Source organism: Dendrobates tinctorius, unplaced genomic scaffold, assembly GCF_039654945.1.
Source record: "Dendrobates tinctorius isolate UK_male_01 unplaced genomic scaffold, ASM3965494v1 ptg000263l, whole genome shotgun sequence".
Lineage (NCBI taxonomy): Eukaryota > Metazoa > Chordata > Amphibia > Anura > Dendrobatidae > Dendrobates > Dendrobates tinctorius.
Genome location: NW_027361930.1, coordinates 7,528,001 through 7,632,500, shown reverse-complemented (window position 1 = coordinate 7,632,500; position 104,500 = coordinate 7,528,001). Strand labels below are relative to the sequence as shown.

General features: G+C 45.0%; 2 protein-coding genes across 2 annotated transcripts; one reads left to right on the top strand and one right to left on the bottom strand.

Moving 5' to 3' along the window:
• Positions 1-25,406: 25,406 nt before the first annotated feature.
• On the bottom strand, positions 25,407-58,574 carry LOC141069423 (THAP domain-containing protein 2-like). Its single transcript, XM_073558947.1, has 3 exons — positions 58,364-58,574; positions 41,813-42,008; positions 25,407-26,178 (listed from the first exon to the last, which is right to left on the bottom strand). The coding sequence occupies exons 1-3, from the start codon at positions 58,432-58,434 to the stop codon at positions 25,906-25,908; spliced, it is 540 nt and encodes a 179-aa protein (XP_073415048.1). The 5' UTR covers positions 58,435-58,574; the 3' UTR covers positions 25,407-25,905.
• A 2-nt stretch (positions 58,575-58,576) lies between these two features.
• Positions 58,577-92,719, top strand: PSPH (phosphoserine phosphatase). Its single transcript, XM_073558946.1, has 7 exons — positions 58,577-58,712; positions 66,239-66,274; positions 67,098-67,253; positions 68,952-69,086; positions 87,766-87,911; positions 88,555-88,703; positions 90,279-92,719. The coding sequence occupies exons 2-7, from the start codon at positions 66,258-66,260 to the stop codon at positions 90,420-90,422; spliced, it is 747 nt and encodes a 248-aa protein (XP_073415047.1). The 5' UTR covers positions 58,577-58,712; positions 66,239-66,257; the 3' UTR covers positions 90,423-92,719.
• Positions 92,720-104,500: the final 11,781 nt, after the last annotated feature.

Here is a 104,500-nt window from a genome sequence, read left to right as displayed (position 1 = left end):
CTGCACGTCGTGGAGGGTGAGACCTGGTGCTGTGGAAGATTCCAGAGCGGTAGCCAGCTCATTGATGTAAATGTTGAAGAGCGTTGGGCTTAGGCTGCAGCCTTGTCTGACTCCCCGGCTCTGCTGGAAATAAGCCGTTCTTCTGCCGTTCACACTCACACTGCAGAGGTTCTCGGTGTAGGAGCTTTTGATAACATCATAGGTCTTTCCTCCTATTCCGCTCTCCAGCAGTTTCAGGAATAAGCCTGGGTGCCACACCGAATCAAAGGCCTTTTTAAAGTCCACGAAACAGGCGTATATCTTCCCGTTCTTTGTATTGTGGACGTGGCTCTGAATGAGGCTGTGCAGGGTGTAGATGTGGTCAGTAGTGCGGTGGTTTGGCATGAAGCCTGCTTGGCTCTTGCTGAGGACGTTGTGCTCGGTGAGGAAACTGAGGATCCTCTTGTTCAGGATGCTGTTGAACAGTTTTCCCAGGTTGCTGCTGACACATATTCCTCTGTAGTTGGCTGGGTCATACCTGTCCCCATTCTTGTGGATGGGTGTGATGAGGCCTTGATTCCAGGTACGAGGGAAGTAGCCGGCACTTAGCACAATATTGAAGAGTTTAACCATTGCGGCCTGTATTTCTGGTGGGCTGTACTTCAGCATTTCTGGTAGGATTCCATCCAGGCCACCGGCTTTTCTACATCTTATGGAAGAGATTCTCTCTGCTACTTCCTGTAATGTAATAGGTGCATCCACGGGGTTTTGGAAATTTTTTACTTTTTGTTCCATTGCTTTTAGTTTTGCCATTATGTTTTCCTGTTCTTGGCTTAGTTCTTCCTTTGGAATGTCTTTATAGAGGTCTCTGAAGTACTGGAGCCAGATGTTGCCATTTTGGATATGGATGTTGTTTTTCTTGTCTTTTGTGCCCATGTGGTTCCATAGTTCCCAGAAGGAGTTGTCTTGGAGGGCGTCTTGGAGTTGGTTAAGTTTGCTGGAGATGTAACTCTGCTTCTTCCTCCTGAGGATGGTTTTGTACTGCCTTTGTATGGTTTCATAGGCTTCCCTCAGACCCGGGTGGTTGGGGTCTCTGTGTTTCTTGTTTGAGGCTGTTCTCAGGGTCTTCCGTACAGCTTTACATTCTCTGTCAAACCATCCATTGATCTGTTTTTCTTTTGGTCTCTTGTAGTTAACTTTTTTAAGGTCGGACAGTCTGGCCATTGCATAGAATATATTGTTGAGGTCTTTTGCAGCTTGACTCACTCCCTTTGGGTTAGGCTGGTACTCGTAGTTGTAGAAGTGGTGGAGCATCCGCTGTATTTCAGGTCTGCTGGGAACCTCTTTATACTTTAATGCCGACGTTTTGTGCCATTTATAGGATGGAGGCCGGGTGAAGAGGCCGCTCTGCTGTGGCTTTTGAGTGGATGGTTTCTCTGTAGATTTCAGGTACAGAAGAAGTTGGTTGTGGTCTGACAGGTGCGTTTGTGGGGAGACTATGAAGGCGCTGATATTTGCCAGGTTCATATCTGTAATGGCATAATCTACAACACTCCTCCCTACATGGGAGTTTAGTGTGCACCTCCCTAAGGAGTCTCCTTTGGTTCATCCGTTAAGAATATGAAGTCCTAAACTTCTGCATACGTTCAGGAGCTTTTTACCACTTTTGTTGACTGTACTGTCATAGCTGTTTCTCTCTGTGACTACTGAGTCTTGGCCGTTATTCTCTGCTCCAAATATGTAGATGTTCCCATCCGTGGTCAGGAAGTCGTTTTCTCTCCCTGTTCTTGCATTGAGGTCTCCAAAGATGAGAACTTTGCCCAGGCCCTGATAGTGGGCGGCTTCTCTTTGTAAGATCTCGAAGCATTCTGGATTGAAGTAGGGTGACTCTGGCGGTGGTATATAGGTGGCGCAGAGATAGACATCAGACTGAGAGGTGAGGATGGAGCTGCTGATCCTGATCCATATGTGGCTGCCTCCTCTCTTCACCGGTTTGATGTACTGGTGGAGCTCCTCTTTATGCCAGATCAGTATTCCTCCTGAGCTCCGGCCCTGTTTGATGTTTTTATTTTTCAGGGCAGGGACAGAGATTTCCCTGTATCCGATGGGCACCAGAGATTCGTCTTCGGCTCTGGTCCATGTTTCCAGGAGGATCTGAATGTCTATATTTCTCAGTCTTTGTATAAAGTCAGGGTCATTTGTTTTACATCTATCAGATGGATTGTGGATCTGATTGACTCTATCCGAAATCTTTTGTACGCGACCCAGGCGTTTAAGGGTTTTAAGTTTATAATGGTGCTGGATTCTCCAGATGGTTTTGTGATGGTGAATAGGGACAAATAGTGGCCTGAACCTATTTCTGCCTGGGGAACCGGAATTAGCACACCGGAGTTTGCCAGGTCTGTTACGTCGATCCACATCTGGGAGTAGTCTTTTACCCTGAGGGGAGAAATGGATCTTTTGGGGGGAGGGGATGAAAATTCTGTTTGGTAACCCTCTGCTATTGTTCTCAGTACCCACTGACTTTTTGTGATCCGAGACCACTGGGACCTGAATTCTCTAAGCTGACCCCCTATGTTGGTTTAGTCATGTCCTTCTGGACCTAGTACGTGATCCAGAAGGGGGAGCTCTAGATCTTCCAGCTCTAGAGTGGGTGCTACCGTAGGAACCCCTCTGAGAACTCCCCTGGTATCTATAGCAGGGTTTCCCAACTCCAGTCCGCAAGGCCCACCAACAGGTCGTGTTTTCAGGATTTCCTTAGTATTGCCCAGGTGATAATTGCATCACCTGTACAATACAAAGGAAATACTGAAAACATGACCTGTTGGTGGGCCTTGATCTATAGTACTGCTGTCTTCTATATCCACCAGGTCTACGAAATGGCTGGTCCCTATGTTTCTCTTCCTCTGGGAACCCTTTTTATATTTGATGCTTTTTCCAATATGTCATCTAATGCTGGGCCAAAGACCTTTAACCTGGAGAAGAAAAGGGCACAGAGCTTGTTTTTAGAGGCTCCGTCACCTGACCAGGTCTTTAACCAGATAGCTCTGCGAGCCGAATCTGACAAAGAGCCATTTCGGGCAGAAAAGGCCGTGGCTGACTTCATAATCGGGAGTGAATCTATAATTTCCTCCCTTGGGGTTTTAGTAGTCAAGTGTTTCTCTAACTGCCCCAGCCACAAAAACATAGATCTTGCTACCGAAGTAGCTGCTGCATTTGTTTTAATTAAGGCTGCTGATGTCTCCCAGGCCTGCCTTAGTAGGTTATCTGCCTTCCTATCCATGGGGTCCTTCAGGCTAGAGGCGTCCTCAAAGGGGATAGCCATTTTCTTGGCAACTTTTGCCACAGGGACATCAATTTTGGGAACTTCATCCCACACCTTAATGTCCTCGGGGTCAAAGGGGGAGACGTCTCTTAAAGTCCTGGGACATCACGAGACGCTTTTCCTCTTCCTCCCATTCCTCCATTACCATAGCTCGCACATGGTCGTTCACTGGGAATACTAGTTTCCTCTGCGCCCTAAGGCCCCCGAACATCATGTCTTGTCTGGACTGAGGTTTCTGGACCTCCTCTATCTGCAATGTGTCTCTGACCGCCTGTATCAGATTGTCCGTATCAGCCGAGGAAAAGAGGCATCTTCTCCCATACTCTGGTTCATTAGCGCACACCTTGCCTTCTTCCTGATCCGATTCCGAGGAGTAGGAATCTTCCTCTGAGCTAAGCTCCATCTCCTGTCTGGTCTGCTTGGCAGTGGGACCTGGAGTGGCTGGTTGTGACTGGGAAAAGGTGACCATGGGAGACTGGACCTCCTCTCGAATCAGCGATGTCTGATAGGAGAGACGGCTGTTCGCCCTTCGTTATTTTGACCGTACAGGTGTCGCACATCTTTTTGTGCTTACTGGAGAGCTTAACATCATCCCGTCCACCAGAACCACCGGACTACTACCCCTAATATCCCACATTATCCCGTCAGCCAGAGCCACCGGACTACTACCCCTAATATCCCACATCAACCCCCTCAGCCAGAGCCCCCGGACTACTCCCCCTAATATCCCACATTATCCCGTCAGCCAGAGCCACCGGACTACTACCCCTAATATCCCACATCAACCCCCTCAGCCAGAGCCCCCGGACTACTCCCCCTAATATCCCACATCATCCCGTCAGTCTGGGGTCAGAACCAGAGTGCTGAGTGGAACGGTCCTAACTTCCATACCGGGGATCCCTTTAAGAGAGGCCTGGGGTCAGTACCAAAGCGCAGAGTGGATTTGCCCTCACTTCCATACCGGAGATCCCTTTAAGAGGGGCCTTGGGTCAGAACCAGAGTGCTGAGTGGATTTGCCCCAAATTCCATACCGGGGATCCCTTTAAGAAAGCCTTGGATCAGAACCAGAGCGCTGAGTGGATTTGCCCTTACTTGCATACCAATGATCCCGTTAATAGAACTCGGGGGTCAGAATCAGAGCGATGAGGGATTTGTCCTATCTTCCATACAGGAGATCCCTTAAGAGAGCCTGGGGTCAGTACCAGAGCATTTGAAGGCAATTGCCCTGACTTCCATACCGGGGATCCCTTTAAGAAAGGCCTGAGGTCAGTACCAAAGCGCAGTGTGGATTTGCCCTAACTTCCATACCAATGATCCCTTTAAGAGACCCTGCGGTCTCTCTCTCTCCCCTTTTCCAGAGTTCTGTTCCTTTAAATTTCATACACTGGCTGCTGCCAAGAATCCGTTTTTTCACACTTTGACAGTTTGGTATGGAGGATGTGTGCTGGGTATATAGGCACAGGAGGGGGGATTCATTTCTGTCATGTGCTCGCTGCTCCTTTCAGGGGGGCAGATAATGGCTGGGAGATTATGTTCACAGAGATGCTAGATTTCTCCCACCATGTCCGTGTCTGCTGAGGTGTTGTCAAGTGGGAAAACTTGCTCATAGCAACCAATCACAGCTCAGCTTCTTTTAACCAGCTCTGGTGAAATGAGAGACGCTTAGTGATTGGTTGCAAGGAAAACTGTTGCTCATAGCAACCAATCACAGCTAAGCTTCTTTTGAACAGCTCTGGTGAAATGAAAGATGCTTCGTGATTGGTTGGTGATACACATACATACATTCAGTTTTGTATATCTAGATGATGATTCGGCGTGAGTAAACAATTGCAGCCTGCTGAGGGTGCATCCGATTGGATCACTTGCATTCATACAAGTTTATGGGTGCAAGTGAAACATCGGACTGCTCTCGGATGTCATCCAAGTGCAGTTCAATGTACTTGCACAGCATCAATGGAGAAATTGCATTCTTCATGCAAAAGAATCAGATCACATTCAGCTGACACTCGGATCAAACTGACCAAGCGGGATCCAGGGGTCATTGGCAGAATCAGCCCGATTCTCTTGCATGAGAGAATAGACAGTACAGACCAAAAGTTTGGACACACCTTCTCATTCAAAGAGTTTTCTTTATTTTCATGACTATGAAAATAGATTCACTCTGAAGGCATCAAAACTATGAATTAACACATGTGGAATTACATAATTAACAAAAAAGTGTGAAACAACTAAAAATATCTTATATTCTAGGTTCTTCAAAGTAGCAACCTTTTGCTTTGATTACTGCTTTGCACACTCTTGGCATTCTCTTGATGAGCTTCAAGAGGTAGTCACCGGAAATGGTCTTCCAACAGTCTTGAAGGAGTTCCCAGAGATGCTTAGCACTTGTTGGCCCTTTTGCCTTCACTCTGCGGTCCAGCTCACCCCAAACCATCTCGATTGGGTTCAGGTCTGGTGACTGTGGAGGCCAGGTCATCTGGCGTAGCACCCCCATCACTCTCCTTCTTGGTCAAATAGCCCTTACACAGCCTGGAGGTGTGTTTAGGGTCATTGTCCTGTTGAAAAATAAATGATGGTCCAACTAAACGCAAACCGGATGGAATAGCATGCCGCTGCAAGATGCTGTGGTAGCCATTCTGGTTCAGTATGCCTTCAATTTTGAATAAATCCCCAACAGTGTCACCAGCAAAGCACCATCACACCTCCTCCTCCATGTTTCACAGTGGGAACCAGGCATGTAGAGTCCATCCGTTCACCTTTTCTGCGTCACACGAAGACACGGTGGTTGGAACCAAAGATCTCAAATTTGGACTTATCAGTCCAAAGCACTGATTTCCACTGGTCTGTCCATTCCTTGTGTTCTTTAGACCAAACAAGTCTCTTCTGCTTGTTGCCTGCCCTTAGCAGTGGTTTCCTAGCAGCTATTTTACCATGAAGGCCTGCTGTACAGTTGTTGTAGAGATGTGTCTGCTGCTAGAACTCTGTGTGGCATTGACCTGGTCTCTAATCTGAGCTGCTGTTAACCCGCGATCTCTGAGGCTGATGACTCGGATGAACTTATCCTCCACAGCAGAGGTGACTTTTGGTCTTCCTTTCCTGGGGTGGTCCTCATGTGAGCCAGTTTCTTTGTAGCGCTTGATGGTTTTTGCCACTGCACTTGGGGGCACTTTCAAAGTTTTCCCAATTTTTCGGACTGACTGACCGACCTTCATTTCTTAAAGTAATGATGGCCACTCGTTTTTCTTAGCTGCTTTTTTCTTGCCATAATACAAATTCTAACAGTCTATTCAGTAGGACTATCAGCTGTGTATCCACCAGACTTCTGCACAACACAACTGATGGTCCCAACCCCATTTATAAGGCAAGAAATCCCACTTATTAAACCTGACAGGGCACACATGTGAAGTGAAAACCATTTCCGGTGACTACCTCTTGAAGCTCATCAAGAGAATGCCAAGAGTGTGCAAAGCAGTAATCAAAGCAAAAGGTGGCTACTTTGAAGAACCTAGAATATGACATACAATATTTTCAGTTGTTTCACACTTTTTTGTTAATTATATAATTCCACATGTGTTAATTCCTAGTTTTGATGTGCCCATCCATACAATATTGTGTTCTGGAGTATATTTCATTGGTATGTAACCCTAGAAAAAGTGAATCTACAATTTTCATAGTCATGAAAATAAAGAAAACTCTTTGAGTGAGAAGCTGTGTCCAAACTTTTGGTCTGTACTGTACGTCAGTGTGAGCGAGCCCTTTATCTGTATGGGATATTTTCATTCAAGTGGCTAAATAGCAAAGTCACCAGGTTTTACAAAAGAACCATATTAAAACGATCCTCAACATCCTAATCACTAACTTGATCTTGCTGATCACAGCCAAATGTAAGCTTCCCAGTGTTTGCACTTTGGAAGGTAATGTTTGGGCAGAAGGCTGCTGGAAATCCCAGGAAGAACATAGCAATAAGTTCTCTTTCCAATATCACTTTCACATTTTGGTCATTTACAAGTTGCAATGCAAACTTAAAGCCCAATTTACTATTTGCGCTTTTCTTTAACCCCTTCACCCCAAGCCTGTTTTCACCTCAACAATTCTGACCAGTGTCACTTTGAGGTAATAACTCTGGAACGCTTCAACGAATCCTACTGATTCGGAGATTGTTTTTTTCCGTGATATAACTTCTGTCAGTAAGTGTATGTCAATTATCCATGTTATGTAAATAAAAGCTTATAACCTGATGTTAAATTCATCCATTGGTTGTATAAATTATTATTTTGAAAGCTGAAACCCTCCAAAATGTGGTTTAGGTTAAGAAAGTTGTCTTGCGGGGTCTGCCGGACCTGGGCTTGTCCAACACATCTCCAGTCTCTTCAAATCTTTTTTTAATTCTTTGTACTTGACGCTGAGACACATTAAAAGTGACAGCCACCTCTGCAGTGGATCTAGTCTTCAGCCTCTTGATAATCCAGGCTTTGGTCACAGGGTGGATTTTTGTCATGTTGTCAGAGCTCAAGTTGCAGCTCAAGTGAAGGCCTGGGGTGCTGAGTTTCTTTTTATACACACCAAGTAATTAACCGATCATTTACTGAGCACAGGTGAGGATGTAAACTAGGATTGGGTGCATTATATGACCAGGCGACAAAACTTTTGTCTTGCCAAACTCTGACTATTCTGTGTCCATTAAATGATCAATATTTCTGCATTGATGCCAATTTATTTTCTTAACCTAAACCACGTTTCAGAGGGCTTCAGCTTTCAAAATAATTTATACGACCAATGGATGAATTTAACGTCAGGTTATAAGCTTTTATTTACATGACACGGATAAGCGACATAACTTCTGTCAGGGAGTGTATTGTACTTCATGTCAGGGCTGTGGAGTCGGTAAGCCAAACCTCCGACTCCACAGCATTGCGTCACTACTGAGCATGTACATAAAGTGCAGCACAGATTCATCTCAACTAAAAGCCGAGACCCTTAGATCAGGAACAGAACATTTATGGGACATTTCATAACATTCCCAAATTGTTATGAAAAAAATTATAGCACATCCTGCATTGTACTACTTTGAAAACATGATCAATTGTGTAGAGTCCATTTATACTGACGCCAAACTGGACACAGACTCAGACTCCACAGCCCTGCTTCCTGTTAGTGGTAAATTTTGGTCAATATGATTTGCGTTCATGAAAATGTGACCATTGTAGAAATTTCACAGTTTTTTCAAACTTTGAATTTTTATGCCCTTAAACCAGATGGTTATATCACAAAAAATAGTTAATAAATAACATTTCCCACATGTCTATTTTACATCTGCATAATTTTTTAGTTTCAATGGTTTTATTGAAAAGGAAACATCATTAAACATGAAATACATTCACATTAGAGTACAAGGATCCCCTCGCAGGGGGAAGTACATAGGAAAAGACACAATATGTCATATGTTATCCTTGACTTCGTTATCTTAATTTTTAAATATTTGTAGAAAAACAAAATATAACATAACTAATCTAGTCTTAACAGAATGGGGAGGGAAAGAGGGGAGTGTATTATGAGTGTCGATAATAAAGATGAATAGACGTGAGGTACTAGAGAGTGTGCTTTAGAGACCATAACTGTAAGAGTCAATTACCATGTCAGTACGCTATGTGGATAAGGTTATCATCCTGGAGAGATCGTCACCCCCATGGGCCTGAATCCAGGGGTCCCAGATATTTAGAAAAATGTCGAGAGAATCAGATCTGATGGCTTCTATTTTCTCGTATAACATCAAATTAACCCTTCTCTTCACCTGGCGTTATTGATAGCGTACTAGTCTTCCATCTGCTAGCTATGTGGTTTCTCGTTGCCATTGCAATAAAGTCAATAAGACGGCAAGTCCCATTATTAGCATTGATTGGTCTGTCTCCCAGCAGTAGCACTGATGGCGACAGAAGCAATTTCTTACTCAGGAAATTGTCAGTTTTACCACATCTTTCCAGAGAGACTTTACTATTGGGCATGTCCACCATATGTGGAGGGTATCCTCACTATCCGTGCACCCTCTAAAGCAATTACCAGGGACTGAGTGGTAGATATTGTGCAGGAAGCTAGGTACGTAGTGAACCCTATGGAACAGTTTAAGGGATGTTTCAGTAAGTGAAACTTGATTGCTACCCCTCATTATATTCTCGCAACACCTGTACCACCATTGAGGTGTGAGGGTGATTTGTAGGTCTGCCTCCTACTGCTCCATAGATTTCAGTTTAGAGCCGTCTCTAGGTTGATTAAATATAGAATAGAGTTGGGATATAAGGCCATTACCCAGGGGGTCATATAAACACTTTAACTTGTACGTTGTAGGTTTTATGTTTGGTGAGCCTACTGTTAGGTTTTGCAAAAAGTGGAAAATTTGGTCCGGTCTGAAAGCCTCAGACCTCGGGACCTGATATTTTGCAACAAACTCTTGTTTTGACATTAGTTTAAAGTGAGTCGATAAATTTTGCAGCCTAGTTAATTTATTCTGCTGCCACCACATGTGATTCCGAGATGTAATTCCTGGCGGAAACATAGGGTTATTAAACAGATTTAAGAGTGGGGAGGGGTGAGATTGTAGTGCGAATTGGAATCTGTTTGCCCTCCAGAGACGCAGGGAGTGAAAAGTATACGGTGAATGTAAAGCCAGATCCTTCGGTAAGGGTCCTGTGGCCCAGAATAGGCTCTCCAAGGAATAAGGTGCTATCTGTGAGTTTTCTATTTGTGGCCAGATGGGGGCGTGTTGTTCTGTGTTGACCCCTGCCAGCTGGGCAATCTGGGCTGCCACAATAAAGAGAAAAGTTTGGCAGAGAGACTCCTCCCTGTCTTTTGTGTCTGAACAAAATTTGCTGGGAGATACGGGGCTTTTTATTATTCCAGATAAAACATGTTATGTGCGACTATCACTTTGAAGGTCAGCAGAGGCACTGGAATGGGCAGTGATCGAAACAAGTATAAGAATTGAGTCAAGGTGACCATTTTAATTGAATGGACTCTTCCCAAAAAGGAGAGAAATAGGGAGGACCACTTTGATAAAGATTGCGTTAATTTTTGGAGAAGAGGGGCATAGTTATGCTTAAATAACGTGGATTTGGATAGTGTAAGGTTGATTCCTAGGTAGGTAATATAGTGTTTCGCATGGCGGAAATGGAAGTTTTCTACTACTGAGGCTTGTTCAGTAGGGGAGGTATTAACCCCTTCACCCCCAAGGGTGGTTTGCACGTTCATGACCGGGCCAATTTTTACAATTCTGACCACTGTCCCTTTATGAGGTTATAACTCTGGAACGCTTCAACGGATCTAGGCGATTCTGAGATTGTTTTCTCGTGACATATTGTACTTCACTTTAGTTGTAAAAAATTTTCGCTATAACTTGCGTTTATGAAAAAAACAGAAATATGGCAAAAATTTTGAAAATTTTGCAATTTTCAAACTTTGAATTTGTATGCCCTTAAAACAGAGAAATATGTGACACAAAATAGTTACTAAATAACATTTCCCACATGTCTACTTTACATCAGCACAATTTGAGAAACAACATTTTTTTTTGTTAGGAAGTTATAAGGGTTAAAATTTGACAAGCGATTTCTAATTTTTACAACAAAACTTACAAAACCATTTTTTTTAGGGACCACCTCACATTTGAAGTCACTTTGAGGGGTCTATATGGCAGAAAATACCCAAAAGTGACACCATTCTAAAAACTGCACCCCTGAAGCTACTCAAAACTACATTCAAGAAGATTATTAACCCTTCAGGTGCTTCACAGGAGCAGAAGCAACGTGGAAGGAAAAAATGAACATTTAACTTTTTAGTCACAAAAATAATATTTTAGCAACAATTTTTTTATTTTCCCAAGGGTAACAGGAGAAATTGGACCCGAAAAGTTGTTGTCAAATTTGTCCTGAGTACGCTGATACCCAATATATGGGGGGGAACCACTGTTTGGGCACAAGGCAGGGCTCAGAAGGGAAGGGGCTGAGCCCCGTTTGACTTTTTCAACCTAAAATTGGCTGGAATTGAGATCGGACGCCATGTCGCGTTTGACGAGTGTCTGATGTGCCTAAACAGTGGAAACCCCCCACAAATGACCCCATTTTGGAAACTAGACCCCCTAAGGAACTTATCTAGATGTGTGGTGACCACTTTGAACCCCCAAGGGCTTCACAGAAGTTTATAACACCCGGGCGTGAAAATAAAAAATCATATTTTTTCCACAAACATGATCATTTAGTCCCCAATATTTTGTTTTCCCAAGGGTAACAGGAGAAATTGGACCCCAAAGGTTGTTGTCAAATTTGTCCTGAGTACGCTGATACCCAATATGTGGGGGGAACCACTGTTTAGGCACATGGCAGGGCTCAGAAGGGAAGGAGCCCCGTTTGACTTTTTCAACCTAAAATTGGCTGGAATTGAGATTGGACGCCATGTCACGTTTGTCGAGCGTCTGATGTGCCTAAACAGTGGAAACCCCCCACATGTGACCCCATTTTGGAAACTAGACCCCGTAAGGAACTTATCTAGATGTGTGGTGAGCACTTTGAACCCCCAAGGGCTTCACAGAAGTTTATAACACCCGGGCGTGAAAATATAAAATCCTGTTTTGTTCCCACATAAATGATCATTTAGTCCCCAATTTTTAATTTTCCCAAGAGTAACAGGAGAAATTGGACCCCAAAAGTTGTTGTTCAATTTGTCCTGAGTACCCTGATACCCCACATGTGGGAGAAAACTACTGTTTGGGCACACGTCAGGGCTCGAAAGGGAAGTAATGACGTTTTGGAAAGCAGACTTTGATGGAATGGTCTGCGGGCGTCATGTTCCATTTGCAGAGCCCTTGATGTTCCTAAACAGTAGAAACCCCCAATAAGTGACCCCATTTTGGAAACTAGACCCCCTAAGGAACTTATCTAGATGTGTGGTGAGCACTTTGAACCCCCAAGTGTTTCACTAAAGATTATAATGCCCAGGCGTGAAAATATAAAATCCTGTTTTGTTCCCACATAAATGATCATTTAGTCCCCAATTTTTAATTTTCCCAAGAGTAACAGGAGAAATTGGACCCCAAAAGTCGTTGTCCAATTTGTCCTGGGTACTCTGGTACCCCACATGTGGGAAAAAACTGTTTAGGCACACGTTGGGGCTCGAAAGGGAAGTAGTGTTGTTTTGGAATGCAGACTTTGATGGTCTGCTGGCGTCATGTTCCATTTGCAGAGTCCCTGATGTGCCTAAACAGGAAAAAAACCCACATATGACATCATTTTGGATACTAGACCCCCAATGAACAAATCTAGATGTGCCCCCAACTAATCTAATGTAAATTAGTAGTGCATGGAGGTGTGGTACAATTTGAAGCAATCCTTCATGCACAGGCCAGGTTTTTCGGGGCAGGTGTCGCACTGGTAAGTGGTGTCCCTGCGTATTCCTTTTTTGTAACACACTCGACACCTTTTTTGTGGCTTACCTTTTCTTGGGGTTGGCAGGACCACCCACGGAAAATGCTGACCTGGGACAATACGAGCACCTTCAGTTCCTGAAGTACTGGGGCCCGCTCCTTCCTGAGCGCCAAACATCATGGCCTTAACCACTACCTCCTGGAAATGAAGGTACGCCGTATCGCTGGGGCATGCACATTGTGACAGCAGGAATGCGTTGAGCATTGCCATTTGGACGATGTGCACGGCCAGCTTTTTGTACCACACCTTGGCCTTCCTCAATGCATTGTACGGTTGGAGGAGTTGATCGGAGAGATCAACTCCCCCCATTTTTTTGTTGTACCCCACTACACATGTCGGTTTGAGGACCTGTGTAGAGGTACCCCGTACAGTGCAGAGGGTACTGCCATCACCGTGTATGGTGGTCAAGAGATGGACATCTCTCTTGTCCTTGTACTTGACCACCAGCAGGTGGTCGCTACATTGGGCTCTGCTCTCACCTTTTCGGAGCATCTGCCCAAGTAGCGTCTTCGGGAGGCCTCTCTGATTTTTGCGGACAGTACCGCAGGCTGCGGTACATCGCTCAGTGAGGGATTTGTAGAGTGGGATGCTGGTATAAAAGTTATCAGTGTAGAGGTGATAACCTTTATCCAGCAGTGGGTGCACCAAATCCCACACAATTTTCCCACTCACTCCCAGGAAAGGAGGACACTCAGGGGGTTCAATCCGGGTGTCCTTCCCTTCGTAAACTCTAAACTTGTGGGTGTACCCTGAGGTACTCTCACACAACTTATAGTTTGATTCCGTACCTGGCCCTCTTACTGAGCAGGTATTGACGGAATCGCAGCCTTCCCTTGAAGTGAATCAAGGACTCATCCACGCAGATGTCCCTTTGGGGCACGTACACTTCAGCAAACTTTTTGTTGAAGTGTTCGATGACCGGCCGAACTTTGAACAGACGGTCAAAGTTGGGGTCATCTTGTGCGGGACACGCTGCATTATCAGTATAATGCAGAAACTTGTGGATGGCCTCAAAACGCGTCCGGGCCATGACCATTCGGAATCTGGAGTGTTGTATAAAATATCAACACTAAAATATTGCCGAATTTCCGGCTTCTTCAGTATCCCCATATGGAGGACCAGGCCCCAAAACTGCGTCATTTCAACTGCGTCTACAGGAGACCAGTTTGAAAATGTTGAACGCGGGTTTTGCTCCAAAAATTGACGAGCGTACAAATTAGTTTGCTCCACCATGAGGTTAACAAAATCCTCAGAGAAAAAGACTTTGAAAAAGTCAATTTCTGTGAGGCCGGTGGTGTCAAACTTGATTCCTGATTCTGCCACAAAATCAGGAATCAGTGGCTCGTAATTTTCGGGGGGCGAGGTCCATACGGGGAGCACTGGGTCAGCTGCGGGCATGGTGGGCACTGCCTCATCTTCTGTCCTGGAGCGTCTGCGTGGCGGTTCCGCAGGACCCGAGGGGGAAGAGGAAGAAGAAGAGGATGAAGAATCCGAAAAATAAAGAAAAGTCGGATCGTCATCCAAATCGCTATCAGTTTCGGAGGCAAGTAAAGCATATGCCTCCTCCACTGAATAGCGCTGTTGGGATGAATTTGATGACATTTTTGTGTAAATATGGTGCTTGGGTGTACACTTTATTGAAAACTGTATGTGTACGTGAGGGGGGGGGGAGTGATTGGTGTAAACTTTCTGTAAAGAAAAAGCTGTGGAAAAAAGTCTAAAACAGCAGGCCCTAGCTCATAAGTGTCACTTATCAAAACTAGGCTGCTGGATGTGCGCAAGGGGGGGGGGTGGAAAAAAAAAAAAAAGGAAAACGGCAAACTCTGATAAGTGAACTGTGTCACTTATCCAAGTTTCGCAGCTGCGGGATGTGTGTACGGAGGAGCTAAGGAAAAAAAAGCGAGCTCAAGTGTTGATCGGTGAACTGCGTCACCAATCAACGCTCGGCGGCTGCGCACGGAGGTGGCGCAAAAGTGGGGTGGAGGGGGGTAAAAATAGGGGGAAGGGGGATGGGGGATTGGGGTGGATGAAGAGAGATTGGGCAGGGATCAACAGTTAGGGTTGTAGTTATGTGGCACAAAGGGGGGTGAAAAAAATGAAAAGCGGCAGGCACAAGCTTGGATAAGTGACGTGTGTCACTTATCCAACTTTTGCGGCTGCGGGATGTGTGTACGGAAGTGGCGCAAAGGGGCTAAGGAAAAAAAAGCGAGCTCAAGTGTTGATCGGTGAACTGCGTCACCAATCAACGCTCGGCAGTGGCGCAAAAGTGGGGTGGAGGGGGGTAAAAATAGGGGGAAGGGGGATGGGGGGATTGGGGTGGATGAAGATAGATTGGGCAGGGATCAACAGTTAGGGTTGTAGTTAGGTGGCACAAAGGGGGGTGAAAAAAAATGAAAAACGGCAGGTACAAGCTTGGATAAGTGACGTGTGTCACTTATCCAACTTTTGCGGCTGCGGAATGTGTGAACGGAAGTGGCGCAAAGGGGGCTAAGGAAAAAAATGCGAGCGCGAGTGTTGATCGGTGAACTGCGTCACCGATCAACGCTCGCCGGCTGCGCACGAAGGTGGCGCAAAAGTGGGGTGGAGGGGGGTAAAGGGGGGGTGAGGGGGGGTAAGAGGGGGGGTGGAGGGGGGATGGGGGGATGAAGATAGATTGGGGGGGTGAAGATAGATTGGGCAGGGGATCAGGGATCAATTAACTTACAATTGTAGTTTTCTTTCTTCTTCTTCTTCTTTCTTCTGCAGGGATTGTGATGCTACAAGCTGTGGCACCACAATACCCAGCACAGGAGCTCTTGCTGCGTCCGACCTCTCTGCAGGAATCCTCAGCTAGAGTGAGGACCCCTGCAGACAGGTCAGAGGCAGGTCAGGGGGCAGGTCACAGAGCGGTCACATCGCTGCTGTGACCTGTCATTGGTGGGATCGAATGATTACATCGATCCCACCAATCCCTGATCTGCCTGGTGACCATGGCAACTGCCTAGAATCGGAGCTCACAGCTCCGATTACTAGGCAGGTCATGCCCAGGTCACCAGCAGGGCACAGAGCGGTCACATGGTGACCGCAGCTGTGCCCTGTGGTTGGCGCGATCGCCGATCTAATCGATCGCGCCAGCCAACTCCTGCAGGCCCTGCATCAGGCTCCAGCACGATCGGTGCTAATATAGCACCGATCCTGGCCGGTACTGGCAGGGCACAGCGGCGATATAGCGCCGCTGTGCACTGCGATTGGCGCGATCGATCAGATCGGCGATCGCGCCAATCCGGGTGCTTTTTGCCGGTGCCTGGCGTTGCCAGGCACCGGCTCTAGGATCGAGTACATCGGTACTCGATCCCCGCCTAGGACATCATTGTTTCAGCCAAGCTGATTGGCTGAAACAATGAGAAACGCTGCGATTGGCTGTTCAGAATTGAACAGCCAATCACAGCGCTCTGGATGCCGGGGGGGGCGGGATCGCAGCCCGGGATGCCGACGCCATCTTTTCTAAGGTGAGATGGCGTCGGAATTTTAATGCGATCAGTCGCGGTACCCCTTTAACGGCCCGACGTACTATCCCGTCCACGGTCATACGGGCCCGGGTACCGTGGACGGGATAGTACGTCGGATGTCAGGAAGGGGTTAAGGAACATGACTTCTGATTTATCAATGTTGACTTTCAAACCAGAAATTTCCTCAAAGTGTTTAAGTGTATTTATAAGGTTAGGCAGGGACACATGAGGGTTCGTCAGAGTCAAAGAAGGTCGTCGGCAAACAGACTGACCTTATATTCCTGTTTACCTATCGTTTGGCCTGTGATATCAGGGTGTAGGCGAATCTTTTGCACCAATGGCTCCATTACCATAGCAAATAGAGCTGGAGACAAGGGGCAACCCTGCCTAGTTCCCCTATTAATAAATATTGGTTCCGGAGAAGTCGAGGGTAATTTTAAATATGCTACTGGGTTATTGTAGAGGAGCTTGAGTGAGTTAATTGCTGCGATATCCCCAATTTGTGCTTTATATTAAACATATATGACCATGAAACGGTATCGAAAGCTTTTTCTATATCTAAAGCAAGTATAGCTAAGGGGGTTTTACGTTTGTTGGCGTTATGAATAAGGTTTAGGTTTTTGCGGATATTATCTGGGGCCTGCCTTGATGTAATGAATCCAACCTGATCTTTATGAATGAGGCTAGGCAAGCATTTATTAATCCTGTTGGCTATTATGGAGGAAAAGATCTTGAGATCCACGTTCAATAGGGATATTGGCCTGTTTTTTTTTTGTGAGTAACGGATCTCTTCCTTGTTTTGGGATAACAGTGATGTGTGCTGTGTAAAATTCCGGCGGCATTGTTTGGCCTGTTAGCATGTTATTGCAATATATTTGAATATGCTTAAGCAGGATGTTTGAGAATTTTTTATAGTATAGTGCGGTCAAGCCATCAGGCCACGGAGCCTTCCCAACTTTAGATGGCTTATTGTGGATGTGATTTCCTCTTCCGAGATAGGAAAGTGTAATGTGGCCGCGTAAGTCGGGGTCAGGGAAGGTAGCGGTACATTAGTTAAAAAATCCTCCAGCTTGGGCAATGAGAAGTTTGCACTATCAGTGTATAATTTTTGGTAATAATTTTTTAATGTTTTATAGATTTTATTAGGATTAAAAGTAGTTTGGGACTGCTCGTCTTTTATTGAAAAGATGGAGTTTAATCGTTCTTTCTGTTTTAATTTTCGAGCATGCATTCGATCCGTTTTAATAGAGAACCCATAAAATGTCGCTTGCATCCACCTAATTGCTCTTTCTGTGCGGGTCGTTAGTAAAGTGTTTAGTTTTAGATCATAAATTTGCTTAGTTAAGTATAGTGAGGGATGTAGCTTGTTGGCAGTTTCTAATTTATAGAGTTCGTTCTCGAGAGTCAATTGCTCCTGGAGACGATCTCTCTTTTTTTGGTATGCTACACCAGTGATGTATTTTTTATGAGCCATCCACACATTACCCATAGAAGTGTCAGGAGTGATATTAGTGAGGAAAAAGGCATTGAGCTCCCGCTCGACCAATAGTCGAGTCTGAGGATCGGACAGTAAGGATTCATTCAATCTCCATGTGTACAGACGCGTATTCGCTATGTCCAGTTTAAATAGAGAGTACACTATCATGGTCAGACCATGAACGGGGACATGTCTGGAATACATTAGCGATGGTATATTCTCCAAGTTAGTGAGAATCCAGTCTATCCTGGAGTATGAATGATAAACCCTAGAAAAATAGGTGTAACCTCTAGACTGTCTGTGGGATTCTCTCCACGTTATCAACCAAGTGATGGGCTTGGAGGATATTTTCAAGTGAAATTTTATCTTTCCTTGACATGTCAGACCTCCTATCATTAGAGCTATCAAGGGTTGGATTTAAAATCAAGTTGAAATCGCCCCCCCCATATGATAGTATCATAGGGGACGGACCTTAGAGACTTTGCAATAGATTTAATCGCTTTCATTTGTAATGTCGGAGGCTTCTCCTGTACCGTACCCCAAAGGACTATGTATCTACCCTCAGGGTCCAGTCGCACCCTCCTGCAAAAATGGGAAAGAATTATGGAGGAAGATGGCGACTCCTCTCGTTTTTTTTATCATGAGGCAAGGTAAAATCTAGAGTAGAGCTTAAGAAAAAATTTGAGGGACGATTTATTGGAAAAATGAGTTTCCTGTAGAAATAACCCATCAGGGGAATGCTTCAGGTAGTCAATAAAGGTGCGTTTTCTTTTTATCGGAGAATTGAACCCCCCTAACATTGTGTGAAAGTGTCCTAAACATTTGGCATGTGGCTATATAGATTCTAATTAAGTCTCTAATGAAAATAACATCAGAGATGGATAGTTTCACGTCAATTATCCATCCAGGAGCATGCTTATAACACATCAGCACTCTTTTAGTGAAGGGGAGGGAACAAAAAGTATAACAAGAGAAATGGTCACAACCAATGACCAGTATGCGGGCTAGAGTGTGCTGGCCCATTATTAATAGGGCCAGAAGCAGCAGCAGCCCAAAATTGAGTGGCATACTTACTCCAAGGGCGCAGCGCTCGATAACAGGAAACGAGAAAACAATATTAAGTGTAAATTCACATCAAATAGTAATACTTATCAGAACAATGTCTCAGCATTTTGAATGTTCGATTAAACTGTTCCAGCACATTCGCCGGTAGAGGTCTTAAGAGAGAGACTGTTTGTTGTGCTGCAGTTTATTGGGTCTGGTACGGCAAACTTCTATCCATTCTCTGCGAGGCCTCTGTCTTTGCGGTAAGGCCCCCGAGTCTGGGATCGGGATGCCAGCTTTTTCCAGTGCTTTTCTACCCTCTTCACAATTTCTTGGAGTAGGTGGAATTATTATGAGAGAAGATTAGAGCATGTGGGAATCCCCACCTGTATTTGATATTTGCTTTAATTAAGGCCATTGTTACGTCTTTCATGGCCTTTCTCCTCATTAGAGTCGCCAGACAGATGTCAGGGAATAAGGAAACAGTGTCCGGAACGCCTGGTAATTTGGTCAGTCTGCGAGCAGCGGATATCAGGTCTCTGGATTCTTCATGATGCATTTTGAGGACAACATCTCTTGGAGAGGCGTCAGGTTTGGGACCTCCCAGGGCCCTGTGGATTCTGGTTATTTTTAAAGAACTAGGGTCTGCCTGAGGTAAAAGGGTGCGGAAGACGTTCGAGGCAACTTCCATTAGGTTGGAATTACTTTCTGGAAGTCCTTTAATTCTGATGTTACCTCGGCGCGAGCGGTTCTCCAAGTCTTCACACTTGAGCTCCAGAAACTCGAGTCTAGCGTCTTGTTCTTGTAGTTGTTCACTATTATGTTCAGTGGCATCAGCAGCGTCATCCACTCTTTTCTCCAAATCATTGGTCCTTCAGGCAATGTCTTGAATTTGTTGCGTGAAATTATCCACAGCAGATGATAACTCGGCTCTGAACGTTTTCTGAATGGTGGCCAGGAGATCCTCCATTGTCATTGGGATCATGTTTGATGAGGTGGTCAGATCAGTTTTCTGTGATCTTTGAGGGGAGCCCTTGGAGCCCAGTGAAGCTGATTTTGACGCCGACATAGTGTGACTTGTTGGTTTTGTATGTTGAGATAATAGTTGTGGGATTGATCGAGTATTGATCTCTGAAGAAGTATATTTTTTGGGGGCGCATTGCTTAGAGACTTCCTGCGTTCTGAAAGTCAGCGCATGACAATTATAGGAGAGAGCGCATATTTGTGTCCGTGGCGACAGACCTAGTGTTCCATTATCATAGTCCACCAGGAACGTCCATGCCCTCCAAGTTGGATTTTAGAAAGATATGGGGTAAACTTTATAGGACATAGTATGTCTTTAATGCAGCTCTGTTGTAATACCCCTTTAATATTTCAGAAATGTGGGGTCGGGCGAGCCAGAAAATCAAAGCGACAGAAGATTTTGCCAGTCCATCAGTGTTGGATTTTAGCAGGATATGGGGTAGATCTTGTAAGACACAATATGTCTCTATTGTGGCTCTGTTGCTGACTCAATGAACTGTGTACCCCTTTAATATTTTAGGAGTGAGGGGGTGGGAGGCCCAGCATATCAAGCCAGCAGAAGATATTGTGGCACAAAAAAGGAAAAAGAGTTAATAAGGGTAATAGTGCCAGTTGGCCAGTAGATGGAGCCCCTGTCAGTGCAATGTGAGGCAGCTGCTGAGAAAAATGATAATTACTTACCGGTAATTTGATTTTCCAGAGCCATGACAGCACCGCACATGAGAGATGGTATCCGCCCCCCAGGAAACAGGAAACCTGTAGCAGAGACATAAGAAGGGGGCGGCACCTCTCCCCTCAGCTTGTTTCAGAGTATGCAAGGTAACCGCCTTATTAGTTTACATACATGTTATATAACAGCGTTACTAATATTCACCTTCTTTTCCCTTTATATACATATCTATATACATATATTTACACATCCAGATATCATTTTAAATCCTCTGGTGCACCACACAACCTTCACCAAGATAGGGCGGGAACAATGCGGTGCTGTCATGGCTCTGGAAAATCAAATTACCGGTAAGTAATTATCATTTTTTCCCTTCCCCATGACAGCACCGCACATGAGAAGAAAGATAGAATAGACTCCTAGGGTGGGACAACAGCAGACAACACTTTTCTCCCAAAGGCCAGATTTGAGGGCCCTAGGTCTAGTCTATAGTGTCGGAAGAAAGTGGATGGTGAGGACCATACTGCTGCTTTACAGATCTGCTCAACTGAAGCATTTGCCCTTTCCGCCCAGGACGTGGCTATGGCTCTTGTAGAGTGAGCCGTTACACCCAGTGGGGGAGTCAGATCCGAAGAAGAGTAAGCTAGTGCAATACCCATACGAAGCCATCGTGCAATCGTTGACTTTAAAGCTTTTTTACCCCTGTTTGTCCCCTGAAAGGAGACAAAAAGGGCTGAAGACTGTCGCCATGATTTTGAGGCTTCTATATATTGAAGCAGGCAACGTCTGACATCTAAACAATGGAAGGTTTTCTCTCCCTGGGATTTGGGGTTCGGACAAAACTAGGGCAAAATTATCTCCTGCTCCCTGTGGAATTTGGAATTTACCTTCGGTCGGAAGGCTGGATCAGTTTTTATGATCACTCTAGCAACCAAAAAGGTGGTATAAGGTGGATTTACAGATATTGCTTGCAGCTCGCAGACACGACGAGCTGAGGTTAGGGCCACCAGGAGTACTGTTTTTAGCGTTAGCGCCTTTATTGAGATGGAAGCAATAGGTTCAAATGGAGATGCTGTCAGTGCCCTTAATACTAAATTTAGATCCCAGGGAGCTACCTTAGATGTTAATTTTGTGGGCCTGGATGTGAAGGAGGCCCGAATGAATCTATAGATCCATGGGTGATCTGCCAGTTTTTGATCAAACAATGCACCCAGGGCCGATACCTGCACTTTTAAGGTGCTTGTGGACAGACCTTTTTCCAGTCCTTTCTGGAGGAACTCTAGGATCTCTTTTATTGGTATTTTCTGGGCTGTTCTAGTCAATTGTCGGCCCGTGAACTGCAAGAATTTTTCCCAAATTTTTTGGTATTTTCGTGAAGTTACCTCCTTTCTGCTAGCGAGCAGGGTGGTTACTAACGGGACTGAGAACCCTTTTGCTAGAAGGAGTCCCCTCTCAAGTTCCACGCAGTGAGGTGCAGCCCGTGAACCCTGGGGTGTTCAACTGGGCCCTGGTATAGCAGATTCGGGGTATCTGGGAGGATCCATGGGTCCGAGACAGACATGCATCTGAGCCATGTGAACCATGCCCTTTTCGGCCAGAAGGGCGCAATCAGGATTATTCGAGCTTTCTCCTGCCGGATCTTTTTTAAGAAAGCAGGGATGGTGACTCTTCGGCCACTGTCTTTTTAATGCACGAGCGACAGATTCGCTTCTCATACGTTTTAGCTAGGGCCTTTCTACATAACGCACATTCTTTGTTCTTTTGTTTGGACGTGGCCTTTCCCTACAGAAAACATACACAGGGCCGTTGTTAATATATAGCGCTGCCTTACAAAGGCACTCACCCGGCCCTCTGGGTACCCCGGCAGCCGGCGGCTCTTCCTCCTGTACTCGCTCCCCGACTTCAGGATCCATTCCGTTCTGCTGCTGGCCTGGCTCTATACAGTGGAGCCTATGTGCAGCCTCTCTGGGACCAGTGGCGTCTGCCGCGTCTCCCTTCTTATGGAGGTGCGCGCTTCTGGGACTGCTCCCGCCCGGAAGTGCCCAGTACACCGCTCCCCCGGCGTGCGAAGTCACTTCCGGTGCGACCCCGGAAGCCGTCGCCATTCAATCGGCGCCAGCGTCATGGTGGCCACGCCTCCCCCGGCCCTGCCTCCCACTGGAGCGGCCGCCGGGGAGTCACAGGAGGAGGACATCGTTTGCAGCGCCCTCAAGCTGGGCTGACAGGCGCGCGCGACCGCGCCCCCTGCCGCTCTCTCCCCCCGGACCTCGGCCTCCCAACCGGATCATCTCGGAGGGGGATCCCTACAAAGGTACTGCTCTGCCCCAGGCATCCGCCTGCAGGAAACCAAACTGAGGGGAGAGGTGCCGTCCCCTTCTTATGTCTCTGCTACAGGTTTCCTGTGGGAGGATACCATCTCATGTGCGGTGCTGTCATGGGGAAGGGAAAATATCTCTCAATGTGCCTGTTAAACAGCTTATGTATATATAGTCCGTGTGCTCTAGATCTTCTCAAACAGCTGTAGTTACACTTATTGTTGCCTCAAGAAAAGGTCCTTTATATGGGGAAGCAGGTGTCCACTACTGTGTCACCAGTCTGTTTTGCAGAAGCTCCTTTTGGTGTCTGGCCCACCAGCTTCCCTGGGCATGACTCCCTCAGCCTCCCGGATATCTGTATGAACTCTGGTCTGCCTGCCACCTCGTGCACTGATAATCCTGTCACCACAGGGTGAGGGGGGGAAGCGTCTGACTGCTCACCTCGGCTGTCTCTCCTCATGCAGTCCAGGTTTCCCCCACTCCAGCTGCCTTCTTTCCAGCCTGACGCTGCTTCTCTGTTAATCTGCCTCATCTGCATAATTTTTTAAACATAATTTTGCTTTGTTAGGAAGCTATAAGGGTTAAAAGTATATTAGCAATTTTGCATTTTTCCAACAAAATTTACAGAACCATTTTTCTTAGGGATCACATCACATTTGAAGTGTCTATGGGGAGGCCTATGTGACAAAATACCCCAAATGACACCATTTTCACCCCTTAACAACCACCGATCCATGTTTTAACGGCGGCAATTAAGGGTACTTGTTGCTCAGCGCCGCTTTTTAACGGCGCTGAGAAATAAGGTTATCGCGTCCCCCAGCGTAGGAGATTCTCCGGTTTCTCCTCTATCGGAGGTAGCGGAGACCCTGGAGAACATGATTCGGGTCGGTTTTTACCGACCCCAGTGTTGCGATCACCATTATTCACAGAATAACGGCGGCAGAAAAAAGTCTGATTTCTCATTTAATTTCTCTCTCCTCTGATATGATCTAGCACATCAGGGGAAAGAGAAATGGGGTCCCCCCGATCCCCCTGGTACCTCCAGTGTCCCTGGACCCTCCTGCATCCCCCAATCCTGTCCCCCAGCATCTTTTTCCAGGAAGAAAATGGCGGGCACATGCGCAGTGCGCCCGCCGAGATCTGCCAGAAGGCATCCGTCAACAATAGGAATTTTTTTCCTATTGGTTCATTTTGATCACTGTGATAGGGTTTATCACAGTGATCAAAATAAAATAGTAAATCAAACCCCTTTTTATCATCCCTTAGTTAGGTAAAAATAATAAAATAAAGAAATGTATTTATTTCCATTTTTACATTAGGGTTAGGGCTGGGGCTAGGGTTGAGATTCTGGTTATGGTTGGGGATGTGTAGGGAGTAGGGTTGGGAATGTGTTGGGGTTAGGGTTGGAATTATAATTTGTGGGTTTCCACTGTTTATGTACATCAGGGGGTCTCAAAACGCAACATGGTGCCCACCATTGATTTCAGCCAATTTTGCGTTCAAAAAGTCAAACGGTGCTCCCTCCCTTCTGAGCCCTGCCTTATTATTATTATTATTATCAATAATAATAATTTTATTTCTATAGCGCCAACATACTCCGCAGCACTTTACATTTTAGAGGGAACTTGTACAGACAATGGACATTACAGCATAACAATAGACACATATCAAAACAGATACCAAGAGGAATGAAGGCCCTGCTTGCAAGCTTACAATCTATGAGGAAAATGGAAACATGGAAGGTAGATGGTAACAATTGCTTTCGTTTTTTGGACCAGCCAAAGTCTAAGAATCGGGTGTTCATGTAATGCTGCATGAACGAGTTATCAGCTTAAGTATGTAACAATACAGACATAGAGGGCTATTAAATGCATAAAGCATGTGAGAACATGGTGCGAGGAACCTGGTTATGGTATAAGATTTTGAATGGGCAACACAGGGATAGTTAGGTTAATGCGTTGAGATTGTAGGCCAGTCTGAACAAATGCGTTTTTAGGGCACGCTTAAAACTGTGGGGATTGGGGATTAATCGTATTAACCTGGGTAGTGCATTCCAAAGAATTGGTGCAGCACCTGAAAAGTCTTGGAGACGGGACATTCTGATTATTAAGGATGCTAACCTCAGATCATTGGCAGAACGGAGGGCACGGGTAGGGTGGTAGGCTGAGACGAGGGAGGAGATTTAGGGTGGTGCTGAACCGAGGAGTTCTTTGTGGGTGAGGGTAATAAGTTTGTATTGGATTCTAGAGTGGATGGGTAACCAATGTAATGACTGGCACAAGGAAGAGACATCGGTGTAATGATTGGTGAGGAACATGATCCTGGCTTCAGTATTAAAGAGAGATTGGAGAGGGGAGAGGTTGGTAAGAGGGAGACCGATCAGAAGAGAGTTAAATAGTCCAGATAAGAATGAATAAGAGAAACAGTAAGCGTTTTTTCAGAGTCGAAAGTGAAAGTAAGAAAGGGTCGAATTCTAGAAATGTTTTTGAGGTGCAGATAACAAGAGCGAGCCAGTGATCGGATGTGGGGGTGAAGTATGACTGAATCTGAATCGAGTATGACCCCAAATCAGCGGGCATGTTGCTGGGGAGTAATGGCAGAACCACACACAGAAATTGCAATGTTGGGCATAGGTAGGTTAGCAGAGGGAGGAGACACAAGGAGTTCAGTTTTTGACGGGTTCAGTTAAGATGAGTTCTCGGTGGTGATCATGTGGACATAGCTCTTGTGCCCACATGAACGCCATGATGTAAGTTGCAAAAATCAATGCCAAATAACTGGCATACATAATATTACTGCAGGACCAGACTGGAGTACATTTGCAGCAAATTTTACAACTTTTTAGGGCAATTTGATTAATTGACCTAAAACATTTGAAAAGCCACATTCACGTAAAAATCAGAAAACTAACCAAAAAACAGATGACAACTTTAAAAATTCACAAATTGTTTGATCAGTTTGTTGCAAATCAAAAGGTCACTAAAGTAGAGGTATTCACTGCAAAAAACTGTGAAAATAGAATGATGAAATCTGGCCTTTAGTGTCTCCGAGTGTGAACAGGCCAGTTCATCACAGTCATATTGTGTGACCCTGGATCAGGGACTAGTCTCTGCACTATGTCCTGGGCGTGTGCTCTAGAACCAAATCTGCAGTGATTTCTGGGGAACATTTCCTCCTTCCTCTCCGTTCTTTTTGCTGATAGATTTTTATTTTCTTGTGAGCAATTTCTAATTTTCTTTCAAGGTCCCAAATTTTTCTTTTGATTTCAGCGGGTGATGGTAGGCAGTAACTGTGGTCTCCAAGAAAAGAGTTTTTCAGTATGGCTGCAGCAGATCCACGTGGAAGCTTTTCTTCTGGCTTCGTAATGGTAGCTTGTTTAAAAGCTATCTGCAAAAACATATACAAAAAATTTGAGACTTGCCATCCAAATATCACCACAGACTGCTATAAACCTCCTTGATGCATTTGAACGTTAAAGGGCTTGTCTCAAGGACACAATAAAGACCTGCATGTATATTACAGCACGCAGAGCGATTTACCGTATTTTTCGGACTATAAGATGTACCGGACTATAAGACGCACCCAGGTGGAAAATAGGGGAAAAATATGTTTGAACCAAAAAAGTGGTAAAATATTTAATAACATAAATAACATACTATTATATGTGGGGTTACTAATTATATATATATATATATATATATATATATATGTATAATGTTGGAAGCTACAGGTTGAAGATGGTGCTGTGGGACTAGTGTGGTGTCTGTAAAGTACTATATGAAGACGCTGGAGGGTGAGTATAAGAATGGGGGCACAGGGCTTATTTTTCAGTGCTTGAGCGGTGCTTTAAATATAACACTGGAGTACTGATTTAAGATCCCATGGGAGAACCATAACTCCTAGCATATCTTGCAGATCCTATGGCATGCTGGGAGTTATAGTTCACCACAGGATGTCAGTGATTTTTATGTGCTGCAATTACTACCCTTATAATTCATTCTTGTACAGGCTGCTGCTCACTGTGCTCAGTGCAGGTCCTGCAGCTAGGAAGCCACGCTGTGCTGAGGTAATGCAGCATCCCATGGCCGCACAGAGCCCTCATGTCCTCACCACAGGTCATGCAAGAGGATGCTGCACTGTTTGTAGTGCGGTGTCTGCAGGACCTGTGATGACATCATGAAGAGGCAGGGCTTTTGAGGTCATGTGATGCTCCAGCCCGCCCTCTTCATGACCTCACCACAGGTCCTCCACAGGAGCATTCCACATCACATCAGCACAGCCCTGGCTTTGCTGCCTGTCAGGTATGTGGCTATCCCTCCTGCTGCACTCCGCTCCTGCCCCCTCCACCACCAGATACAGTTCTCCCCAGCTGCTGCAGGAATCGGCACTGGGGAAACCATGTTGGTCTGTCCTTTGCTGCTCCCCACTCACTGCTCAGCTGACAGGAGAGCGGGGAACTGGCTCATGAATATTCACTTCACTTTAAGTATCGGGACCACCTGGTTTCCCAAGCGGCTGGATTGCTGCAGCAGACAACATTTTCCTGCCTCCTGTGATCCCAGTGCGGTCTAACTCCACCGCTGCCCCCTCCCCACATGCTACATTCCGACCATAAGACGCACCCACACTTTCCTCCCAAATTTGAAGGCAAAAAAGTGCATCTTATGGTCAGAAAAATGGTTGCATAGCTGAACCTTAGTACAAAATGACGTACCTGTAGGTCAGCACTGGGGTGATTGTGTCCCTCCACATTGGGTATACTGGCTAACACTAGTGGCACGAGATAATTTCTGATTGCTGTTGCATTGAAAGGAGTACTGCCATCTACAAGATACTATCCCAATATGTAGAAGGTGTAATAATTATTTCAGCAAATACCTCTTATAGAAATGTAGTACAGTTCACCGATTCACCAAGTCGCTCACGCAATGTGCAGGACATTGCAGTAACTTAGGTATATCATCCTGGTATACACTCCCCCAATTCATGTATATGGCCCACATCCATGTACAGGTGCTTCTCACAAAATTAGAATATCATCAAAAAGTTTATTTCCGTTCTTCAATACAAAAAGTGAAACTCATATTATATGGAGTCATTACAAACAGAATTTCAAGTGTTAATTTCTGTTAATGTTGATGATTATGGCTTACAGCCAATGAAAACTCCAAAGTCAGTATCTTAGTTAATTAGAATTAACAAAAAACACCTGCAAAGGATTCCCAAGCATTTTAAAAGGTCCCTTAGTCTGTTTCAGTAGGCTCCACAATCATGGGGAAGACTGCTGACTTCACAGATGTCCAAAAGGCAGTCATTGACACACTCCACAAGGAGGGTAAGTCACAAAAGGTCATTGCTAAAGAAGCTGGCTGTTCACAGCGTACAGTATCCAAGCATAATAATGGAAAGTTAAGTGGGAGGAAAAAGTCTGGTAGAAAAAGGTGCACAAGCAACCGGGATAACCGCAGCCTTGAAAGGATTGTTAAGGAAAGGCCATTCAGACATTTGAGGGAGATTCACAAGGAGTGGACTGCGGCTGAAGTCATTACTTCAAGAGCCACCACACACAGACGTATCCAGGACATGGGCTACAAGTGTCATATCCCTTGTGTCAAGCCACTCTTGACCAATAGACAACGTCAGAAGTGTCTTACCTGGGCCAAGGAGAAAAAGTCTGTTGCTCAGTGGTCCAAGGTGTTGCTTTCAGATGAAAGTAAATTTTGGATTTAATTTGGAAATCCAGGTCCCAGAGTCTGGAGGAAGAGTGGAGATGCATACTCCAAGCTGCTTGAGGTCTATTGTGAAGTATCCGCAATCAGTGATTGTTTGGGGAGCCATGTCATCTGCTGGTGTAGGTCCACTGTGTTTTATCAAGACCAAAGTCAGCACAGCTGTCTACCAAGAAATTTTAAAGCACTTCATGCTTCCCTCTGCCGACAAGCTTTTTTTCCTGTCCACATTGCCAAAAGTACCAATACCTGGTTTAAAAACAATAGTATCACTGTGCTTGATTGGCCAGCAAACTATGGTGTATGTCAAGAGGAAATGAGAGACACCAGACCCAACAATGCAGACGAGCTCAAGGCTGCTATCAAAGCAACCTGGGCTTCCATAACATCTCAGCAGTGCCACACCGCAATGATGCAGTAATTGATGCCCCGATCAAGTATTGAGTGGATTTACTGAACATACATTTCAGTAGGCCAACAGTTCAGATTTTAAAATTATTTTTAAGCTGGTGTTATAAAGTATTCTAATTTACTGAGATAATGACTTTTGGGCTTTCATTGGCTGTAAGCCATAATCATCAACATTAACAGAAATAAACACTTGAAATAGATCATTCTGTTTGTAATGACTCTATATAATATACGAGTTTCATTTTTTTATTGAAGAACTGAAATAAATTAAATGTTTGATATTCTAATTTTGTGAGAAGCACCTGTATATGCCCCTCCCCGGCACCGCTGGTCAACACATAGAAAGAAAAAAAAAAAAACACAAACGCTGCTACTCACCTTCCTTCCTCTCCACCTAGGCACTGCATCGTCTTCTGAAGCTGGCAGCCAACTTCAGCGTCCAAGTGACGGGGGCCACACAACGTCACTGCCATGTGCCCAGTTGCGTGTACATCGACATCAGCTGCTGGCATCTGATTGGCCAGCAGTGTGTATTGCGTCACACGGACCTGGAAAGTTCAAGCGCTCCAATACACTTCAGCTGGATCTGTGTCTGAGGACACAGATCCAGCTGAAGGGCTGGCGTCGCTGGCCTCCTCACCCGCCAACCCTTGTCCAGTGATGCGGAACGGCGATGGCGCTCGTGCCCACAGGGAGGGAGTGCCACAGATTCGCCACCGCTGGTATATACGATGTTTGCATTGCATTTTTTTTTTAGTGAGAATTTTGATTATTTTTTATGTCTATAGCATTTACCATAATGGTCACCTTTGTATTTTGATAGACTGGACATTCACGAATACAGCAATACCAACTGTTAATTTTTTTGATTTGAATTTATTTATAATGGTGGAGGAGGGTAGCTCAATTTTTTTTTTTTAATTTTACTTCCTTTGATACATTCTTTTTCTACTATAACCCCTAAGTATAGCGAACATAATCGCGGTAAAATCGCGCTGAAAAAAACGCGCGATTTCTGGGAAGGAGTCCGGTTTTCAGTGGCCGGATTTAAACGCTACGTGGGCACATAGCCTAAAGCGAATTGTGAGAGAGGATCACAAGACCACGGCTTCAAAAATCACTGCTGAGCTCAATGAACTAAATAGCTAAAGAAGACTCAGGTCTTCAAAAATTCATTTTTAAACAGCAAACAAAAAGGCAGCAACACTTACCTACCCAGGTCTAGGAACAAATGCACTGCAGGGTGCAGCCAGCCCATAAAGCAAGATGTTAGCAACACAGGTGCAAAATACCAGATTAACAGCCACTCTCCACCTACCCATTTCTGGTGGGGGTGACTGCCCAGTATACAATTGCACAATAAGGGTCCGCATAGGGTGCTGTTCACATAAGGGAACTGCATAGAGTTTGGTTCACAGCCTATTAGTCACGCCCCTACTATTCGATTAGGCGGGCTGGCCAGCACACCCTCAATGCATCCCAGTCTAAACACTGAGGTATTAGCTGATATTTTGGCCAAAATACATGAGCCCGTAAACTGCGCCAAAGTTCCCCACGCTTACGGGTCCCTACACTAAACTAAATAGCTAAGCCACTAAAGACGACTCAGGTCTTCAAATATTCATTTTTAAACAGCAAACAAAAAGGCAGCAAAATGAATTTTTGAAGACCTGAGTCTTCTTTAGTGGCTTAGCTATTTAGTTTAGTGTAGGGACTACACAGTTCACAGCTGTCTCAGTTTAGTCTCACCTGTAAATTACGAGATAGAGACGGGAAAACTGGTAAAATAGTGGCCAGAAAGTGTTTTCCGGGTCATCTTACAGCAGCACATGAATGGGTTAATGAGATTTCATCTGCCCTGATACAAGATATACATTGATTAGCAATAACTAGCTAAATATTTTCAGCGCCCAATATATAATATAAGCTAGGACAGCACCACAAGGGGGATAATTATATTGGACAGACGTTCACATCTCTCTTAGGCTAGTTTCACATTAGCGTTTTTTTGCGCAGCGCATCGGGCGCATAAAAAACGCAAAGAAAAACGCAAAACAAACGCGCGTTTTTTTAACGTCATGCGCACGCTGATGTGTAAAAAAAACGCAGCGTTGTTTGCGTTTTACATGCGTTTTTTGCATGCGTTGGCGGTTTTTATGCGCATGCGTTTTTAAGTGTGACGTTTTTTCCATTGTCTAGAGAACATTCTAGACTTGTTTAACTCAAAAACGCATGCGCAAAAAAACGCAAGCGTGCGCAAGACCATGCGCACGCATGCGTTCCCATAGGCTCCAATGTGGTGTTTTTGCGCATTCCGTGCGCAAGTGTGCGCATGCGTTTTTTTGACGAGACAGGGCGGAACCAAAAATGCAACATGTTGCGTCTGGCGCACCTGGCGCAAAAGACAAAAAAACGCATGCGCACGAAAACGCAAGTATGCGCAAGACCATGCGCACGTCATGTTAAGTATAGGTGCGCAGTGCGCATGCGCACGGGTGCGCACGATGCGCTGCGCACAAAAGTGCTAATGTGAAACCAGCCTTACAGCTCTCTGTACATGGGGGTTGCTGTATCCCTAGGGCTATACATCCAGACTTCAGGTTGTATACTGAACTTTTGTCCAGTTCCTCGGCCTTATGTCATGCTCTTACCAATAACCCTCCTGATGTCACCCAATAGCTAGGAATATTTGCAAGTGTAATACGTGTGCTATGGGCTATTTTGCCTTTTATCTCGGGTAGAGGAGGATGTGGAGATAGCAGTAGATTCCAGGACTGGCTGGAGATATAATTTATGTGTCTCCTCTACCCGATTTCACACACACAGATTTCTCTGCTGCCTCTCAAAATGAGTATACCAACATGGCCGCCAGTGATTCTCCGCTGCCCATCCAAATAAGTATGCCAAGATGGCCACCACTGTATTCTCTGCTGTCTATCCAAAGATGGCAGAAGTCGTGTGCTCTGCTGTCCATCCAAAGTTGGTATACCAAGATGGCAGCTGAGCATTGTCTGCTGGCCATCCAAATAGGTATACCAAGATATGGCCACTGCTGACTTTTCCGCTATTCATCCAGGGATGGTATACAGAGATATTGGTATACTATGCTGAAGCTGAGTTTTCTTCTTTATGAACAGGGTATGTATACAAAGAAGGCCTCATGGGGTAAAACTGAGTAGGAGCATACCTGCCAGATATCAGAACCACGATCAGCACCATGGTATCGGTTAGGTGGTTTCCTAGGAGAATTATGCACTGGTTATTGAGCTGTTATTGTGCAGTCTTCCTTTTTGTATTTTATAGTTTTTTTTCCTTTTTCTTGCAGATGTCTAGTCCTATCTCACATGGGTAGAGGAAAACTAAGCTTTATGGGGCTGATTTGTTAAGACTGGGGCTATGCACGCCAGTCAATGCACTGACTCACAGGAGTAAGATGCGCCTAATTCATTAAGTGGTGCATGCCATATTATACATCTTTATTATCTTACTGCACATCATTTCATTTCTATACAGGATGCAGCCAGATTTGTTAATGATGGCCAGGGAAACTAGGGGGTCTTTCCCTGCGGGGTGCACTGATATTTGCGTTGGGCAGCCCCCCTAATCTAATAGTATAGGCATGTGTAGGCCAGACACTGTGCACTATATCTGCATGACTGGTGCCCGAAACAAGCCTTATTTGTGTGCAATTCTAATAATAGGCAAACCACCCCCTCCATGGCTTGGTAGGTGTGCGAGTGGTAGTGTCATCAGTATTTTGCACTTATGCTGCCTTCGCTTTTATCATGGGGACTGCTGCATCCTGTAGTGCATTAGCTTTAAGACCTGGTGTTGGTAAATATGTTGTCTTTTTTTCTCCTATGGTTTTTTTTTCTTCATTTTATGTCTTTTTGCTGTGCTTTTGACAAAGCAGGAACTATGTTCACCCAGGAAAATAGAGTCTGAATACAGAAATCTTTCAGATTACAGCATGAATAGGAAAACTAGAGCTGGATGTGATATCTACCACGGAGAAGGCCAAGAACGACTACTTCTGTTCTCTCAACAAATCCAGGAGTCCAACAGCGATCGGAGGCCTCTCCATCAACTCGGAAAAAGTCTTCCCTCCTATCCCTCTAAATCCAAGCATCCTGAGGAAGATCAAAAATGAACAGGTAGAGGCAATTTTAGTGCTTTCCATACTGAGTCAGAAGGGCTTGGTTTCCACTCACATTAAGTCTCTCAAGAGGAAGATACTAGAGAGTGCCAAATCACAAAGATCTTCTCCTAAAAAGAAGGTATCATCGAGATCCAGTTCAGTTACAACTTGCGGCTTGAAGACTGAACATCAGGTCGTAATAGATAGCGGTCTGCCTGAAGAAGTCATTAATACCCTGTTGGCTTCTAGAACACCAACTACCATTAAGGTTTACTCCTGGGAAGATGTAACTGAAGGAAAAAGTAAACTTCAAGAAGGATATCAGAAGGGTCTAAAGACAAATACCTTGAAGTTTCATTTTACGGCTGTAAACTCACATTCACTCAGATTTTGCAAAGTTCTGAACATCAAAATTCTTCAGAGATATAAAGATGAGGCTATCGTATTATAGCCCCCTATCTTTTAGAGACTTTTCTCATTTTGTCTCATATCATTCTTCGTTTGAACCATTACAAAATTTCAGTCTTAAACTGCTGATTTGACACCAATTTTGATAGTTACCACTTTGTTCAAAAGAATCAGTCAACTGTGAGCCCTTTCATTCAAATAACTAACTAAAGATTCTTCCTGATTGTGTGGTTCTAGGGACTTGTACATACAGTGTCAAACCTAACCAGAAAATTTACCTGCTTTTTCTACCTCCTACTTTGGACTCTGATTCAGACAATTTTATTCCTCATCTGGATGTGAAAACGTCTCTTTTAGAATATCATAATAGAAAAGAATTCATCCATTGAGATGCTCAGATGCTCTTTTTCTACCGTTCTAGTAAGCAACTACGGGGGAACCAGGCTAGTAAAGTCTCACTATCTAGGTGGTTTAAGACTGTGATCATAGATTGGCTACTCTTCACAAGGTCAGGAGTCTCCCCTCAACTTCAGAGCTCATTCTACCAGATCAAAAGCTACAGCCTGGATGGAGAAGTCTCGTACCTCTGGATCAGATCTGCAGAGCTGCTACCTGGGCCTTATTTTCTACGTTCATCTAGCATTCAACCATACATGCTAGACGTGCTTTCATCTGAGGGTTCGGCCTTTAGAAAATCAATGCTTATGGAAATGGTTAACAATTAATACCTCTCTTTTTGTTTTTGCATTGTTACTTAACTCCCATTCCTGTGCTGCTGCAGAACAAACATGAAGTGAAAAATGTATTACCTGAAATTTAAATTTCCCATAGACTGTAGGCAGCACAATATTCTCCCCATTACATTTTTTATCCGTTATTGTGGTTCTATCCTAGCTTATATTGTGTAGTAGGTAGTCTAATTATTACTAGTCAAAATGTATCCTCTATCTGGGCAGATTAAGTGTCTACGGTCTAAGCTGTCTTCAGACTCCAGGAAATGAAAATTTCAGGTAATACATTTTCCACATCTCTCACACACCTATCCTATGATTTTGCAAGTTTTCCCACCTACATGAATGTAGAGGTCTGTAATTTTTAACTTCAACTGTTAGAGACAGAAACTAAGGGCCCCGTCACACATAGCGACTCACCAGCGATCCCGACAACGATATCAACATGGTGGTGAGTCGCTACATGATCGCTGTTGAGCTGTCACACAGACAGCTTCACCAGTGATCAGGACCAGCGACACCGAGCGCGCGGCGTTGCTGTGTACTTTAGTTACCAGCGCGCTGATGCAGGGAGCTGGTAACTAAAGTACACATTGGGTTTCTAAGGGGCGCGCCCCCTTCGAAACCCGATGTGTACCTTAGTTACCAGCTCCTGATCGCTGTACCTTAGTTACCAGCTCCTGATCGCTGATCACAGAGCAGTGCTTAGAAACCCTGCGTTAACCTTAGTTACCAGTTGATCGCTGGTCTCCCGCCTGTCACACGCAGTGATGCGTGCTGGCCAGCGGGAGACCAGCGACCCAAAAAATGTCCAGGGCTTTCCTACAGCGATCAGCGATACACGGCAGGGGGGCCGGTCGCTGATCGCTGTCACACACAGCGATCTCTCTGGTGAGATCGCTGTTATGTCACAAAACTTGTGACTCAGCAGCAATCTCGCTAGCGAGATCGCTATGTGTGACGGGGCCCTAAGAAAAGAGATCAAGAAAATCATATTGTAGGATTTTTAAATAATTAAATTGCATTTTATTGCATGAAATAAGTATTTGATCACCTACCAACGAGCAAGAATTCTGGCTCTTACAGACCTGTTAGTTTTTCTTTAAGAAGCCTTCTTACTCTGCACTCATTACCTGTATTAACTGCACCTGTTTGAACTTGTTACCTGTATAAAAGACACGTTTCACACACTCAATCACACTCCAACCTCTCCACCATGACCAAGATCAAAGAGCTGTCTAAGGACACCAAGAAACAAAATTGTAGACCAGCACAAGGCTGGGATGAGCTACAGGAAAATAGGAGAGCAGCTTAGTGAGAAGGCAACAACTGTTGGCACAATTATTAGAAAATGGAAGAAACACAATGACTTATCAATTTTCCTTGTTCTGGGACTCCATGCAAGATCTCGCCTCATGGGGTAAGGATAATTCTGAGAAATGTCAAAAACTACATGGGAGGACTTGGTCAATGAAGAGAAATGGGACCACAGTCTCAAAAAAAATACCATTAGTAACAGGGTTGGCTCCAGGTTTTCGTGGTCCCTGGGCGAAAGACTCTCAGTGGGCCCCTTTAACACATACCACAAGTCATGATGCACAGATACGGCAGAGAAAGAGATATAATACAATGCCAAAGATTTAACTTACTTCTTACATTACATGAGTGATATCTATTGTAAATTCTACAATAGCTTAGAAACCGGACAGTGTAGTCCTCTATACAGTATTATGGGCACCACATAGTGCTCCATACAGAATATAAAGAGTCCCATATACTGCTCCATACTATGTATGTATTATGGGCACCACATAGTTCACCATGCAGAATAATGAGCCCCATATATTGCTTCATACAGTATAATGAACCCCCCATATAATGCTCCATAAAGAATAATGAGCCCCATACAGTATAATGAACACCATATAATGCTCCATACATTATAGTGAGCCCCATATATTTCTCCATACATAATGAGCCCCATATATTGCTCCACACAGAATAATGCACTCCATACATTTATTTTACTCATTTATATAGCGCCATTAATTCCACAGTGCTTTACAGACATTATTGGCACTGACCCAGATGGGGCTCACAATGTACATTACCTATCAGTATATGTTTGGAATGTGGGAGGAAACCAGAAAACCCAGAGGAAACCCACGCAAACACGGGGAGAACATACAAACTCCTTACAGATGTTGTCTTTGGTGGGATTTGAACCCAGGACCCCAGCGCTGCAAGGCTGCAGTGCTAACCACTGAGCCACCGTGCCACACTAATAAACCCCATATATTGCTCTATACAGAATAATAGGCCCCATATATTGCTCTATACATTAAAAAAAAAAAAAATGAAATACCTCTCCTCGCTGGCCGCAGGTCCAGACTCCTCAGCATCGCCGTCTTCCGGCTCTCTGCACTGTGACTGTTCAGAGCAGAGGGCGTACACTAGTCACGTCATCACGCCCTCTGACCTGAAACGTCACAGAAGACATGGAAGAGTCAGAAGACGCCGCAGCAGCAGAGGAACAGGAAGAGGTAAGTACTGCAAGAAGGTGACCTATATAAGCCAAGAAAGAGTGGTATAAGGAAATAGCTATATATGAATACTAGAAAGCCTATAAAAAATTATATAGCCAAGATGTAGTAAAAATGTATAGCAGGTGAATGTAGAAGGTATTGGGTTCCGTGGAAAAGGTCCCATGTGATATCTAAAGCCTGATACGCATATGTCTACAAGATTAGTCAAAGTACAAATACGCATACACTGTGTTCCAAATTATTATGCCAAAAATATTTCCTCATATTATCTCTAAATTACCTATATGAATTGCAGTCATTGTTATTTTCCAGTCATCTAATATTCTAGTATAATTGCAATGTTTTTGAACAAACTGCCTATGAAAAACAGTATATTTTTAAAAATAAGAAACACTCAAAATGCATGTTCCAAATTATTATGCACAGCAGAGTTTTCAACCTTTTTATTTTGAACAAAAAAAATGGTCAATTGTGAAATTATAAGCATTATCAGCTTATTACAAAATGAAATCAGTTTTCAAGTCAAAACTTTATTCTAGGTGATGTTACATTTGCACATAGGACCCCTTGTTAGAAAGAAGCTTCTGAACTCTCTCGTCCATTGAATTTGTCAGTTTTTGGATGGTTTGTGCTTCAATTGTTTTGCATGTGGACACAATACCCTCCCAGAGCTGTTGCTTAGATGTGAACTGCCTCCCGCCATCATAGACACTCCTTTTGATGATGCTCCAGAGGTTCTCAATGGGGTTGAGGTCAGGGGAAGATGGTGGCCACACCATAAGTTTGTCCTCCCATAGCAGCCAGAGATGCAGATGTGTTATTTGCAGCATGAGACGGTGCATTATCATGCATGAAATTGATCTTGCTGCAGAAAGCACGGTTCTTCCTCTTGAACCATGGCAGGAAGTGCTGTTTTAGAGACTCCACATAGATTATGGAGTTCATCTTTACCCCTTCAGGGATCCTAAAGGGGCCCACAATCTCTCTCCCCATGATTCCAGCCCAAAACATTACTCCACCTCCTCCTTGTTGGCGCCTTAGCCGTGTTTTCATGGGGTGTCCATCAACCAGCCATCCTCCACTCCATCCATCTGGACCATCGAGCGTTGCACGGCACTCATCGGTGAACAAAACAGTTTGGAAGTCAGTCTTCATGTATCGTTTGGCTCACTGGAGCCGTTTCTGCTTGTGTGCAGTGGATAGAGGTGGTCGACAGGATGGCTTACGCACAGCTGCAAACCTCTGAAGGACCCTGCATCTTGTTGTTCGGGGGGACGTTGGAGGCACCAGCAGCTTCAAAAACTTGTCTGCTGCTATGACAAGGCATTTTTGCAGCTGCTCTTTTAACCTGACGCAATTGCCTGTTGGAAAGAGTCCTCAATTTTTCCTTATCAGCACGCACATGTGTGTGCTGGGAATCAGCTACATACTTCTTGACTGTGCGATGATCACGATGAAGTGTCTTGGCAATGTTGATTGTAGTCATGCCTTGACCTAAATACTCCACAATTTGTTGCTTCTCAGCAGCCGACACATCCTTTTTCTTTCCCATTTTGGCAAAAAATGTAGGCTGCTTAATAATCTGGAACAGCCTTCTTAAGTAGTCTTGCCTTTATTTGGACACACCTGCCAAACTAATTTGCACAGGTATCTGCAATTGCTTTCAGTGATATAAAGAGCCCTGACACACATCACCATCAATGAGTTTAAATGACAAACAAAAAAATTCTAACCTTATCACTCCTAAACTCTTTTTGCATAATAATTTGGAACACAGTTTACATAGAGTAGAAATAGACAAAAGAACACCTGTGCTCATCTCCTCCTGCTGCTGGGCTGGCACCTAATCCTAACACGTGTTTCGGCACGTGGTCTTCGTCAGGGGATGCAAGTACCGGGGCCCTAATCAAGCGGGGGGGGGGGGGGGGCCTCTCACGGGCAATGGCATCGGGCCCCCATAGTGCGCTGGTGTCCCCAACGGCAAGTGGGCCTTGCCTGCTCAGGGCCTCAGCACTTTCCTGGGAGAGCTGGGTGCTGACACTGGCCCTTGATTAATCACACACTACACCGTCATGGATTAAAATCCTGTAGGGCATGCAAGGTTCCCCTGCTCACGCCAGCACATGTTCAGGCCCGTTTGAAGTTTGCCAATGACCATCAGGATGATCCAGAATAGGCATGGTAGAAGGTCATGTCAGGTAAGACCAAAATAGAACATTTTTGGTATCAACTCCACTCGCCGTGTTTGGATGAAGAAAAAGGAGGAGTATAACACAAGAACAACGTCCCAAATAGGAAGCATGGTGGTAGAAACGTCATATTTTGGGGGTGCTTTTCTGGAAAGGGAACTGGACAAGTGCACCTTATAGAAGGGAGAATGTATGGGGTCATGTATTGCAGAATTTTGGCCAACAACCTCCTTCCCTCCGTAACAGCATTGATGATGGTCATAGCTGGGTCTTCCAGAATGAAAATAACTTGAAACACACAGCCAGAGCAACTAAGGAGTGGCTCTGTAAGAAGCATTACAAGGTCCTGGAGTGGCCTAGCCAGTCTCCAGACCTGATCCAACAGAAAATCTTTGGAGGAAGTTGAAACTCAATGTTGCCGAGCGAAAGTCCCAAAACCTAAAAGATCTGGAGAAGATCTGTACATAGAGGAGTGGGCCAAAATCCCTGCTGTAGTGAGTGAAAACTTGGTCAAGATCTAAAGGAAACGTCTGACCTCTAATTGCAAACAAAGGTTTCAATAACAAATAGCAAGTTCTGTTTTTCTGTTGAATCAAATACTTATTCTATGCAATAAAATCCAAATTAATTATGGAAAAGTCATACAATGTGATTTTCTGGATTTTTTTTAAGATTCTCTCACAGTTGACGTGTATCTACGATAAAAATTAAATACCTCTCCATTCTTTGCAGGTGGGAAAACTTGCAAAAGTAGGCAGTGTATTACATACATACATACCTACCTAAAGTGAGGAAAATAAGTATGTATATCTAGATACAGTGCCTTGCGAAAGTATTCGGCCCCCTGGAACTTTTCAACCTCTTCCCACATATCATGCTTCAAACATAAAGATACCAAATGTAAATTTTTGGTGAAGAATCAACAAGTGGAACACAATTGTGAAGTTGAACGAAATTTATTGTGCTATTTTAAATTTTTGTGGAAATACAAAAACTGAAAAGTGGGGCATGCAATATTATTCGGTTCGGCCCCTTTAGTTTTAGTGCAGCAAACTCACTCCAGAAGTTCATTGTTGATCTCTGAATGATCCAATGTTATCCTAAAAGACTAATGATGGTAAATATAATCCACCTGTGTGTAATCAAGTCTCCATATAAATGTACCTGCTCTGTGATAGTCTCAGGGTTCTGTTTGAAGCACAGAGAGCATCACGAAGACCAAGAAACACAACAGGTAGGTCTATGATACTGTTGTGGAGAAGTTTAAAGCCGGATTTGGATACAAAATGATTTCCAAAACTTTAAACATCCCAAGGAGCACTGTGCAAGCGATCATATTGAAATGGAAGAAGTATCATACCACTGCAAATCTACCAAGGCCCGGCCGTCCCTCTAAACTTTCATCTCAAACAAGGAGAAGACTGATCAGAGATGCAGCCAAGAGGCCCATGATCACTCTTGATGAACTGCAGAGATCTACAGCTGAGGTGGGACAGTCTGTCCATAGGACAACAGTCGGTCGTACACTACACAAATCTTGCCTTTATGGAAGAGTGGCAAGAAGAAAGCCATTTGTCAAAGATATCCATAAAAAGTGTCATTTAACGTTTGCAACAAGCCACCTGGGAGACACACCAAACATGTGGAAGAAGGTGCTCTGGTCAGATGAAAGCAAAATCGATCTTTTTGGCAACAATGCCGAACGATATGTTTGGCGTAAAGGCAACACAGCTCATCACCCTCAACACACCATCCCCACTGACAAACATGGTGGTGGCAGCATCATGGTTTGGGGCTGCTTTTCTTCAGCAGGGACAGGGAAGATGGTTAAAATTGATGGGAAGATGGATGGAGCCAAATACAGGACCATTCTTGAAGAAAACCTGTTGGAGTTTGCAAAAGACCTGAGACTGGGACGGAGATTTGTCTTCCAACAAGACAATGATCCCAAACAAAAGCAAAATCTACAATGGAATGATTCACAAATAAACATATCCAGGTGTTAGAATGGCCAAGTCAAAGTCCAGACCTGAATCCAATCGAGAATCTGTGGAAAGAGCTGAAAACTGCTTTTCACAAACAATCGCCATCAAACCCCACTGAGCTTGAGCTGTTTGCCCAGGAAGAATGGGCAATTTCAGTCTCTCGATGTACAAAACTGATAGAGACATACCCCAAGCGACTTGCAGCAAAAGGTGGTGCAACAAAGTATTAAGTTAAAGGGGCCAAATAATATTGCACGTTTAAAGGGATGTTTAAAGTTTTGGAAATCATTTTGTATCCAAATCCGGCTTTAAACTTCTCCACAACAGTATCATAGACCTACCTGTTGTGTTCTCTTCATGATGCTCTCTGTGCTTCAAACAGAACCCTGAGACTATCACAGAGCAGGTGCATTTATATGGAGACTTGATTACACACAGGTGGATTATATTTATAATCAATAGTCTTTTAGGATAACATTGGATCATTCAGAGATCCACAATGAACTTCTGGAGTGCGTTTGCTGCACGGAAAGTAAAGGGGCCGAATAATATTGCACGTCCCACTTTTCAGTTTTTGAATTTCCACAAAAATTTAAAATACCAATAAATTTCGTTCAACTTCACAATTGTGTCCCACTTGTCGTTGATTCTTCACCAAAAATTTACATTTGGTATCTTTATGTTTGAAGCATGATATGTGGAAAAAGGTTGAAAAGTTCCAGGGAGCCAAATACTTTCGCAAGGCACTGTATATCTCTCCATCTAAGGTGTACATTCTTTGATTCATCAGATATGCTTACAACATAGACTCGGAATGTTATATGAGCATATCCTACTTGAGTAGATTGTTACCCAGTGACACACGCCCAATGCCCGTTGCTTACCTTTTCCACCATATGGCCCGGATAGATAAAGATAGTTGGTACTGCATTTGTTCTTAGTCGCACTGTTTGCCCCGTTCTGTCAAAACACGATTCTTCAAAATGTTTTGAACATAAGAAGGTGTGCAGGCTTGGGAAGAAGTTTTCTCTGTTCACAAGGTTAAGCCATTGTGTTCTTCTTTCTGGGTTTGATGGAAATCTGTATAATGCACAATACCTAATATTGTCAGTACAACACTATCATTGCAAAATCTAGGTAGTGGGATTTGTGGCTGCTGGCAGTGACCCTGTACAGTCCTAGCCTTGGTATATGTCGCAGCTCTCCCTCCCACTAGTGATTAAATAATCTGTAATTCATAATCATTCTCTTTTTGCTGTAATAGAAATCTGCTTTAGCCTGCACTGACTTTCTGGATGGCCTGTGATACTGTAGGGTGGCCACAGCGTGACAACAAAGGGAGTCGAGCTTTAAAAAATAAAAATATCAGCCATGTGGCAAGATTTCAGGACAACATTACTGGGAATGCCTCCCTTGATGTCTTGAAGAAGCCGTTACAAACTTATTTTATGGGCAGGGCCGGCCCGAACGTATAGGCGAACTAGGCGGCCGCCTAGGGCGCCGACCCAAAGGGGGCGCCAGAGAAAAAATAGAAAAAATTATAAAAAATCTTTTCAGAAGGCAAAAAGTTTTAGGGATGGAAAGAAAAGTGTACATATTTAAGGGCAAATATGACGCAAGAGAGGTTGGTTGGGTTGGCAACAATTTCGATAGAATCTGAAGTTGCTAAACAAATTAATCTCGGTGACTTAGTGTCATCCTTTTAAAAAAAAAAGGCAAGGAAACAAAAATTTTAATTACCCATGGTCGTTTTTGTTTTGCGTCATTGATTACTTTGTATATATTTGTCCTATACAACTTCTCAGAAGATTAAAGAGTTAGGAGAGAGTTAATTAATCATTGTTGTTGTGGTTTATTTTGCTCCTAAATTTATATCCCAAGTTTTCACCTACTGCCAAGAATAGTAGGGGCGCAACAAAATAGTTTCGCCTAGGGCGCCGTAATCTCTCGGGCCGGCCCTGTTTATGAGTGAGCTGCTTGTCCACATTGCACACTGTCCAATGCTGCTTGCTTTGCTTCTCCACCAGAGTACCGCAGGAACACTGAAGCCAACCAGATCCAGGATCTGGAGAACTGGCCAGCTTCAGAGCAGCACTTGCAAAATCTATGTCAAAGAGATTGCCTGCTATCACAAGCGATGAGACAATGGCAGCTTCAAGTCTCCTAAGGGGACTACTAAATAAAGTAAAACAATAAAGTTTTTTAAAATATGAAAAAAAGAACAAAAACACAAACGTTCAAATCACCTCCCTTTTGCCCCATTGAAAATACACTGTATAAAAACAGTAAAAAACAATGAAAAAAAATTACACAAATTTGGTGTCGCTGCATTCAGAAAAGTCAGATCAAAAATATATGATAAATTAATCTGATTATTAAACAGCGTAACAAAAAATAAAATTTAAATTGAAGAATTATGTTTTTTGGTCGCCACAACATTGCAGTAAAATGTAATAAGAGGTGATCAAAACATTGTATCTAACCCTAAATGGTATCAGTATAATCATCAGCTCGGCGAGCAAAAAATAAGCCCTCACCTAGGCCAAAATGCCGAAAAGATGGATTTTTGGTTCTTACCGTAAAATCTCTTTCTTGGAGCCTTCATTGGGGGACACAGATTACCATGGGTGTATGCTGCTGCTGCTAGGAGGCTGACACTATGCAAAACAAGAAAATTAGCTCCTCCCCGGCAGTATACACCCACCGACAGGCACCAAGCACCTCAGTTGGTGAAAAAGCAGTAGGAGAAGCAACGAGAAAACTCTAAACATATGTACCAACCCAACAAGGGACTCTAAGACCCAACACGGTACAACTTAAACAGGGAGGGTGCTGTGTCCCCCAATGAAGGCTCCAAGAAAGAGATTTTACGGTAAGATCCAAAAATCCATCTTTCTTTATCGCCTTATTGGGGGACACAGATTACCATGGGACGTTCCAAAGCAGTCCCAAGGGTGGGAACAGCAATAAGGAACGAAAGTAACGGAAAGGCTTAGGTCGGCTGGTGAGCCACCGCCGCCTGCAGAACCTTCCTACCAACAACAGCATCAGACGAGGCCTGGGTATGAACCCTGTAGAACCTCGTGAAAGTGTGCAAAGATGACCAGGTTGCGGCCTTGCAAATTTGCATGGCCGAGGCCTGGTGACGAGCAGCCCACGAAGCCGCCACAGCCCGGGTGGAATGAGCTCTTACTCCCGGAGGGGGTCGCTTTTCCTGAAGACGATACGCCTCCAGAATGGTAGAACGAATCCAGCGAGCGATCGTGGATTTGGAAGCCGGAAGGCCCTTCTGGCGACCTTCAGAGATGACCAGCAAGGAATCGGACCGACGAAAGGAAGAAGTCCTGGCGAGATAGACACGCAGGGCTCTAACTACGTCCAGTTTGTGGAGAGACTTCTCAAGAGGATGCGATGGAGCCGGACAAAAAGAAGGAAGGACGATATCCTCATTGATATGGAAAGCGGAAACCACCTTTGGAAGAAAAGAAGGAACGGGCCTGAGAACGGCTTTGTCCTGATGGAGAATCAGGTAAGGGGAACGACAAGACAAGGCCGCCAATTCAGAAACTCTTCTGATGGATGAAATGGCGATCAAAAAGGTGACCTTCCAAGAGAGAAGGGACAAAGGGATGTCCTGGAGAGGCTCGAACGGCGCCTTCTGGAGAGCGCCAAGAACGAGGTTGAGATCCCACGGGTCTATTGGCGAATGATGAGGAGGAGCCACGTCGGAAACCCCTTGCAGAAAGGTTTTGACCTGTGGTAGAGAAGCTAGCTCTCTTTGGAAGAGGATAGAGAGAGCGGAAACCTGGCCCTTGAGCGTACTGAGGGACAGACCCGCGTCTAACCCAGACTGAAGAAACCCAAGGATAGATGGGATAGAAAAGGACATTGGGAAGACTCTTATCATCGCACCAACGGAAAAAAGCCTTCCAGTACCTATAGTAAATGCGGGAAGAGGCTGGTTTCCTGGCTCTGATCATAGTTTGAATAACCTGACTGGACAGACCTGATTCCTTCAGAATTGCGGTCTCAACGGCCATGCCGTCAAACTCAGAGACTGAGAATTCTCATGGTAAAGGGGGCCTTGCGAGAGAAAGTCTGGACGGTCTGGAAGCCTCCAGGGGACGTTCGCGAGCATGTTGACCAGTTCCGCGTACCAAGGCCGTCTTGGCCAATCTGGAGCAACTAGAATCACTGGTACGCCTTCCGAATTTATCTTTTTGACCACTCGAGGGATCAAGGCCAGAGGCGGGAACAGATAAGGAAGTTGAAACTGGGACCACGGAGTCACCAGTGCGTCGCATGCGACGGCTAGAGGGTCCCTGGACCTGGCTACGAACTGCGGCACCTTGTGGTTCATCCGAGATGCCATGAGATCGACATCCGGGGTGCCCCAACGGTCGCATATCTGAGAGAAGACTGCGGGGTGCAGGGACCATTCGCCGGACGCTAGGCCCTGGCGACTCAGAAAGTCGGCTGCCCAATTTTCCACCCCTGGAATATGGACGGCGGAGATTGTCGGAACATAACGTTCTGCCCAGCGGAATATCTTGGCCACTTCTGACATTACTTGCTTGCTGCGCGTGCCCCCCTGATGGTTTATGTACGCCACGGCCGTGGCGTTGTCCGACTGAATACGGACCGGCTTGCCGGACAGGAGGGGCTGCCAATGAAGAAGGGCCAGGAAGATTGCTCTGATCTCCAGAAGATTGATTGGGAGGAGAGACTCCTGTGGCTTCCAGCGTCCTTGGGCCGCTTTCTGATGGAACACGGCCCCCCATCCTCGAAGGCTCGCATCGGTGGTGATAACTTGCCACTGAGGCGGAAGGAAGGACCTCCCTTGGAGAACTGACGCTGGCCGTAGCCACCAAGTGAGAGACTGCCTCACTCTGAGAGGAAGCCGAATAGGACGGTCCAAGGACATCGTGGTCTTGTCCCAGGCTGAAAGCAGAGACAGCTGGAGGGGGCGAAGATGAAACTGCGCAAAGGGTACTGCTTCCATGGAAGCCACCATCTTCCCCAGGACCTTCATGCAGAACCGAATGGGAATGGGAGCAGGCCTCTTGAGAGTCCTGATGCCCTTGGAAAGAGTTGTAAATTTTTCCCTTGGAAGAAAAACACGGGCTAGCTTCGTATCGAATTCCATGCCCAGAAAGGTCAGACGCTGGGTGGGGATCAGAATGGACTTCTCCTTGTTGACTAGCCAACCTAGGCGGCTGAGAGTGTCCAGAGTTATCTGAAGGCTCTGGAGACAGTCCTGGCGAGACGAACCCTTGATCAAAAGATCGTCCAGATAAGGGATGATGAGGATCCCTCTGGAGCGAAGGATGGCCATGACGGTCGCCATCACCTTCGTGAAAACACGGGGAGCTGAAGCTAGGCCGAAAGGAAGAGCTGTGAACTGAAAGTGGTCTCCCTGAAACGCAAATCGAAGATACTTCTGATGCTGCGCACAAATTAGAATGTGCAGATAGGCATCCCGAATGTCCACCGAGCAGAGGAATTCACCGGGTTCCATGGAAGCAATCACCGACCGAAGAGACTCCATTTTGAAATGAAGAATCTTCACGTGGCGATTGAGCAATTTGAGGTCCAGAATAGGACGAAGAGAGCCGTCTATCTTCGGGACTACAAAGAGATTGGAGTAGAACCCGGAAAACCGTTCGTTTGAGGGAACGGGAACAATGACTCCGGCGGAAAGAAGGGAGGAAATGGTCTGCAGAAAACCCGGAATCTGGGCCCGCTGTCGCGGAGGCCGAGACCGGAAAAACCGTCTGTTCGGGAGTGAAGCAAATTCGATCTTGTATCCGGATGCGACGAGTTCTCTGACCCAAGCGTCGTCGACAACGGACAGCCAAGCATCCGCGAAAGAGGAAAGTCTGCCTCCCACCCTGGAAGAAATTCCAGGTGGGGGTGACCCGTCACTTAGACGAAAATCTGCCGGAATTGGCGCCTGCAGATCTGGAATATTGTCCTCTAGATCTCCAGCGAGGAGCGGGTTTGTAGGAAGGTTTCCTCTGATCCCGCTCCCTGGTGGCGGGCGGCCGATCCTGTTGAGTGGCTCTCTCCGTGGCAGAGAAGGGACGAAAGGGCCTGAATGGTCGAAAACCCTTTCTGTTCAAAAAACGTTTTGGTCGAGATTGGGGAAGCGAAGTACTTTTACCTCCAGTGGCATCGGAAATTATCTGATCCAGCTTTGCTCCAAAGAGTCTAGAGCCATGGAATGGCAGATTGGTAAGCGACTTTTTTGAAGTAGTGTCCGCATTCCATGACTTTAGCCAGAGGACTCGGCGTACAGCTACTATGTTGCTGTTAGCCCTTGCTACGCAGCCGGCCGCGTCCAAGGAGGCGGCCAAAAGGTATTTACCCGCATGGTTAATCTGATCTGCAAGATCCGCCAACTCGTCTTGAGGAGCTGACGCTAAGATGCCTCTGCGAAGAATTTTTGCCCAAGCGGAAATGACTTTCGCCACCCAGGCGGATGCGAAAATAGGGCAGAGAGAGGCGCCAGATGCCTCAAAGATAGATTTAGCTAGAGATTCAATCTGCCTGTCAGAAGGATCTTTGAGCGATGCCCCATCTGGTAGAGAGAGCACCGTTTTTGAGGCTATCCGGGAAACTGGAGGATCCATCTCGGGAGCCTTGGACCACTTTGAGAGCAGTTCTGCGTCAAAGGGGTACAGAACGTCCAAGTACTTGCGGCCTGAGAAACGTTGCTCAGGGCGCTCCCAGTGTTTGGATAAGGTAGTATCGAAATCGTTGTGATTGGGAAAGGTTCGAGACGGAGGTCTTGCTCGTTTAAGGAGAACCGAGCATTCCTGAGGTGGAGCCTCATCCTGTTTAATTTTTAGTGTTTGGAAGATAGCTGCAATAAGACTATCGACCATGTCCCGCGTTTTAGAAACGCTGTTCCCCTCAGAACTAGCTTCCGATTGAGAATCATCGCCTGACTGAAGGTTGTCATCCGAGGAAGGAGAAGGAGGCCTGGGAGCGGAAGGGCCCTGCGAGCTCGAGGACGAAGTGGACAGAGCCCGCTTCCTAGAAGTCCTACCCTGTCTATCTCTCTGAAGGTCGCGGTCAGGTGCGGACGACTCACCCCGAGAGGCGGTCGGGGCAGAGGTGGCTGAGGATAGCTGAGGTAATCGTTCTAAGACCTGGACCAGCGACTGTGATACTTTTGTCAAATCAGAAACAGACTGTGACATTGTAACTTGTAACGGCCCACTCCGGGGGGAGAGAGGAGGGAAGAGCGCCCTCAGGCCGGGACTCTGTGCGTTCCTGAGATGCTGACATATTTGAAGGACTGCAGGGGGGGCAGAATGGGGACGACTGACCCGATGCCCACTTCTTTTTACAGCGCGCACAGGCGTAATAGGTAGCGGTGGGCCTGAAGCAGAGATCCCCTGAAGGGTTGGGCATAAGTAAACTGCACTGAATGGCCGCAGGAATTAGGGAATAACTGCCGAGGAGAGCTAATCCTTGCCTCAGAGCAGAGCCTACCGAGATTCTGTGCGAGCAGCAGAAGAAACGCCAAAGTGTCCCCCAAGCAGCGCAGGAAGGAGTGATTAGGAACAGGAGATCCTTGTGCTAGATGGGGGCGGAGCTTAGCGGCTGCGCCGTGAGTGGTTAATAGCGACGGAGAGGGCATGGCAGAAGGGGGAGGCTGGCATCTCAAAGAGAAAGAAGCCCTGTGATGGGCTAGAAAAGGCGCGCTGAAAGGAGTGCGCTAGGAAGGGAGGAGGGAGCAGAAGAATTCGCCGCGCTGAGGGGAAAGTGAAAGCGAAAGTGACGGCGCCGCAGCCCCATGCCGACCCCGACATACCGCGCTAAGGAAGTGGCCATCTGATCGCGGTCCTGCTGCTTGCGACGCTGCGGTGAGTGAGGGGAACCCCAGAGTCTCCCTGACTAGAGCAGGGGAAGGGGAGGAGCGCAAGCGGCTGTGTGAGCGCGCGGCAGGCAGAAAGGGCGGGAGATTCAAATGCTGTGGACCTCACCAAGGTCCTTTTTTCTTCTCCCATGCACTGAAGCTTATGCGGGGCCGGAGGGAACGTACAGGCACTTACCTGACGTCCCAGAAGAGGATGACCACAGGGGCCCACGGGGAAACGGTAGGCCGCTGGGAGGGGAAGGAGTCCTCTGTACCCGCATCCTGCAGAAGACGGCTTGAAACACCTGCGATCGCCGTCTTCCTCTCAGCCCTGTCCCGAGAAAGGGGTGAGGAGGGGGATTCGGCAAGGACCAGCCACCTGTCCACAACCCTTATCACCGGAAGGTGATAGGGAAAAGTCCTGCCTGCAGTACTGAGAGTTGCGATGTGGGTGACACCACACTGCTCGCTCAGCCGCATGATATAGGAAATCAGGGTGATAACTATACCCTGTTTCCCACTGGAAAAAACCTAAAAGATAAAAGAAGGAAAAGATTAAAAAGTTCAAGCTAAACCTGAAAGAAAAATTGGATTAAAAACTGCGGATCTGGGGAGATCCCGGTCCGCCTCCTACAGACACTAAGCACAAACTGAGGTGCTTGGTGCCTGTCGGTGGGTGTATACTGCCGGGGAGGAGCTAATTTTCTTGTTTTGCATAGTGTCAGCCTCCTAGCAGCAGCAGCATACACCCATGGTAATCTGTGTCCCCCAATAAGGCGATAAAGAAATGGAAATTGCATACAAAAGCAAAAACTTTTTTTCGTACAAGTTTTGGATTTTGTTTTTCACCCCTTAAATACAAACTATACGTTTGGTATCGGCGTACTCGTACTGACCTAGAGAATCATAATGCAAGCGCAGTTTTACCATATAGTGAACCCAGTAAATAAAATAAAAAAATCCAAAAAAAACCTAATTGTGGAATATCATTTTTTTTTGCAAGTTCACCACACTTGGAATTTTTTTCTCGTTTTCCAGTACACTATATAGTGAAATCAATGGTGTCATTTAAATGTACAACAAGCCCTCATATGGCAATATTGATAGAAAAATTAAAAAAAAAAAAGTTATGGCTTTTGGAAGATGGGGACGAAAATAAGAAAAGGAAAAAAAAAAACACAGAAAATGTCCCAAGGTGAAGGGGTTAATGATAAAAAATGGATCCCAGAATTTAATAAGCATACCCTATTTCCTGGAAGTCTTACAGCAGCACACAAAGGGTTAATTAGTTCTACTTAAGAAGACGTACTGAATAAATTATACAAACTAGCTTAACAATTTTCATTCCTACAGGTTATTTTTGTTTCTTATGGCTAGATCAGAAGACATGGTTTGTTTGGTTTTTTAAAAAGACAAGACAAAAACAGAAGAAAGTTTCTATTCCACTACTGCTATGTAAATAGCAGTAGTAAATAGCATTGCGTCTTTAAGTCTTCTCACCTCGACATGCTTAGCATGTCATTCTCCGCAAGGAGAAATGATACTTCTTGGATATCGGTCAGACGCCTCTCTCACAGCCAAACCAGATCTCCCACTTTGCACTGATGAGGGGCAGTACCCCGAAACACAGTGTCTGCAAATGGAGATTCTGGTTTGGCTTTTATCCTAAGTCATGTAACTAGGCTCGTTAAAAGGTCAACATTGACTTTTAGGATTGCTACCTCCAATAGGTGGCACTAGAGTTCTAGTCCTCTTGCTCTCTGAAGAGACAATTTGCATAATTAGCATATTTCCCAGAGGAGCATTGCGGCTTTAAGTCTCCTCACCTCGACATGCTTAGCATGTCATTCTCCGCAAGGAGAAATTATACTTCTTGGATATCGGTCAGACGCCTCTCTCACAGCCAAACCAGATCTCCCACTTTGCACTGATGAGGGGCAGTACCCCGAAACACAGTGTCTGCAAATGGAGATTCTGGTTTGGCTTTTATCCTAAGTCATGTAACTAGGCTCGTTAAAGGGTCAACATTGACTTTTAGGATTGCTACCTCCAATAGGTGGCACTAGAGTTCTAGTCCTCTTCCTCTCTGAAGAGACAATTTGCGTAATTTGCTATGTAAATGAAACATTATCCTGTCCCATGGCGCAGCGCTGTGGACATGGGGCTTTTTCCTGTCCCTCGGCTCTGTGGTACAGGAGGTGCTCTGATGTCCCTCCCTGGCTCTGCTGCATATGTAGGAGGAGGATTCCTTTTCTATCCCGGCTGTCATTGCACTAGTAAATGTATTTGTTGTAGCTTTTGCTGCACTCTGTAAACGTGTGCTGCTCTTACTGGCTCCCTATTTTTCGCTTCATCGTGCCCTAACTCTTGGCAGATGTCGTGGTTGCACGCATGCGCCTTGCCGAGAATGAAGCTGTGCTGCACCCATAAGTCAGTTGTTGGTGTTCTTCCGCTTCTATCCCACAGCCTCTCCATTTTTAGTGCTCTGACAAGGCAACTTGGACGACATTTCACACAAAACTGCAAAAAGGGGCCGGATCCTTTGCAAAAACATGGGTAAACAACTTTGTTTCTAGAACATCTAATTTGTTAAAGTCTACAAAGTAGGTCTGCATCTCCCTAGTCTAAAGCAGCTTTTCTCTAGGCTTGATAAAAGATCAGCTCTGAGACTTTTCAAGAATTAAGACATTCTACCAGCAAAATGACGTTCATCTTTCCCTCAGAAGAGTTTTTTTTACTCAAATTTTATGGATAGGAAAGCAGATTATTTGGTTAAAATTTGCACTCTATGGCTGCTTCTACAGTTGAATTTTCTATAGTTCTGGGAGAAAATAGGTTCTTGCTCAGTGAGTTAGCTTCAGAAATCGAGCAGGTTGTTCCAAGGGAACAGATTCTTGTCAACGTGCCTCTTCTTAAATCAGCTGCAAATTTTGTATGTAATAGTCCTGTAGACAGTCTGAAATTTGCTTCCAGATACCTTGACTGCATTTCATTCAGCAATATGGGCCCTATGGATTAAGCACTGGTCTGGGGATGTTTTGTTTATGAATCATTTTTGTGGTTTTCCTTTTCAGCCCTTCATCTTGTTTGGACCCCAGCTAGAGGACATGTTAAAATCCATCAGTGAAGGGAAAGGCTCTTCCTTTGGACTATAAGGAAACTGTTTAAGTTCTTTTGTCCAAGTTTAAAATAGAAGAGGCGCTTCTCAAATAGAAGGTTTATCAGACCAAAGCCAGACTCCAGCGGTCCAAGAAAAACACCCTCAAATCGAAGTCAGAATGGCTTTCAACGTTACAGGTCTTTTTTCTCCTATGGATGAAAGATTGTCCGGGTTTTCTCAGGTCTGGTCCAGCACATCTTTGGATGCCTGAGTAACTTCTCTTATAAAAGAGGTTATTCTCTGTAATTCAGTCAATATCCTCCAGCCAGATTCCTCCTCAGCACTGGTCAGAGTTCTATAGTTCTCCAACTTGTTCAAGTGTTTGTCTCAAAGGGTGCTCTAGAAGCTGTTTCTATTCATCAGAAGTTTTCAGGGATGTAATCCAAAATTGTTGCAGTTCCCAATCTCTCTGGCAGATGGCGTCTTATCGATCTGACTTTCCTAAACAAGGTTCTCCTGAAGAATAAATTCAAGATATTTGTTCAGTAACCTCCATAATCCAATAATGTTACTTTATGGTCTATATAGGTCTCCAAGATGCTTACCTGCATGTTCTAATTCTTCCAACACACAGAAAGTTCTGCTGAATTCTCAACTATCACTTTCAGTTTCCATGTTTTCCCTTCAGAATTTCAGTAGCACTTCATGTTTTCACAAAAGTAGCAGTGGTCTTGACAGCAGCCCTCAGACTCCAGAGTATAAATGTTCCCAATCTGAACGGCTGGCGCAAACAGAGAAAGACCTTCATTTGCATCTTCAGATCACTTTGAAAGTTTTTTCAATCACAGATTTTCACTCAACAAAAAAAAAGTCTCAGCTCGATCACTCCAGGGAAATAACCCATCAGGGCATTGTGATCAACTCCAAAGACATGAGGTTAATAGGCAACAGAATTCACAAACTCCTAACAGATGTCAGTCTTCTTCTCTACAGCAATCTAGGGTTGGTCAGAACTGTGATGACAGCTGGGCTCCTTGATCTCCTTGCTGGAAGCAGTATCCTGGGCAAGGGCTGACTTCAGAATCCTCCAGTCAAATATTCTTTCGCTCTGGGACAGAAGTTTTTCTTCTCTGGATAAGGTAATAAAGATGTTGCCAAATACAAAAGTCTTTGGAATGGCAAGTCTCTGAGTCCACAACATCCTAGAGTCCTTAAACAGATGTGTCAAACTCGGGTTAGGAAGCCCTTGTAGACAATTAGAGAGAACTGAAGGCTGTCCGATTAGACCTTAACTTTCAGAATCACCTATGATTGAGGCATATTATAGGCCAAACAGACAATCTTGAATCTTTCTTCCACATGAGCAACAAGGTGTACATCCCTAGAAGTGAGGTCATCTGCCTTTTTGCTTGGGTAGAATTGTATCTGGATAACATCCCAGCAGTCCACATTCAGGGCCGCTTCAATATCAGCGTATGCACAACTTCAGAAGGTGCTCATGTAGGGCCCCACATCATACATGAATAATAAAGAAAACTTGGCACTCAACTTCTAGAATATTTATTTGGATTTTTTAATGCAGCCAGAAAATAGACGTTTCGGCCTCACTGGCCTTCATCAATAACAGACTGCAGTATAGTAGTTCATCGCTGTTAATCAACAGTGGATTCTGGGTCACTGATGTCTGCATGGCACCCCCACCCACCCAGGTACTATTTGATTCAGGCTCCATGCCCAGCGCCTAGTGCATGACCAGGCACATTTAAAGTGACTATGGTGTCACTTCTATTATCGCACTGAATGCGATTAACTACTATACTGCAGACTGTTACTGATGAAGGCCAGTGAGGCCGAAACGTCTATTATTTTCTGGCTGCATTAAAAAATCCAAATAAATATTCTAGAAGTTGAGGGCCAAGTTTTCTTTATTATTCAATATCAGAGTAGACTAGTTGAGTTTGAACATTGTACATCCTGGGAAAGGAGTCTGAATCTTTAAATCTACACCAGGTTGATGACACCAGATACCATTGTGATGGCCACCACTCAGAATATGAAAATCCACAAGTTCTGTTCACTCAAGAAAATAGATCAACGGTGGGCGGTCATGAAATATCTTGGCAAGCGATATTCGTCTGTCTCTCCTCCTCCAATGGTTCTGAAGGAACTCAAGAAAATCAGGAAAGATCAAGCAGAAATCATTGAGATAATTCTATTCTGACCAGGCTGGGCATGGTTTCCGCTTGTGTTGTGCCTATCATAGGACAGGTTTTGGAAGCTTCCTCTTCTTCCCAACCACCTCTACCAGTAGGCAATTATTCATTCACTTCAGCAGACGCCTCATCTGACTATCTGGAGACTGAGTGGTAGCATTTAAATAATCAAGGCCTTATTAGCTTCTCAAAGTCCGTCCACAAAGATTTATTCTAGTTTGAAAAATATACAATACCTGGTGATCCAGTTTCCGCTTACCGGCTTACTCATTATATTCAGTTATGCAGTTCCTTCAGTCCCGGTTTCATAAGGGCCTCTCTTACAAAGCTCGTTTGATGGTCCAAACAACTCATGCTTACAGGATATGTTCTAAGCCTCATGCCAGGCTTTCTTTTCATCCCCAATATACAGAAGGAGGAGCAAGAAAAACCTATCTTCTGAATGTCAGAAAAATAGTGCTTCTGTAGCTAAAGAAAACCATCATTCAGGTATGCCGAGAATCTTTTTATATGATGTAAAGGTCAGAATATGGGTAACAAGGCCAATAAGTGTTCATTAGCCAGATGGATTAAAGACTCAATCCAAGATTGCTATTTTCCTGAAAGTCAAAATCATCCATATTGTGTAAGGGCTCATTCTACACGTTTAATATCTACTTCTCTGGCTGAACTATGCCATGTGCCCTTGGAACATATCTGCAGAGCCGCCACATGGTCTTCTTCCTCTACATTCATTAGACATCAAATCATCTGAGGAGTCGACCTTTGGCAGAAACATTTTGAAGCAGCAGGTTGTTCCTAATCCTTCCCTTCTTTCCAGTCTCCATTATGTACGGCCCTAGGACGTCCACGTAAGATAAAAATTTACATTTCTTGGCATCCACAGGTAGCACGGACTTTCCTCCCTTCTAATAAAATGTCTGTGTTGTTACACACATACAACCCCTGGCAAAAATGATGTAATCACCAACCTTGGAGGATGTTCATTCAGTTGTTTAATTTTGTAGAAAAAAAAAATGCAGATCACAGACATAGCACAAAACTAAAGTCAATTCAAGTGGAAACTTTCTGGCTTTAAGAAACACTAAAAGAAATCAAGAACAAAAAATGTGGTAGTCAGTAATGGTTACTTTTTTAAACCAAGCATAGGGGAAAAAATATGGAATCACTCAATTCTGAGGAAAAAAAAAATTATGGAATCATGAAAAAGAAACCAACAAAAAAAACACTCCAACATATCACTAGTATTTTGTTGCACCACCTCTGGCTTTTATAACAGCTTGCAGTCTCTGAGGCATGGACTTAATGAGTGTCAAACAGTACTCTTCATTAATCTGGCTCCAACTTTCTCTGATTGCTGTTGCCAGATCAGCTTTGCAGGTTGGAGCCTTGTCATGGACCATTTTCTTTAACTTCCACCAAAGATTTTCAATTGGATTGAGATCCGGCCTATTTGCAGGCCATGACATTGACCTTATGTGTCTTTTTTTCACAGTTTTTGCTCTATGGCAGGATGCATTATCATCTTGAAAAATGATTTAATCATCCCCAAACATCCTTTCAATTGATGGGATAAGAAAAGTGTCCAAAATATCAACATAAACTTGTGCATTTATTGAAGATGTAATGACAGCCATCTCCCCAGTGCCTTTACCTGACATGCAGCCCTGTTGTGAACTCATTTTCCGGTCTACCAGTTGTGAGTTCTCCTTCCGGGCTCCCTCTGGTGGTAACAGGAGGTACTGAGGTTGATTTAATTAGTAGAGATCTGCCACCTGATGATGAGGATAACGATTGGATCTCTGGAATCTCAGACTGTATTTAAGACAGCCGAAACCCTATTCTGGTGCTGGTGATTCCTTCTGGCTTTTCAGGTCTTGGTTTTCAGCTCTGTTCCAGTCAACTCAAGCTAAATGTTTCTGCTAATGTTCACACTTGATTTCATTGGTCTATTCAGTTCTTTGTGTGGTCAGCCAGCCCCAGCTGGGGCTGTGCTGAATTTCCACTCTTATTTATCTGTATTTGCCAATTAGCTTTTTGTCCCTTATTAGATTGGCCTCTTTTTTGCTCTGTCTCAGAATATTTCAGAGTGCTGATATAGTGGGAGAAGTCTAGTGACTTCAGGGTTAATTTTGTTATCAGAAGTGTTGGACATTATTTTTGTAGGGTTTTTTGGGCAGATTGCAGACAGTGTCTTTCCTTTCCTGTCCTTTCTAGTTAGTTTGGGCTCCATCGTTTGCTCAGCCTATTTTCCTGCCTGTGTTTGTGTTTTCATTTTGTTTCACCGTCAATACATGTGTGGGTGCTGTCTATTCCTTTGGGGTCTGCTCTGGGGCAGTTAGTTTTCCCCTTTTCTTGCTTTAGGCTTATTTAGTCCTCCGGCTGTGACGAGGCGTCTAGAGTCATCGTAGGAACGCTCCACGGCTGCTGCTAGTTGTGTGGTTAGGATCAGGGGTCTGCAATCTGCATAGTTACCAACCTCTCTGGTTTTCTGAGACTTAGCTTGTTTAGTTTTCCTCCTCAGTGACCCATTCATAACACAGCCCTATATCATCAATGACTGTGGAAATTTGCATGTTCTCTTCAGGCAGTCAGCTTTATAAATCTCATTGGAAAGGCACCAAACAAAAGTTCCAGCATCATCACCTTGCCCAATGCAGATTCGCGATTCATCACTGAATATGACTTTCATCCAGTCATCCACAGTCCAAGATTGCTTTTCCTTAGCCCATTGTAACCTTGTTTTTTTCTGTTTAGGTGTTGATGGCTTTTTTTTAGCTTTTCTGTATGTAAATCCCATTTCCTTAAGGTGGTTTCTTACAGCTCGGTCACAGACGTTGACTCCAGTTTCCTCCCATTCGTTCCTCATTTGTTTTGTTGTGCATTTCCTGTTTTGGAGACATATTGCTTTAAGTTTCCGGTCTTGACGCTTTGATGTCTTCCTTGGTTTACCAGTATGTTTGCCTTTAACAACCTTCCCATGTTGTTTGTATTTTGTCCAGATTTTAGACACAGCTGACTGTGAAAAACCAACATCTTTTGCAACATTGCGTGATGATTTACCCTCTTTTAAGAGTCTGATAATCCTCTCCTTCATTTCAATTGACATCTCTCGCGTTGGAGCCATGATTCATGTCAGTCCACTTGGTGAAACAGCTCTCCAAGGTGTGCTCACTCCTTTTTAGATGCAGACTAAAGAACAGATCTAATTTGATGCAGGTGTTCGTTTTGGGAATGAAAATTTACAGGGTGATTCCATAATTTTTTCCCTCAGAATTGAGTGACTTCATAATTTTTCCCCTATGCTTGGTTTAAAAAAGTAACCAGTACTGACTACCACATTTTTTGTTCCTGATTACTTTTAGTGTTTCTTAAAGCCAGAAAGTTGCCAATTGGATTGACTTTAGTTTTGTGCCATGTCGGTGATCTGCTTTTTTCTACTAAATTAAACAACTGAATGAACATCCTCCAAGGCCGGTGATTCCATAATTTTTGCCAGGGGTTGTATAAGGTGTGTGTGTTCTACCTGCTTTATTCTGTGTCCTGGAGGAGTGGAAATCATTAAGCTAATTTGTATAATTTATTCATTACTGCTGTTTAGCATGTCTTTGGTTTCTGAGTAGGGAGCTAACTTAATTAACCCATTGTGTGCTGGCTACAGCCTTGACAAAATTAAAATTTCGGGTACGTACATTTTGACCTATATTGTCACCAACTACTGCTTGGACAAGCGGCCGGCTGGGAAGAGACGTTGTTTGGCTTTTCGAGTGTTAGTAGGTCTGGACTATTTGGCCACCTGCAGAGCTCCTGAGGGGCCGGGGCAGCAGATACCCCATTTTAGTAAGCACACTCCCCCCAGGATTGTGTCTAGGTTAATGAGCACAGGTTCTTTACGGGGTCTGCAATGCTGGGTCCTGGAAATGAAAACATTTACACCAAAAAGTTATTGGAGTTGTACATTTTTCATTTTCACAAGGGGTAATGGGAGGAAACGGACCCCACAATTTGTACAGCAATAACCCCCGAATGTGGAAATACCCGATGTGTGGCTGGAGAGGACTGCGCACAGGGCAGCTCCCTAGAGAGAAAATGGGCACTTTGTCTTCTAGTGCAGAGTCCCTGAGGGGCTAGAACTGCAGAAAGACCCCAAAGCGACCCCTTCTCCGAAACCACATAGGGCTGAGTGTGTGGCATGGTGCACCAGGGCTGTCCCGAGCAGTGGGCACAACTTTGTCTGCAGGTCCCTCACACCTACCTATGGAAGGTAACATGGATGTCTCTCCTAGAGTTGTTGGAACACCCAAAGGCAGCGCACGTAGTGGGCATTGCTCTACTACGACAGCTACGTCCACCTCCGTTTCCAACATGGCCGCCGCCGGCTTCACCACATCACGTGATCCGTACCCATGACCCGTGACGTCACTGCTTTTAAGGTAGACCGGGGGAAGGGGGGGTAATTTGATGCCTGAAAGAATTGGGCTGGAGGAGGTTCGCCCCCTACCACAAATGACAGCTGGCTCAGCAGTGCGCCCCGTCCAGCAGTGATCAAAGGTCAGAGGCCGCGCCGAGCAGCAGAGAGGAGACGACCGCCGCAGCCGCTCACAGTAAGTCATTCATTCTATCCATTGGCTGCAGCAGCCGGCTCTGGTGCAGCTCCTGGCTCCGGCGATGTCCTGTGTGCTGATGCAATCGCGAGCGGCGCAGACATCATCTGTCATCGTGCCATCCACTCCCTGTGTCCATGCCCAGACTCTCCCACCACTCACTGCTCCTGTGCTTGCACTTTGCCTCGGGTCAGAGCCATGTGCCAGACTCCGGGGATTTGCAGTATGTTTTTTTTTTTATCTCTGAAAAGAGCCCAACATTTCATTAAATTGCTTCTCTTCCCATCCAGGACTGATGGGAGTGTTGGCGTCTGATGCAAACACCTGTACTCTGGCATCAGCCTGCTCCCCCCAACAACGTAGGGAACACTGAGGCTGAGCCCCCTTATTCCAACAGAAAACATACCGCCAAATCTGCACATAAATAATTCTCCATGGGGCTAATGCCCTGTATGAACCGTCTCCATCTTCTCCATTCTGCCCAAATCAGACTGCACTCAGATGTCATCCGAATGCAGTCTGTTTTCCAGGCACCCATAGAGGTGAATGAGTGAGTGTCTTCCATACTCTGATTCTGTCAGAATCAATCAGTGAAAAAAATCAGTTCTCAGCACTGCCCCAATGAGTAACATTGGTCTGAGTGAGATGGAGCATAAAGGACAGGAATATGCGCATGTCTTCCCGCATCTATGATTGGGCCGTGTTCACATCTTCATGGGGCCTTTGCTACTGACACTGACTATATTTTCCTTCTCAGACAAAAACAAAATGAGTAAATAAATAGCAATAGTGCATGGAAATAATATCCGGTGCTTAGGCCTGTTTCACACATCAGTTTTTTTGGTCAGTTAAAATCCGCAAAAATGGCAGACAACGGATCCGTTCCAGTACTGACCACAACGTTGAGAGAGAAAACGTTTCATTGTCCGTCCTGTCCGCTCAGCAGACGGCAAAATCTTGGCGGATCCGTAAAAAAACGGATCGTACAGATGACCAACCGCTGTTAATACAAGTCAATGGGGGAAAAAACGGATCCGCCAAGAAAAATGGCAGACAACGGATCCGTTCCGGTACTGACCACAACGTTGAGAGAGAAAACGTTTCATTGTCCGTCCTGTCCGCTCAGCAGATGGCAAAATCTTGGCGGATCCGTAAAAAAAACGGATCGAACGGATGACCAACCGCCATTAATACAAGTCAATGGGGGAAAAAACGGATCCGCCAAGAAAAATGGCAGATCTGTTTTTTTTTTTTAAAAAAAAACAGCAGATTTTGACTGATGGGGGAAAAATGGATGTGTGAAACAGGCCTTAGTTAGCAATGCTTTGCTTGGCCCTTATTCACATTTACGTCATTAGACACATGGTAAGGCTTTAATATTAGCGCTTAGGACCGTCCTGAATAGGGTCACCGTGACGCGGTGGGATGGCTTTTACGTTTGAGCAAAATGGTGCTAATGAAGAGCCCGATATTCTCATGCACTCGTGCTGTTTATTTCCTGTTCTTTTTATCTTGGGTTGTCTCTGTTTAGTGGCCAATGTGGATAGTCGGAACGATGCGCAGGTAGCGGTGCTGGCTAGACTGGAGTCAGACCCGGGTACTTAAAGGACATAGTATACCGCCGCATTTGTGAGGGGTCCTTCCAAATATAGGTTTTTATTGTTTTGCACAAAAGTTCACCACAGTGATAATTGAGTGCGGCTGTATACAATATCCTTTTAGTGGCTAGTGTGAACATGCGCCTACACGCTTGCGCTGGTGTGAACATGCGCCTACACGCTTGCGCTGGTGTGAACATGCGCCTACACGCTTGCGCTGGTGTGAACATGCGCCTACACGCTTGCGCTGGTGTGAACATGCGCCTACACGCTTGCGCTGGTGTGAACATGCGCCTACACGCTTGAGCAGGTGTGAACATGCGCCTACACGCTTGCGCAGGTGTGAACATGCGCCTACACGCTTGCGCAGGTGTGAACATGCGCCTACACGCTTGCATTCATACCAGCCTATATTCCATGCCCAGCCCCAATCAGAATAGAATCACCTCAATGGTTTCCTTTTCTGTTTTTTTTTTTTTTTTTTTTTTTTTAAATACTTTCCTTCCCATCAAAGCGATGAGTCCCATAATAAGTACCAGTAAGCGGATTTCTCTAGGCATCTAAACCACAATACAAAGTAACCTTGCAATGGACGTTTGAAATTGCATCATATCTTCTAACGTCCCACCCTTGGTTATGTCTGCCACAGCCACTACCAACGCATGCACATTAACGGAAGGGGCTATCTTTTACTACCTTTTATTACCTTTTTATATTTACATTTCAGTTCATTTTTTTGTTTTTACGCTTTAAATTTCTTAAAAAAAAAACAAAAACAGATTACATTGGTTCCTGTAAAATGAAACAATGAAAACTCATGCATTTAGGCATCAGTAGGACCCCCTAGAAATGAAAAGGGTCTACAGATTAATTCACCTGTTGCTTAGAAAAAGGATGTGTAGATCTAATATATAAAGCACAATGTGTGTGTATGTGTGTATCTGTGTATGTACGGGATTGGCATCTGCATCGTCACAGCTACAGCCACAAAATTTTGCACAGTCACACGTCTGGACCCCGAGAGCGTCATAGGCTATGTTGTGAGGCCAAATTTTAACCCCGTGCGTTCCAATTCACCAAAAAATTTAGCCTATTATTCTTATCATTTCTATGGTGTTATCGTCCTTCTGTAAAGCTGGAAATAACAATTTATTACCGTGCCAACACAGACCACCCTCTGACACAGACTGCAGGGGGAGCCCAGTATCACACAGGATAGGATTAGATACACGGCTCAGCAGTCAGTATCACACAGGATAGGATTAGATACACAGCTCAGCAGTCAGTATCACACAGGAGAGGATTAGATACACAGCTCAGCAGGCAGTATCACAGGATAGGATTAGATACACAGCTCAGCAGTCAGTATCACACAGGATAGCATTTAGATACACAGCTCAGCAGTCCGTATCACACAGGATAGGATTAGATACACAGCTCAGCAGTCAGTATCACACAGGATAGGATTAGATACACGGCTCAGCAGTCAGTATCACACAGGATAGGATTAGATACACGGCTCAGCAGTCAGTAACACACAGGATAGGATTAGATACACAGCTCAGCAGTCAGTATCACACAGGATAAGATTAGATACACAGCTCAGCAGTCAGTATCACACAGGATAGGATTAGATACACGGCTCAGCAGTCAGTAACACACAGAATAAGATTAGATACACAGCTCAGCAGTCAGTATCACACAGGATAGGATTAGATACACAGCTCAGCAGTCAGTATCACACAGGAGAGGATTAGATACACAGCTCAGCAGTCAGTATCACACAGGAGAGGATTAGATACACGGCTCAGCAGTCAATATCACACAGGATAGGATTAGATACACAGCTCAGCAGTCAGTATCACACAGGAGAGGATTAGATACACAGCTCAGCAGTCAGTATCACACAGGAGAGGATTAGATACACGGCTCAGCAGTCAGTATCACACAGAATAGGATTAGATACACAGCTCAGCAGTCAGTATCACACAGGATAGGATTAGATACACGGCTCAGCAGTCAGTATCACACAGGAGAGGATTAGACACACGGCTCAGCAGTCAGTATCACACAGGATAGGATTAGATACATGGCTCAGCAGTCAGTATCACACAGGATAGGATTAGATACACGGCTCAGCAGTCAGTATCACACAGGATAGGATTAGATACACAGCTCAGCACACAGTATCACACAGAATAGGATTAGATGCACGGCTCAGCAGACAGTATCACACAGAATAGGATTAGATACACAGCTCAATAGTGCACACGGTGTTTTCTACTACAGGAGAGGATTAGACATACGGCTCAGCAGTCAGTATCACACAGGATAGGATTAGATACACAGCTCAGCACACAGTATCACACAGAATAGGATTAGATGCACGGCTCAGCAGACAGTATCACACAGAATAGGATTAGATACACGGCTCAGCAGTCAGTATCACACAGGATAGGAATATATACACAGCTCAGCAGTCAGTATCACACAGGATAGGATTAGGTACACGGCTCAGCAGTCAGTATCACACAGGATAGGATTAGGTACACGGCTCAGCAGTCAGTATCACACAGGATAGGATTAGGTACACGGCTCAGCAGTCAGTATCACACAGGATAGGATTAGGTACACGGCTCAGCAGTCAGTATCACACAGGATAGGATTAGGTACACGGCTCAGCAGTCAGTATCACACAGGATAGGAATAGATACACGGCTCAGCAGTCAGTATCACACAGGATAGGATTAGATACACGGCTGAGCAGTCAATAACACACTTGATAGGATTAGGTACACGGCTCAGCAGGCAGTCAGTATCCCTCAGGATAGGGTTAGATACACGGCTCAGCAGTCAGTATCACACAGGATAGGATTAGATACACAGCTGAGCTGTCAATAACACATATGATAGGATTAGGTACACGGCTCAGCAGGCAGTCAGTATCACACAGGATAGGGTTAGATACACGGCTCAGCAGTCAGTATCACACAGGAGAGGATTAGATACACGGCTGAGCAGTCAGTAACACACGATAGGATTAGATACAGAGCTCAGCAGAAAGTATCACACAGGAGAGGATTAGGTACACAGCTCAGCAGACATTATCACACAGGATAGGGTTAGATACACAGCTCAGAAACAGGATGTGCCGAAGGAGAGGACATTTTCATTCCAAGAATTCCACTCATTCCATTTGATTTGTTTTTTGATTTGAAACACCTCCAGTTTCCAGTTCAACTGCTATTTGCAATGTCCATTAACAATGCTCAGGGACAGTCCTTGAAAGTAGTAGGGATCGAGTTGCAATCTCCATGCTTTTCTCATGGTCAGCTTTACGTGGTCTGTTCAAGAGTTGGAACTGCCAAAAATCTGTTCATCTTTGCACCGAAAGGAAAAAACAAAAATCTTGAATGAGTTGAAGATAAAATACTATTAATACTTGAGTAATCGTTTAGTTAATTTGTGTTGCAAATCTGTAGTGTTGAATATATGATGTTGAAATGTTTTTATGTGCAATATAATCATTATAATTTGTCATAACTAACCACAGTTGGTTACTATGCCCAGGCAACGCCGGGCTCTTCAGCTAGTGTGTGTGTGTGTGTGTGTGTGTGTGTGTGTGTGTGTGTGTGTGTGTGTGTGTGTGTGTGTGTGTGTGTGTGTGTGTAAATAATTTTTTTTTTTTAATTTTTTTTTTTTTACATGAGAAGTGCTGTTTTTATTTTTCTGTCTGTAAATTTGACTCCCTTACATGTGCTGATGATCTGGAGAACCCAACCAGTTGCTCACAAACCGCTCCGAGACACTCACAGCTCAACAGGCAGGAGCGCTGAGCCCCTACTTGTGCCCACACAGAATGGTATATGGACTCGATAAAAAGTCCATGCGTCTGTACACAGTGTCAGGATAAAGCAAGTATACTTTAAGATTTATTAAAAATAAACATACTGCAAATAAGAAAAAAAAAGTCAGCTCCTTTACACTTTAGGCTGGGCCTACATGGTGACTTTGGCCCCAATAACTGTAGTGCAGGCAGTTTACTAGGTGTCGCTGCTTCATTGCAGTGCAATATAACGGAATGGGGTCTCTTTATGACCCCGAGGGTAAAGCTACCACAACAAGATGCAAGATATCGGACATGGTTGCAGTCCCCTCAGGGTCGCCCGATCCCATATTGTGCTGCCATGTAGCAGCGACACCTAGCGACCCTTGCTTGCAAAACAGATGTCGCTGCCAATATTGCCGCCTAGCCCCAAGCTTATCCGGACAAATGTCGCTGTATCTGTACAGTATAAATAATGGAGTGGCTGTAGCTTTGTTCTGCTGATCATGGGATCCTGGAGGGGTCCCACTGATCACATTGATGCCCCAAGTGTTTTCCACAATATGTCTTTGAAGAAGGAGGTTGTGTAGAGATATATACCTGTAAATAAAGCTACAATACCCCAGCATTATGTTAATAGAGCACGGCAACCCCTCGGGGGGCTACAGCTCAGCTCCACAACATTGGATGAAATGGCCCCCGATAGCAAGAGCTCAGAAAGCGAGGCATATCACGTGAGCCGTGTATGTCGCCATCTCTCTGGACGTGGACTCTGCACGTGATTGCAGATACATCAGTCCTGGACAGATAAGGAAAGGGGCAGAAAGACTATTTTTGATTGTGGTGGAAAATAATGTAGCAACAGAGTGCAATGTCATAGTGAACATTAACATTTTTTACCTCAGCGTTACATTGCTAATCGTGAGGTGTACATGGCCATACAAGACCGATTTAATTAAATAACTAAAATGAATAACACAGACACAACAATAGTGGATGAAAAATGGCCGTGAGTTTATTTTGGGTTAAATAAATAAATATTAACCAATCCATTCATAAATAAATCCATATTAAATACCCAAAATAATTACACAGAAGAAACAATCCGCCCCTTATCGGGCGATTTTCCCACAAATAAGCCTCACGACATTCGATTCGAACAGTAGGGGAGGGAGGGAGAGGAATCTTCTTTTTCTCCAGAGAAATGCTGTGTGAGGGAAAAAACTGCCAAACAGGGGTTTATATATTATCACCACAGCTGACAAAGCAAAATCAACCAATGAAAATACTCCTGAAATCTGAATCCACCAATCAGGGCCCGTAAAAACGGCGCCAAGAATTCCTCTCAGAAACCTTGCATAAAATCCGATTACCACAACAAAATTATAACTTTATGAGGAGAAAATCTGACTTAAAATAAATAATTGTAATACTCCATCTACGGCCTGTATGGCCATGGGACCCCCCTTTATATTTTATTCTTTATTACGTGGGGGGGCTGACATTCCACGCAATGGTGGACTTTTCACCAGGCTTTCTACATCTCATGAATGTGAGAGAAAATCTGAACAAGTCGTCATTGTGCTCAGTGGATTACTTTACATGGGTATTAAAGGGGAGCAACTGGAGGTCTCGGTCCTTTTGTTATGTATATTTGTGCCATTAATTTTCTTTCCGAGTGCCGTATCCCTGATTTATCAGCTTCGTTATACAACGCGCCCAGAACTCTGACAATCGGAACTAAGCAGCGTCTGCAGTGTGGACAGAACGTCAGACTCTGTGCCAGAAGGTGTCCGGATGATGAGAGGTGTAGTCACACTGCTAAAGGCAATCCTATAAGACGCCTATAGAGACCCTCGTAGGAAAGTGTAGACTAGCTCCAGACCACAATAGAGGTGCTGTGGGATCCAAATAATAGAAATATATATTTTTAAAGCCTATTTCTTTTTTTTTTTTTGCCTATTTTCCCTTTCACCAGTTCTCTTTATCAAATGAAAGCTGGGAATACCCCGAAACAGCGAACACGTTTGTTACATAAGATGAAATGAACATGGCTATTCTTCCACATAAACCAGTATTTCTAAGGACCTTTTCTCTTTCAGGCCCTTCGACCCAAGGTCAATGTGCACACATATCAGGTAAATGCCATGATAAATCCACAGGTTATATCTCAAACACATATAATGTATATTCCATAGATATGTGTGTGTATATTGCATGTAACAATAGGTATAGATGTAAATTCATCTTTCATTTGCTCAGTCAAGTGCATCCTTTCCATTACCTCACAGAACAAAAATCTATAGCAGAGACCTATAGAAAGTGACACGTGCTGCCTGACAATACAGGCTTGGCTAATCTTCCATTTATCAGGCAGGACTTGCCCCTAACATATATATATATATACACAGTGTATATATATTGAAAAAAAGGAAACAGCACAGTACTTGGCTTCGGGTGCCCGGCCCCTGGCAGAAGGTCCCGTTTTCAGCCACAATATCCAATATTCATTCCAAATAAAGGCAGCACTCCATAATAAGTCTTTCAAGTGGTAGTGAGTTTATTCAGCCCACATATCAAGGCAACGTTTCAGCTCAACTGAGCTTGAGAAGGGCTCAGTTGAGCCGAAACCTTGCCTTGATATGTGGGCTGAATAAACTCACTACCACTTGAAAGACTTACTATGGAGTGCTGCCTTTATTTGGAATATATATATAATCTCTCTCTTCGTGGATTTATGGTGGTCCCTACTACACACTGGTCTTCCAGTAGTATGTGGGTTTAGTATGTGCATTGAGTCCCTCAGGTTCCATAGTAATGCCCGCTCCCCACACCCTACTCCCGGTGTATGCACCTTCCCTGAATTCAGGATTGTTAGTTAGGATTTGCTATTAATGCTTTTATATGATGTGCTTTATTGTGGTTCTTATTAAATCGTTATGTGTCTTGTTCTTCTGACAGAAAGGTGCACCACAGAATGTCCCCTATCTCGCATCTCAAGGAAATCCTCCGCAGGGCAGACGCCGTTTGCTTTGATGTGGATAGTACGGTTATAAAAGAAGAGGGTATAGATGAACTGGCAAAGTTCTGCGGCGTGGGAGATGCCGTGGCAGAAATGTAAGCGGATATGTAACCCCAGACCATCTGATTTGTGAGTGTTGGGCCCTTAGCTAAGGTCGGCCAATTGTAGAAAGTCTTCGACTGCTGATTTCATTAAAAAATGGCCCCTAGGCTTGGATATGTTTTATGATGACAAGCAAATAGTACATAATGACTGGTGCCCCCTCTCCCTTAGTAGTGCTGCCGCAATGGCGCTCCGCTGAGCACCGCGCCCCTACGTGCTGACTACACTCTCTGAGGCGGCACACTCGCTCCACTCTCCAAAGATTGCAATGGAAAATCAAATAGGTATAGCACTCGGCTAAGGTCTTCTTCCCTTTCATTTGGTGGTCAGTGGGGGTCACTCATTCTCTTCATGCCTATAAACGCTGCTGTCAGTGATTTTCCATCACGACTACCCCAGAATTCTAGTTACTCGAATCGCCCTTTTTCCCCTGAGACCACTGCTTGCCGCACAATAGATGGGGCAGACTGCCAGGAATTCTGCAGATCATGTGAGGGCCGCAGTGGGTGCCATGTGGACATTCCCTTTTCATTTCTCACGGTCCCAAAACAAATTCCAACATTTACCGAATGAAATGACATCTGGGGTTGCCTTGCTGCATTATTTCTAACACTCAGATTACCTGCTGACTGAGCAATGGTGCTCAGGGCCTTAGGAGAAAGCACTCAGCAGATGTATGTATTGTAAACTTTACAGACAAGACGGCGACATAACAGAATAACTAGGCGATTTATTAGAGGAACACTTCACCTTTTTGGAATGCTACATTTTTGCATCATATAATTATCCTTTTAGCGTCTTTTTTTTTTTTTTTTTTTTTTTTTTTACTGTATTCTTTTTTTCCATAGTTAATTTTATTAAGGATGTCCACTTGCTTTTGTTGGAAGTCGTAAACTCACCATTACTCACCCTTCCCCGTTTCTGCTGGTGTTCTCCGTCTTTTTTTTTTTTTTTTTTTTGGGATAGGCTGCAGTGTTGACTTCATGACTACACTACATGTGACTGCTGCAGCCAATCATGGCAGTGATACCAATATAGTCAGCTGAGAATGCTGAGCTTAGTGATTGACTTCAGCGGTAATGTGCATTGTAGACATGACCTCCATACTACAGCCTGTCACCGAAGATGGGGAGCTGTGACAAATAAGCATCACTCGGACAGGGGAGGGTGAGCGATGCTCAGTGCCCTATTTCCAACAGGAGCAAGCTGATGGGCATTAAAAACTGAAAGATGGAGAACACTTTTAAAGCGAATCTGCCACCTGGACGACTGTGTATTTCCCTTTTAGAGGAAATGATAATAATTCTCTAATCAAATGAATGGAAAGCCATTTAAGAGTAAAACTTTGATAAAGTGAATCTGTCAACTGATTCCTGCTGCCAGAGCTACAGGCATCATGAACAAGAGCTAGGATGCACAATTGCACCCAGATGTGCTTTTCAGTGAAACGCCAGATTAAATATACTTTAAGGTCTGCTCCATAGCGCGAGACCTGTCAGTCACCTGCAGCGGTGCTTTAAGTCAGTCGGAGGCCACAGTGGACTAGTCTTGGCTCTGACTATGGTTCCCGGTCAGATCTGTATAGTCTACTTTCTCTGAAACGTCATAGTGATATATATCTGTAGTGCATGTCTGTTATACGTATATACCTGTTTTTTTTACAATGGTTCTTTGTTGTTCTTTTTGCTTAGGACTCGTAAAGCAATGGGAGGATCTCTGACCTTCAAGGCTGCTCTGACTGAGAGACTTGCACTAATTCGTCCATCACGGGAACAAGTACAAGCTTTGATAACCGAACACCCTCCAAGGCTAACTGAGGGGATAAAGTAAGTTCTCTTTTTGGGCAAGATCAATCTAAGTACACAGGGAGATACAAACAGGTGGGATTATGAAGAGCTTGGTACTGTGAAATAATGGGGTTTTACCAGAAGTGTGTGGTGACTGCTGGGTGAGTGATCGTATCTCATTCTGACATGGAAGCCGTCTAATTCTTGGTGGTCTGCTTTGTCTTGTGTGTATATAAATCATGCTCTGACAGTTACAGTGACTCCTCAGAAGCGAATATGCTTCATGAGATTTTAGTTTCCCCAATAATAAAGAAGTCTTAGGATAAAGATATGCACACAATCACGCAGCAGAAATGTGGAATTCTGGAGAGAAAATCTAGGAAACTGAACGTTGCATAACTTTACTATACAATGACTTACTCCACTCACTATTTTATAAAGTCTCCGCCATTTTTAGTCAACATTGAAAACTGACCCCATAAATGATTGAGAAAATGTGATTTCACTATAGTCAACGAAGGTTTCCCCCCTCAGCTCAGCTTCAGAGAAGGGGTCATTTCTGACATTCAACATGGTGACTGTAATGGGGTCTGTCAGGTTTTCATAATGGTGTCAACATGCTGCACTTGCATGTCCAGTATTTCTGGTGGAATCTGAAGTGAATGTTCGGATGACGTCCACCTAATGTGTATGGCCGGCTTCAGGCCCTACTACTAATCAGTAATACTAAAGGTACTGTCACACTTAGCGATGTACCAGCGATCCCGACCAGCGATATGACGCGGTCAGGATCGCTGGTACATCGCTAAGTGGTCGCTAGTGAGCTGTCACACAGGCAGATCTCACTAGCGACATTGCTGGGGAAGGGGGTCGCTACTTACCTGTCAGACGAGGCGATCCTGCGTCCTCCCGCCCGGCTCCACGCGTCGCTCGTCGTCACAGCAGGAAGCGCCACAGGAAGCTGACGACGAGAAACAGTCCTGAACGTTCTCACGCGATCAGCGATAACCAGCGGGGGAGCCGGTCGTAGGTAAGTATCAGACACAGCGATATCGCTAGCAATATCGCTATAACGTCACTAGTTATAGCGATATTGCTAGCGATATCTCTTAGTGTGACATGCCCTTAAGTTCAAGTAAATACCAGCAACCTTTAGGCTAGGTCTACACAGCAGCCTTGGACACCACAAGCTTACGTGTAGCCTTCTGTCCATATTTATTATTAGATAATGCAAGTATACACAGACATCCCGTTTGAGATGACTAGCCAAACTTTCACTGAAAGTTGTGTTCTCGAAGATGGCCAATATTTCTAATATAGGGTGGAAATGAAAATTTGTCACAGGAAATCCTAATATATGGAAAGTGTTCTGAACGAGGGGGTTTAGGGCTATGTTTACTTTTTTTTTTTTTTTTTTTTTTTTTTTTTAGTTGCAGCCAAAATTGTAGGGTTTGCTGCACTTTTCAGGATCCCAAAGTTCAGCTTTTCTTCCACCTTGCACACACAAACAATACAAGGTGTTAGGCCACCAATGTAAGATATAAAGAAACCCCTATTTTTTGTTTCACATGCGTCTGAAAAAATAGTGACTATTTTGAACAAAAAAGCTGGATTCATGTATAAAGCTCAGCCGTAAACTAATGTTATATGAGTTCATGAAAAAATACACAATCGCAAACATAAAAACAGCAGGGGGAAGTTGAATTGGTTGGGTATTGTTTACTTAACACATTGGTAGGGCATTGAATTGGTTGGACATTGTTTACTTCAACACTTATCACAAATTTAAAAAATGCTTTGTGTCAGGAGAAACAAATGGATTGCTTTATACACCCAAAGTGCAAATAACATTACAATAATAAAAAAAAAAATGCTGACATCCGTGTTCATGTGAGGAGACCAAGACATTATGGTTTAATCTTGGGAAAATCACAAAATAAATGGGCTTCACATCATGCTGAACCTACGCTTTTTTTTTTTTTTTTTTCCTCACCAAAAACGCTACAAAAACTGTATGATAGCAGCAGGACTAATGCCGGGCAGATCGACGCAACCAATATACGGTGGTTATATTTGAACCTGCAGTTGCCAATTGACAGTTCGGGGGATAGAGTTATCCTCAGACGCTGCCAAAGCTCTTGACAGTGTAGATTGAAACTTTTTGTGGATAATTTTACAGGAATAGGGTCAAACTTTATAGATTGGGTACAAATCTTAAGGGCCTGTCACACTAAGTGATATCGCTATACTGTCACTGGTTTTGTGACGCAGCAGCGATATTGCTAGCGATATCGCTATGTGTGATACTTACCTCCGACCGGCTCCCCCGCTGGTTATCGCTGATCGCGTGAGAACGGCCTTGGCCTTTTCTCGTCGTCGGCTTCCTGCTGTGGCGACAAGCGACGCTTGGACGCGGGTGGGAGGACGTCTTCATCGCCGCGTCTGACAGGTAAATAGCGACCGCTGCTATGTCGCTGGTGAGATCTGCCTGTTTGGCAGCTCACTAGCGACCACTTAGCGATGCACCAGCGATCCTGACCGGGTCATATCGTTGTCGGGATCGCTGGTGCATCGCTAAGTGTGACAGTACCTTTATACTCCAACCTATGGCTCGGAAAAGGGTGAATGGATCCTTGTCGAAATCTTTTGCTCTGGGAAGAAGTATAATATATAAGGTTGCCCTTTATCACCTTTGCTCTTTGCGTTGGTTATTGAACCCTTGGCAATTCTGATAAGGAAGCATTCTGGGATAGAGGAGCTTAGCAGAAAAGGGCTGGAAGATATAATTGTGTCATACGCAAACAACATTTTGCTTTGCTTAGCAAATGCCTCTAAATCTTTACTCTCGGCAATGGAAGTGATCCAGTCTTTTGTAACTTGTTCTTTTCTTGTTATTAATTGGTACAAGTCAGTACTGATGGCTCTGGATGGGAGTGGGGATCCAGTGGACATTTTGAGTGACTTAGGTCTACAGCAGGTAACAAGATTTAAATACCTGGGAGTTGAGGTCTCCTTCAAACCATTACATGCTGAAAAACTAAATTTAACTCCACCGCCAAGTTTTTACAAAAAAGGGACACATAATCTAAGCTTCCTTTTATCAGTCATGGGAAGAGCTAATTTAATTAAAATGCTATGGATGCCTCAGCTACTATAGCTTCTTCACTATTAATGGTATATTCAGATCATTGCTGTGGAAAGGGGGGCAGCCCTTATTAAACTGGAAACTTTACAGAGGGAAAAGTCAGAGGGAGGGTTGGCAGTACCCAATCCTTTGGTACACTTAGCTGCTGAGGCTCAACACTATAGGGGATGGGAGGGAATCGGCAAAAAATGTCTAAATCTTCTTTTGCAGCAGGTGGTAGATAGCCGTTCATTGTTTGAAACCCTGGAGAGTAATGCATTTAAATCTTCTTTGAAAAAAGTACCCACACTATTATTCTTGCTTAATATATGGTGGAAGATAAGAGAACTGCTGCAAATAGAGGAATGTTCACAATTCCTTGGTTTGTCAATCTGAAAATCTTTGACAGGGGGAAGGAGAAGGGAGTGAGACGGGTAGCTCAGTTAGATGGCTTCAGACATGGTGTTTAAGGCCTTCACACAATTACAGAGACAGTTTGATATCAGCTCAAAGGACTTTTACAAATACCTCCAGCTACGTCATGCCTTTAGTGCTGATTTCACGAAAACCGGCTAAACATTATATGAACAAAATACTGTTATACAGTTAATTAGTAAACGTAAAAATACATCTTTAGTAATATCGCTATTATATAGATCCTTGTTAACAATGACACAAAGTAAATATCCAGAACATAGTAAGGAGATGTGGGAAGCTGAGATTGTCCTTCTTTTTTGGGACCAATGTGTAGGTAAACAGCAGGTTCGCAGGATGCAGTGACGAGACGCGAGACTGAATTGAACTTTGGCTATAGAACTTTTATGAATTTAAGCCGCTAGGGCTATACTAAGCAACCAAAAATTAATAACCGCTATTGTCCTCGCAGGGACTCTGCACAAACAAACATTTTAAAAGTGAACACGACTAATCCGGCAAGGGACGGTTACTATAGGGCCGCGATATGGCTGACTACGGGTCCTTATTTCTTAGTGTCACTTTTCCGTCCTGACGTCCCTCGGCGTCTCTGATGAGGCTGCGTTGGCGTCGCAGCCGCTGGGCCCAGCTGCAGAGGATCTGTTGAAGTCTTCAGGCGCCCAGGAGGAGATGGGGCACAACAGGCCCTGAGAAAGTCCTTTGATGAGGTGACCCCCTGTAGAAACAGCGGGGTTCTGATCGTAAGCAAGTTCAAAGAGACTCCAGTCGGGGGGCGTGGCTATGCCGTGACCGGGAGAAGACGCTGGTGCAGAGAGCTCCTCATAATCCTGTCGGATCCTGATCGTGGACCCCTTCCTGACAGCATACCTGCGGCTGGCTGGACCCCCTTTGGATGCCGGGACCCCTGGGCACTCTGTGGCAATTCGGGAGAGAGGGCTTCTGAGGGGGGGCGGCAGAGGAGATAGACACAGGCGGCTGGCTCCCCACGAGTCGGCGGCCATCTTGGGCGCGCAGCTCAGCTGCTGAGAGCTGCAGCGCTGACTCCCATTGCTGCACCGCCGCCGGGCAGTGAAGACAACCGGCTGGCAATCTGAGGGGTGAGTGCCCTGGAAAACGGGCCCCACGTGATATCCCTCTTCATTTACTGGCTCACTGTGCCGATCGGCGCCATTATTAGGGGAGGCTCTGTGTGCACCCCCCCACTGCAGCTGCCTCTGTGGGGGTTCCTCCTCCCTCCCCGGGTCATTAAAATCTGGACAGTGCCTGGCTATCGTCCTTGTGATCCCTCGGGCGTCCCTCGGTGCCAATTCATAATTAACTGTTGCTAGCCCCGCTACAATTCCCATCTGTAGAGGGCAATACCTGGATTACAAGTTTTATTTGTCCCGTTAAACCTCACTGAAGACAATCACGAGCCGACTTAAAGGGGCGGGAGCGGCGGAAAAGCTGAGGGAATTTGCTAGAGTTGACCCCGCTGAAAGTGCGCGACATAATAGGAGCAGATCCTCTCAAGCTCAGAGCAAAAATCGCCATTCTGGGGGTGAGGAGGAGGAGGCGGAACAGGGGGAATTGACCCTTAAGCAAGTGACGGAGCAGTTGATGCAGGCTATCTCGTTAACCAGGACATCCCTGACAGAGAGAATTGAGGATGTCTATACGGTGGTGGGAAGACTCCGTCAGGATATGCAGGCTATGAGGGGACGCATTACGGAGGTGGAGACAAGGGTGTCCAAGGTGGAAGATGCCATTACACCCATGGAGGCTAAATTAGCGAAGGTGGCGGGCTCCATGAATGCTTGGAAGCAGAAGGTGGATGATTTGGAAAATAGAATGCACCGGAATAATATCCGTATTGTTGGACTGCCTGAGCGCTCGGAAGGTCAGCATCCTGAGCAGTTTCTGGAGGATTGGCTTAAGGCCTCATTGGGGACGAATTCTCCTCAATGTTCGCTGTTGAAAGAGCTCACAGGGTCCCCTCAAGACCCCTGCCTCCGGGGGCCCCACCTCGGCCGTTCCTGGCACGCCTGCTCAATTGCAAGGACAGAGATACCATTCTACGTCTCGCACGCTTGAAAAGTCCTATCAAGCTCAACAATGCCGTCGTTTCCATCTTTCCGGATTTCTCCATGGAACTGCAGAAGCAACGGGCAAAATTCTTCGAGGTCAAGAAGCGACTTAGAGATAGGAACATTGTTTATTCGATGATCTATCCGGCCCGGCTCCGGATTGTCCATGAAGGTTCCTCCGTATTTTTTACAGATCCAGCGGAGGCGACTGAGTGGCTATTGTCTCATAAGGGATCCCCTGCGAAAGATTCCTAATGTGGCGGCTGTTACCTTGAATCCTCTCAGTCAACGGTCTAATTGGAGCTCTCTCGGCGAGTTCCCAGATGCCAGCTTTACCGGACGCTGAATACAGTGATGGTATCCCCTTGTTTATCTTTTGATGAGGGCGTAAGACTGTACGCCTATGTTATTAGGTTCCTGTTTTGCTTTTTCTTTCTTAAAAGTTTTACTTTTTATAATTATATACATGTAGGCCGCAGCCGACGCCAAATTCTGCTATCTGTGTGGATTCTCCGTACCTGATTCAGGCATCATCATGCATTATATCCAGACGGACGGGAATGGGTTCTGAGCTGATTTGTTACAGGAAAGATGTATATCTTTGTACAGTGTTAGCCAGTAGATAGAAAAATATTCAGGATTGAGAGTCCTCAGTAGTTGATACCTTTTAATGGCTTTTCAGTTAGCCATTAAAAGGTATCAACTACTGAGGACTCTCAATCCTGAGCTGATTTGTATGACCTGGAATATAAGAGGCATAAAAACCCCTCGGAAAAAAATTAAAGTGTTCTCACAAATTAGACATTACCGTCCTCACGTTGTGGCTCTGGTGGAAACACATTTGACCAGAGATACGGTTCGATGGGTACAGAAACTGTGGGTGCAATGGTTTATGCATGCTTTTCATACCAGCTACTCAAGGGGAGTTTCACTGTTAATTCATAAGGATGTTCGGTGGGAGGTTAGGGAGGCCCGGAAAGACCCTGAGGGACGACTTGTGTTTGTGCACGCACTGATTAATTCTCAGAAATATGTCATCCTTTGTATTTATAATCCCCCTCCAGCCTAAATATCAATTATTCGGAAGGCATTGAGCTTTGCTTTGAATTACCCAGACGCACATGTCATCTGTATGGGAGATTTCAATTTAGTCATGAACAGCCATTTGGATAAATTGAGACTGGGTGATGGAATACATGGTGGGGTTTCCCCTCCGGGTACATCCCAACTTTCACGATTCATGGCGGGTAGCGGGTGGTTGGAACTATGGAGGGTGCGCCATCCAGAGACAAGGGAGTATACTTGTCATTCCTCCACTAAGCGCTTTGTCTCGTATAGACTACATTTTTGGGTCTAGCGGTCTGGCGGCGTGGGTGGATGATATCAAACATGGAAGTAGGGGGATTTCGGATCATAGTCCAGTTATTCTCAAGCTTAAATTTGGGCCCTTGACTAATAGGATAACATGGAGGTTGAACCCCTTTTGGCTGAAGTTGATAGCATCCCCTGATAGAGCGATAGATCAATTACATTGTTTCGTCTCATCCCATCCCGAACCCCGAAATATTAATGTATTCTGGGATGCTCTTAAAGCTTATTTACGGGGTTGTTTATCCTCTACAATTTCTCATATTAAGCGAGTGACATCGAAAGAGGATGGTGAGATGGAGCGACGTCTGAAAGACTCAGAGGCAGCCTATATATTGGATCAAACTAACAGTAACAGGGTAGAATGGCTGACCACTCAAAGGCTGTATGCTCAATACACTGACACTAAAACGAAACGTAAATTATTCTTTGCCCGGCGGTCTTATTTTGAAATGGGGAATCAGGCGAGTAAATTTCTGGCATATTTAGTACGACAGCACAATGCTACTAACAAAATTCTACAGATTCGTGACTCAGATGGTACTCTGGTTTCCTCAACTGAAGAGATACTAAAATGTTTTTCTGACTATTATGGTTCATTGTACAATTCTAAGACTGATGGGGATGGCCTGGAGTGTTTAAATTATTTGTTAGATATAGAATTTCCTAAGCTAAGTCCTTCCCAGCGGGCCTTTATGGATGCAGAGTATACTCTGGAGGAGGTAGAGGATGCCATAAAAGACATGGCCTCGGGGAAGGCCCCTGGGCCAGATGGATTTCCTGTGGAGCTATATAGAAAATATCAGGATATACTGGCACCCCTTTTGTTGAGTGTTTCGTGGGATTTTGGAGGGGGGATGCATGCAAGAGTCCTTTTATGAGGCCAATTTAATAGTTCTTAAAACGGAGGGGAAAGACCCTTTAGACTGTGGATCTTATAGGCCTATATCACTAGTAATTTGGATTATAAAATGTTTACAAAAATTTTAGCCAAAAGAGTAAATTCAGTCATATTAGATCTTGTACACCGTGATCAGACGGGTTTTATGCCGGGTAAGAGTACTTCCATAAATATCAGACGAGTCCAGTCAGTGGTCCAATAAAGCTCTTTGGTACCAGATAATGAATGGGCATTGGCATCGCTGGATGCGGCCAAGGCCTTTGACCCGCTTGAATGGCCTTTTCTCCGTGCATGCTTAGAGGTATGGATTTGGTGACAGATTCCAAAAATGGGTTAATGTTATATACATGAAGCCCAAGGCCCGGGTTATTGTAAATAACTCCTTATCTGAATCATTCTCACTGCATAGAGGAACTCGTCAGGGGTGTCCCCTTTCCCCGGCCCTTTTTCCTCTTGCTATTGAGGCGCTGGCAATTCGTATAAGATCCTCCCCTGATATTGCTGGTATAGAAATAGCGGATCGGATAGATACCATAGGCCTATATGCTGATGATATGGTGATATTTATGGACAAAACTGAGGAGACTCTGGCAAGAGTGATCACTACCATAAATAAATTCAGTAAATATTCTGGCCTATACATAAATTGGGAGAAATCTGCTTTGATGCCTCTTTCCCACACTCCAATGCCACGACTTGAGACTTTCTCCTTACTGCCCATTGTAACTAGTTTTAAATATTTGGGTGTTCATATCTCTCAAGGTAGTAAATTTGATCTGCAAATCAATATACAACCATTGCTGGAGATGGTCAGGGGTAAATTCGCGATCTGGGGTAAACTTCCACTGTCTGTAGCCGGACGTATTAATTTAATTAAAATGATATTACACCCTAAGCTTAGCTACTTTCTTCAACATAGTGCGGTGGTGGTACCCAAATCCTTTTTTGCTAATTTAAATTCCCAAACCACTTCCTTTATTTGGGGGAAGCCAGGCCCAAACTTAAACTAATCACTCTGCAGAGGCCCAAGAAGGGAGGAGGGGCAGCGTTACCTGATTTCTTTTTATATTATCTAGCTGGACAGGCCAGGGCCATAAATACATGGATGCCTGGAGGTCATCTTCTGAATTTTGAGAGTCATCTACTTCATGCTGCAGGGATTGGTTGCCCACTGGGTTTTTTGGAAATTAGGAAAATAAATGTCTCGAGACTGTTACCTATGCTTCGTCTGGCACGATTGATATGGAGACAGAATAAGGGGGTGGTTAGATTTGGGGATATTATAACTGAAATGCCCCTATGGAATAATGACTACTTCCCGGGGCTACTTAAACATCCATCTGCTGAATTTTGGGCTCAATATAGTGTCTCTACGATAGGTGATCTATATGACCATGGAACATTGGTATCCTTTGAGCAATTACAAGTTAATCATGGAGTCTCGAGATCCCATTTTTTTCGTTATCTACAACCAAGATCAGCCTTTCAATCGCACATGAGATGTATGGGTATAGATAATGCCATTTCGTCTCTACATCTGATAGGGATTCTCAAATCACAGGGCCCTCAAGGTCTCATCTCCTCTCTATATAGTATATGCTGTCAGTGGGGGCAGAAAATGCTTTAGATTCCAAAGAAATGGGAGAGACTCATCCCGGATACACAGGGTGAGGAATGGGAAGAAATCCTGGAGTCACCAATCTGGGTGTCTGTCTGCCAACAACAGGGTGATACAACTGTATATTATTAATCAATCATATTTGACTCCAATTCGACTCTTTAGGATGGGCCGATACCCGTCATCAGAATGTTTAAGATGTCATTCAATAGATGCAGACTTTATTCATATAGTCTGGTGCTCTCCTGTTGTTGTGCAATACTGGAGGGGGGTGACGTCTTTATTAACATCCTTAGTACAAGCCCCTGTTCCCCTTGAGCCACTGATTTCTGTTTGGAGTGTGGGATGAGGAGGCCTGGGATCATTATGTGGGGATTTTTCTACGGCAAACGCTGTTCATGGCACGGAAGATACTTGCATTGCGGTGGATGGGGAATTCACCCCCTTCTCACTCTGGTAAACTCGATTATCCCATATGAACGTACACTGTATCAAAATAGAGGGTGCCCGGGTAAATTCAAAAAGATTTGGGAGAGGTGGAACTCCTCTCACCTCACTTTACAGGGCGGGGATGTCGCACAGTAAACCGTTTATTATATAGAAGTCGGCTGCGGAACTGTTTACGTTTTGGTAGATGTAGGTAGGTTTAGAAGCTAGGCAGGTTTTTATTACTGGTACAATAACACAATACTACTGTGATTCAATTGATATTATATCTGCTTTATTTACACACAATTGATGCACATATTATGTCTCACGTTTTCATGTTACCTGAGCATATATATACTATGTATCACGTTTAACATTTTGTACTGAATGTGTGTATTATATAACTGCTAATGGTTTAATAAACAAATTAAAAAAAAAAAAAAGACTCCAGTCTCCAAGCAGGGTTGTGTCGCAGTTCCCAGGAGTGGCGGTTGGCAGGCCATGTGCACGGCCTGGGCCTAGGCGAAGGAGTAGGCCCCAACTGTGACGTCCACTGCGGCCGATGATGAAGAGGCTGCAGCTGCAGGCTGAAGTGGGGCGACAGCGGGCAGGCCGCAGCCGCGGGCTGGAGTGGAGCAGCCGCAACAGGCTGAAGTACAGCGGTAACAGCTGCGGACCACCGTGGGCAGAAAGAGACCCTGGATCGGAGTGAAGCGACAGTTTCTTGTTGGTAGGTACGGCGCCCACTCTCTGCAGGCCGCAGTAAGTCTCTCCTCTGCTGATGGTCTCCTTTCTCGTCACAGTCTGTCACTCTGGCTCTCTCAGACTCCCACAGTCTCTTGCCTCCTGTCTGCCGTTCCGCCAACTGACTCCCCTGCGATCTCCCTGTCCCTTTTATACTCGCCCTTCCCCTTGCTGTCCTGTCACTCTCAGCAGTCCACTCTCCTCCTTTGCTCCCCGGGTACTGTTTACTTAGGAACCCAGATGGCGGTCCCCTTGGTTCCGGCCTGGACACTCTGCGGGGTCCTCCTCCCTACAAATGCATAGAGATATTGGAAAGGATTCTCCAGTTATCGCTTAGTGAAGAGCATAGACTCTCCCAAATTTACCTGATACATAATGTGTACAGAAAAATCGCATTTTTATGTAAGCTCGGGGCTAGAGCAGATGAATGCCGCCATAGATGTGGTTCTGATGCTGCATCACTACTTCATATGATGTGGTCATGCCCTGAACTGGAGAAATATTGGAAGAAAGTAATGGGGTTAATTAGATGAGTCTTCAAGGTAGTTTTGGTAACAACTCCTCTAGTTTATGTACTGGGTTATGTGGAAGACATTCAGACAAATGAGCTGGGTAACATAGCTTTATTATTATTTCTAGCTGAAGAGCCCGGCGCTGCCCGGGCATAGTAACTAACTATGGTAAGTTATAAAAAAAACTCTTCTCATTCAAAGAGTTTTCTTTATTTTCATGACTATGAAAATTGTAGATTCACTCTGAAGACATCAAAACTATGAATTAACACATGTGGAATTATATAATTAACAAAAAAGTGTGAAACAACTGAAAATATGTCTTATATTCTAGGTTCTTCAAAGTAGCCACCTTTTGCTTTGATTACTGCTTTGCACACTCTTGGCATTCTCTTGATGAGCTTCAAGAGGTAGTCACCAGAAATGGTTTTCACTTCACAGGTGTGCCCTGTCAGCTTTAATAAGTGGGATTTCTTGCCTTATAAATGGGGTTGGGACCATCAGTTGTGTTGTGCAGAAGTCTGATGGATACACAGCTGATAGTCCTACTAAATAGACTGTTAGAATTTGTATTATGGCAAGAAAAAAGCAGCTAAGCAAAGAAAAACGAGTGGTGATCATTACTTTAAGAACTGAAGGTCAGTCAGTCTGAAAAATTGAGAAAACTTTGAAAGTGTCCCCAAGTGCAGTGGCAAAAGCCATCAAGCGCTACAAAGAAACTGGCTCACATGAGGACCGCCCAAGGAAAGGAAGCCCAAGATTCACCTCTGCTGTGGAGGATAAGTTCATCCGAGTCACCAGCTTCAGAAATCGCAGGTTAACAGCAGCTCAGATCAGAGACCAGGTCAATGCCACACAGAGTTCTAGCAGCAGACACATCTCTACAACAACTGTTAAGAGGAGACTTTGTGCAGCAGGCCTTCATGGTAAAATAGCTGCTAGGAAACCACTGCTAAGGACAGGCAAAAAGCAGGAGACTTGTTTGGGCTAAAGAACACAAGGAATGGACATTAGAGCAGTGGAAATTTGTGTTTGGTCTGATGAGTCCAAATTTGAGATCTTTGGTTCCAACGACAGTGTCTTTGTGAGACGCAGAAAAGGTGAACGGATGGACTCTACATGCCTGATTCCCACCGTGAAGCATGGAGGAGGAGGTGTGATGGTGTGGGGGTGCTTTGCTGGTGACACTGTTGGGGATTTATTCAAAATTGAAGGCATACTGAACCAGCATGGCTACCACAGCATCTTGCAGCGGCATGCTATTCCATCCGGTTTGTGTTTTTAGTTGGACGATCTTTTATTTTTCAATAGGACAATGACCCCAAACACACCTCCAGGCTGTGTAAGGGCTATTTGACCAAGAAGGACAGTGATGGGGTGCTACGCCAGATGACCTGGCCTCCACAGTCACCAGACCTGAACCCAATCGAGATGGTTTGGGGTGAGCTGTGCCGCAGAGTGAAGGCAAAAGGGTCAACAAGTGCTAAGCATCTCTGGGAACTCCTTCAAGACTGTTGGAAGACCATTTCCGGTGACTACCTCTTGAAGCTCATCAAGAGAATGCCAAGAGTGTGCAAAGCAGTAATCAAAGCAAAAGGTGGCTACTTTGAAGAACCTAGAATATAAGACATATTTTCAGTTGTTTCACACTTTTTTGTCAATTATATAATTCAATTCATAGTTTTGATGCCTTCAGAGTGAATCTACAATTTTCATAGTCATGAAAATAAAGAAAACTCTTTGAATGAGGTGTGTCCAAACTTTTGGTCTGTACTGTGTGTGTGTGTGTGTGTGTGTGTGTATATGTGTGTGTGTATATGTATATATAGATAGATATATATAATCTCTGAGTGTAGAGCCCTGCCCATTCCGCATAGCCTCATTCACTATAATATCCCACCTCATCCCTTCACCCAGAGCTACCGGACCACTACCCATAATATCCCACATCATCCTGTCAGCCAGAGCCACTGGACTACTACCCCTAATATACCACATCATCCCATCAGCCAGAGACACCGGACAACTACCACCAATGTATCACACATCATCCCGTCAGCCTGGAGTCAGAACCAGAGCGCTGAGTGGAACGGTCCTAACTTCCGTATTGGGGATCCCTTTAAGAGAGGCCTGGCGTCAGAACCAGATCGCTGAGTGGATTTGCCCTGACTTCCATACCAATGATCCCTTTAATAGAAGCCTGAGGTGAGAATCAGAGCGCTGAGGAATTTACCCTAACTTCCATACCGGAGATCCCTTTAAGAGAGGCCTAGGGTCAGTACGAAAGCGCAGAGTGGATTTTCCCTCACTTCCGTACCAATGATCCCTTTAAGAGGGGACTTGGGTCAGAACTAGAGCGCTGAGTGGATTTGCCCTAACTTCCATACCGGGGATCCCTTTAAGAGAGCCTGGGGTCAGTACCGGAGCATTTGAAGGCAATTGCCCTGACTTCCATACCGGAGATCCCTTTAAGAAAGGCCTGGGGTCAGTACCAAAGCGCTGGATGGATTTGCTCTGACTTCCATACCAATGATCCCTTTAAAGGGAAGATGTGCCTACGGGATGGAGGATGTGTGATGGGGATATAGGCACGGGAGGGGGGAATCATTTCTGTCATGTGCTCTCTGCTCCTTTCAGGGGGGGCAGACAATGGCTGGGAGCTTATGTTCCCAGGGATGCTATATTTCTCCCACCATGTCAGTGTCTGCTGAGGTATTGTCAAGTGGGAAAACTGTTGGTCATAGCAACGAATCACAGCTCAGCTACTTTTAACCAGCTCTGGTGAAATGAGAGATGCTTAGTGATTGTTTGCAAGGAAAACTGTTGCTCATAGCAACCAATCACCGCTCAGCTTCTTTTGAACAGCTCTGGTGAAATGAAAGCTGTTTCGAGATTGGTTGGTGATATATACACACACACACACACACATTCATTTTTATATAGAGAGATTTATTCATATAGCACCATTGATTCCATGGTGCGGTACATGAGAAGGGGTTAAATACAAAATGCCAATATCAATTACAGTAAACAAGCTAACAATGACAAACTGGTACAGAGGGAAGAGGACCCTGCCCTTGCGGGCTTACATTCTAGAGGATTATGGGGAAGGAGACAGTAGGTCGGGGGTTGCAGTAACTCCGATGGTGAGGAGGCAGCGGAGTCATTACAGGTTGTAAGCTTTTTTGAAGAGATGGGTTTTCAAGTTCCATCTGAAGGATCCAAATGTGGTGGATAACCGGACGTGTTGGGACGCAGAATTCTAGAGGATGGGGGACTATTCGGGAGAAATCTTGGAGGCGATTGGGTGAGGAGCAAATAAGTGTGGAGAGAAGGAGGTCTTTGGAGGACGGGAGATTACGTAAGGGAATATACCAGGAGATTAGTTCAGAAATATACGAAGGAGAAAGGTTATGGATGGCTTTGTAGGTCAGTGTTAGTAGTTTAAACTGGATACGCTGAGAAATTGGGAGCCAGTGAAGGGATTTACAAAGAGGAGAAGCAGGAGTGTAGCGAGGATAGAGATTAGGACGGACTGGAGTGGTGTGAGAGCGTTAGGAGGTAGGCCACAGAGGAGGATGTTGCAGTAGTCGAGGCGAGAGATGATTAGGGCATGCACAAGCATTTTGGTAAGAGTGAGGGTTGAGGAAAGAACAGATTCTGGAAATATTTTTGAGCTGGAGGCGACAGGAGGTGGCGAGAGCTTGGATGTGTGGTTTGAAGGACAGGGCAGAGTCAAGAGTTAAGCCCCCGTCTCACATAGTGAGATCGCTGGAGCGTCACCGATTTTGTGACGCAACAGCGATCTCGCTACATGTGACCCGCAGCAGCGACCGCCCCCCCACTGGATATTGCTGATCGTGCTCGAATGTCCTGGGCCATTTTTTCATCGTCTGGGTCCCGCTGGCCAGCGTGCATTGCTGTGTTTGACCCGACGAGCGACCTCGTTGGCGACGTAGAACTCAGGGACGCAGTCTGGAATCGTTCAGAAAAGCTGCTGTGTGACAAGGTACCAACCACCGCCGAGGATCGCTGGGGTTGCTGGGTCACTGAAGAGATCTGCCTGTTTGGCAGCTTACTAGCGACCATTTAGCGACGCACCAGCGATCCTTACCAGGTCGTATCGTTGTCTGGATCGCTGGTGTGTCGTTAAGTGAAAAGGCATCCTCGTTAAGTGAAAAGGCATCCTTACTCCGAGGCAGCGGATTTCCGGGACAGGGGAAAGAGTGATGTCATTTATTGTGATAGATCAGGTAGGGAAGATATGCGAGATGGAGGAAAGATAATTAGTTCAGATTTGGCCACATTGAGCTTCAGGAAGCAAGTGGAGAAGGAGGATATGGCTGATAGACACTCTGGGACTCTGGACAGCAGAGAGGTGACGTGGGCCAGAGAGGTAGATCTGAGTGTCATCAACATATAGATGGTACTGGAAGCCATATGACTTTGAATTGTCCCAGGCCAAGGGTATAGATTGAGAAGAGAAGGGGTCTTAGGATAGAGCCTTGAGGGACACCAACAGAGAGAGGGTGAGATGAGGAAATAGTGTGGGAGAAGGAAACGCTAAATGTTCAGTTGGTAAGGTATGAGGAGATCCAGGATAGGGCAAGGTCTTTGACACCAAAGGAAGAGAGGATCTGTAGTAGGAGGCAGTGGTCAACTGTGTCGAAGGCAGAGGACAAGTCTAGAAGGAGTATAGAGATTTGTCTGTTAGCTTTTGGCTGTAAGTAAGTCATTAGTAAGTTTGGTAAGGGCAGTCTCAGTGGAAATGGTGGGAACGGAAGACAGCTTGTAGGTTGTCAAGGAGCGAGTTAGATGTAAAGTGAGAGGAAAGTACAGCTATAGCTCGTGTGCTGTACTTAGCAAGAAAACTAATAGCACAACATTGGTTGGATACTAAGAGACCAACAAAAGAGGAATAGATCAATAAAATAAAGTGGCTTCTAAATATGGAAGGAGTATGTAAGAAAAGAGGTGCCATTAATAAATTCGAACAACTATGGGCTTCATGAATTGGCGAGTCAGGGCTAGCGTCTATGAAATTGATGAGACACGGATTAGGCTTCAGTTAATAAAGAGGACTCCTAGGTATTGGACCCATATGTACTTTATAAAGAAAGGGAAGAGAGAATTGGAAAGTCAGCTCACCGGTATATTGTGCACCTTGTAAGTGGAAATCCTCCCCACGGAGCCGCCCTGTCTCGGGTGTAGTCAAATAGCAAAGAAAGGATAATAGTCTCCAGCAGTGAAATGATCCACTTGCAAAGTAGAATTAAAAACTAGGTTTTATTTTAACCACTTAAAAGCATGCAACCAGTGTGGGTAACAGAAAAACAAAAAGGTCCAAGTGTGTGAAACCAACGCGTTTCAGCAACAAGCCTTAATCATGGTGTACTTTAGGTGCAATAGAAATGTATAGATTGGAATGACATCCAAAGAGTAATGTTTTCACTCTGTCTAAGGCTAGTTTCACATTAACGTTTACGGCCGCAGCGTCGGGCTGTGCACGGCCGCCGCTAAGCCCCGCCCCTGCCGGTAGCTCCGCCTACGGGCGCATGACGCTGCATGCGTCCCGCGTCCCCTATCTTTATCACTGGGGTCGCAGGCCGTGCGCAGTATGCGTTTGGCGGCACATGCGTCCTTTTGACGGTGTGCCGAGCGCAACCAAATTGCAACAGGTTGTGTTTGGCGCTGGTCGGCGCACCGTCAAAAGGACGCATGCGCCGCCAAACACATACTGCGCACGGCCTGCGTCCCCAGTGATAAAGATAGGGGACGCATGCAGCGTCATGCGCCCGTATGCGGAGCTACCAGCGGAGGCGCGGCAGGGGGCGGGGCTTAGTGGCGGCCGTGCGCAGCCCGACGCTGCGGCCGTAAACTCTAATGTGAAACTAGCCTTATCTGTAAGGTGACGATTGTTTTTGTGTTCTTGTCTTTCTTGCTCTCTCCTCCTTCCCTTCTATTATTATTATTTATTATTATTGCACCATTTATTCAATGGCGGTTTAAATGTGAAAAGGGGTATGCACAATAAACACAAGTACAGTAATCATAATCAACACAAGTCACCGACTGGTACAGGAGGAGAAGCGATCCTGCCCGCAAGGGCTCACGATCTACAAGGGATGGGTGAGAATACAGTAGGTGAGGGCAGTGGATTGGTGGTTACTGCAGGTTGTAGGCTTGTCTGAAGAGATATGTCTTCACGTTCCTTTTGAATGTTTCCACGGTAGGCGAGAGTCTGATATGTTGTGGCAGATAGTTCCAGAGCAGAGGGGTTGCACGGGAGAAATCTAGTATGCAATAGTGGGAAGAGGAGATAAGAGAGGAGTAGAGAAGGAGATCTTGTAAGGATGAGAGCTTGTGTGCAGGTAAGTACCGGGAGACTAGGTCACAGATGTATGGTGGGGACAGGTTGTGGTATGTAGCTTCTTTATTCAACATAGTTTTTGATTACCGTATATACTCGAATATAAGTCGAGATTTTTAGCCCAAAAAATTGGGCTGAAAGTCCCCCTCTCGTCTTATATTCGAGTCATATACACCGGGGGGTCGGAGGGGGAGGGGGAGCGGGGGTGTCAGGTCATACTTACCCGTCCTGACGCTGTGTCTTGAGCCCCCAGCTTCTCCCCGTGCTCTCTCTTCCTGCCTTCAGCGGTCACGTGGTGCCGCTCATTAAAACTCATGAATATGCGCATAGACCGCTAAAGGCAGGAAGAGAGAGCGCGGAGAAGCTGGGGGCTCAAGACACAGCGTCAGGACGGGTAAGTATAGCGATACTCACCTGTCCTGCGTCCATGGCTGCTTGCTGCTGTCTGTGTCTGTCATCGGTCAGTGACTTCAGACAGCAGAGGGCGCGGTGACGTGGTTAGTGCGCGCCGCGCCCCCTGCAGTCTGAACGTCACTGACTGATGACGTGGCAGATAGCGGTGAGCAGCCATGGACGCAGGACAGGTGAGAATCTGACACCCAGCGACGGAGAGGTGAGTATGTCATTTTTTTATTTTTACATGCAGCAGCAGCATGGGGGCAGCATATGGGGGAATAATCTAAGGAGCTTCTTATGGGGGCAGCATATGGGGGGCATAATCTAAGGAGCTTCTTATGGGGGCAGCATATGGGGGGCATAATCTAAGGAGCTTCTTATGGGGGCAGCATATAGGGGAATAATCTATGGAGCTTCTTCTGGGGACACCATATGGGGGAATAATCTATGGAGCATTTCCCACCCTAGACTTATACTCGAGTCAATAAGTTCTCCCAGTTTTTTGTGGCAAAATTAGGGGGGTCGACTTATACTCGGATCGACTTATACTCGAGTATATACGGTATGTATTATCTTTATTTAAACACTGTTAGAAATTGAGAAAAAAAATTAAAAAAGGAACCTGATGACCAGCCATGGTTACCGAGATATACTTGGCCATGAGATTTCTTTATCACGTCTCAGGTCTTGCTCAGCGTACTCCAAAATATAGTCCTTGCATCAAATATATAATTTATAATGTGTTTCTTTTACAGAGACTTGGTTCACAGGTTGCACCAGCGAAGTGTACAGGTTTTCCTCATATCTGGAGGATTTCGGAGCATTGTGGAGCACGTAGCCGCAGAGATGGACATACCACTAACTAATGTGTACGCCAACCGGCTCAAGTTTTATTTCAATGGTAAGTCGTGTGGCGATTTCCAGGAAATATTCTGTTTGCGCTGCTTCAGACAAGTTCTTGTTATCTAATTCATTCATTTTTACTACAGAGCTTGTGAAAAAGACTGTGTAGGGTAGTAATAGTGTGTGGATTGTTTAGGGAAAAATTAGCTGAACGGAAACGGCACGAGAATATTTCTTCATCGATTTCGTCCCTTTAAAAGAAGAATCGCATTCTCCATGTAAAATTAGGAATGCAAAATAATAAAAAATATATAACTACTGTAGAGTTGAGCAAAAAAATACACAGAACCCGAGCTGTGGCTACAGACATGCCCACTGCACCGCGGCCCCATGAATATTTTTGCTCAACTCTTTAAACAGCCAATTTCATCATCTGACTCATTTATTAGTGTGACATGGTAATTAAATCAGAATATCTGGCGTTACTTGGCTGAGGATTGCGGAGGTTTATGTCATTGATTCTGTTGCTTTTGATGGAAATAATCATCCCTGCTTGCAGCAGAATAACTCCTTGATAGTACATGATGAGCCCCATTACCAGTCAGTATGATTCATCCAGTTGGTGTGCGTCGCGTGCTGGAGCGGCGGTGCGTGGTGCCACCTCCTATAAACCGTAACCCTACCTTGTCTGTATCTCTAAGGTGACTATGCTGGATTTGATGAGACACAGCTCACAGCAGAATCTGGTGGGAAAGGCAAAGTGATTGGCTTATTAAAGGAGAAGTATGGCTTTAAGAATGTAATAATGATTGGAGATGGAGCTACTGATATGGAAGCCAGCCCCCCAGCTGTAAGTATTATTCATATTGGGCTTATGCTATTAACATGTAGGATAGACATAACTGATTTTATTGGAAAAAGACCACCCACACATGACCATACTGAGATCTTTCTTCCGGATTCCAGTTTCATCCCTATTTTACAAAAATATCCAAGAGACCAGATATTCAAATAAGACTTTACTTGTATTTATTTTATCTGATTAAAAGAAGGCATCGCTCCCATACACATTAGATGGCTGTCAGAGGAATAATTTTTTGTGCCGTCGCTCCTGTGTTCTCTACGAATAAGTCAATGCCAGTTATGACTAATCGGGAATCTGTCAGCAGGTTTTTGCTATGTAATCTGACAGCAGCACAGGGTAGTGACAGAAACCCTTATTCCAGCAATGTATTACTTAGTTTATTGGGTGCAGTAGTTGTGATAGAATCACAGCTTTCTCTGTTGCAGAGCTTGGAATGCTGAGCCCTGTATAACCCAGCCCACACAACTTATTAGCAGATTTTTGTCAATGGCAGATTTCGCTGTACCCTGCATAATCAGTGCTGGGGGTGTGGTTGGACCAGGAAGCATGAAGCAGCTAGCTCTGGAGTGATAATCTCCTGCTGATTAAAACACTGATTGTATTGAAACGGCAAAACACTATCTAGTAAGTGACACAAAGCTGGAATCGGGGTCTCTGTCCCTACATCATGCTGCTGTCGGATTACATAGCAAAACTGGCTGACAGATTCCTTTAAACTTCCCCGACAATGTTGAATCCTTAACTCCCTCCACAATCAATTTTCTTATGCTCCCACACACATTAATCTGTCAGCCGATGCTGTCGTTATTGGCGGGATTGGCTGACGTTAGTCTGTGTATGGGGGATCTGAGAGTGACCTTTTGGCTATGTCGACCTTTATCATAGCAATTCTTCATAGTGGCCTTGTGTATATGGCTGTAACAAGGAAATTTACATCTCCTGGCCTTTCCTAACTATGACATGAACAAGCAATAACCCTAACAGGCTAAGTAAGGTCTGAAACCTTGGTCAAATTTATCTGAGCACACATATCTCCAAGGGTGCACAAACTTTTGCATCGGCCCATTTTCCTTTTTGTAATTTTTAAAATGTAAAAAATGATAATATAAGTTTTTTTTGCCTAAAATACAAAGGAAACCCAAATATTCAAGCCACGGCAAAAAACATGTTGGGCAAAACATAATTTACTGTGTTTGCCCAAGTCGGGCAAGGTCGCCATGTTTCCCTGCAATCGGTCAGCAGAATACAGGTTACTGGAGCCCTGTATTCCAGTAAAACAGCTTGAGCACTGACGCACTTCTTAGGAAATTGATTTCTCTCCATCTCCCAGCCCATCATGGTAACACATCTGCTAAAGAAAGCTGTCCCTTTTATCAGAAGTATATAAAGAAAGTGCCGTTTGAGCAGTTTCCCCCGTGTACCTTTACCATTGATTCAACTTTAAACTTGACTCAGTCAGCGAATTTCTTTGGAAATTTCTTCACATCTAGATGAGTCTCGCTATAGAATAATGGTTTGATTTGTGAAATTCCCACATTTATTCCGTGGTTTCCATTTTAGGACGGTTTCATTGGATTTGGAGGAAATGTCATCCGACAGCAAGTAAAGGAGAAAGCCAAATGGTACATTACTGACTTCGAGGAACTCCTCAGGGAACTGGACGGGGACAGCATCAAAATGAACCACAATGAAATAATTGATTAACGGCGTGATCCTACAGCAGAATTAGTAGAAACAAAGCCGAATTTGTGAAATTGTTGTTTTCACTGCACAACCCTTCGTAAGAGTGAAGGGATGGTAGATATTTTATTGTACTTTAATGTACCTATGCTGTACATTTTGGTAGAACTATTGATTATTTAACTTTTTAGAAATTTTATAAATTGCTAGTCTATGGCGGAAAGACTAACCGGTATCTTTTTTTTTTTTTTTTTTTTTTCCCCAAATTTCTTTGCGATCCATTTTATTTTACAATGGTGCAGAGCTAGTTGTTTTTTTGTTTTTTTTTGTATTGTTGTCTCATATGGTTTCACGGGGTGGAAAGGCCTGTATACATTTATTGGCTTCTATAGTTGTGGCCAAAAGTTGAGACTGACACAAATTGTGGTTTTCACACTGTTTTTAGATCTCTTAGACAGATGTTTTTATAGATTTTGGAAATGTTAACCCTAATTTTTCAAAACTTCTGCAATTCACTTGGGCATTCTGGATATCAGCTTCTGGGTCAAATCCTGACTGAGGACAATCCATTCTTGTCTAATCCGTGCTTGGAGTTTATCATAATTTCTGTGGTTTTTGCTCACTTGCTTTGAGGATTGACCAAAGGTTCTCAATGGGATTGACGTCTGGAGAGTTTTCTGGCCATGGACCCAAAAATTTAACATTTTGTTCACTGAGCCACTTTAGTTATAACTTTTCCCTTGTGACCTGTTGCTTCATCATGCTGGATAAAGCATTGGTCATCATAAAATTGCTCCTGGGTTGTTGGGATAAGTTGCTCTTGGAAGATATGTAGATCCCATTCTTTATTCATGGCAGTGTTCTTGGACAAAATTGTGATTCAGCTCACTCCCTTGGATGGAAAGCTCCTGCACACATGATTGACCTCCGGATACCTTAGGAATACATGCGCACGTTGAGTATTTTCTGCATGTCTTGACAGGAAAAACGCAGCTTAAAATAATATTTTTTTTTAACATGCTGCAGATTTAAATCTGGGACTAGGAAATCGTACAGGTTTTGTAATAAAAGTGCGCAGAAAAAACACAACAAAAATGTAACGTGTGCACAGTTTTGGCATGACACAGGAATCCTGGTAGTGCTCACCTTTTCTACTTCGGACAATCATTCCAGATGTCCCAAACAGTCTGAAGGAGGCTTCATCAGAGAAAACAACTTTACCCCAGTCCTCTGCAGCCCAATACCTGTACTTCCTGCAAGGTTATTTTCTCTGATGAAGCCCCCTTCAGACTGGATTTGGCACAGAAGCGGATATCCAGCATGCCAGGGGCGAATTTCAGAAGTCTTGAAAAATAAGGGGCAGCATTATAAATATTGAGCCGTAACTAATCTGTCAATAAAAGTATAAACACTTATGAAATGTTTATAATTGTACTTCAGTAATAATAGAATCTGACTAATAGATTATAAAATGTTGAAGCAGCAAATTTTGTGAAACTAAAAATTTGTCAGTCTCAAAACTTTTCGTCCCGATTGTTTAATAAATGATTGCTGTTGACAATCCTTGTGGATGCTGGGCTATGTCTCCATCCCATTCAGTCCTGCATCCTTCTAAGGCTACTTTCACACATCAGTCTTTTTAAATCCGGCACGATTCGGCGAAAAGTGTGAAATCCGGATCCGGAATCGGATCCGGTTTTGTCACATTGAACGTAATGATCGCCGCATCGTGCCGAATGGACATGCGGCGCTTCATTTTTTTGCCGGATACAGCAAACATGAGCCATCCGGCGTCAGCAAAAAACGTTCCCTGCAACGTTTTTTTGCAGCGCCGGAACGGCTTTTTACACAGCGCATGCCCGGACCCTGTGAGTGTTAACCCCCCAAGTGCCCGGCGAGAGAGAGTGTCTCTCTCTCTCCACCCCCCTCCCCTCCCTTTCAGCAGCTGTCTCTCTCGTCCCCCGGTGTATCTTCCTCCTGTGGCTCCTTTAAATCGTGTCCGAGCCGTATCAGACGCCGCATACACATCCAGTGTCACCGCTGCAGGCCGGATTCGGCGGCCCGGCTTTTCGCCGCCAGACCCCACACACCGGATGTGTGAAAGTAGCCTAAGGCTAAGTTCTCATAATACATATTGCTTTTATTGAGGTTGCAGAGTTTCTGCACCTATTAGCTAACATAAGTTACTTATTTTTTTTTTTATTGCGTTTTTTAGTTTTTTGGGGTTTTTTTACATGCAATTTTAATCGGGAGTTTTTAGCGGCAGTTTTTGTCTCCTGTTCGCATGTCATGTTTTAAATAAAACTGCTTTGTTTTAGACACTTCCTGTTACTTGGCTTTGATGAAACGTCATTGATTGTATGTGCGATTTGCATGTGTTTTTAGTGTGTTTCCGCTGTGGAAATGCACTGAAACCCCTCATACAGTAGATATAAAAAGTCAGCACACTTTTTGTCATGTGAAAAAGTGACCCGTAATGTACAAAGCCACTGAGAAACCAACTGAAATCATTTTGAGGGGGGAAAATAAAAAAAATAAGAATAAAATAATGTGGATGCATAAGTGTGAACACCCTCTTATATTGGCCATTCACATTTAAACTCATGTTAAATAGAAGTCAGCACACAGCTGCCATCATTTACAGTGATATTGATTAACTCCATATAAAGTTTAGCTGTTCTATTCGGATTTTCCTTACATTTCTAAGTTGCATTTTCTTTTCCAATAATTTTTATTGAACATTTAAATACAAATAAGAAAGGAGGGGTGTGGGAGGGGGTAAAAGGGGGGGAGGAAGGGGGAAGGGTAATAACAAGGAGAGGACCACAAGGTCCGAACAGGCTCTTTATAGTGTCTACATCTAAGTTGCATTTTACAGCAAAATCGATGGTCCATAAACGGCTTACAACACCGCAAAGGGATCTCATTGTTGAAAGCTATCAGTCAGGAAAAGGGTACAAAAATGTTTCCAACACATTAGATATACCATAGAACACTCAAGAAGGTCATCAAGAAGTGGCTTAAATTTGGCACAACATAAGATTATCTAGAAGTGGACGTCTCTTGAAAATGGAAGAAAATTGGTTCTGGAGTTTCCAAAGAGGCCTACATCACATTAAAGGACTGTTTGGGATTGCCTGTGACAACAATCTCAGGCCTGTGGGGTAGGGTGGCAAGACTGAAGCCTTTTCTTACAAAGAAAGCCAGGCTATGTTTTGCCAAAACCGACAAAGTGTGCCAAAAGCATGTGGAAAACGTGTTATGGTAGAATAAAACTGGAGATGTATCCTTCTATCAGAAGCCTCCTGCTCAGTGTGCTGCTGGTGTCAGAGCATGCATATACCGCACTACAATGCCATTTTATTGGAGAGTAAAGGGCGGCGCTGTCTGACGTAATCGGGGCCATCTCCACAATGTCGGTTCTATGGCAGTGGCTTCACCGGGGGTAGTGAGAAGACTGGCGTGTGCTGTGCTGCCGGTAAGACACCAAACCTGTGGATACCGCACCTCCTGGCCAGCCCGGCGATGATGAAGAGACCGGGGTGTGCTGTGCTGCCGATGAGACACCAGGACTGTGGGTACGGCACCTACTGGCCTCCAGTCACCTTTCAGACCGGACAGCACAAGCACCAAGAAGGAGAGTGTGTGTGATGTGTCTTCAATAAAAAGGCGTTGGAGATCCTGGTATGCGCACACACTGACTCCGGCGCCGTTATATAGAAGTAATGTACTACAAAATTCAAGGGAACCTGTCACCAGAAATAATGCTGTAAACCTGCAGATATTGTGAAGTACAGTATTCAGATGTACGGGACATCTTGTTCTCCAGACTCCATTTTTGTGTTTGCGATGCCATTTTGTTTCCGAGTTAAATTTTGTAACTTAACTAGATGAAAGTTCATGGTTGTTATGAAACCAGACTTATCCAGCATGTACAAGATATGAGACCCTGAAGAATGTGCTATTCTATTTTCTACATCACGCAGCTAGGGACATATTCCGATTTTCTTGCAATACTATTGGCTTATAAAGTAAATGTATTGCGACGATGTTATTGGTAGCTATGTACTTTGCATAATTAAGCAAAATACTATAAAAACAGGTGACAAAATAAACGGGCTTAGTGATCTTGTCACGTGGACCCGTCCTGTGTGACACGACCCGTAGGTCGGTAACTAAAACAACAATATACAGGGAAAGGGGCAACAGTTACAACGGTGGGCCCTGCGGTAGGGAACAGGGACGTGGAGACCTCCTGCACTCCCCTGAGTCAGTGTCCCTCCTCTCCTAACGATCCCTAGGCCGGTTCCGCACCGGGCGCCGATCAGGATACCTGTCACCCTAGCACACCCTACACCTATCCCTTGCTAGGGAGCTGGGTGGTGCAGGCACTGGCCCCACCGCTGTACCAATACACACCAGGGAAAAATACAAACAGGGGAAACACAAAAAGACTTATCTTGCTCTGCTGCAACACCAGGCAGCAGAGTGCATCACCGGATTACCTTTTCGCAGTGGCTCAACACCTCAGAGCCAGCTGCCACCTTCACCATCTCACTCTGCTGCGGACACCGGGCAGCCAGAGTTCAACACCAGTTTCAGCAGTGGCTCCAACCTTCAAGCCAGCTGCTAACTTCACCAGGTTTCTGCAGTGGCTTCACACCTCAGACAACTCCTCCCTTCACCGTGGTTGGAATCCCAAAAAGACGCTATCACCAACAGTGATTGCAACACCTGACACTCTTTTATAGCAGAGCCAGAGCAATCACACCTGCTTTATAATCGCATGCACTAAACTAAAGAAACCAGAGTGCAATGATCCTAACGGCCACCGGGGGCAAAACTAGAACTGAAACCACCACAGTGCAATGACCCTAATGGCCACTGAGGGCAAAACTAGAACTGAAACCACCACAGTGCAATGACCCTAATGGCCACTGGGGCAAAACTATCTTTAAGCACCACAGCTTAAGGAAAAAAAAAAGGTTACTAGTGCATTTTATCTGTCACGATCCGGCATGGATCATGACAAGTCTGCCTTGATCCTCCCATACAGAGACCCCCGTCTCCATCTGGTCATTCCCAGTTGCTAGCAACGCCCCCGTGGATTAATTTGGAAATCACTTGGTCAACCGTGAAGAGTTAATTTAACCCTCCCTCAAAAGCTCCCTCAACAGTTTGGCGTCCAACGTTGGGCACCCGAATATGGACGCCTCTGCCCCTCGGAGGACAATAAGACAAAGGACCCTCGGACCGGACACAGGTGCTGGAAAATGGGGACTGATCATCCCCCACGACAACCACGGTAAGTTGGCAGTTATACTGTTCAGACTGACCGTTGGTGTGGTTTTCCTGTGCTTGTTGCTGCAAAGAGGATCTGAGGTTTGTCCTTGATGGTGGCGTGATACTTAGGTGGAATCATATAGAGGTGCAGTCCCATAGGGGGCCCAGTGCTCGAACCGTACCTCATAAGGGACGGACACACCGGATTGACCAGTGATTGTGACTCTCTTTATAGTCAAAATATCTTGAAATCCTGATCTGGTGTTATACACAGATGGTTCAAGATATGCTGATGAGTTTGGTAGATTCCACACGGGATATGCTGTTACCACAGAGGACACTGTAGTGCACGCAGCTACACACCCGCCCTCACAGCACAAGAAGCAGAACTCCAGCCTCTGTCTACTGCATGTACTTTGGCCAAGAACAGACGGGCTAATATATACACGGACTCACTGTATGCATTTGGCATTGCTCAAGATTTTGGGGCTCTATGGGCCAATCGAGGGTTTATTACTACCGCCGGAACCCCAGTGAAAAATACTGAAGCTGTTAAAACCCTCATGGACTCGATCAAATTACCTACTCAGGTGGCCATTATCAAAGTTAAGGCACACAGTCCTAGGAACAGTCCACAGACTGTTGGCAACGCATTTGCGGATATGCAAGTGAAAGCCGCCGCTCCTTTACCCGTTGAAACAACCATACTAGCTATGGTGACCACACGCTCTCAGCGTAAACAGTTACAAGAAGCATTGACCCTACAAGAACCTGATGCTCTACAACAGACTGAAGTTTTCTGTCGGACCCTGCGAAACCGCTTAATGATGCAGAGAATGTCTCCAAAGGAAGAGGTGAAGCAATGGAAGACTGATGGGGCACGTATGGATAATGGTCTCTGGAAAAAGGACCAACTCTTGTGTCTCCCTAAGCGGATGTACCCTGCAATTGCCACATGGGCACATGGACCTACACATCGAGGGAAAAAATCAAGCCCTTGCACTGGTGCAAAAATTCTACTGGGCCCCGGGAATTTCCACCGTTTTGACGGCGCTCAACCGTGCCTGTAATATCTGTCAGACCTGCAATCCTGGTCAACTTCAACGTGTACCCCCGAAGCATCTTGCTAAGCCCGACTATCTTTTCCAAAAGCTCCAGGTGGACCATATCACGTCTGGAAGGTACGAATACTGTTTAGCAGGGTTGGACTGGGGTGTCTAGGGCCCACCAGGGGAATTGACTCTAGGGGCCCACCCTATAGCTACCATAAACAGTTTTATTACGTGTTTATTTTTTGGCCTCTCCCACTAAAACGTGTGTCTTTTAGCAAGCTGTACAGTGTGCAAAAGAGAACGCTCTCAGCCTCCTATATATCATACAGACCGCACTCTCAGCCTCCTATATATCGTACAGATCACACTCTCAGCCTCCTACTGTATATATCGTACAGACCGCACTCTCAGCCTCCTATATATCGTACAAACCGCACTCTCAGCCTCCTATATATCATACAGACCGCACTCTCAGCCTCCTATATATCATACAGACCGCTCTCTCAGCCTCCTATATATCGTACAGACCGCGCTCTCAGCCTCCTATATATCGTACAGACCGCACTCTCAGCCTCCTATATATCGTACAGACCGCACTCTCAGCCTCCTATATATCGTACAGACCGCTCTCAGCCTCCTATATATCGTACAGACCGCTCTCTCAGCCTCCTATATATCGTACAGACCGCGCTCTCAGCCTCCTATATATCGTACAGACCGCACTCTCAGCCTCCTATATATCGTACAGACCGCACTCTCAGCCTCCTACTGTATATATCGTACAGACCGCACTCTCAGCCTCCTATATATCATACAGACCGATCTCTCAGCCTCCTATATTTCGTATAGACCGCACTTTCGGCCTCCTATATATATCGTACAGACCGCACTCTCAGCCTCCTATATATCGTACAGACCGCACTCTCAGCCTCCTATATATCCTATATATTGTACAGACCGCACTCTCTGCCTCCTATATATCCTATATATTGTACAGACCGCACTATCAGCCTCCTATATATCCTATATATTGTACAGATCGCACTCTCAGCCTCCTATATATTGTACAGACGGCACTCTCAGCCTCCTATATATCGTACAGACCGCACTCAGCCTCCTATATATCCTATATATTGTACAGACCGCACTCTCAGCCTCCTATATATCGTACAGACCACACTCTCAGCCTCCTACATATCATACAGACCGCACTCTCAGCCTCCTATATATCGTACAGACCTCACTCTCAGCCTCCTATATATCGTACATACCGCACTCTCAGCCTCCTGTATATCCTATATATCGTACAGACCGCACTCTCAGTCTCCTATATATCGTACAGACCGCACTCTCAGCCTCCTGTATATCGTACAGACCGCACTCTCAGCCTCCTATATATCGTGCAGGCCGCACTCTCAGCCTCCTTTATATTGTACAGACCGCACTCTCAGCCTCCTATATATCGTACAGACCACACTCTCAGCCTCCTTTATATCGTACACACCGCACTCTCAGCCTCCTTATATATCGTACAGACCACACTCTCAGACTCCTATATATCATACAGACCGCACACTCAGCCTCCTATATATCGCACAGACCGCACTCTCGGGCTCCTATATATATTGCACAGACCGCACTCTCAGGCTCCTATATATCGTACAGACCGCACTCTCGGGCTCCTATATATATTGCACAGACCGCACTCTCAGGCTCCTATATATCGTACAGACCGCACTCTCAGCCTCCTATATATCGTACAGACCGCACTCTCAGCCTCCTATATATCATACAGACCACACTCTCAGCCTCCTATATATCGTACAGAACACACTCTCAGCCTCCTATATATCGTTCAGACCGCACTCTCAGCCTCCTATATATCCTATATATCATACAGACCGCACTCTCAGCCTCCTATATATCGTACAGACCGCACTCTCAGCCTCCTATATATCCTATATATCGTACAGACTGCACTCTCAGCCTCCTATATATCGTACAGACCGCACTCAGCCTCCTATATATCCTATATATTGTACAGATCGCACTCTCAGCCTCCTATATATTGTACAGACGGCACTCTCAACCTCCTATATATCGTACAGACCGCACTCTCAGCCTCCTATATATCCTATATATTGTACAGACCGCACTCTCAGCCTCCTATATATCATACAGACCACACTCTCAGCCTCCTATATATCGTACAGACCGCACTCTCAGCCTCCTATATATCGTACAGACCGCACTCTCAGCCTCATATATCGTACAGACCGCACTCTCAGCCTCCTATATATCGTACAGACCTCACTCTCAGCCTCCTATATATCGTACAGACCGCACTCTCAGCCTCCTGTATATCCTATATATCGTACAGAACGCACTCTCAGCCTCCTTATATATCGTACAGACCACACTCTCAGCCTCCTATATATCATACAGACCGCACTCTCAGCCTCCTATATATATCGCACAGACCGCACTCTCGGGCTCCTATATATATTGTACAGACCGCACTCTCAGGCTCCTATATATCGTACAGACCGCACTCTCGGGCTCCTATATATATTGTACAGACCGCACTCTCAGGCTCCTATATATCGTACAGACCGCACTCTCAGCCTCCTATATATCGTACAGACCGCACTCTCAGCCTCCTATATATCATACAGACCACACTCTCAGCCTCCTATATATCGTACAGAACGCACTCTCAGCCTCCTATATATTGCACAGACCACACTCTTGGGCTCCTATATATATCGTACAGACCTCACTCTCAGCCTCCTATATATCGAACAGACCGCACTCTCAGCCTCCTATATATCGTACAGACCGCACTCTCAGCCTCCTATATATCCTATATATCATACAGACCGCACTGTCAGCCTCCTATATATCGTACAGACCACACTGTCAGCCTCCTATATATCGTACAGACCACACTGTCAGCCTCCTATATATCGCACAGACCGCACTCTCAGCCTCCTATATATCGTACAGACCGCACTCTCAGCCTCCTATATATCATACAGACCGCACTCTCAGCCTCCTATATATCGAACAGACCGCACTCTCAGCCTCCTATATATCGTACAGACCGCACTCTCAGCCTCCTATATATCCTATATATCATACAGACCGCACTCTCAGCCTCCTATATATCATACAGACCACACTGTCAGCCTCCTATATATCGTACAGACCACACTGTCAGCCTCCTATATATCGTACAGACCTCACTCTCAGCCTCCTATATATCGCACAGACCGCACTCTCAGCCTCCTATGTATCGCACAGACCGCACTCTCAGCCTCCTATATATCGTACAGACCGCACTCTCAGCCTCCTATATATCCTATATATCGTACAGACCGCACTCTCAGCCTCCTATATATTGTACAGACTGCACTCTCAGCCTCCTAAATATCATACAGACTGCACTCTCAGCCTCCTATATATCGTATAGACCGCACTCTCAGCCTCCTAGATATCGTACAGATCGCACTCTCAGCCTCCTATATATCGTACAGACCACACTCTCAGCCTCCTATATATCATACAGACCGCACACTCTCAGCCTCCTATATATCGTACAGACCGCACTCTCAGCCTCCTATATATTGTGCAGACCGCACTCTCAGCCTCCTATATATTGTAGAGACCGCGCTCTCAGCCTCCTATATATCGTACAGACCGCGCTCTCAGCCTCCTATAAATCGTACAGACCGCACACTCTCAGCCTCCTATATATCGTAAAGACCGCACTCTCAGCCTCCTATATATCGTACAGACCGCACTCTCAGCCTCCTATATTTCGTATAGACCGCACTCTCGGCCTCCTATATATATCGTACAGACCGCACCCTCAGCCTCCTATATATCGTACAGACCTCACTCTCAGCCTCCTATATATCGTAGAGACCGCACTCTCATCCTCCTATATATCCTATATATTGTACAGACCGCACTCTCAGCCTCCTATATATCCTATATATTGTACAGACCGCACTCTCAGCCTCCTATATATCCTATATATTGTACAGATCGCACTCTCAGCCTCCTATATATCGTGCAGACCGCACTCTCAGCCTCCTATATATTGTAGAGACCGCGCTCTCAGCCTCCTATATATCGAACAGACCGCACACTCTCAGCCTCCTATATATCGTACAGACCGCACACTCTCAGCCTCCTATATATCGTAAAGACTGCACTCTCAGCCTCCTATATATCATACAGACCGCACTATCAGCCTCCTATATTTCGTACAGACCACACTCTCAGTCTCCTTAAATATCGTACAGACCGCACACTCTCAGCCTCCTATATATCGTACAGACCACACTCTCAGCCACCTATATATCGTACAGACCGCACACTCTCAGCCTCCTATATATCGGACAGACCGCACTCTCAGCCTCCTATATATCGTGCAGACCGCACTCTCAGCCTCCTATATATTGTAGAGACCGCGCTCTCAGCCTCCTATATATCGTACAGACCGCGCTCTCAGCCTCCTATATTTCGTATAGACCGCACTCTCGGCCTCCTATATATATCGTACAGACCGCACTCTCAGCCTCCTATATATCGTACAGACCGCACTCTCAGCCTCCTATATATTGTACAGACCGCACTCTCAGCCTCCTATATATCCTATATATTGTACAGATCGCACTCTCAGCCTCCTATATATTGTACAGACGGCACTCTCAGCCTCCTATATATCGTACAGACCGCACTCTCAGCCTCCTATATATCCTATATATTGTACAGACCGCACTCTCAGCCTCCTATATATCGTACAGACCACACTCTCAGCCTCCTATATATCGTACAGACCGCACTCTCAGCCTCCTGTATATCCTATATATCGTACAGACCGCACTCTCAGCCTCTTTATATATCGTACAGACCACACTCTCAGCCTCCTTATATATCGTACAGACCACACTCTCAGCCTCCTATATATCATACAGACCGCACTCTCAGCCTCCTATATATCATACAGACCGCACTCTCAGCCTCCTATATATCGCACAGAACGCACTCTCGGGCTTCTATATATCATACAGACCACACTCTCAGCCTCCTATATATCGTACAGACCGCACACTCTCAGCCTCCTATATATCGGACAGACCGCACTCTCAGCCTCCTATATATCGTACAGACCGCACACTCTCAGCCTCCTATATATCGGACAGACCGCACTCTCAGCCTCCTATATATCGTGCAGACCGCACTCTCAGCCTCCTATATATTGTAGAGACCGCGCTCTCAGCCTCCTATATATCGTACAGACCGCGCTCTCAGCCTCCTATATTTCGTATAGACCGCACTCTCGGCCTCCTATATATATCGTACAGACCGCACTCTCAGCCTCCTATATATCGTACAGACCGCACTCTCAGCCTCCTATATATTGTACAGACCGCACTCTCAGCCTCCTATATATCCTATATATTGTACAGATCGCACTCTCAGCCTCCTATATATTGTACAGACGGCACTCTCAGCCTCCTATATATCGTACAGACCGCGCTCTCAGCCTCCTATATTTCGTATAGACCGCACTCTCGGCCTCCTATATATATCGTACAGACCGCACTCTCAGCCTCCTATATATCGTACAGACCGCACTCTCAGCCTCCTATATATTGTACAGACCGCACTCTCAGCCTCCTATATATCCTATATATTGTACAGATCGCACTCTCAGCCTCCTATATATTGTACAGACGGCACTCTCAGCCTCCTATATATCGTACAGACCGCACTCTCAGCCTCCTATATATCCTATATATTGTACAGACCGCACTCTCAGCCTCCTATATATCGTACAGACCACACTCTCAGCCTCCTATATATCGTACAGACCGCACTCTCAGCCTCCTGTATATCCTATATATCGTACAGACCGCACTCTCAGCCTCTTTATATATCGTACAGACCACACTCTCAGCCTCCTTATATATCGTACAGACCACACTCTCAGCCTCCTATATATCATACAGACCGCACTCTCAGCCTCCTATATATCATACAGACCGCACTCTCAGCCTCCTATATATCGCACAGACCGCACTCTCGGGCTCCTATATATATTGTACAGACCGCACTCTCAGGCTCCTATATATCGTACAGACCGCACTCTCAGCCTCCTATATATCGTACAGACCACACTCTCAGCCTCCTATATATCATACAGACCACACTCTCAGCCTCCTATATATCGTACAGAACGCACTCTCAGCCTCCTATATATCGCACAGACCACACTCTCGGGCTCCTATATATATCGTACAGACCGCACTCTCAGCCTCCTATATATCGAACAGACCGCACTCTCAGCCTCCTATATATCGTACAGACCGCACTCTCAGCCTCCTATATATCCTATATATCATACATACCGCACTCTCAGCCTCCTATATATCGTACAGACCACACTGTCAGCCTCCTATATATCATACAGACCACACTGTCAGCCTCCTATATATCGTACAGACCTCATTCTCAGCCTCCTATATATCGTACAGACCGCACTCTCAGCCTCCTATATATCGTACAGACCGCACTCTCAGCCTCCTATATATCCTATATATCGTACAGACCGCACTCTCAGCCTCCTACATATCGTACAGACCGCACTCTCAGCCTCCTATATATCGTACAGACCGCACTCTCAGCCTCCTAGATATCGTACAGATAGCACTCTCAGCCTCCTACATATCGTACAGACCGCACTCTCAGCCTCCTATATATCGTACAGACCGCACTCTCAGCCTCCTATATATCCTATATATTGTACAGACCGCACTCTCAGCCTCCTATATATCCTATATATTGTACAGATCGCACTCTCAGCCTCCTATATATTGTACAGACGGCACTCTCAGCCTCCTATATATCGTACAGACCGCACTCTCAGCCTCCTATATATCCTATATATTGTACAGACCGCACTCTCAGCCTCCTATATATCGTACAGACCACACTCTCAGCCTCCTATATATCGTACAGACCGCACTCTCAGCCTCCTATATATCATACAGACCACACTCTCAGCCTCCTATATATCGTACAGACCGCACTCTCAGCCTCCTATATATCCTATATATCATACAGACTGCACTCTCAGCATCCTATATATCGTACAGACCACACTGTCAGCCTCCTATATATCATACAGACTACACTGTCAGCCTCCTATATATCGTACAGACCTCACTCTCAGCCTCCTATATATCGCACAGACAGCACTCTCAGCCTCCTATATATCGTACAGACCGCACTCTCAGCCTCCTATATATCGTACAGACCGCACTCTCAGCCTCCTATTTATCCTATATATCGTACAGACCGCACTCTCAGCCTCCTACATATCGTACAGACCGCACTCTCAGCCTCCTAGATATCGTACAGATAGCACTCTCAGCCTCCTATATATCGTACAGACCACACTCTCAGCCTCCTATATATCGTACAGACCGCACACTCTCAGCCTCCTATATATCGTACAGACCGCACTCTCAGCCTCCTATATTTCGTGCAGACCGCACTCTCAGCCTCCTATATATTGTAGAGACCGCGCTCTCAGCCTCCTATATATCGTACAGACCGCGCTCTCAGCCTCCTATATCGTACAGAACGCACTCTCAGCCTCCTATATATCGCATAGACCACACTCTCAGCCTCCTATATCGTACAGAACGCACTCTCAGCCTCCTATATATCGCACAGACCACACTCTCGGGC

What these genes read in the sequence shown, in the direction of transcription:
- PSPH (XM_073558946.1), top strand. An exon ending in GGAGATGCCGTGGCAGAAAT is followed by an intron (nt 67,254 to 68,951) that starts GTAAGCGGATAT and finishes CTTTTTGCTTAG; the next exon opens with GACTCGTAAAGCAATGGGAG. An exon ending in GCTCAAGTTTTATTTCAATG is followed by an intron (nt 87,912 to 88,554) that starts GTAAGTCGTGTG and finishes TGTATCTCTAAG; the next exon opens with GTGACTATGCTGGATTTGAT.
- LOC141069423 (XM_073558947.1), bottom strand. Translation starts at nt 58,434, where the DNA reads ATGCCCACTACGTGCGCTGCCTTTGGGTGTTCCAACAACTCTAGGAGA. An exon ending in ATCCATGTTACCTTCCATAG is followed by an intron (nt 42,009 to 58,363) that starts GTAGGTGTGAGG and finishes TGCATTATACAG; the next exon opens with ATTTCCATCAAACCCAGAAA. An exon ending in CGGGCCATATGGTGGAAAAG is followed by an intron (nt 26,179 to 41,812) that starts GTAAGCAACGGG and finishes ATGTTTTTGCAG; the next exon opens with ATAGCTTTTAAACAAGCTAC.